This window comes from Eupeodes corollae, chromosome 3 (assembly GCF_945859685.1).
Source record: "Eupeodes corollae chromosome 3, idEupCoro1.1, whole genome shotgun sequence".
Classification (NCBI taxonomy): Eukaryota; Metazoa; Arthropoda; class Insecta; order Diptera; family Syrphidae; genus Eupeodes; species Eupeodes corollae.
In genome coordinates, this window is record NC_079149.1 from 1,075,069 (window position 1) to 1,209,076 (window position 134,008).

Below are 134,008 nucleotides of genomic sequence, written 5' to 3' on the forward strand. Positions count from 1 at the left end.
TGAATAGGGGAATTATGGTAACCGGGATTTACTGTATGTATTTAGGTGTAGGTAGCTATAATATTAATCGATGCGAAACCTTTAGCCGCAAAAGTCATTGCCACGCAACAGACTAGCCAGGGAAGGGGAGCAACACGATATTTTAACACGAGACAAGGGAAATACCTCTGACCGTTTCTATAGACAAGATGACCATGTCGACAAATATTAACCACAAGTTAAGTGAGAAAAGTAAACACTTTTAATGCAAAATACTGCGTTAAGATTAATTTGTGTATCCTTAAGTTTGCTCTTAATTTATTATTGTAAGCTTAAGTTTTTTTTTTCGTGGTGGTATATCCAATTCCTAACCTTTCTTAACATTTGTATTCCATGTTTGGTGAGAAGTTGAAATGAAGACCAAGCAACAATAAAGATGACTAAGCCAAGGGCTAACACATCAGAAACACACACACAAATTGCTGCTGCTTTAGCAGTCCAACAATATTCACCGCACGCCCGCCCGGGTAAAAAGTGACTGAACTGAACTTTGTTGGCAAAAAAGTTGGTCAGCTGGAACTTGATAACATATACGAATTCGAGTACTACTAGTGGCTAAGGGTGGAATTTTTGCTTATAACTAAAAGTTGTCTCCCTTTGAAATGTTTCTTCCATTAGAGGCTTGTTATGGGGTGGTAATTTGACATACCTTTACCTGTTCTATTGCCGTTATGCTATATCGATCGGTTCACGAAAATAATGTAGGAAAATGCGGTATACTCTCTATTGTGGTTTAATTTATATTTGGTGAAACATAAGCTAACAATAGTAAGAATCACCACGCCTTAGACAAAGGTTTTTATTTTTAAAACATGTCTATTTGGAAGGGTGACCCAAAATTAACAGATTAGAAGCTTCTTTGTGAATTCTTAGAAAATGGAAACAAATTATTAAATCTTCTTTTTTTGACAATCGTTAGAGCCTTTTTTTAATAAATAAATTTTGCATTTATAAAATTGTTCTATTTTTATCTAGAAATGTTGTTGGTATGCAGTTATAAATATACATCAAATATTCAAATTTCGTTTTAGAATGTTGACACAGTTTTCAGGAAACCTTTTATGAAGAAAAAAATAAATACTTTTCAAAAATACAAAAAAAAGCAAAATTAATCATTTTTGATAATTAAATATTATTAAGACAATATTATAGCTTGTGTTGGAAAATAAATAGTTAAATCGGTTTGTTCCCGGACGAATTGAGCACAAACGGTTCTATGGGGGTACCCTTCTGGGGCGATACAAAAATATATATATTATTTAGATAAAACGAATGCAAGCTTTTATTTTTGAGACAATGTCATACAAAACTATACATATTTTTTAATACAATTTTAACTGTCAATTGTTATTCTTGTCATAAAAATAAAAAAAAAATGTCAATATTAATTTCGTCAAATCCTTAATTTCCAAGTTTGAACTTAATAGAACCAATGTTTTATGCCTTAGGGTCTAAGACAGACAAAAAGAAAATTTGAACCCCGAATATTATCCATAAAATTGTTGTTTGCAAGAAAGAATAATTTTTCTGACATTTTGTGTAATTTTTAGAAAAATTATAAACAATCTTTTTCTCACAAAGTCTGGAAAAAACAGTGCAAAAAAATTATAAAAACTGATTTCGACTCAAATATCTTGAGACTTCAAACATATTTAATCTTATACAAAAAACTGTCTGTAACTTTAAATCCTAATAAAAATGCCAATAGTTTAAAATCCTCATTTTGCATTGTTTTCTTAATCTTGAGTATACTAATTTTACGTTTAAATAATTAAAAATTAAGCTGTTATAGCATTTATTTATTATTTTCTACGAGTATATTAACTCACTTATTTTTTTAGCTTTAAGTAAATAATTCACCAACAAAATGAACATGATTTCCTTATGAGTGCATTCATAATATTTTTACTTTAATGAGATCAATACTTTTGAAAAGTTCTCTCATTTGGTTTTTAACTTAAATTTTGTTTTGATTTTGGTATCTAGATTTTATTGTTTTGTTTTTATTTGAATTTAATTTTTAATGTGTTTTCAGAAAAAAATGATCTCAATGTTAACCAAAACAAAACCATATGTGCGTGATTCAAACACCAATCTTTGCGTTACTAAGTTGTTCATCTTGTATCTATATTAATGCATTAATCTTTCTAAATTATTAAAAGGAACTCAATTTGTTTTTATCTGACCATTTCTCCAAAAACGTGAATCACGTGGCACAAAAAAGATTCGTCTAGTCTAGTCTGATCTGATGGACTCATGGCTGTTTCGATCGCACAAGCAATCGGAAAATCCGTTTTATGAATATAAAAATACTTTTCCGACATAAACTTAATATCAAAACTTAAACTACTTGGTTGTATATTATTATAGTTTGGCGTGTGGACGTTGACTTGACATTTACCATGAAATAGACATGACACTTGGCTTTGCCGTTTATAATTGTTGGGAATAAAAACAAAACTTAATTCGTTATTTAGACTTTTGAGTTTTGTTTTGGCAAGAACTCTCATAAGGTTTTGAATTAATTGATATTCCAAGAGCTTACAGCTTAGAGCATTATTTAGTGTAATTGAATTGTTAGCTTCCCCCTAATTTGGGTGCAATTTTCTCGCACTTAGTTTGTAACACTAATTGACAGGGACAGATAATTTAAATTATTAGGTTTTGAGGAAGTACTACGCATAAGTTTGACGATCAAATTAATAATGCAACATTATTTGAATTAACTTATAATCTATGGATAAGTCTATTTTTCGAACAAAAACATATTGTGGTACATTTGGATATTTGTATAGTTCATAACTATTTTTAAAACAACAACGATGACGAAATAATTTCAAACATTTATTCATCAATTTATTTTTATCATGTTTTACTTGAAACGAAATATGAAGCACCGAATCCTTTTCTGAAGACTTCGTAATTTTGGTGTTTTTGTATGAGCTACAAAACTATAAAAATGTTTTAATGATAACTAAAAACTAAATAATTTTTTACTGAACACGAACAAAATTATTAGAAGAAATAAATTAGTATCGTTTAAAAATCTTTTAATTTTATTTAAAACTAGCTTTTTACCCCCGGCATCGCCCGAAGTGGAGAAATTAAATAAGTATGAGAGATAAAGGGTAAGGGTATAGTAATAGAAATGAGTCAATATAATAACTAAATTTTATTGCTTGGCTGAGATCAACAATTTTTAAAAATTACTACAGACAATGAAGTTTCAACACCTTAATATATGCTTATTGAAATGCAACAACAAATGTTAAAATATATTTCACCGTAACAAAAATAAATAATTCTGAATTCTAAAGAAAGAAGAGTCCACCACTGCCGGAGTCTATTTTACGTAAAACTTGATGGAAAACATGATTTTGCTCTGGAAGTAATTGAGGGACTAATTCTGCCACTTTATGTTGCAGTGCTTTGATATCATAATCTAGCTCTCGTGCAATTTCATTATCAAAATCATCCACATTGTCTCGTCGAGGGCTGGACATCCCAAAATCATCTAATTTTTTTCCAACCATCGTAAAAACCTTGTTTTCGATTATAATCAGCGTTTTATTGTGGACATGTTCATTGAAAGTAATGTCTATGTGTACTTGCTGCAGTTGATGTAAAATATCTTTAGCCATGTATTCTTTGTACTTATTCCAAAGAGTTTGAGGGTTAGAAAGACCGCAAGAAGATAAAAGCGTAGCGTAAAGTTCCTGATTTTATCTGGCGATCGGCATTGTACAGCTTGCTCCATAGTTTCATCCCAATGATTGTCATTTTCTAACAGTCGCCGAGCTTCACATGCTTCTCGGTAGGTTTGACATTCCTGACCATTGACAATTTTAAGTTCTGTAAAGCTAATTGGACCTCTAACATGATGCAACAACATGAGCAGACATTCGTAACATGTACGGTAAATATAGAAAAACTAGAAACAGTTGAAACTATATTCAATTGAATAAGATATTGAATTAGATATTGTCGTCACCGTCGGTAATACCCTGATTACAATAATCAGGCTTTAAACTTCATTACTATGATGCTAGATGATGTTAGATGGCGTTGAAGTAGCTACATTTGACGAACAAACAAATTTTCTTATTTTTCGTATTTTTTTTATTTTTTTTTAATAAAAAGTATTCTATTCTATGTGCAAAGTTTCATGATGATCGGTTAAGAGTAGTTTTTGCGTGAAAGCGTAACAAACAAACTTACACTCGCATTTATAATATTAGTATGAAGTATGATTGACGATTTGAGAACTATTTCATTTAAAAATGAAAAGGCTATTGACGCGACTAATATTTTTTTTTAATAAGCCATATTTTTAAATAAGGACATTCAAAAATTATGAAATTTGGTAGGATTGTAATTTTTTTTTACACAAAACATTCAAATGAAATAAATTTTAAGTCAAATTCTTTTTTGCTCTTGAGATATTCGACCCAAAAACTATTTTTTAGAAGAAGTTTTTTTTTATTTTAATTTTTTGGAAAAAAAGCTGTCAGTTTGATATTTTTAGAAAAATCAAACTGACAGCTTTTTTTCCCCGTGTATTTTTGGCATTCTATAAATAGTATAGTAGAAGTAGCCAAAAAACGCATCGGCAGTAGCCAGATTTTTGTATTTAAAAATTGGTAGAACTGAAAAATCTGTCAGAATAATAATTAAAAAAAACACACAAATAGAATACAGTTTTGTGAAAATCAAAAGTTAAAATTAACAATTATTTGCAAAAAGAAATGGTAAAAAAACATCTGGAAATTGAGAATCTATAAAAACGTTAATTTAAGAATTTCAGCTTTAACATAAAATATAAACTTCAAGAAGGAGGTTTGTTCGTAGACTACTACATTAACATGTGGTGTTGAAGCTAACTTGTAGCTTGAATCGAGTTGAAATGAGCTTGATTCGACTCGATTCCGGTCGGGGATCGGAGTCGATACAAAATTTGCAAAAAACCCTGTGTGGAGGAGTTGGTTTTACACATAATGCATAATGGTCTGTTTATTTGCATGTTTGTGTACAAAAAATATAGTTTTGTTTAAATCAAATTTAAAAAAAAAATGCACATGGAGTTGATAGCATTTTGTTATATGGTGCCGAACTATTCAGTTCTTCATTGTTTAGCAAGTAAACTATGTATATCACTTGCGCTTCATTAGAGACATCGCAACACCTATTACATTTTAGAAACTGCTGTCAAACTTGATCATTTTTAAATCCACTTGTGCGGTGGAAACACCAAACAGATTTATTTAATCTAAACTGAGACAAAACTTTGGTGGAAACATAACAATACTTAATTATCTTCTATTGTTTTCTTTTGCAAAATAAGCCCAGTTAGCCCATTTTTATTAACAAAACTAAATAATATCAACAGTAAGAGATTGATTTTTTCCCCAATTGAAAACACATATGTACATAATTCCAAATGTACAACTACTCAACGAACACAGCCATCAAGATACAAATGCAATATTAATCGTACCAACATTTGAAAACGAAATTACATAAGATCGTATAAATGTCAGACACCCATCCGTAGTAAGATTATACTTTAACTTTTATCGGTAGTATTCATACCGCGGATATTGTTTTTGTTATTCGTGTAAAATCCTACTATACTATTGATATATTTCCCAACAAAACACGGGTAATTTTTCTAAATACTAAAAATGTGGTTCTTCTTTGCAAAAATTAATTCTGGAGGAAATATATATATTTTTTTTTAAAGTATTCGAGGTAAAAATATTATTTTTCAGTGTCTTTCATACATCACAATATCCTAAAGTAAAAAACCTAAATAAATGCAATTCATAACTTAAAATACTAGATTTTTTTTTTAAATTAAATAAATAAAAAAGCAAACACATCTTAGCCTGGGGAACAGGCCATCTAATTTGAAATGTCATATGGATTTAGAAAATTGCTTAAAGTTAACAATGTCATTTTTAAATATAAACTTTAATAAAGTTTTAAAAGAAAATATGATACTAAAATGGTAGAAAAATCATGTCTTATCAACTTACTAAAATGACTTTAAAATTTTACTTAATTATTTAAAATTTTTAAGCGGGCTTGTATTTAAAATCTTGAAAGGTTTTTATCTTATGACATTTTTAACCCTTCATAACCTTGAAGTTATCTTGAAAAAGTTGAGTCTACAAGTATATGTCGATGAATTGCAAACAAATTTAAACTTAACATATTTGGTGTCTAATTGAATGATTCATTGTTAGAAAGTGTGGCAAAATATTTGACTGGCATGCGTCAAATATTAAGACATTATATCATAAATGTATTGTATAAAATAATTACAAGAATTAAATAATTCCATTTTTATTTTTTGTGGGCCAAAATTTAAATGGAATTAATTGATTTATCGAGAGTAAAGTGATGACAAATGATAAATGTGATTCCTGGTGCCATTTAAACAAAATCCCCAAAACCCAATAGGTTATAACAAGGCTTGCATATTGATTAGGTATCCCTATTTTGATCAGTCATTATTGAACCATAATTTTCGATACTTAATTTAATTCTTAAGAGTTTTAGCTGTAATTATATATATGCACTTTTGGAGAAACGCATCATTCATAATAATGGTTTCACTTGAAAAAATTAAATGATTCACACATTAGATCCGCTACTTGGTCAAGTTTTAGCTATAGACATTAGACAAACAATATTTTTGATTTTTACTACAATTTACATGAGTGCCATCTGCGTTTCCCTAAAATGTAAAGAAAGCGTCAGAGCTCAGGAACGATAATTTTTGGGAAAGTACAAACCAAGTGACTAACACACAAAATAGGTCAAAGTCTGGATGATTTTTGTTTTTGGAAAAGGAACCCAGAAAGATACGATTTGGCCTGGATAAGTTTATATTTATGAATGAGTGATCTTGCAAAACAAAGAAGTAATGTAAAATATTCATGCGATTGTTAAATGTTTATGTGAGTCATGGTTTTAATTCAAACATCCAAGAAGCAAGAACAATTCATTGAAATATTATTTGGTAAATAAAATGAACAGGCTGTATTATAAACAAAAGGGTGAAAAGAAATCAGATTAATATAGTCAAAGATAACACTTATTTTGTTTGGAGACATGACAATGTTGTTTGACCTTTTTTATTTAAGGTTAGATGTTATTTTTATAAGAATAGTACAAGAAGTTATGGGATTTCTATTGGTAAATTAAATAAAGTTTTATTTGTACTTAAATCTGACAATATGCAGTTTTCTTTTGTCACTCTGATAAGAAAAAGGAATTACTTAATTCAAAATCCTAAAATTAACAGCTCATGATATAAGAAAAGTGTAATTCACAAGATCTTAAAGGTTTACAGTTTTCGTAGTGGATCTTAATTCCTTCAATGCGTTCAATTTGAAGTTAAAACATAGCTTCTATTTGTGTTATTTTAAAAGGGGATAGCTTTAAAGTGACACCTGTCAAATAGCCCACTTTTCACAATTGGAAAGCCTTAACAAATTTTGTACTTGGCAACCCCAAAGAAATAATTAAATAGAGGTCTAGAATGGGATAAAACAGAGATGATTTGTTAAATTGACATGAAACTAGCATTATACAAAAGGCAATATTCTGAAATTATAATAATTTTTTAGATTAATCTGGAAATCCAATTTTCGATGACTTTTTTCAACATTTGTGGATATATATAACGCGGCTAATATTTTTATCTAAGTGATCAATCGTTTTGGGATACCGGCGGCGTAGATTAGCGATTTTACATATTTTTACAGAAAATAGTCAAGCGACGTTAAATCGCATTTATTATTTATATAATTTTTATTTCAGTTATAGCTATCATAGAAATCGATCTGGAAAAATGTTTGAGCCGATATTTGATGGTGTTTCCCTTTTATTAAAAATGAAAATTATGTACTGAACGATCGGAAATCACCCAAAAAATTTTGTTTGGGGGAAATAAGTGTAATCTCGCGTTTAATTTTCTCTAAAAATCTCGCGTTTAATTTTCTCTAAAAAATTTATTTTTCTATTTCCAGTACGGAAATTCATTTTCCTGAATAGCTGACACTTTTATGTTTAGAAATGAAACGAATCTTTCCACTGATTTGTCTTCCAATTCTACACAATTCCAATGACAGATTTCTGTCAATGTGACATGTTGCGTTAGGGGCATGTTATAGCTATTATTGAAATTAATTCGGAAAAATGTTTATTTCTGATTCTTATTAATGAAAAATATATACTTTTTATTAAAACTTTATTTTTATTAAAACTCTATTTGCATTTTTTTGGACCGACATTTATTTTCCTGATCAGTTAATACTTTTATGTTCAAAAGTAACAACGCAACATTCCATTTATTTGTGGTCGAATTTTACACAATTACAATTACAGATTTTTGTCACTAAAAAATGTTCGGTACATTTCAATGACGGACATTTTTAATGATCGCTATAAACGACCTGCCAAAAAATTCCAATGATTGGCTTCAATGATGAGAACCAATGATAGATATAACTGGTCTCTTTTAGTCTTGTTCAAGCCACTGCTCCTGAATGATTGTTCTGGCTAGCATCGTTTTTTAAAGAATTACGAACCAATTATTCCAAAAACCCATCAATGCCTTTCTTGTTGTAGGTCAATTTTGCACAAGTTCAGGGTCAGTCTATTCATGTCGAAATACTGAATTTTAACTGGCGGCCATTCATTCTGGTATTTCAACACTAAAAATGAATGACTTCACATCTGTCAAAATTGGCTTCAGTTAAAATAGTGTTGCCAACTTAAAGTTCTATCCTTATAAAAAAAACAACTGTTACTTGGCAACCCTAAACAAAATAAAAGAAGTACTTAGTTTTATTTCACCTTTCTTTATGTGTAAGTCACTTAACCTTGACTTCAATTTGTTGTATAAAATCTTTGACTACTTTATCATGTCAATTGCTAGATACAGTCAGTCATCTTTAATCTAGCCTAACCCAATGTGATCAAACTGGCGCTATCCCTAACGGAAACTTTTTTTCGATTCAGACTGCATTTAGAATGAGTTTCCCACAATACATGGCAGATATAAAAGATACAAAATTATAACTAAAGTTAGAAACCAGTAAGCTCTTTGTAATGTTTCGATACACACAAATTTAAAATATGACACATCTAAGCGTTTTTAAAATGACTAGCCTTACACAAACAAGTCAAGAGTGGAGCTATGAATACCTACCTTCATAGCTCCACTCTTGACTGTCGACAAAAAGCCGCTCTCGTTGACACTTCGTGTTAACTCTTCTTCTATCTTCAAGTAAGCCATCCGTGATGCCACGACAATGTAAACATGAACACAATAAGTTTCCATACTCATAGCTCTGGTACTTCATCATAATTCTAGGATCTGCCTTCAACTTGCACTTGTGCGAATTTGTAAAGATTATTGACCTCGAATAATAATGCACCACATTCCCTGTCATCGCACCGCGCCGCCGCCGCCGCCGCTCCGTTTCTTCATCAACCGTTGGCGTATTGTCTGTTGGTAAGGTATAGTGGTTGGTAGGCCGATTCGCCGATTTCAGGCAGCAGCCGCACCACACTCTATGAAAGTGAAGGCAATTGCAATTCAATTCACGCACTCGAATGTTGTTGCACGAAATTGATTGTTCCGAATTTTGTGACGCAGGAGGTGTGGGTGGGGTGTGAATATGGACGCCATCGCCGCCGCGCCGCGCCGCCGCCGTTTGAGTTTGCATTTTGATTCAAGTGCGACCGAGAGTATTGTTGTCGTCGACAACGAGTGTAGCCCAACTAAGGATCTTTTTTACATCACAAGATGGCTCTTTTTAATTTCTTTACCAATTTGTGCATGATGTTCACGTTAAGTACATAAAACTGTTATTTTGTTAAGCAGCTTTTGACATATTCCTTTTTTTCCAAAACAGAAAAAGAGGATCAAGTCAATTCGCTGGTTATAGCTTTGAATGCATCTTGACTTGGTATTCCCGTTGTTGTTAATGTCAAACGAAATGTCATCAAATATAACACCACATACGCTATACGCAAGTGATTGAAAATTTTACGGCTCGTTCGTGGAAATAAGCTGAAAACGAACAAAAAAATAACGTTGAACGGTTTCTGTTGTGTGTGACTGATCAGACGCCCTTCTAGGAATGTTTAACGAGCAAATAAAAAAATCACTCCGGCTCCGGCTCTGAGTAATTTGAACTTGAATATATGTACAATCGATAGGTATAATTAATATTATTTGTTATTGTTAATATCTATAGTTAATTATTTATTTGTTCGGGGGAAGCAAGCTACATAATCTTCTATTTGTTTAATAAACGTTTAAGAAAATGGAAAACCCCATGATACAAAAATGTGAATGAACAAGGAGTGGTGTTTTAGTTATTGTTAAAAATAGGAACACAAAAATGTATTGGTATTTATTCACATTATCAACAAAAAACACAGAAACTTTGAACTAAATACATAGGGTGTTTTTTTTTTGCTGCATGGGAAGTTTTGATAGTTTTTGTCTGTGGTTTGACAGTTGAAAATGTCAAACTGTATTGACATGGGCGCGTTCTGTGTCTACGTAATCATATTTCAACTAGCTTTGTGAATACAAAATTGCACTACAAAGCTTGTCAATCCCAAACTGTGAAGTTATTGACAAATATAAATATGTGTATAAAATAGGAAACATCTTCACTTTAAATAATTGTTTCACATTCACTAAGCTAGTGATTGCGTAGTCAAGTCATTCTGATTGGCTAAAAGCAACTACAAAATGAGTTAAAATTTCCCCAATGAACGTAGTGTACAAATTTTGGCTACAAAGTTGCTGGACTGGACACTGGTTTTGACGTTTTACGATCAGCTGCTCGTCACAAACACAAGAACTCAAAATGAAAAAAATCGATCAGAATTTTTAAATTTAAAACTTATATTATATTTTATTTAGGAATTTATTTAATTTAAAACCAAAACAAATATTTAAAGTTCTCAAAACAAAGATATTTCCTATTTTCTATACATATTAAAATGTGTCATTAATATGACAGCTTTCTAGTGCAATATTTTATTGGGCAGGTGCAGACAACCATCCCTGACAACAGTGCTCGTACACAGGAATGGTTGAGAGGTGTAAGTCACTATGCCCTAACTTTGGGTCTCCATTGAACATTTTTGATGAGAGGATTATCGGCCTGTCATCAGATAATCCAATAGAGACCAACAATCCAACATCCAGTCCATGATCCGGTCATCTCAGCTTGGATTTTTTGAGCGGATCAAAATCCTGTCATCAAATTTGACGTATGTGTTGTATGTACTGGTGAGCGACCATTTACCACAGTCTTTTTGAAATTAAAATTTAATTTCGTTTAAATTTTCATCGAGTGCCTTAACTCATTAATTCAAAGTTATCTTTACTAGGCACAGAAACAGAACAGCTGTCGACTGACATCCTACAAAAATTCTTATAGTCCGCACCGTCCTCACATAATAGGTGCGCCTCCAAATCATGAAGTTCCCTTACTTCGAAAAATGGATTCACCCAAAACCTGTGTTTTCTTTTATCCTCTTTAATAGTAAGCTGTTGTAGTTTCTCCAGCTTCTTAACCAGCATTCATTTTTTTTAAGGCTAATTTTTGTTTACCCAAAGGCATTTTTAAATATTTTGCTTGAAATTTATTTTTGTAAAAAAACAATACACTAAAGGCAGATCAACAAAAAAGTAAACAACAGATTAACCATTTCTAATGTCAAATGTGACATTTGAGGTTGCTAATGGCAAGACATAATATGCCCAGTCAAAAAAAAACAATGGATTGCCGGTGAGATTGCGGGAGAGAGGTTGGATTGCATTTTACTCTTGTGGAGCCTCAGGGTTTTTCTCAATGGACTGTTGCGCCACCCAATTATTGAACGTAAATTTTGAATAAGGCAACTAGTTAAGTTAGTTTTAGTTAAGTAAAGTTTTATACGAATTTCAAATTTAGAACCTTACTTCATAAACCTCTACCTTAAGTTCATAGTACAAAAACTATCAAAAACATTTTTGTTTACAAAACACTCTTCAGACAACCTACAAGTCCTTCACGATTTGTATATTGCATTGTAAAGAAATATTACTTATTTCTTTTCCAAATTCATAATGAACCTTTTTACACAAAACATCAAATGGAATTTATGCAGAAAATAAATTAATCATAGAATAACAAAGTTTAGAACGAAAAAGACATGATCAACTATCATTTTGACATAAGCAGACTTGGCTTAAAAGCTAGGGAGATTTTTCTTGACTAACTTTCCAGTCAATTTTCCAATAAAGTTGCCTTAATTGGAAATCAATTTTTTGGCAGCTGACCAATCGCATTTGTCGTCTGAACCTGCCCAATTTTTTGACAGCTCTCCGAGCTGGAAACAACATACCTAAAGGTTCAAAATTAAAAAAAAAGTAATAATGATGATATTTAGGGCTCTTTTTGGAATCCTAAGCTCGCGGAACTCCAGATTATTTTCTCAAGCCTTTACCTCCTAACTTAAGTAGTAATACAGACATTTTTTGAGACTTTCTTAATCAAACAGAATTTTCTAAAAAATTACAAAATTAATTCCAGCAGTATTTCTGTCTCATATTATTATTCAAAGTTATAAGGCTCCTCAAAAACACCCTTTATTTATTATAAAATAAAAATTACATATTTGGGAAAATTCAGTTCGTACATTTTACCAAATATTTTCACTAGCACGATTATTAAGTTGATAAAATACATGGTCCCGAGGTTTAGCAAGCTCTGTTGATTATGTATTGTGAACAATCTGACGCATATTATTTTCTTTCGGCTTTGCCATTATAAGAATCACAAAACAGACTTTAAGCTTTAGGAGGGACAGAATATCTTGTATTTTTAATGTCAATACTAGAACTACGTCTTTGATTTTTTCAAGCATATCTGAAATGTATTTGATTTTTTCAAGCATATCTGAAATTTAAATCAATATTCATAGAATGTTTTTGTAAATAATAAAAAATTCTTACGCACAAAATCTCATAAAATTCAAAAAACAAGAAATCAAAAAGCCATAACACACATATCCACCTATGTAGAAACAAAAATAAGTCTTCTCGTAAGGACTCTCAAAGTTATAAAGTCGGACTTTAGAGCAACAACCTTTTGCCAAAGGAATGAGGAAGTTTTGTCGAAGAATTTTAATGCAAATCAAATAATGTTTACAAACAAAATTTCATATTCCAATCACATCTTATTGTTGCCAAAAATACTCAACTCAAGTCTGCATCTGAATGGAATGGAATGGATAGTAATTTTTCGAGTCCTGAGGTATAAAAAGAAATGCATCTGAATTAAGATTGAATTTGAATTACCTACCTACCTACTTACAAAAAGAAAAAGTTTTATTCTTTCTAATAATTATTATTGAATCACTGAATATATGGTACCAGAAAGTTTTATTTCTTTGAACTGTCTGAAATGTTTTTGAAAAGTAAAAGAACGTGAATCATCATTAAGGAAAAATAAATTGAATTGGAGCGGCGGCGGGCGTCGCAGTCCAAAAGCGTTTGCGGTGGCGGTATGCGTAAACCACAGTGATGATAATGATTTGTATCTTTAAAAATGTCCATCACGTTTGTATGTGGTTTGAAAAACGATACTTATTAGCCGTAAAATGTTTCTTATTCCTTTAGTGAATCACATAAATATGGTTTAATATCAATCTTTTTAGACACCAGTGTTTCCCTATATCAAATTGATTGCTTTATGATAAAAGTTAATTTAGTGTTTTTAAGGAGTGACTTTGAAGTTCGAACGGCATTATTTCAAATTTTTGTTACAGACATACAAATTTAAATATTTCAAATATTTAACGTGCAAAATTATGTGTATGTTAAAACTATAAGTCAGGTCCTTTTATAAAGTAAGGGAAAACAAAAATACTAAAACTGTAACCAACGACATTTTTTTTTAAAACTATGAATAACGAATAAACATAAACAATTATTATTTGTCACAATTCAAATTTGCTGTTGATCTTTAAAAATAAAATTTGTTTGTTTTTCGAAGTACAAAAAGGTAAAACTTGATTAATGGGAAGTCGAACCCAACTCCCTTTTTTGAATAATTTTACACAAACGTATTTCAGAAAAAGTAGCTTACATTAAACTTTATTATTATTAAAATGAAAAATATATCTAAATCGGTTGCTAGAACATTTAGGAACACAAAAAGTACATTACCATACCCGGTCATAAAATCAGTCTTTAAGCTCAAAAATATATGATCACAAAACGTTCAACTATAAAACTAAAATAATGACTGTTTTTTCCAAACAAAAGACATAAAGATGACAACAAAAAAAGTATCCCTTATTATTGGTTTTCAATAAGTGGCTACTTGTAAGTTATAGGCTGCACCTTAGGTGCGGATAACTGCCAATAAAATTAAATGTAGCTATTGTCAGCAACTTTCTTACTCACGACCATAAAATCTGAGTTAATTACCTTTGTTATCATAACATCAATTGCATCGAAAGTACCTGATCGTATATTTCTGCTCAAACAAAAGCCAGACAATCTGTCACTTCGTGGATGGCGGCTCATTAATGATACCACCTTAACAGTAGGATCAAATCGTCTTCCCCTCTCAGATCGAAGCGAAGTTTCAGATCATGAAAGTGAGCCTGATGATTCAAAGCCCAATAACAATTTTAAGATTGTTTTAATATTTCAGACACGCTGCTTAAAATAACGCGGAAAAGAAATTTCAATTGAACTTACGATCTGACCGGGCGGGCGCCGAAATATCTTCTTTTTTTCTGAAGTTTTTGTAAGAAAAGAGATCGTGTAGAACGCTAATGAAATGTTTCGTCAACATGATGTGTTGTGATGCTACCTGACAGATTTAAAACAAAAGGATATTTTTTATCAGTTACCGTGATGATTGATTCCTTTATTCGACGTTTGTAATTGTGGATAAGGCCGCCACTCCAAGGCATCATTGTCGCTGGAGATGGTGATTAATTTTGGAATGTGTGATTAGCCTCTGGTAGGTATGAAGATAATTATTATTTTGATGAAAGTGATCTGCCATCATGTCAATCATCCCCATTGACGTTGCATTACAAGTTCAGCTACCTTTGTGGATTAAAAATTGATAAATGATCAAGGAGGATATTAAAATATTGATGGATTAAACTGTTTTTGAAATATGATATTATGCAAATAGATTGATATTTATTAAAATGCAATATTGAGGTCAGTCAACTATTGACATTTTATATTACGCAGAATTAGGGGTCAGGTACCCTGAATCAAATGAAAGGCTGATGTTTAAGTTAATACAAACCTTGTTTGACAACTTAAGTAAGATCATTTACAATTTTAAACCTAAAGAAACGGAGACAATTAGCGAGTTTTAACGGTTCATAACTTACGACAAAGAGATAGACTTTTTACAAAATATTAAGAACACCAAAAGGATGTTTTAAACAAATGTTGACTTATTTTACTCGACTATAAATAAAGAAAAAGTAGACCCTCTTAACTGCACCAATTAAAGAGGAATCAGTCTACTTAACATCGCTTACAAAATCTTCTGTGCCGTAATATGTGAACGTCTAAGCCCATCGCCAACAACATGATAGGTCCTTATCAGTGTGGTTTTAGACCAGGAGAGTCTACAGTTGGTTAAATATTCACATTACGGCAGAAAAAAATCCAAGAACATCAAATCGACACCCACCATCTTTTCATCGATTTCAAGGCCGCATGAGACAGCATCTACAGGGACGAGATGTGCCTAGTTTTGGCATCCTTGCAAAACTCGTCCGTTTGTGCAGGATGACCTAACCATGGAGAATTTACTCTGCTCCATAAAGGTTGGAAACAACTTAACACAACCTTTCGATGTCAAAAAAGGTTTTAGACAAGGTGATGCGCTGTCATGCGATTTTTTTAAGATCGTACTTGGAAGAATAGTGCAGAGCTCACACGTCAACTCTAGAGGCACTATCTTTCAAAAGTCTGTCCAATTACTAGCTTATGCTAAAGACATTGACATAATCGGAAGAACTCAGCGTGATGTTAATGGAGCTTTTGTGAGTCTTGAGGCAGAGCCGGCAAAAATGTGTTTAACGGTTAATGAGGACAAAACAAAGTATATGCTGTCATCAAGAAAGGATATATAACTCCAACGTCGCGTTCAAAACGTCACCATCGACAGACGTAACTTTGAGGTAGTCAAGGACTTCGTCTACCTTGGCTGCGCTGTAAACGCAGAAAACAACACCAGCGCTAGATCAAACGCAGAATAACTCTTGACAACCGCTGTTTCTTTCGGCTAAGAAAGCAATTGAGTGGTAAAGTCCTCTCTCGAGGGACCAAAGTGTGGCTATATAAGACCCTTATCATCCCTGTCCTGCTATACGGTGCAGAAGCATGGACTTTGACAAAAGCGGATGAAAACACCTTGGGTCGGTTTGAAAGAAAAGTTCTTTGTGTGATCTACGGTCCCGAATGCATCGAAGGGGAGCGGAAGAGAAGATGGAACGACGAGCTGTACGGGCTGTACAGCGACGTAGACTTAGGGTAAAAGTCCAACGACTAAGATGGATGGGTCACGTAGAGCTCATGGAAACCAATTCTCCGGCCCGGAAAGTTTTCAAATCCACAGGACAGCGCAGTAGAGGAACGCCACGAATCAGGTGGCGCGCACAAGTGGAAAGTGGCCTCTCTATTGAATATGAAATTAAAGGAGACTCGACACAAATATATGCGACTTGGTCTACCTCTAGCTTAAAAATGATTGGTCAATTTTTTGTATTTATTTTTCTTTATTTATAAAGTACAGGCACTCAAGGGGATATTAATACCCATAACACGTTTACGATTAAACACAGTGCGAGCATTAGGAAAATAGGTAAGGATTAAAGAGGATATACCAGTGCACATTGGTCTTAAAATTTTGAATATTGAAATGGGAGGGGAAAACAGAGTTGGGTACAGCATTTCACATTCTCGATATAATTTTCAAAGCCATTTTTGAATCCTATCTAAAAGGCTCAAACTTATTTTAGAGGCTCCTGCCCAAATGACAAAATAATTTGAATAACTAAAGACTAAATCTTTTATATTTTTACTAGCTGACCCGGTGAACTCTGTTCGGCCTTATTTTTTTGCTTTGTTTTATTATAACGCTCGAAAACAAACAACGCATATGGTCTTCTGACCCGCGAGCAATGAACATGCCACATATAATTGACCATGGGAAAACATGGATATTCTAGATTCAAATCTCAAACTTTTAAGGATTTGCCTTGTGATTTGTAGATGGTCATGACAAATGCAAGACGGATCAAAAATTGAAGTCTTTTAATTTCAAAAGGCATATCGGTTGGGATTTTTGGAATGAGAACTTTATCACCTTTGAATTTTCCTTTCAGTATGGTTTATCAAACCACCACACGTTTACCGTCGCACAGTTTTGGTTGGTTTATGTTTCAAAGCATGTTTACTACGGATACAACCTTTAGGCGTAAATTGTGCGGTGTTTAGCTAGGCAAATCCAAGGAGTTTAAAAATTGAATTGGGTAGTTGGTGGATTCATCTTCATTTGTGACGCAATCAATAGATTTAAATGAATGCATTGTTCCAATGATCTTATTTTCAATTATGTAGTTCAGGTGATCTAAATCTTTATTTTTAGCCGCTAAAATTGCTCGCTCACTCAACCTTTCATATATTTCATATTTTTAGTTAGAAATAATGTTTTGAAAAAAACGTTTTTGATAAGTTTGTCTTTTGATTAGACAAAATTACAGAAATTTTTTGGAAGTGATATCAATCCGCTTGATTTATCGACAGGTACTTGACCATTGCCAATAGTCAGCAGGTGTATCATTAAGCAATGCAACTCTCATGTTTGTTGCCAGCTGCAGTTTCATACGACCATACCATACGTCCATTACATATTCCATGTCTGATTCCACGTTATATAGTGACTGACGTTTTATGCCTAGTCAAACGGGATAAACAGTATCCTATGCCCGTCTCCTGGCTCTAAGCTACCTACCCACCAATTTTCAGTCATATCGGTACAGCCGTTCTTGAGTTATAAATAGTGTAACTAACATGACTTTCTTTTATATACATCCCTTAATCCCATCTTTCTCCAAATCAAACAAACTGGATGGTTTGCCCCCTAGAGAGCACGCCACGTATAATTGTCCGTTTGAAAAACATGAAGTGTTCAAATCTAAGCCGCAGACAGACATCGTTTGGCCTTAAGACTTATTGCTAGTCATTGCAAATACCAATCTTATTGGAAATTGAAGGCGTTTGAATTACATCCGTGGGTATAATTGGGATTCGCGGTAATATATATTTTTACCTCGGAATTTTCCATTTAGAATAATGGCTTCGATAACATTTTTCATTAACCAAACCGTGGTCGGCTCAAATTACGAAACAAAATTACCAGAATCCAATGAGTTCAAAAACCAGTTGGATAATTTACAGCTTCGGTAGCATCACAAACTGTATCCAATTTTCCTGGTAACAAATGTTGTATCTTGAGATTTTATTCGTTGACATCCACATTTTTTGTTGCAACAATTTCTCTTTCTGACGGCCACTCATGATTTGTAGATTGTCTTTGCCTGTGTACATCGGGAAATATCTTCTCAATGAAAATCAATAATCGTGCAGAAATCTACCGGTAATTTTATGCATCCATTTTCATCTGTAGTAACTTTTCCGTCACCTATATGTAACAATATTGTTTTGAGAATGCTTCAGCGGATGGATATTGAAGCATTTAAACACGCATAGTTGTACTTTTTCAACATAATGCAACAGTAGCGATGATTTTGAGCACGCGTTAATCTCATCAGCGTACTTTGAAAGCAGAATAACGGGAAGTGTTTGTCTAAAATCACCCGAAAAGAGTGCCGCCAAATAATCTGTCGTTGTTTTTTATTTCTTTCAATGTCCTGTTCAACGCATCAAGCGAATGTTTGTGTGCCAAAGTGCATTCATCTGAGATGATAATTGTACACTGTTTCAGCACCGTGGCCATGGATGATTGTTTTTTTTTTTTATATTGCACACCGCGTCTGGGATATTTTGAATATTTAGTGGCGTCTTAAATACTGAATGAGCTGAGAGCTTCCATCCAATAAAGTTGCCGCAATGCCAGAAGATGGGTTACCATTATTTGATCGTATTTTAGCAAGAATTATCGAAATAAGGAATGTTTTCCCAGTTCCACCTGGTGCACCCAAAAAAAAAAAATGTACCTATCTTGTCCTGCCGAAACTGCGAGCATGTCGTGGTCATAAATGCTTCTTTGTTCTTCATTCATTAGTAGGACGTTGTGATCAGCAATCGCTCCCATTTATACAATATTGAAATGTAGTTCACGATTCAAAATCAGATGCATTTCGATTTGGTGAATAAATACCAAAATGACTGAGTTGTAAGTTGGCAATGATAATGCAAAGATCCTCATCAGCAATCAATGCTTCATTGATCTTAGCGTCACTGAATACTACCGTAAGATCATTGCAGTGTGTACGATGTTGATGCAATTAAACAATACCACTTCGGAATTTAAAAAATAAATAAAAACCTATTCTCAGACCTACCGAATGGATATATATGCAAAATTTCATTGAAATTGGTGTAGCCGTTTCGGAGGAGTATTTCATTTAGTAATCCGGGAAAAATCTTTTTTACATTTCCGCTTCATATTTATTATTAATAATAATATACTATTAAAAAATGGTACAACAAATTGGAAAAACAAACAATTATATTAAACTGTTAAAAAAAATATCTTTTCTAATATACTGCCCCTAAACTCAGGATTCATAAAATTTTCTCATTGCGATAGAATTTGTGATAGAGCTGACTATTTTATGTCTATAATCAAAAATGATGCTCTTTAACTAATCTTTTCAAGAATTCTTATATTGTGAAGTGAATTATTCACCAACTATGATGCTATTCGCTATAAATGGCAATTGGTATAAACATAGACCCCAAGTCCATTAGTTCTGTAAGCCCCATGATTTACCAGGTTTTACCAGGTATGTATATTTCATTCTCCTTTAGAGAATAGGATTTTCTCAAGAATTTCAGAAGTACAATATTGATAAAGAATAGGGCAGGTTGACCGATTTTCATAAATTGTATACCTATTATTGGAAAGCCATAGTAGAGAAGAGAAGATGTGTAGAATGCAAGATATGTACTTACAGCTACTATGGGTCTATTTTTTATTGGACTATGAATGATTGTGCGTAAGTTTATAAAGATTTTAATAGGTATTAAAGAGTTTTTTTCTAGATTCTGAAATAAAACTATTAATTGCTTACTTTTGCCTGGACATGCGTACTGGCTTCCGCCGTCGTTCAAATATTTAAACTTTAAAAGACTTGAATTATCACTGGCCAATCAAACTATACGGCCTATGGATTTTTAGATTCCTTAGGAGCGATTTTGCTCATTTTATTGCTATGGATAATGAAGTGAAACGTTGTTAAATCATTGTTTATTCCCAAACCTAGGACATATTTAACCTCTTTGAAGGCAAATTACTACAAATCCATACAGATATTTAATAACTTTAGTTTATATAAAAATATGACCAACGAACATCTTATGTTATGTTAGGGTGGGAAAACGTCAAAAATGCAATGAAAAGCCGGCAATTGGGATTTAATTTGGAATTTAATAACATAATAAAATACATTTACTTCAAAAGCAAAACAACAATTTCTTTCAAAGTTATTGTCAGCTGTTTCTGACATTTGATTAGAAATTCAGCAAATTATGGCAATTATGGCAAAAGTCAGCTCGATGCATTTCATTCGAAGGACTGCTGAGGTCAGTGTTCAAGAATGTGAATTGAGATATTTGCATTAAAAGTTTGAAATCAATCAATTCTTTATAATTAAGCTTTGGGAGTTTTGAAAAAATATTAATTTTTTCATTTGTATGAACTTAGTGGATTTATTTCATTTTTGCAAAAAATGGACTAAAGGGAGTTTTCAAAGAACGGCGACGAAATATTCATATCAATTACATAATCCGATGAATAGGCAAAAGAGGGAATCAAGTGTCGATTTTGACATTTTCGATGTAGACAAGTTCACCATAAAATCATTCCGAAAATCAAAAATTAATTTATCCTTTATTGAAATTATAAAGCAGAGCTTACTATAAAACATACATCAAAGGTATTCATTTTACACTCTTTTAAAGCGGTTTATTTTGACATTTCATCATTTTACATCGCTCTTCAATTTTTAAGAAAAGTAACAATTTTTAACATACATTTATAAGACGCACAGATGAGCCAACTCAAAAGTAGGGAGAGAGCACTGACCTTATTGTATTTTTGTTATTAAAAATAACTAAGCCACTTTTCGATACAAAACTGCATATAACATGATAACTGATTCAACTCTTATTGCCTTATTCAACAATTTTCTAAAAAAAGTAAACTGTTTTCACTAAAAAATAAGTCTTTGTACCTATGTTTATTTTGATGTTACTTGGTTTATTTTGGTAAAAATGTAATAGATTTTTTAGGTATTCTAATATTTTGTTTCTAACATACACTTCAAACACCTTTCTCGTATCGGAAAAACTTCCAAAACCAGAAAAAGTTGTCAAAATATATGTTTTTTTGTCTGCAGGGTAATTTAACTGGGGTGACTTTCCATTACCGCAGCACGAATTTCCTTCTGATTTTTTTTCTACGGTTAGGTAGCGGACTTAAGAGAACATGTTTTGAATATTAACGCGAGGAAACACCTTTAAGTCATAGAAAAAATATTTTCTTTTTTGGACTTATCCCCACTTTGTTTGTATTTCATTTTTGAGCATAAAACAAGTTTTTTTTTTATTATATAGCACGACGTACTAACAGCTGCAACCTCCCTGCTTTTGATCACTATATGATTAAAGGTAGGTGCGAGCTTGGATATATTCAATGTACTTTTTGGATTTGAGCACTAAAATCAAAGAAATCCCTAACAAAATAAAGGAAGTATGAACAAAAAACAGGGAAGAAATGTCAAAATGAACCATTTTTGTGTGTTTTGTATGTAAAAAAGTGAACTTCAGAAATTAATTAAAAATAGAAATAAATGTTTCCTCGCTTAAAATTGCTGTAGTTATTACTTAGTTGCACATACCTATCTAATAAAAAAAAAAACGCTGGCGTAATGGAAAGTTAAGCCTCAATTTTTGTACGATTAACTTACATTTAAATGAATATTGTTATACCGGCTTTTTAAATCTTTGTCATTAATACAAATTATAAAATAAATCTATTAAATCACAGAATACTTTCCGGTGCAAGCATAGAATAATCCCCTAAGTGCAAGTGCTCGTATATAAATAATCGCACTTTTTAGAACCAGCCTGTTCGGTTTACCTTTCAAATATTATTAAACACACCCAAATGCATCAACATTTAAAAACAAAACCCCAAACAATTGCCTGTCTCTTTTTCTCTTATTCAGCAAAGAAATAAAACAACAAACACTCATTTTGACAGCCAGCCAATGCCAAAAATTGACTTAACCAGAAATCAGAGCCAGCAGCAGCAGAACAGACAGAAAACCTGAATTTTTTTATTTTCTTCCGAATAGATTTTCAAGGAAAAACCGCGATTTAAAAGTGAAATGCTTTAGTTTGAAAAAGTCTTCAATTTGATAAAATAAGAATAGGTTAAGTCATGCTGTGTGATCAAATTTAGAAGTTGTCCAAACCAAAACACTAACGAAGCCTCTAAAATGAAACGCTCAGTCTCGCCGGACTTTTTATCTGCATCGCCAACTGCATCGGAAGCGAAACGTTTCAATCCTTTTATGGCACCACCGAATTTACAACAATATAACCAAAAGCACCAGTCGCAGCAGCATCAACAGCAACATCAACAACAACATATTCAAATCCACCAGCAGCAACAAATCCTAGCTCAACAGCAAATGCAAGCTGCTGCGGCAGCTCAACAGCAACAGCAGCATCAGCAGAAGCAATTTCAATTGCAACACCAAATCCAGCAGCAATCCCAATATGGAACCAACCCGTCGTTCTTCAACCAACAAGCCTACTTCCCCATGAGCCCAGTTAGCATGTCTCCCTTCTCCGCCACAGCTCCACCGATGATGTTCAACGGTAGCCCTTCGTGGAACTTCATGTCAACACCTCCACCTTTCTTCACTCCTGCTTCTAATCCAGCAAACGGGTCATCACAACCGCCGCTGCCTCCGCCGGAGCTAAAGCCAGAGAAGCCGCCCCTTCCAAAGGATCCAGAACCTCCACTAGGACACCCGAAAAGGAAGGACTTCTTGATCAGACCAGGTATCGGGTCGCCAAGCTATAATTCGCCAGGTCTCCGAGCACCGGGTTCAGCTGCAGGTCTACGCATTCGAGGGGTGAACGCGTTAAACGGAGCGATGTATAATGGTTTCAGCGCTGGCCCCGGAGCGATCAGAGGACCGCCTCCGATTAGACAGCAATCACCGAACACCGGCAGTGGCATGAGTTCTCCGTACGGCCGGAACCGTCGACGGAACCCGCACCACTTTCCTCCCATGAACCAACAAGGCCCCTTTCCTCGAATGGATTCCAGTCACTTGGGGGATTATAATGAGTTCAACGAAGAAGAATACCCAGCTGGTCCGGAGAAGCTTACAATTATTATGAACGAGGCTGATAAAGGCCAGATTCAAGTCAACAAAAAGGCCAAACGGAAGCCAATGTCGTCTCGGTACTCGTCTCGCTCTAAAGAGTGGGTGCGGGAAGATGCGGAAGCCGCTCTGGCCTTGGAAAAGGAGTATAGTAAGGCAGCAAGACGGCAAATGTTGATACTCAAATTCCCTGATCCCGATCTGAACAAGTACATTGTCAAGAAGTACTCGCCCTTCATAGAAACTGTCCACTTCCAACAGCCCTCAACACCTCGGTATTGCTTTGTCCAGCTGAAAGAGGGTGCAGACACGGCCAAGGTTCTGGAAGCCATTCGCGAGATTCCTTTTGGAACCGGTAAAATAGCCGCGGAGCCCAAGATTCAACCGGCCGAGGACCATAAGGTGTCGCCGGAAGAAATCGATCCTTACACACTGTACATAGGAAACCTCCCCACTTCAATATCGGTGAAAGCAGTCAAGACGCACTTCCCCAATGCACAGCGCATCGACATTGGATACGCCCAGCGCATGAGGTACACGCGTTATGCATTCATTCGATACAATTCGGTCGAGGAGTCAATGAAAGCCTACAAGAACACCGTGAACGCTCTGCTAGAGTCACGCAGTCTGATTGTGCGCTTCCGTCGGCAGAAAGGCAATATTGGACTGCCCGGAGAGACGAAGGCGATGGCTCCACAGCGTGATGGCCGGGAAGCGGCACCAGCTTCGAAGCCAAAATCTTGGGATGATGCAGAGGGAGATGATGACGATTACCACGAAGACGAAAATGCCTTTATGTTGGACGAGATTGAGGAGGATGATGATGATATCATTTTACAAGAGGATGAGGGTTTGAATTCACTAAGAACAAACGGCTTGGCTTTTGCTATGGTACATCCCAAAGACGAAATTGATGGGAACAAAGAAGAGGAGGCTTCAACTTCCTATCAAAAACCGAAGTCAACTAACGAAGAGACCACAAAGAAACAAAAAGAAGCCACAAAAACTCCCGAAGCAACCACACAACCATCAACTGCCCAATCTACACAAAACACAACCCTAAAAGAAGCTGCCACTCCTCAACCAAGTGTCCAAGCAACAACCTCAAATGCCTCAGGTCCAGAAGAACCCATTGACACGAAAGCCAATGTCCTGGACAAGGCTAAGGAACTCTTACAAACAACAGCAGCTGACACCCGCCCCAAGTTCGAATCTCCAGATTGTATTTGCGTGAATCCTCCAGAAACGGCTAGGAAAGTTCGACTCGAGGGTGTTAAGGTGGAAAACAATTTAGATGAAAGTAGTTCCGATAGCGATGGCATCAATTTGCTGGGGACGAGGGTGAAGGATGAAGTCATTGATGTTCCCGAACCCCCGCTCCATCCCACAATGGATGATATTTATTTGGATGATTACGAATACGATGACATGGATGGAGGTAATTTTCGACTTGCTTGTGGTTCAACTTTAAGAACCTTAGAATTGAATGTTTTAATCTTTTTTTTTTAGATCCTGAAGAGGAAGATGATGATTGGGCAGATACTTCCTTGTCAACGAGGGCAACTGACTGGGAAGAAATTCGCAGGCGCGAATTAAGTGCCAAAGAGGATAAACCAGATTTGAAGCAGTTGGGTCAAATTAGTGATACATTATCAACACCTGCCGCCAAGGTGCTACCAATTGTCGCAGATCTCGAACCGAAGTCCGAATTCGAGAAACTATACAATGCACATCGAGTTCACAACATTGGAGGTACTGACGACCTTAATGATATATTTTCCGAGATGAATTCAGATCTGGAGGACGACGACGATGACCAATTTTAAGTTAGACAAATGAAAACGGTTTTTCCGAGCCAAAAAACTTGGGTTAAATCTCGGAACGATGTGTAATTAAGAATAAATTGATTATCTTATGTAGCCAGGCGCAGGAGTTTGGCGCGACTGAGCATACTCTTAAATATTATTTTTGAACCTCGCCTGTTAGAATCCCAAATCTTAAACTATCAACTAAAGTGTCTGAAATTTGAGAGGGGAAAGGTGAAAAATCCGGGATTATTAGGCGCGAGAAATGGTGCGATATTTTTTCAGGTAAAACTTTTATCATCGGAAGGGAACAGAACCGAAATTAAAACAAGAATAGGAATTGCGAAAATCATGGAGAATTGCCAACTTTTCAAATGTGTTGCTAATTTTTCGGCTTTATATTCAAAAATTTAAAGTTTTTTACTTAAACTGACCGCCGGGAATCAGAGAATCCGGAATCAAGATTTATGAGGATTTGTTTTTGATACACGTTTTGTTGATGTTCTAAATAATTTTTCAACTTGAAAGTTACCAGCGTAAATTTCCCCGAGTTCTAAAGAAAATAGCTTCGTACACGCTTTTGTCAGAAGTAGCGAACATTAATCTATAACCCAAAACATAAATTATTGTATATAAAAATTCATAATTTTAACCACATCATTCAACAAAAATTGTGAAACAACAATTTATCATCCAAGTCATACAAAAATTGTTAGATGTTAAGAAAAATCATAACTCATATAGGCGTAAACTCTCAAGTCGGGTTTCCCGAAACCAGTGTAACATTATATTTTAATTTTGAAAAAATATTTAAAATAATATTATCGTGGATTTAATCGTACTATAAATATTTTTTTACGAAATAAATTTGTAAAACTATTTCTATGACAAAATTTAATTATCTTAACTTGTATGTTTGTTATTTAAATTTGTGTCAATAGTTTGTCTTTAAGTTACATTTTTTTAAAATATTATTAAGCTACATTTAAAGTTTATGTTTTTACACTTAATTTATGATTATAAAACTTTTATATGATATTTTAGATTTAAGAATAAAACGAAAATGGATAGTTTAGAGTTTAAGGATTATATCAATAAAATACAATTTTTTTTTCTGCAGTTCGGTGTTGAAATTATTGTTAACCCTTCACTGCATGGTGGCTCATATATGAGCCAAACCGTATTTTTGTCGATACTTTATAGTTTTCAACAGATTCTGTTGTTTTGTGCAAACAGTGTGAAATTAGTAACATAAACGTTCTAAATTGTATTGATTAACGCCATCTATGAACGAGCCTCGACAACAATTTTGTCCGTCAAACTCGTCACAAAGGGTGCAGTACGAGAAACGCGTATTTTAGAAACTCATAGTTGTATACAAAATATAAAAATAAAATGTAGTGCTTGAAAAAAAAAATTACCAGTAAAGCAAATAATATAAATGTTATTAATAATGCAATTTTTTTCTCGATTTTATGAAGTAACAAGTACTTATTAGTTGAGAAAACGTTTTGGATCAAATATGCCACACCATGCAGAAATATATGTTCATTTTATAATGAGATAACAAAATTCAGATATGGACCCACATCGGTTCTACAGAGGTATCCATACTACTATAAAAAATTTTCCAGACAACAGCAGTGACGAAGATTTTTCAGATGATGAGCACGAGGTAAACAGATGCAAAAATCTTCCGCTTCTATATATTCCAGAGTCTGATGGATTGAGGATGAGGCGGGATGGATTTTGGAAAAAGGTGATAACGAAACCGCATTCACAGTTGATACGATACGTCAATGCAAGTCTACAAGTACTTGTTTACAGACAAAATACTCCTATGACAAACGTCACCAAAAACTGTCCCATACAACAGCAAAGGAACTTGACCAGTTTGTTGGACTATGCCTTTACATACGTGTCCATCGTATACAGTTACCATCAACTAGGCTTTATTAGAATGAAAGCCTAGGTTACCCACAAATTAGCTCCGTAATGGCATGTAACCGGTTCAAAGAAATAAAAAGGTTCATACATTTCAACACCAACTCGATGCAATTACCCAAAGGACAACCAGGACATGATCCCCTGCACATAAAATAAGACCATTGTTGGAACAAACCAGGCAGAGACTCCTTACTGTTCCTAGAGAAGAATATATGTATGGCAGTAGATGAACAAATTTTACCAACCAAAAGCAGATCATCTATATCAATCAAAATTTTGTTCTCAGTGGTAGCTCTGGGTTCAGCCCAAGACATGTACTTTACAGTTGTACACCGGTTCTCCAAAAATTAGTACATCCAGTGACGTTGTTTTTCGACTGCCAAGAACTATTTTCGACGGATTCAACTACAAATTATTCTTTGACAACTGGTACACGTCCTTCCCGCTCTTGACTTATCTGGCAAAGAAAGCGATTTTACCGCTAGGAACTATAAAAGCCAATCGGATTCCGGGTTATAAAGTTCCTACCGAAAAGGAAGTGGTGCAACTGTGGAAAAACTGGCGACAATTGATAACCTGGATATTTCTGTGGTAACATGGTTTGACAACAGAATTGTGAACCTTGCTTCGACATATGTGGGCAGCAAACCGTCTTCTAAAGTCCAACGCTTCAACAAAAAAGAAAAGAGAGATCTTTTGCTCTTCTTGGATACTAAAGAATACAAACAAATTTACCAAAGAATATTCTTCCGCATGATCGACATGACAGCCGTCGTCGTGGCTATTGTACAGACGATAGCTTGATGATTCTGAGAAAACTTAGCATAACTAACAAACGTGGACGACGCTCTTATGTCATGGAGAATACACAGGACGTTCGATTAGATCAATTAGATCACCTTCCTGTTTTGATCAGAAGACAGCGGTGTAAAGTTCAAGACTGCCATGGAAGACTGTATATTTTCCTTGTTAATTTATTTTATGGAATTTATTAGTACTTTATTTGCGATAAATAAAAACAAATTATTTGTTCACACTTGCAGTTGAAATTAACAAATCAGAATCAGTTCCAGGCCCTCGTCCAGCTGATGGAAAGCAACGAGCAGTTGGCTAGGGGATTTTTGAAGGGTATCAATAAAACTGACATAAAAAGGGAATGGAATTCCATAGCTGAGCAGCTGAACAGCAAGATTCCTCACTCCTCCAGTAAGAGATGGAGACGGTTGGCAAACGGTTTGAATCGCTTATTTTATTAATTTAAAAAAATATTTTAATGTTTATTTTAATCAGGTTTGGGCCGACTTTAAGTTTAAAGTGAAGATGAAAATAATAAACTATTCAAAAGAAATAAAAGCAACTATAGGAGGTAGATATTTCTTTCACCGCTATTGAAATTAGCACGCAGCATGTCCCTTATTTCACTTGAATTCCATACAAGTGCATCATTAATTGCATCAATGTATCGAGTTTGCATTTTATGATCGCAAACCTTGATATTGAAATGAAAAAATTCTTACCAACAAAAATAAGCAAAATACTTACTAACATCGCATTGAGGCTATAAAAAAACCTTTTCAGTTATAGTAAAAGTGTTGGTCTTCTTTCTTGGACGTACGAAATTCGTATGTGTGTTCCATCTACACATCCAATAACTCCAGGATATCCTGTCTTAATAAAGAAGCAAAGCTTAGCTTCAGATTTTTCTGCATCTGTCATTTGAAATCGAATCCATGATTTCGTTTATGATTTCTTTAAAAAATTTGCTAACTGTTTGTTGATCTATTACCAAATTAAAATCGTCGCCGCGCCGTGTTGGTAGCTTAACTCCGCTAGAATTCTTAAGGCGACTGCGAGCCACAATATTATTGGAACAGATGATGAACGTTGCCGAATCTGTACCCTGTTATTTATTTGCTTTTTTAAAACTTCGCTCTCCACCTTCTTTATCACCATCACTATAGCTACTCGTGTTGTTAAACATTTCTACACTAATCATTTTAGTTACTTATTTATTTACTAATAATTAAATAAAACCGTATTTGTTAAACATTGAACAATGATTTTTTATTTAGACTTAAATTTCAATTTGAAAAATGTTTGTTACTTTTGCATCGTTTAAAAATCTGCCACAAATTCATCGCGTCGAAGAACTCATAGAATGCCACTTAAAAAACGACACGACAGAGAAAACGAAAACTTATTCGAAAACTGCGTTTGGATGGAAAAACCTACTAAAATATTTAAGACATCCTAGGCTGCTCAGCAGAAATAGTCAGTAACATAACGCCTTAAAATGGCAAAATAAACCGAAAACGCGAGGCAAAACAGAACCCTTCCATAGGCTCTAGGTAAATAAGAAATGGACTACAACTGTATGTTAGCGCTGTCACAAATTATGATATGGGTTTGTTTCTCATACTACGGGTTTGGGCCTATTTATCCCATCGGGGGTATATTTGATGCTACCGAGTATGTGAAAATTATCGAGGAGGTTATGTTACCCTATGCTGAAGAGGAAATGCCGTTGGTTTGAGTATACCAACAAGACTATGACCCAAAGCATACGTAAAAAAATGCAAAATCATGGTTTGCACAGAAGAAGTAATCCGTTATGGAGTTGCCCGCTCAATTCTCCAAGCTTAACCCCTTCGAAAATTTGTGGAGGGATGTTAGAACGCAGTTTATAAATTAAAACCCAAGAACTCGAAAGAATTGTGGGAATCGAGATGTGTCAGGTTTTAGTTGACTCTATACCACGTAGATGCGATGCAGTCATAAAAAACAATGGTTATTCAACAAAGTACTAATTGTAAGCTAACATTATTTTTATACTTTTATATAACTTATTACAGTTTTTCTTACTTCTTAAGTAATAGATCCAGTACTTTGCCATGCACTGCTATTTTTATGAACAGCCATATATTTAAAAAACGGTTTTTATTATGGCGAAACTAACGGTAAAAATCGATAATACTTATGTTCTGTTATTATGAAGTTAAATGAAATATTTTATAACGTTGATATTAAAGGCCTTTTTGTTTTATTTGGAAAACACTACTATTTTTATGAACACAACTGTACATAAAAACGTGTGAGAACAAAATTAAAAAACAAAATAAGTTAAAATTAATTGAGGCGTTGAGAGCAGAAGTTACCCAAATTGTTAGAATTGAGAAAATCACGGTTAAAGAAATTAAAGAAAAACATTTGTTTATTATTGGTTTCCTATCTAAAATAATGGCTAATAAACCTCAGCTATGACATATCTGGAGGAATATCTCTTATTTTAGATTTTGATCTTGTCTGTAAATGTTTGATTTACTGGATTTTATGTGGCTTCTGCTTTCTGGATACAGAAATAATTTTTAAAAAGTAAGTTGGTTACACCAATAATTAAAAATACAAGTTATTACATTTTTTTTATTATGAATTTCTAAGCACAAAATAGTAACAAGTTATGAGTTCAAAATGCTATGAAACTATCACTCTTCATTATCAATTACGTATGCAACTAAGCTAACGTCTCTGTCTGTAGAAACAGTTGTCAAGCTCTTATAAAAGTCCTGGTAACTCGGGGGAATACAATTTAGTTAGTCGAGTAAATCTTTGTTTTTCGCTCACTTACGGAATTTCCTTTTGGAAACAGTAATTTGAGATCTGTAATTATTTTAGATCTTCTATTTTTAATATCAAAGTTTTAAAAAGCACGTCTACGTTATTGCTGTACTTGTTAGATATATTCATGGAGTTTCTTTCAAAAATTGAAGCCATTGAATCTTAAGCCATTCCACTTTTACTTTATTTACATTAATCTTTGGAATTGTTATATTTTTTTAAATTTTTTTTTTGTCGAAAACATCACAGATCCATCCATAACAATAATTTTAAATGGATCCTTCTTCCTTGCTGCTGCTATAATTTGATACAAGTCCATGCCCTATGATATGTCTTTTAAATACTTCTTTTGTTTTTTGATAAGACCAAAGTCTTGATCACAAGTTAAGTAAGAGTGACTACTCAATAAAACTTTGTAATCTTGATCACAAGTTAAGTAAGAGTGACTACTCAATAAAACTTTGTAATCAATTTTATTGACAAGATAGTCACTATATGCGAAACAATATATTGGCACAATACGGACATCTTAATAATCCTATTTTGCACAGTACACTGGTCTGTGTACACAATTAAATTTGAGGTACTCACTAAATGTTTAATATAAAGCACTTGCCAATTTCTTGGGGACCTCTTGATCCAACCGACTCATCCCAAATATACATGTAAGCTTTGTTCATGTCATGGATACCTAGACAATTTGTCCAAAGCTGTCTCTTATAATAGCACACACCCCTTGAAATGACTGGATTGGCAAGGTTTTCATAAGATCAAAAGCTATTACGGAAGTGTCATTAGATTCCTTTGCTTTTGCTGCATCATCTTTAATGCCATTTCTAGCCGACTCCGCTTTTCTTAGATGCAGTTCATGTTTGATTTCGCTTATTGTACAATTTTGGTGCAGAAATAGAGTATGTGTCTGATTAATTAAAAAAAAATGAATAATGCAGAAGTGGCGTAAGCGGGTTACGCCATTTCTGTTATACGAAAAATAGCGTGCAGAAACAATATTTCAAGGATATTGAGAAGGTTTATGAGCAAATATGAGCTACGCCACTTCTGCATACAAAGAAAATTTAATTTTTGGCATTTAAGAAGTACAGTAAACTCAAAATTGAAAAAAATGAGAGTTACGCAACTACTGCTCTCAATGCCTCAATTATACATTAAAAATGGACTAAAATTAAGAATTACAAATTTCAGAATGCAAAAAAAAAAAAAAACATTAAAAGTTATCTAAAAACAAGACGCAAGGAAAATAAAAATGAAATGAAAATTTTAAAGTATGTTCAATTCAAGTTCTCAAAGGTATGCTAGAAATCTTGACTGCGCGATGTCAAACACGTAAAGGTGTACAAGATGACAAGAGGTGGTAGATAACTTAGAGTCTTTTTAACAATTAATTTAAAGAGTAAAATACAAGAACGATATTTGAAGAAAGCTATCAGATCGCAATTTAAAATCTGGTGAGCTTGAAAAGAGACACAATAGAACTTATGTAGGTTAGAAACAAATAGAGCTATTGCATTAAATGCCACCTTTAGTTTGTGAGGTGATTGAGAATCAAGATCACCAAACAGCTCACAACCGTATGTTACTATAGGTAGGACCAGTGCTTTTACCAGCTTTTATTTAATATGGATAGGTAGTACGGATTTAGTAACAGATAGTCCTCTAAGTGAAGTATAAATCGTTGACACATCTGTATCGACAAGGTTAAGTTATTTCCAAGTTAACCAGTTGTTAAAGACCAAACCTAAATTTCTTACTTGGGCAATATATTCAATAATACAATTATTCAACTTAACGGAATGGAAATTATCTGGGTTTGGTCTTTTTTATTGAAATTGGAAGAGCTTTCGTTTTTTCAGGATTGAGTGTAAGTCCGTTCCATGTCGACCAATCATAATTAGTATGTAAAGCAATGTTCATTTTAGATATTGCATCCTTAAGCATCATCATAGGAAAACTAATATATAATTAGACATCATCTTCATAGATATGGAATTGACAGCAAGACAAAACAGAGGGCAGATAAATCATAAACAATGAAAACAGTAAAGGTCCAAGGATTGATCCTTGAGGAACACAAATATTAACTGGACACGACTTGCAAACGATTGGTCAAATATGACTAAAATGTCAAATGCCTTTGAAAAGTTATGCATGGTTATCACAGTTGTAAATTTATCGTCTAAAGTATGTCTTATGCCATCAAATACGTAGAGTAAAGCTGAAACACAACTATGTCCAGAACGAAATCCAAATTGCAAAGGATTCAATAATTGATTGTCTTTAATATAATATTTTATCTGGTTACTTATCAGATTTTCAAAAACTTTAGATAGAAAAGATAGGATAGCTATCGGTCTATATTCCTTCTTCTTTCCTTGTTTTAGGATGATGAAATTTTCGACGTCTTCCATAGGATGGAATATGTAGATGTCATTATAAAGGTGTTGAATATGTGCGTTATGTGGAGAAGTGGAAAGGGTATTTTTCCATTTTATGGAGAAAATTGCTTTACCTACCTGTTAATCATCTGCGGCACTTACCGAAAAGGCGTTTGTAGGTCTAGAAGACATTTTACTGAATTGGGTTGTAGTAGAAGTAGTAGGTTGTTGAAGTAGAAAATTTAAAATTCAAATCTTCCAAATCAATATTATCGTCACTAGATTGAACATCTTTTCTTAAACCAATAGTCTTAACTTCCTATCAAAAAAACTTTGCCGACCGATCTGAGTTAAACTTATTATTATAAAATTTTTATTTCGCAATTTTGATCAAATTTGTTACAGAATTACGTAACCGTTTAAAGTCGACCAGCATTTCTGGACAACCAAAAAGTCTCCAACGTCGGTATGAGACACCTATAGCCTAAATAGCATTAAGTTCATATATCCGCAGAGAGCCAAGGACAACTTAGAGATTTCATATAACACGTTTTTAATGTAACATCTTTGTTAAAAAGATCTTTAATCACTGATGTGGTGTAAATTGAATGAATATCCATCGCCATATACATTTATTTTCGTTAAATAAGTTTTTAACATTAATATTACGAAAATCACGATACTAGAAAAAAAGGCTGCGATTTTTTATCGAAATTTAAGTCAAGTCAAGTCAAGTCAAGAAAACACAGGGATGGGTAATTGACTATAACATTTAACAACATTTTCATCACTAGTAAGGAAAACATCAATCAACTATGTTTTTCAATGGGTATACCTAACACCCAGCTCTGTTGTTTTTAATTTCACATTACTGCCCTTTTTAACTGTCCAAGGTCGATTGATTTATGCAACAATTTTGAATCACTGATGAGGAATTTAAAACAACTGCCAGAAGAAAGTGAGCTTAGCTATGAACAGTATTCATTAAAAGTAAAACAAGGCATGTATATTTGTTTGTAGTAATTTTATCCGTTTAATATTATTCGAAATATGTACGTATGTACTTTTATTGTTTCTTATATTATTTTATGTAGTCAAAATTTTGTAAGTGATTGTATTCATATAGTAGACTGTTATTGTTTCCGAAATTAATAAAATATTACATTTTTTTTTTTTTTAAGTTAAAAACTTATTAGAACCCGAGGAAATTGAAGCCACAAAGGAGTTTATCCGGACGACGAATACGAAGTATGCCGAATTGAAATACAGATAAATCATCGGCAATATTCATGTCCAGTGCCATAAGTTTTTCAGCAGCCAAAGGATGCCAGGCTCCGAATGTGCAAGCTGAGTTCATCTTAAGAAAAAAAAAGAAAAACACAGTTATTGGAATATTTTATGGTTGGTTTTTAAAACTTACTTCTTTACTATAGTAATGGCATCGACCATTAAGCCTTGTTGATGGAATGTACTCTATAAAGTCAACATAGGGGCAGTGTGGTAAAAGTAAAGCAAGACCTGAAACAAACATTATTAAAAATCAAGCGTAGTTTATATGACTATAGGTGCTAGCTTTCCAATAATAGGTTTCATTTTGATATAACAGGGTATGCAATTAACGATAGATGAGAACTAAATGTCTCTTCCTTATACTTTTCACGCAATTAATTATTCAAAGTCGGTAATACTTAGTTGAAATTTAATATTTGAGGCCTTGAATCACTTCGTTCAATCTCAGACAGATTGGGTATCTGGATACCTTTTTATTAGTGTCTAACGTATAATGAACATCTGATCCAAAACAGATACGATGTTAAAAAAGAAATCCAAAAATATCGGAGAATTTCTGGTATATGTGGGCATCTGACAGAAAAGCTGATTCATCATATGGTTGAATTAGAATGGGCTGAAAATTGATTTCAAATTTGTACTTTCTGGTAAAAATTCAGTGAACCATTAAAGTTATCCATTCCCCTTAATTTATCAAAATCTAAATGTTTGTCTGTTTTTTGTGAACATCTCAATTTAAGTATCTAACTCGTTCAATATGGTATCTAAAAATTAATCTATCCAGGGGTGGAATCGGCTAAGGTGATTGTTGACAGTCGAATTTGATCTGTGTAAGGTGATAGTCAAATTGATACCTAAAAAGCTGTCAGTACAAAAATTTGATAGTCATTTTCCTACTAATATGTACATATGTCGTTTCTAAACAGAGCGAACTTTGAATTAAAAACATTCACAAACATTTTAACAATTATTTCAGTTTTCGATTTTGTAACATGGTCCGTTCGATTTTTAGTAATTGACAACTTCAAAATGACCGCTGCCCAGATAGTGTTCAATTCAAATTAAAACCTTTTATTGAAAAACCCATTACCTCGCAATACATTTTAAATAAATCCATATTTATTTTAAGTTAAACTTAATGAACCTAAATACGATTATCTTAACTCACCAATAAATCCAGAACTTGGCGGATTTTTACGAATCGGTTTTCCTGAAAATGTTTGCAGTCCCTGCCATAAGCGCCATATTGAGTGCGGATCGATTAGATATGCTCTTGATTTCGGATAACGATTCCGATATATTTCGTAATTAGTAAATATATCATAATCGGCATTTGTTAGCCAATCTCCTAATGTTCCATTGTACTTTCCGGGATCCCAAGCAGCAATGGTGACATTTTGAAATATTCTTGATTTTGTAAAATTAAATTCAGCTTTTGTAACTACCTAAAGGAATTTATATAATTGCATATTTTAAAACAACATTTTGTGAGACTTTTATTTTGTATTACTTGTGAATTCACAACGCGGATTGTTGTTTTGCTGCCAACATCAACCTCATGTCCTCGAGTTGGAGCATGATTAAATCTCATGACAATATCGTGACTGTCTTGATAATAAAAATAAAGGTTAGTCAAACTTAATTTATGTCACATTTTACTCAACATAAACGGTGAGTTCAAAAATGCCTTGCTTAAAATAACATATAAATAAAACTTTACCTACATAACCAAAAGTAAGAAAAATATGAATATGTGTGATTATAAAATAAAATTACCTATGAACCGTCCTAATTTTGATCCAGCCATCGACCCGGAACTCGACACAATTGCACAAGTCTTGATATTCTTCACATCACGAAATATTTTCTTCTTCGGGAACAATTTTCCAAACTCCAATCTGTTAAATGGTGGATCTCTACGTCTCAGAACTCTCACACCAGCTTCCAAAACTAAACAACTCGACGGATAATACTGCTCTTCAAAGCTGCTTCCAAACATTGGCTTATAGTCGACATTATAATAGTTGGTCTCATTTAAGGATTCACCCATAGATTTTTCCAAGGTCCGAACAATCTTCGTTCGAAAGGCTAAAGTCTTATTATAACAACGCTCGAGATATTTGTCATGACACATGAACAACTTTGGATCGAGTGTAAGTTTAGTGTTCTTTGATAGAGCAAAGCGAGGATGCGGTGATAGCTTGGTACGATTAACTGCTGGCTTTTCCTTACTTTCGACGATGAATTTTTCATTAGGATTCCAACGTACATGGAAGACACTGCGACGTTTTCGAGATGTTGTCACTGTTATACAAAAAAACACAGATTACGATGTTATCTAAATAGTTTGATATTAACATAAGAACAGTCTTTTGGGTTTAATATTCGAATATTGGATAGATTGTGTCCATACAAATTTTCCGAGAGAATACAACTAGATAATACTTTTATTTTTTTTAGTGAGGAGGAAACTGACAGAATTTTTCCTTTTAGTATAAGCTTAGACTCCCTTCTCCCTACTCATAGTCAATTTTTTAGCAATTTAAAAAAATTTAAATTCACACAAAATTCTACTTATTTTGAACTTTTTGAGGTTATAAATTTTCATGACGTATATTCAAACAAATTCAGAACGATTTTCCAAATCAATCTTAGGATTATTTTGAGTAATTTAATTATTTTTCAAAATATCCACATTAGTTGTTTGTCTTCATCTGTCTAATAGCCTAATCCTTAGACACCACCTAAATAGTTAATGCAAAACGGTTTTTAATACAAAATCATAAAAAGAACAAAAGTAATTTTTTGTTCTTAAAATTAATTCGTAGCTTAAACAAAGTCTGGTCGGATTTACTCAAAAATGTAAAGTTCAACATTCAAAGTTTGTTAAAACTGTTTATAGAGAATGAAGATTAATTTTAAAATGAATAATGAATATTTCCGATTTTTTGTTTAGTTTGATTTCACATAAAGTTAGGTTTATTTTAAAAAACTGATTCAAGAGCGATGTAATAAGGTGAAATTCTACTGAGGCAACAAAATATTTTGGAAAAGTAATAATTGTGACCTAAAAAAAATTATTTCGTTGGCCAGAGAATTCTAATGACTACAGAATTTTGTATCCAATTTTTTACAAGAGTTCTCAAATCTTTATGGGTAGTAGCTAGAGTTAAAATTAACGTTTTTTTATCCAAACCACAGCTTAAACCTATAGAGGGGTCTGCTTTGAAACTATTTTTCTTAAAAAAATACTATTTAAATAATAAAAATGATTTAAAATCACGAAAATAAATATAAACCAGCATAAAAGTGTTCATATATGTATGCGTTTCGCCCCGATGTAATGGTTTGGTTCATCAGAAGATGACGATTATACCTTGTTTTGACTCATATTTCTCCGCATAAATAGAGACTCCAAATAATCCGAGCTACACAGAGCAACTGCGAATTAGATAGTTGCTACAACTCTTCAAAGAAGATAAATTGTAGCTATTTTTACTGCCTTACTATGGGACTTTTGAAGAAGAAATGTTTGAATTGTTCTTTCCTGAACAGTTTTATTTTAATAAATATGATTTAAAATTACGAATATAAATATAAACCGGCATATTTAATTTCTTTAAGCAGATGGTATATATGTATTTGCATTTATATTCGAAACATCATTTGTATCTATTATAACAAAGTTTCTAAGCAGATGTATGAAATGTCAGATTGACATTTTATAACCTCCATAGCCTACACTAGCTATGTCCAACTAGCAGCACTGATGGACTTCTCTAGGCAGAAAAGTGTAACGTTTTGTTGTTCTTTGAGAAAATATCTGCACTAACATACTAGCTTAGAGCTTGTGCAAGTTGGTAAAAACTGTGAAGATCAGATGATGGTATATTTTACTGTATTTTGTTGACCAATAGTTGATTTTTTTTCTTACTCTGTTTTTTTTTTTAGAATTTTGCGCCATTTAACCGAACATCAAATAAAGTTATCCTTAAAAACAAAAAAAAATGAATCTTCTTTTAAAATAGTGACCAAAAGATCCTTAATATTGTAACCATACAAACAAAACGGAACTCACTTCTAAAGTTTAAATCTTGAGTTCAAGAATAATTTGAACAACTCAAAGTTCTTTAAAACCAAATTGCCAACTGTATTTAATTTTTGTAAAATAAGATGTATTAAACTTTCTTAAATTCCCATAGCAAGTTATCGTAATCGGTCTAATTTGTCAAACTGAAAATTTTGACTTTACTCGACTTTTCAAGGTCCCTAGAGTCTAAATAAAAGATTTTAAGAGAGATATCTGTACATGCATGTGTGCAAATAATCATACGTGCCAAAGTTTGCAGAAAGGATAATGTAATTAACGGTATAAAAAAAAAACTGAAAAAATAGTTGTAGCCTCGAACATTTTTCGAACAACCAATGATTTTATCTCCAACATAATATTATATTTTATTTTAATTTAATTTTGAAAAAAAAACAATACAATTATTGAAATCTTTTAAAAAATCTGAGATTATAGATTAAACTATGAATGAAAAATCGAATTGACAGTTTTTTTTACAAAAAATAAAAACCTAAAAAATGAATACTGTAACTTGGTACAAATTTACTTTCGACTCAAATTTCTTTTCAAAATTTAAAAACATTGGCTTTAAACTATTTTTATCTCACAGAAAATATTGTTTTGGACATTCAGTAATTTGTTTTATATCCAACAGTCAGTTTTTTTCATAAAATTTACAAAAAATAGAATACAAAATTCGATCTTCGCTTCTCGATATCTCGTGAATAATAGGAGATATTAACTTCAAAATAATTTCATTCATCCATTTGTATTTGTTTCTATAAGAAATAAAAACTTTTAAGAAATACTAATTAAATTGGTAAAAATTGGTTTTCGACTAAGAATCTCGTTAGCAAAAATAGATTTTGAAATCAAACTATTTCACTATATGCAAAATATTGTTGGTAATTCAAAAAATTTTTAGAATAATTCAACTGACAACTTTGTTAATAAAACACGAAAACCTTAAAACTTGTTAAGCAATATAAAGCGATAGACAGGATTGGAAGTTATTAGTGTGGGAGGTCTTTTCAAATATTTGGTGGAAACGTAAAGTAGAACAAAAATGACACATGAACTAGATTCATGCCTTACTGAACTGACTACTTAACGCTTAAACTAAATTAATTGAAATTAAATTTTTAATAAACTCACAAGTTCAGAATAATATCTGAACTCTAGTGCATAATTTTAACAGTGGAAACTACATAAACGTCTTTCTATGTCTCGGCTCAACCCTATTAATAATGATAGAAAACTGAGGTGAAAAACAATATCTTCTTATCTCCTTAACTTTTTTCTACCACACTAAGATCATTACTTATGGCCGAAACAAGTAAGCATTTGATAACTTTGATTACATAAACATTTGAAGGAGGATCTAAGTATTCATTCAAAGAACTAAATTGTTTTGATGTTTCTTCATTTCATAAAATCATTTATTCTTATTATTTAAGATTTAGCTTAGAATGTTTACAATCAATTGTGAGACAAGAGCATAATTTTTCAAATAGTTTAGTTACGAACCTTTCCGAATTTCATCTTTTGATTCCAAATTCACCACAGCAGCGGGTGGAAATGGTTCGGACACCCAATGCTTCGAATGAGTTGAATTTGATGTTGCTGCATATCGTTTAGGTTTAGGCGAAAACGACGGTAATAACGACGACTTTTGAGCTAGCTCATTCTCATACGAATTGAAAGGAGCAGCACCAGCACCAGCAGCAGCATCTAAGGATGGAGGTAGACTTGATTTGGTCACAACAACGAACACTTGCAACGTTACAAACACGAAACTCCACCGGACACTTCCATTAAAAGGCATCATTAAGAGCACTCTCGACTTAAAACTAATTTGTGAGCACACACGTGGCGCATATTATGCTTCCCCCTGCGCCGTTTCGATTCGAAGGGAGGGGGGTTGGATGTGGGTTTCAATTCTCGACTAAATTTGTTTCGCGGCGGTAGCGCACTTTCCCTTTCGACGATTGACTCGCTTCTGAATTGAATTCCGTTTGCATCACACACCGACACCTGGCAAAGGATAAAAAGCTTCTCTCAACTTGACGAGTTTTAAGCTTTCAAATGAAAGGAAAAGTTTTGTATGCTCCGTTGGGGGTTTTTTGGGTTGAAAATGTGGGGTTGATGTTGGGGTTGTGGTGAGGCATAAGAATGAGATTGGGGTTGGTCGGGTAGGGTTGGTTGTTGGTTGGCTTGGTTGTCTTGTTTCGTTCGCGTTGATAGTAATTATAATGGCACTGATGCTGATGAAACTACTTGCGGTTGGAGTTGAAAGTGGGTGGTCGGTAGTCGGTACTCGGTGGGTATGGTTCTGCTTATTAAGCGAGGTGCAGGATACTACAAGTTGTTATGTTTCAATCAACCAGCAGCATCAGAGAGGCCTTATTCTAGCTGCCAAATGTGTACTGAGAGCCGCTGACGCTGATAGAGTTCTTTTGACTTTATGCGCTTACGTTACTCTTGGTCTTGATGATGTAGATACATGCGGCATCTGAAGTACTTTGGTAGGGCGTAATTGAAAAATACCCCACTTTTCTTGCTTCGAAACGAAAACAATATCCTCATTATGTTGCTATAAGAACTCTTCTTGGTAGCGGCAGTGGCAGAGGCAGCATAAAAATGTTCAGTGCTCTGTTGTTATTCTTTTAGTTGTTTTTTTAATTCTGTTGTAGCTCTTGTAGTAACCAATTATGCCCGCACTGAGAGTAACGACAAGTGAATAAATAATAACTTTAAGCACACTTTACGTGCTCGTAAGGTATTTTTAACTGCCACAGACATTCAGGCATTGCCCCATGCTCCTTTAGGGAATAGCCAATTGGAATGGGCATGGGAATGGCAAATGAATTGCGAACTTCTGCTGGATTAATTATTTGTGAATAATTACTGCGGACTGTAGTGAGGTAGAAGCAAATTATTATTATTGTTATTATTATTGTGTTTTCTTATTCAAATTTTGATGATGGCAGGATTATAATAATTTTCTTTTTATTTTTATTTTTGTTTTTGTTTAGGCAAACATTAAATGGAATTTTATTTTGCGTCACTCCTGGGTTTTATTCATTGCCCATATCAAAAGTGTGCTTATCGGATTTAATTATTATTATTTACGCAACTTTTTGTAAAGTATGTACATAACACACAATTTTAGGATGACGCTTTTTCATTTGGAGTTGTTGTCGTTTTATTAAGGTGAGAATTTAATATCAAGTGCAAGGGGGAGGTTGGTGTGTTTATTTTTAACTCCCAATTAAAATTTATATCGTATATTATTGAAAATTATCATCGAGTGTTTCAGCGCCTGCAGCAAAAATTGAACATGATATGTTGGACCATGTTGGAGCAGCAATAATACCGCATGTAAGGAAAGGGTTATAAGCTTTCAATGCTGCAGTTAAGTGTGTTTACATTGGTTGTTTTATTCTATGGCGGTAGGTAATTAATATTGCTGATAAGAGAAGAGTCATTTCTAGGTACTTATGGGGTATTTATCTGATGACCTGGTTATGTTATAGATATAGGATAAATAGAAGTTTAAAAAGTACGAACATAAATAAAAGAATTGGATTTTTGCTGTTTATATTGTGTGTCTAAATGTGAACTTACTCGTATGACTAATATGTTCGAGTGCGATTGTACAAAAAATTGCTCACAAGCAACCCGCACTTGCAAAGGGATTGTATTGAAGGTTGTTGTAAACTGGCACATGTTTAATTGCTCATATAGAATGTAAATATTAAAAAAAGACCGTCAAGAGCTTTACTTAAATTGAAAGAAAATTGAAACAAAATCGTCTGCCTAAAGTTTGAAACTTTATTCTTCAAAAATAAGAATTTTTTGAAACTCTTTTCCAATGTTCTATAAGACGAAAATGAAGCATTGCTGCTGCTTTTCTTTGATTCTAGTACATAAACGTTATATTGATGATATGGCAAATGATGAATAACCGAAAATCTTATATATATATAGGTTGTTTTAGTTGCTATACTTTCTAAATCAAAAGTCTACAACCAAAATGTTTGAAATATTTCAAGTTCTAACAGTCTTACTTTTCAAACTCTAGGTTCTTTCCTTTTCCTTTATGAAAAGTGGTAATAATAAGCGCGATAAACACGGAAATATGTGAAATGTAAAAATTTTGTTTTATCGTCCAAAAAGAAAATTGCAAATTTTTAGTTTCTAGCTTTTTCATTATAGAACGAATAAGAAATATTTGCCGCATGTTTAAACCTTTTGTAACTCTTAGAACGAAAATAAATTATTTTTAGTACACTAGGGCGTATACTTACTTTTTTCTTAATTAAATAAATTGCAAACGTCTCATTTCCCCATACACCCATCTTCCAGTTATTATAAATAATAGTTTGTAAATGTACAGCTTCTAATGAAGGGACGGAAACAATAAAATAACTAAGTTAAAAAAAAAAACACTTTTATTCATCGTTTTCGACAACTTGTGTGAACTTCATGAGTCTGAAAATTATTTAAAAATTTTTTCAGGCCAAAAAGTTTAAAAAAAATGTTAAGTTTCTGAGGTAACGTGGTAAAACAACAATTACCATTTTGAAAATCTTGATTTGAATCGTTTAAAAAAAGCAGAAAATAAATTAAATACAATTAAAAAATTTAAGTTTTGTATACATAATTTAAGAAAACCTTTTAAATAATACTGAAAACTAATAACATCCAAATAAACTAAAAGTTTCGCTTACAATTCACGTTTTCTTAACTCCCACTCACCTATTTACCTATTAGTAAAGTATTCTACCTAAAACACCAAATAGAGAAATAACTCTGAAAAGACTAACTCATGGTTTGATCCGAGCTGTAAAGATGTTAGTAGATCAAAAATGTAAGTTTCCGGAATTACAAAGCCAACCCAACTAAAGACAACCGAAATAAGTTCAAACAAGCTAGAAAGACCTGTAACGAACATATACGACGCATTAAATTTTTGCATGACCATAAAATTACGTCAAAAAATACTACAATGTCCCAATGGTAGTAAAAATGTCTGGTCATTTGTAAGCTCGATTGATAAAGCGAATTTGCTTGCGACACAGTTTGCTGTTAATTCGATGCTGCTAGTGAGTGGCATGCGTAAACGATTCTATGGGACGAATCTTATTTCGCCCTCGTTCAGTTACTAGAGTACTTAAAAATCTTGGCCCGCTGTATCCCCCCTATTGTTCTGAAGAGGTGTTCTTCAACGGTGGTAAAACCTCTGCGTAAGCTTTTCCATCTGTCCTATTCCACAGGGCTCTTTCCGAGGGGATGCATTTGTCCAGCCTGTCTCTAAAAAAGGTGAATCCCCCTCTTCCTCTAACTATCGTCCAATAGCACTCACGTCCCTTATTTCTAAGGTCATGGAAACGCTGATTAATTATCATAAAATAAATAAAAATTGGGTGACGCAACAGTCCGTTGAGAACTAGTGCCTAGAGACTTACAACTCTTAACCATTCCTGTGTGCGAGTAATGTTGTTAGGAATTGAGGGGACCTACAGTTTATATGCCGAATTCAAACGGCTGGCATGACAGTCCAACGCAATAATCATCATGCCACGTGTACTACCTGGTACTTATCACCTCAAGAAATATCTTGAAGAACGGAAGCTTCTTAATGACCGACAGTATGGCTTTCGTAGCAATAGGTCCACAGATGATCTCATGGTTTATCTCACCGAACAGTTGAAAAAATCTTTACATCGTTTTGGAGAAAGTAAGATTATTGCACTTGAGATTTCAAAAGCATTTGATAGAGTTTATTATCAAGCTCTCTTATCGAGAATGTGTGCATTTCCTTTCGGACTGTTCAATTAAAGTAGTATTGGATGGGTTCAAATCTGATATTCACAAAATAAATGCTGGTGTACCCCAGGGCTCCGTTTTGTTTCCGACACTTTTCCTTATTATTATAAATGATCTTTTGTCTGCAACTTCTAACCCACTAAATTGTTTCGCTGATGACAGTACCCTCTGCTTTTCATATTCGTTTTTAGATTATCATCCTTATTATTCGGATGTGGAGTACCAACGGCAGCGTATAATAAGCTCATTTCAATCTGATCTTGACAGGATTGTCCAATGGGCAATCAAAAAAGTGTAGAATTTAATGCTTCGAAAACTCAATGCCGTCTACTGTCACAAAAGCGTAACCCTCCCCGAATGCCACTATCCAATCCATGGGTGGTACTTGTATCGAGGAGATTGAACAACTATCAGTCCCAGGTATGTGCATTACACACAACTTGTTGTGGAGTGATCACATATTTGACATCGCCAAAAATGCTGCTTAATATTAAGTTTTCTCCGAAGGTGCAGAAGTTTTTCACCCCTTCTGATCTGGCTATAATTTATAAAGCCTATATTCGTAAAAAACTTGAGTACAATTCCCAAATTTGGACAGGTGCTCCTAAATAAGTCCTGTCATGTTTACTTTTAAACTCCAGGCCATCGTTTTAAAATTGGTTTAAATTGTCTATGAATAACAAAAACTAGAGTTTAGTTTAGCAAAGGCAAAACCAGAACTTATCAAAGAACTATGAATAAGGCCCAATAGATTTAAGTCTAGCTTAAGTTGTTAATAGCTTGCATTAAGTGTAAATAAATAAATAAAACTACATTGGTTTCACAAAATCTAAAATTCGCGCGAATTTTAAACATTGTTTCAAAAATTCAAACATACATTCTAGATAACTTACTTCTCCTTAACAAACTTAAAGTTGACAAGTAAAGTTATAAATCATACAATGGCACATTGCTACCCATGCAACTATTTTTCTTGCTCAGAAAATAAAATATTGGGTAAACTGATGTATTTATGTTTTATTGAGTTTTAACCGTTAAAAATACAAAAAAAAACTCGAATTTTTATTTTTTTTCGAGATTTTTTTTCTAGATAGAGTCTTTCGAGATTTTTGTGTTCTAGATAATTTTTTTTTATTTTCGAGATTTTCTGCATTAGAGATTTTTGGCATTCTAGATTTCGTCATGATCCCACATAAAACCCTAGGTTTTAGGTTTGTTTGCTTTGATTTTTATAAATCTCGAGATTTTTGTCGTTCGATTTTATGTCAAGATGCCACTTAATTGATTTAAGATGTTTCTAGATGATAAAGATTAGTGCTTCGTAAAACGATTATACAATTGTTAAGGACCATGTTTTGTCTTACCTAAGCCTTCAAGTCATTTTCAACGAAGTATTTTTAAAAATCTGAATTGATTTAAAAACTGTGAAGCAAGATTCAAAATCAGGGCAACTAAATCCTTTTGTGAGGTATTCTTTGGTTTGTGTGGCAGAAAAATAATTTAATGTTGACGATTAGTATAATTGATTATTGTATCGAAGAAATTTTAATTTTCTAGACAATAATTGTATCTCATTCTTTTAAGAAAATATAAAATATCAGCCATTGAAGAAACTTTAAAAAAATACCCAAACGAAAACAAATAAAAACACCATTTTATTTTTTAATTTTTTTCTAACATTTTAATGCTCTTGAAATCGAACCAACACGTACATTTTTTTTGTTTTTTGTTTTTGTTTTATTTTCTTATAAGGTATAATTTCATTATAGTATCTTTCTATACTATAATTTCCATCATTAAATAATTTTTTGTTTTTGTTTTATTTGTTCTTATCAATTCATTTATTATATGTATTTCAGTGAAGTTATTTCATTTTATATTTATCTTAAAATTATATCAATATATTTTCTGTTTCATCTATTTTTGTTTTTTTTTTTTTATTTTGTTTAAACTTAATAATCGTTTGCTTTATTAATAATTTTTGTATTTATTAATAATCCAATTGTTTAGTAATCTGAATGAAATTAATTTCTTTTCAAATGTATATACTAAGTGTTTCATGCTTGTTTTTTTTGTTTTATTTTTGTTAATAATTTCTCAATTTTAATATGCGTGTTTATTATTTTGTTAATTTTATTTTTGTCAAAAGTACCCATCACACAATCACACTTTACTCAAAAAATAAAGACGATTTATCGGCTGTTTTTTTTTTAAATTTATTTTGTTTTTTAAGAAATAGCATCCACACAATAACACAGGCACACTTTTGCTATTATTTTGTTGATAATTTTGTTTTTTATTTAAATTTATATCTGACGGTATTGAATTGTTGTCTCTATTAAATTAATTCAGTTTGTTAATGTGTATTTTGATGCTTTAAAATTTATTTTTGTTATAAGAAAAACATTTTTGTAACATATATTTTCAATTTTACAAAATTTCCTTGTCATTTTTTTGTTGATTTTTTTGTTTTTAATAATTTTTTTTCATTGTTTTGTATAAAAATTTATATTTTTATTTTTAAAATTAAAAAATTACTCTTTATTACAATATTTTTTTTTTAAACATATTGGGCAGTTTATCATTTACTCATAATATATCAATCTTCTAGACCACTTTTGTTGTTGTTGTTTTGTAATAAAAAAGAATTAAAAGTGTGTCATTTGTTCAGAATTCGAGTGTAAAATATGTAACGTGTGCACTAAGAGAAGGAGGGTGGGTCTTTTGTTGTTTTTCTTTTTTTTTTTTTTAAATAAGAACTTCTATGGAGTATTTAAGAGAAACATAATAAGTAAATAAAAAACTTTATAAAACTTAAATGTGTGTTATTTTCTTTTAATAAATATTTTGTTTTAGTGCGAAGTTTTTTTATAAGTATATTATATTTTACAAGTTAGCTTGCCAAATGTTTATATATTAATTTTTGTTTTGCTATTGACAGTTTTTTTTTATTGATTTTATTTTTTTTTGAAGTTGTTTATAATATTTATCTAAAGGTACAATATGTTTTTTTTTTTTAAATAAACTATTATTTGAAGTTTTTAGTCAATAGTACACGATATTTGAAGTTTTACCTACACAGATGGTCTAAGACTATTTTATTTTTTAAATTTATTTTCAATGTCTAGGGAAGTTTTTTTGTTTGTATATACACTTCGAATAATTTGTATGTTTTTGATTTATATTGTTTATTATTTTTTTTGTATTTTTGTATTTAATTTGTTATTCATGGCGTCCAAGGTTGATGGTGTTGCCTTTAAAATCTAGCATTCATGATCTATATTAAAATTACTAACAAGTCTTTGTTTGTTACAAAGATTTTCATTTATTATAAATATACGTTTAACACTTTATATTAAAACTTTTTTAATGTTATGTTTTTTTTTTTTGTAAAATAATAGAATACCTATGTGCGTTATACGCTGACTTCTTTTAATCATTATAATTAACTCTTCCGCGGCTGAATGTTAAACAAATAAATGATTTTTTATTAAAACAACAGACGTTTTTATGAAAAGGACACCTCTTTTTATTGTTGTTTTGAATTTTCTATAAATGATTTTGTTTTATTTAGTTTTTTAATTTTGTTTTTTTGTTAGTTTATATATATTTTTACTTAGGGTATAAAAATTTGTGCATGGAAATTTCGTTAGATTCATTCGCTTGTTTATTTATACTTAAATTTAAACTTTAAGAGAGACAATTTTCTTGTATGCATTGGTGTTTTCCAGTTTTAATAATATATGAGGAGAAATTTAAGTTTTGAAACATAAATGACAGTAAAAGCCGAGTTTTTACATACCCATTTCCCATACTCACTGTTTCCATTATGTCAGTTATGGTAAATAAAACATATTTGCAATAAAAAATGAGTTAGAAATGTGTACCAGAAAAACACAACTCTGTTATAGTATTTCGTTACTTAAACTTTGATTTCTAAATATACCTCTATATATTTATGTACAGTACATATTCTTCACGTCACATGTGATATACTATATTAATTTTTGTTTGTTTGTTGAGATACACGTAAATTTTCTTGAACATAAAACATAATCAATAAAATTTAATTTTATATTTAACATTTAAAAATTATAATCCCCAGTCTACACATTTAATAGCCTACATGTATGTAAATACGTATAAAATAACATTGATTTTCCACTTTTTTGTTACTTTAAAATTTATTTATTTTATTTTTTTGTATAAAAGAAATAATAAATTTGTATATTCTTCTTCTTTTTTTTTCAAAAAAAAAGAAATATGTCAGTAAAAAATTATGAAAACACTTTTTTTTTTAATAATTTTGTTTTTATTTATTATCCGTTACAATTACATAATACAATCAACAACAATTCTATATAATAAATAAACCCTTACATATTTTGTAGTATATTTTTTGTTATATTATTTGGTGGTTTTATAGTTTTTTTTGTTTAAATATATTTGTTGTTATTACAATTATGTAATATGATATTATATACATTTGATGAATCAGACAAACGTATGATCTGATTTAATCAAACACTAAGAAATCATTATTTTTGTTTTTAATTTATCAACTTAATATTATTTGCATAAGATCAATTACTTTAGGTTGCACGATTATTTTTTACTTAAAAATAATTTTAAAAACAAAATAAATTAAACTGAAAATAGAAATGCTGTTGTTTAAAATGTATAGTTATGATAATAAAGTATAAAATAATTAATTAAATCTTTTTGTCGAATTAAATCATAGGTAAAATATGTACCTTAAATATGTACTTTATATAGGCAACTATTCATGTTAACTATTTTAATAATTTTTATCGACTAATCGTTATATTTTACACTTTTATTTTTAACGCTAATTTACAAAATAACTGTTTTTTTCGCTACGATTTTTTTATTCTACTTTAAAAATGTTGATCAATATTATTGCGTTTAAGGCCAAGTAATAAAAGTTTTATGCAAGATGGCATGTACAAAATAAATAATAAGTGAAAATTAAACAAAAGGAAATAAATTAAATAAATACTCAGTGGTTTTCAAGGATAGTTAATTAGTTTTTAATTAAATTTTTGAAAATATTGGCATAATTTAAGTGCCAGTCTGATCAAGATCAAGTGCAATCTGTGTTTCAAAAACTTAGCAGACGAATTTAATAACATTTCCAAAGAAGAACTTAAGTTGTGAATTTAAACAAGAACACTTTTGACGTTCGTTTTCAACTCTTTTAATTTTTTTAAGCAAGGAGATTTCTTGAATACAATCAAACTGAAGCCTAATTTTTGTACTTATAGTTATAAAAGTTTATGTTAATGAAACAGCAGAACGAAATACAAATTATGACAATCATAATGATCTTATGCTTCCAAGATTAATGAATATGGAAAAGGATTAAACTGATTGCATAAACGTGTTTGCTAGATTTTTATTTTGTTGATATCCCACTTAAGGGACTATAAGGACGAAACCATTGAGATATAGTAAAGCAAAATTAATACAAAATCAAAGTGAGTATAAATAAGTCGTGAGGAAATGCGTGCTTTACTCATCGTAAAATATTGGAGAAAATTTGATACCATTATAGTGTTTACGCAATATTATTTTTCTAAAATCAAAACTCAAAAATAATTTAAAATATATGAAAATGTTTATAACAAAGTGTAAAAGCTAAAAGAAGAAAAAAAAAACAAAAAAACATGACACCATTATTTTCTTTTTCTTTTCTTATATTGTTGCGATGAAATTCATAAATCTGTTGTTTTAATAGATAATCATTAGTTTACTTAATTTTCTTCACATGTTTGTTTTGTTTTAAATTGAATCTGTCATCGAATTTATTTGTCAGCTATTTGTTATGTTTTTGCATTACTTTCTTTTTTTTTAATATATCTACAATGTCTTACATTTATAAATATTAAAAATACTTCCATCTTTGCAATTTATAACGATTTTTTTTCTTTTTTTTCTTATTAGTTATTTTTTAGTATTTATCTAAATGAAACAAAAAAAGATAGTAAAGTGTTGTTTAAAACAACAATATAGAAACTTAAATAATTATGTCCGGCTATTTCCTTTTATTTTTGTTTATACTTCTTTTTGTTCAAGAATAATATCTTAAAATTGTTTTTGTTTTCTTTTCATTTTAAATTTCCATCTTCGCCCGTCTTAATTTTTTGACTTAATTATTAATAATTCTAAAAAATATTAATATGTATTCTGTTATGTTTTTATTATGTTAACGTAACTTTTATTAGATTAATTATTTTCATTTATTTATATTTTTAAAATTAAGTTTGATGAATATTAATATATATTTGATTTTTTTCCTAAAAAAATTACCTTAATATATAATTCATTTTAATGTGCTACTTAAAAATTAATTAAAATTTCAATTCTCCCGTTGAACGAACGAAATTTTTGTATCTCAATTTTTTGTTTTTAGTGTTTCTTTTTTGGAGATAGTTGCTTATTATTATTATGCTATTATTATATTATTTATATTTCGTTCTTAAATATATTTAATTAGTTTCTGTACAAATTAAAAATTAAAATTGTTTTGGTTTTTGTGAAAAGATCTGTCCTGTTAATTTTGTATAAGGAATACAATTAAATAAATTAAAATCATCTATAAAATTAAATAACCAATTGAAAAATATTACTGACAAAAACTTAGAAAAAATAATATTTTTCACTCAAGAAAACAAAAAGGCTGCCAGCAGCGTAACAGTTTGTTTTCAAGGGCTTAAAAATAGTCTTGGGTTTTTGGGTTGTTTTATAACATAAATTTATAAATATTTGTGCTGATATGACTATTTTAAATTTTCAATGTGTTTTTCTTTTTATTTATATTCAATTAAAAATAAATGTACAAAAACTTGCTTTTAAAATAAAAGGATAAAAGGTATTTTCGTTTGTTTTGTTTTATATTTTGAGAGAATTGCATTTTTGTATTAACATTAATTTGTAATATTTAAACTTTTAAAGAAGTTATTTTTGTTTATTACGGTTTTAATATTTTTTTTTTAAGGTTACATACTGTTTGTTGTGATTTTTTAATTTTTACTTTTACTTTAAAACTAAGTTGTTGGCAGTATAAAGTTTATTTAGCTATGCTATGACAGATATTCTACAAACCAGTCACCTCAAGTTGTGGCAGAAGGAAGAATTTTGAAATTATGTTATTTGAAAATATTGAAGAAGGACAATTATAATTAATAACTTAAAATTCAAAATGTCAAATGCAAAGAAATTAAAAGGTTTGACAGCAGAACTTCTTTCATTAAGATTTCAGATTCTTACATTTGTCAAAAGTACTTCTAATTGAGTCTTATCAATTTCAATCACAGAGAAAATAATGTAGTTCAAAACAAAGCATTTTAAGTCTACATAAACGATAAACTAAAATTTAAGACGACTGTATTGATTGAACTGTTTATCTTGTGAACTGTAAAATGCTATTACTTATCAGTAAATATAAATAAAACGTTTACAATTTAGTGAATTAAAATCAGTAAACATTTATCAGGATAATTTGAACTTAGGATTTTAGTAGGACTTATTTCTTGTTAAATATTTGGATTCTCCAATTTTCTTGACGATATTGGAAATACTGTTTTAAATGGCAGTATATTTGGCAATTAGGAAATACAACAGCTAACAAAACAAATCAATAAATTTTGCCAATTGACAATTAATGTGAAACTTCTCACCGAACAAATTTAGCATATTGTTTCATCGTTTATGTTTTTTTTGAAGTGTCAATAGGTACGCCTTTCTTTTGAGTTAAACAATATCTTCTGTGAGTGAAGTGTTTAGAAGTTATCCGTTTCTTAAAATTTAAATGTAGAGCAATTTAATTTTTACAGGTTCTTAAGAGACGTTACAAAAATTAAGGATCATATAATAATAAAAAAACAGTAAATTAATGATTAAAATACTTAAAAACAACATATTTTGTTAATAAAAATGAAAAATCACTAATAGAAAATCTATATATTTTAAAAGAAACTTAATTAGAAAACTAAAAAATTAATCAATTTTAAGTAAGTTTAAGGTTTATCTTTTCAGAATCATCTTCCTGTACATTTCCTTTACCATTTGTCTTCTTTTAATTTTCTGTTTTTGTTTCTGTTTCATTTATAATTTATTTCCTAATTTATTATTTTACAACTATAAACTTATAATTATCATTATAAGCCCAATTAACCGTCTCCACCAGTCATTTAAATTATAGCAACAGTAATAATAAAAACGATAGTTACTATCATTTGGAATATGTACAGTTACTAGGATATTGTTCTGAACTAAAAAACAAATAATTGATGACCATAGTAAAACGAATCGCTGTGATCTTAAGCTGCCTTTTTCGTAACTAGTCGCCGCCGATGACGCATAATATGGTATCGTACAGCGACTAGTTGTTGATGCAACCGGTTGACATTCCACAACCGGAACACTCGGCAGGTCAATGATGTCATCATAATAGTATACAAGGCCCGAGTAAGCATAATACGGCAGCTTTTCCAGATCAGCGATACTAGCTACTGAAGTTGCATTACTTCTAGTTTTTGTTACTGTTGTTGTTGTGTTTGTTGCGTTTGAAGAACTCGAACTTGAACTCGAACTCGAAGAACCACCAGAAGAATTTTGATCGCCTGGCGATGTTGCTGACGAAAATGGCGCAAGTCGTTCTTTTAAGGTCGCATTGGTATCTCGCAGGTTGTTATTGGCAGCAGCTGTTGTATTTGAATTTCTTCTCCCCGAGCCATCATCGAAGTCATCACAGTATATACAGATGCCATGCGTAGGCGGATCACAGTAACGGTAACAGCATTCTGGTGGGCCATGATTAGATTTAAATAATTGTTCACCCGTTTCAGGAATATTTTGATCTAAATAAATTAATTAATGTATGATAAAATAGAAAATCACAGTATTTTAAGACAATTTAAAAAAAAAGTGATACCAAAATTATTTACCCAAACAAAGAAATGTCGGTTCTCCTGCATACTGTGTCGGATAGGCTGGTGCACGATCACCCGGAAGCAAATATGGACATTTTTGTTCTACCGTCTCACACACACTACGACATGGTCGTATTCTTCTTCGTTTTCGAAATTCTATTTTTCTTTTCGTTCTAAAAATTTTAAATTTTAATATTAGTAAAAATTTTGTTTATAATCTAAATTCAAACAAAAACAAAAATCATAATTGTTAGAAAAATTAATAATATATAAGTTTTTTATATTGTTTTGAAAAAAGAAGAGTTTTCTTTTGTATAAACGTATTCTTATTTTCAATTTCATAGTTTAACAGTTCTGTTATATAAAATCATCTAAAGTTTCTGATAATTAACCTTTATGATATTAATATAGAGATAGTGTAGGATGTATTTTTATCTGAATGATAAGTTTTGATGATTTTTGACAGAATTTGACTGTTTAATGATATTTTGAAAAAATTAAAACTGAGTTAAGATTTTTGATCCGTAAGATTTGTTGGTGAATCATGAATTGTCCAACTTCAGAACATCGCTTTGAAATTGTGAAAATTGTCTTTGACAAAAATGTATCTTTTGCAAACTTCATTCGTCCGAAGAATTGTGATATTCGTGTTGGTACAATTGTTCAGTTAATAATCAAAGTGCTATATGTGAAACTCATGTATCGTCAAAAAAATGCAATTTTCTTTTCTAAAATGGCTGTCATTTTATGAAATTTTCTAATATTAAATAAAGCTTGTGTCTAGACCTAATCAACGTTCTAAAAATTAAGTACAATTTGTTTTTCAAGGTTCTGAAACTGAGATATCGTGTCAGCCGTTCTACTCCTCCGTCGCATCAGTAGTAGCGCATTCAACGACGCGTCAAGGGCAATTTAAAAAAAAATCATCCTTATTTTTTCATTTAAATTCAAGAATTGACTAATCAAATAAATAAAATTGTATTCAAATATCATGTGTATTTTTTTAGTAATCCGTCCTTGAATAATAGGCCCGAAGTTTGTGGGCGTAGGTCTACGTTTCCGCATTAAGCTTAATGGAATATTCAAGCATTTGAAGATAATATTCCAGTCACAATTAAAGTCATATGGCTAGATTTATCGGAAAAAGTAGTAAAAATTGGATTGCTCATATAGAATAGTATCCCGTACTATTATTCCAACAATATTTCTGTCTTATCTTAAAGTTTCCAAGTCCTTAAAAATCAACTGATATAAAAATACAAACTAAGAAAGCCACTGTTTTCAATTCAACATTATAAACCGCTAAGAGCATCGTACGATAACTAGTTAGTTTAAAATTATTAAAGCCCTTTTAGTTTAGTCTATAGCATCATTTTTTAATAGGTTCAGTTTGTCAAATATTGTATGAAAGTTAAAAATGTATTGGTAGATTTTCTTCCAAAATAAAGATTTTTTGCATGAACCCATTTCTGCCATAAAAATTACTGTCGTATGTGTTAAAAATCCTGCACATCCTACAATTTCTTTCAAGTCACGGTAAATCATTGTTGTATGTGCTATGAGGATATGTTGAGGAAGTGTACATAACAGAGAAACTTCAGTCGAATTTAGGATGTCGTTCCGTTCGAGTGAGTCATCTCCGCTGGAATTACCAACAGAACTAATTGCATACGTATTGTGACTTAAAACTCAACTAAAATTATCAACCGCCGGCGAATGACGAAGATATTGATCCAACCTTTTCTTCGAATAAAAATGAATACTCTGCAGGCAAAATCATTGAAACTCCAACATCTCATTCCAACGTAATTGTAAAAATTATGGAAAACCATTTGACTGAAAAAAGATTTACAAGGGTCGAACGTGAAAAAGACCTGCAGAATAACCAACCTAACTCTGCTGTTTTATTCTACGATTTAGAAATGTATTTACACTCCCAAAAATGTAAAGTAAAAATGTATATATGAGTGGACGTTCCAGCGACGATATAGCCAGTGAGTTATTTAAAGCCTCAAGATTTGAACGTTATGGAGCGATTCTTGCGTACCGCAGAAATTGAAGAAATAGCGCAAAAATATTGTAAGACGTCTATTCTGTTCATAGCGTGATCGAAAAGCATTTAAGAAACGTCGTCAAATTTCATTAGTAAGAATACTAAAAAATATGAATTATCCCAACGTCACATTGAAGTTATTGCAAATGAACGAATCAGATTTTAAAAACCTTGCGTTAAAAGAAATTAACTTGTAATTCCAAACCATTAAATATTTTAATGTAAAAAGTTTGTATTACAGTTAAAATATTGGCTGTATTTTTTCTTTTAATGAAAGTTGAAAAATCTGCTCAAAATATTGGAAAATTTTAAATTATTTGGCAAAAAGAACTGCGAAGTGCTTCAGCGAAAGCAATTGATATTAAAAACAATCAGACATTCAAAGTATGATTCCATATTTTTCTGATGAAGACAAAGCTTATTATAGAGTAATTAAGTAATTTAGTTATGAGCACCGTCTTAATTTTGTCTATGTATTTTATCAATATGTTTACTTAATATCATTTTAAGAATAAGAATTTATTGATTTCTTCATATTTTATGAAGATTATTATTTTATTCTCTTTTTTAATGAATTTGTGATTTATATTTAAGTTCATGTTTTGTTTTTGTTTTATTAATGTTTTGTTAAGTTTATTATTATAAAATAAAAGTGGAGTTTATATTTCAAATAAAATGTTTGTTTTCTTGTCCGTTTTATTACGTGATGAAACTTTACCTATTATTTGGGTAAATGTTTGTCGAATGTGCATGTTTTTGTCGTATGTGTATGAAAGACAAACGTTTTTCGTAAAAATATAACATACGACAAAATGATATTTTTACTAAATTGGCTTCTATTTTCGTTATACTTTATACATACTTTATATTTTCCTTTAAAAATAAAATCTAATTCGTTCTGAACAAATGGTTCAAATTTCAAACAATTCTACTTAGATGTTTCAAAGATATGATTTTTTAAACTTTTAATGTGATTTCCCAAACATTACGAATGATACATACGACAATAATTTTCTAGGGCGACGATTTGTTTAGCACTTAAGACTCGATATGTTTAAAAATCAGTTTAATTTTCAACCCAAAATTTATTTATTATAGTTTCAATTAAAGCGAGTTTTCAAAAGAGCTAAGTGTAGTTATTCAAACTAATGTTTATGAAAAAAACTCTGAAAACATAGCGCAAAAATGCCAAGTCCAATAAAAATGAAAATTTCATTTCAATGGAGTGGAATCAACTTTAGGCCATTATTTTAATAGATCACCTTTCAATTAGACTTAATTCCCACCTCATATTTGATTACCTTGTTAAAAGCCTTGATATCACTGGACCCTCTACGCATGGATCCTTGTTATTGGCAGTCGATATGGAATCTTCTCTTTGACGAGAGCTGCTCCTTTTTTGCTCGTCAATTGTGCTCGTCATTTTTGTATTCGATTTCGTTTGTTTGCAATTTGTATTAATTTTGTCAGCTCTTTTTGTAATCAGATGTTGTGAATGTTGTTGTTGTTTTAGTTGTTGATATTGTTGATGCTGTTGTCCTGATGGTGTCAATGATTTCCTTGACAACGTCGATGATGACAATTTTGATATATGTGGAGACTCAATTGATTCAAATTCATCATCGTCATATATACTAAGACTATCCTGCTGAAATCTGTCTCTATTGAAATTCTCATCGTTATCATTATCGTTTAAACCATATCGAGCCTGATCTTCGGGATGTTGTTGCTCTTCTTGTTGTTCCTGTTCCTGCTCCTGTTCCTGTTGCTGCTCCTGTTCTTTTTCCTTATTTTCTTGATGCTGCTTTTTATTGTTTGTATTGTTGTTTGTTGATTTCGATGTTGTTTTTGTTGTTGTTTTTGTGGTTGCTGAGTCTTTGCTGGAGACTGAATTATGTTCCGCAAAGTATGGTATTAGTGTACTGCATACCCAGCGACGATAAGCCTCCTGTAACATAGAAAAACAAATAAAATGTATGTTAAAAACTGACTCAAATTGAAAATAAAATGTAAAAATTCAACATTATTAGTTTTTACCCAAAAGTGACACAGTTCAAATTTTAAATGTGAACTTAATTTAAAATGAAGGTAAATATTCACTATCAAATCAATTCATAAGCCAGGTCTATATTTTAAGAGGATATCAAAAAAGTTTGTCTATAATAGCATTCATTGAAAATTGATTCTCCATCCACCACACTATGCAAACTAACAATTAATCTATAGCTCTCTCCACACCCCTGCCCATTTAATACCCATTTACCGAAAAATACTCAGTAGCCATTGAACTACCCTCGATCTCGCTTAAGAGGGCTTTTGAGTTCGTTTTGGATTTGAAAAAAAAAAGAAGAAGGAAACCCAAAGAATATGGCGCTCCACTAGGATTGCCAATTATCTAATCGTGATGTCAATACCTTTAATGCCCCCGAGAAGTCCCACCTTCTCCATTTTTACCTTCATCCCCAATACCACCCCTAGCACCAGCACCACACCTCAATTTTGACCTCATTCAGACCCGCTGGGATTGATGAATACTGCAAGCGATAAAAGCATCATTATTTTCATGAGCTTTGTAACAACTTAAATTTTCATCTCTTCCTATTCATGCCCTCCATCTTCGAGTTGGATCGGGAGATATTTTAAGGGTACTCAATTCCCCTATTGTATTGTATTGGCACTGCAAAGTGGTAAATGGTGATGATGATGGGGCATAGGGGTGGTGGGTGGTGGGTCAATTTCCATTCTTCTACCTGTATTCAGCTGTTCACTCACGCTGAAGCTGAGAGGTACAAGTGGAGCAGCGAGAAGACGACGATGATGATGATGACAGAGCGTGCATAGGGTTGTCATTTTGTTTTGCTTTCGACTCATGGAATTTCGAGATTGCTGAGTGAGAGCCAAGCCAAGCAAAATATGGGACATTATACACTGGGCTGTGCGGGTTGTTGGATATGGGTTGCGGTATGCGGGATACGGGCGGGCCTGCGACCGAAGGTGGAAGAAAGGAGATCATCGTTTTAATGATTTGCATAGGTACTTTGGGAGATTAAGTGTTTTATGGTGTCCTTGTTGTCATTTATTGGGCATTGTTTAGTTTTTTTTCCTTTTTTTAATCTCTTCTTCGTATTCTCTTTTCTCTTGTTCTTTTTTTTTTGTTGTTTCTTTGAAATTCTCAAAGTACCCACAGCCACAATACATATAACGTGGATTTTATAATTTGCTCCTTGTTTATCCTGGATATAGTGATTACGTCTTTCTTGTGTAAGTTGACGTATTGTTTGCATATTAAAGAAGTGGGAAGGACTTTTTCCTTTATTCGATGATGGTGATGATGTTTTTATTTAGTAATTAGATAAAGCAATAGTTACTTTTCTACTTCGAGGGTGTAGATTGAAGTTTAAAAAAAAATCAAAAACATTTCTAATTAAATTTTGATGCTTTGATCATCATAGTTTCTATTTTTATAAAGAGTTCAAAAAGCAAAAAATTTTAAATGAATAAGGTATATTTGATATATTAAACAAATAGTAAAGTTAGAAATTTTATTATTTTTCATTTAAGAAATTCATTCAGGGGAAATACATGAAATTACAAAAAATACTCATACGCCTCGTGGACTATTTTTGTTTTGACGCTTTAGCGAAATTTCAAAAAGTTAAGCATTTGATTAGTTAATATGTTTCTCTCGTCCATAGCTCAAGAACCAGAAGCGATATCGACTATAAATAAATAAAATGCAAGAAAATTACGGGGGTGGTTTTTTTTAACATAGCAGTTTAAGAAAAAAGTGAACATTTTGGTTAACTCTAAATATCTTACGAACCAAAAACGCTTGAGACTTGAATCAAATTTTATACAATATATTGTAACGTGATACCAAACCAGTATTTAAAAAAAATCCAATTAACGATTTTTTTATAAATACAAAAAAAAACTGAACAAAAAATTGTCAACTCGAAAATTTTACGAATACAAAATGATCCAAAACAATTTTGTGCAATGAAAAATAAAGTTTTTAACATCTGGTAAAATTTTGAGAAAAATCGAATTGACAGTTTTTTTATAAGAAATAAAAACCTAAAAAAAACTAAAACTTTCGACTCTAATAGCTTTTCAATAATTAAAAATATTGTCTTCAAACTTTTTTATTTATTTCGATACTCAGTAGCATTTTTATAAAAATCGCACAGTCCGTTTTTTCACAAAAAAAAAAATTAAATCTACAAAAATTCGGTTCTTGATATATCTTAAATTAATTTTATTCATCCAATTTTTAAAAATTTAAGAAAAAGTTGGTAAAAATTTGTTAAAATCTATTTAACAAAACTAGATTTTCAAATTAAACTATTTCTTTATATCAAAAATATTGTTAGTATTTTTTAAATTTTTTAAGAATAATTCGACTGAAAACTTTTTTAACCACAGATAGTCGGGTCGCATCCCAGCCATTTTTTTTAATATTGTATCGTAACACGGTTAAACAAAGTCATAACACACACATTTTAGAAAGAGCTTAGAAATACCATATTATTATTTCGTACTTTTAAATGCAACCAAATGTTAAGAGAAATTAAGTAGCGTTTAAAATTAGCAGAATCATCTTTTTAACTTATTAACTTACTTAAATACCTCAAATATTTAACTTTATTGTTGAAATGTTTGTGTCAATTTAAGATTCTGAGATATTTTTAACTGTTTTTTTTTCGAAAAATGTGTGCTTTAAAATGTTCGTATCGAGTCTACAATTGTGTTAATATTACGATTTTAATATTAATTTGTAAATCTGCATGATGAGTGAACATAAACTTTTGAGTCCGAAGTGTCTTCCAAAAGAGGTTTTTCCTTTATTAAAAATAAGCTTAACATGAAATATGTACATAAAGCTCACCTAGATAATTTAAGTTGACCCGTTCAGTAAACTTGTATTGCAAGAAAAAATCAAATTGTTTATTTATTTTTCTATTTCTAAAAAGCCTCGTGTTCAAACAGTTTTAATCTTTTCCTTAGATTCTTTTTCCAGATAAATTGTGTTTTTTTTAACTCGTATCCTCGTATCTCTTAGTTTCTATGGTGAATGTGGCCACGTGATATTTCCATCATTCAACACAACCTGATTCCGAGGACGATGAAATCCTAGACTAGGGAACAAGAAACTTGCAATACCCAATGACACGTGCTCATACAACTACATTATCCACCACGAGTCCTCCTCGAAAGTAGTCGAAATACATCAGCTTTAATTTCATCAGTGAACCATTAGTTTGTCAAGTGCCATCTGTATTCAAGCCAAAACTCACTACAACAGTGGTAAAGAGTGTTCCCGAGTTTTTTGAAAAGTTTTCTCGCTCGATTCATTTTTATTGAGAAATAATTACTTTTGCTGCTATTAGTTATTTACTTAAGAAAATCGAATCATTCTCTGTCTAGTCAACGCAGCAAGAAGAACTCTAGTCTTGAGGACAAAGGCACCTCACACATACTCTCTTCTACTATAACCTTACAAAAATAAATAAAAATAACTGTTATTGTGGTGCTATGTGGAAGGTTCAATGAATGGACTGGGTTGAACTGAAAAATGTGCAGAACTTATTTACTTATTTACTTTTCTTCTCTATACATGTGCCTTGGTCGTAAATAAAGGAATCAAAGGAATGTGTACCACCTCCTTGATATTTTCAATATTTGAAGAATAAAGGGAGTAAAAACGTAAAGTAAAGTAAAAAAGAAAAATACAAAATCTTTTGCTTGTGTAATGTACCTCATAAAAGTCGAAGGACCTTTGGTCAATTTTATAAACCTTTTCTCGAATTTCATTTTACGTTTACGTTTTTTGTAGTTGTTTGTATTAAAGCAAAAGTATATATGTATGTATATGTAGGTGCGTATAAACCTAAGCAACGCCACTATACAGAATTTTTTCCTTTTTTTTCATCATTTATACGTCTTGACCCTTTTGGAAAATTTGAAGTAATAATAATACGCCACTGATGATAAAAGTCATCCCTTTGCCCGCCCAGCGCCCAAAATCTAACAAAGGACAAGATATACCCATCGTCAATTTCTTGTGTAAATCAAAATAAATGCAGGTACAAGTCATACATAGCTGCTCACAACACTCAGAAAAGTACACCTAAAGTGTTTTTGAACTAAGAGAAAAATTGAGAAGAAGATCAAGAATTCACGAAAATTTTTTAAGGAAAATCGAAGATATTTGAAGTTTAAACTTTAAACCTCCTTTGTCTTAAGTTCCATGGTTTATAAACTGTAGCTAATTTTTGTTTATACAAAACCAATACTTATCATATATTAAGTAAGAAAATATCTTTTACGCCCCATAAGTGTATCCATATCTTGTACACTATCGAAATTATTAACTTAATAAACTCGTAATAAAGAAACATAAATAATATGAAATGAATACTTTTTTTTCAGGTTGTTTTTGATGAGAAGAGATAAAAGTAATGCCGTCACTTTGTATGGCAGAAGTCTGTGGAAAATGGGAAAAACTAACTTGGATATAACAGCTCAAGGCTCTTAAGGGTATGAGGGTGGTATATATTATGGGGCGTGGTATACTATAAGATACTCTAAGGGGGAATAGAACAAAAAAAAATGTTAAATATGAACTCAAACTCAATGGATGATGGAAAGAGATATATGATGGGTCGATACTTTATTCGAAGTGCTTTTATTTAGTTTGCTCGGCAATTTGGTTGTCTGTTGTTCTTTTGCTGTAATATAAATAAGGGCCGAGTCGAGACGCAAGAGACGACAAGACAAAAACCATCTATTGGTGAGATTAATATTGTAATTGAGGTAAGAAAAAGATTTTAGCTGTCATGTGGGTTTGAAGAATGAGGCATTGAAAGTGTAATTTTGATTTAGTATATATATATCCACATATGAGGTGAGGTAAGAGAATTATAGCTTAAATTACAAATGATATCCTCTTTTACAGTATATTTGTTTTATTGCCATTCAATTCAACGAGACTATTTAAAATAAGACATTATTTATCTTTTAAATAGTTTAAAGATGTGAGTTTTTTTGAGAAAGTAATGAATTTAGTGCAATGAAAATTATTCTATTGGGATTCAAACATAAGAAAATTGTTTTTATTTAACAAGATTAAATTAGTTTTTAGTAACCTTCAGTCGAAGACTGAGTTTGAGCCGTAGGAAATAAAAATAGGATTTAAAAGGACATGTCGCTGCACATTAGTTAATATTACAATGACGAAGAAGGACATAATGTGGCAAAGCATTTCACATTCGCGTAGTGTGGCAAAAGAATCCATCTCTGTACTATACTGTTCACCCGATTGTATTCTCAGTAGAACAGTTGAATTTTTAAAGGGGAGGAATGCTATTTCACAGCACGGTACCAATGAAGAGAGATGTTAATTAGTTATTGAATATTTTATTTAACACAAAATAATTTTAAATTAACAATTCCATCTTAAGTTCAATATGTTTTGGCCAAAGGCCGTCTACCAGATTGACTGTTCAATTATTTAATACTATAATATACATAATACATATTTGTTTGATTAAAAATCTCTTTCTATTATACATTTTCTGTATCTCACCGCCGTTTTTATACATTTATACAGTATCTATCAACCAAATTTTCCATTCAAGATATCGATGACTGCATCTTAATCCATCAAAGTAACACCAAAATGACTAACCCGGAATTCTTTTTATCATGTTGAGTGAAAAGCTGATTTGAAAGTATGTTCAGTTTACTGTAGATCATTCTGTATTGTGATGACTGTGCTTCCGTTTTAAATTGTTTATAATAATAATGGCTTATTCTCTCAAGGATCCCATAAACATGTTCCTTAGGTACATAGAACTTATTTCGGATGAAATTCGGGAGTTTTCACCAAGAAAATTTCTAAATGGAGCACATAGTTTGGTGTACCAGTTGGTAATCGAAAAATCCTTTTTAAAAAATACCACAGAAACCTTTCGACTTCTTCGAATTCCCCAAAACCCCAAACTTGTGCCCCATAAAGCAGTATGGAGGTAGCAGTCGCACAAATTTTTTTTAATTTCGAACTGTGATCAATGTATTTATTATCAATGCATCGGTTCCACACTGAAGAAACTGCCCTTTTTGCATTGGCCAGCTTACTTAGAAAATGTATTCTAATGCTAAGGTTTGCAGTGACTATCACCCCTAAGTATTTATACTCCCGCACTATTGTAACCTATTCTCCTTGATATCTCCATTTTTCGTTGTTTGCGTGTCTAAGACCTCCTTCCCTGAAGACCAATATTTTAGATTTCTCCAGATTGACAGATGGATTCCAAAGTTTACATTCCATTGATAGATCCAGTCAAAAAAAAACTATATCATCAGCAAACTTTAAAGTAGATATTCGCATGTTTTAAAACTGGTTTCCTCCACACCGGTCGCTTCTCCGATATCATTTATAAACAAGATGAAGAGTTGAGTGCTTAAGACACATCCTTGTTTTACTCCCATTTGTATTGTGAACTCCTCGGAAACAACCTCGCCATTCCATACATACGCCACATTGTTCTCGTACATTGCTTTCAATAGAACTACAATTTTGGAAGATATTTCTAATTTATATAGCTTATAAAAGAGAGCTGAACAAAAATCAAAGAAAAAAGCATATAGCTGTTTCTTCCTTCGTTTGAAGCTTTCCGCAATATTAAAAAAAGGGTGAATAATTGATCTAAGGTCAAAGGTATTAAAAAAAAAGGGTGAATAATTGATCTAAGGTCGAGTAGTTGCTCCTAAACCCAGCTTGAAATTCGCACAGTATTTCCTTGCCATTTACCAATCATGTAAGCCTATTAAAAATCAGAGCACTAAATGCTTCACCGATGTATTCAAAAAAGAGATGTAACTTTAATTTTCGGCATTATCGTATGATTCTTTTTTGTGCAGTGGATATTTAATTGCTCTTTTAAAGCTTGCAGGAACAGTGGCTGTCTCAAATATTATACTATATTTTTTTTGTTAAAGCGGTTAGGAATTCAAAAGAATAATTTTTATAAAATTCTGCTGGTATTCGGTCGTCACATGGAGCTTTCATCAGTTGTAATCGGCTCATATAAGAAATCATCACTAAAAAAGGGGCTGCATAGTGCGTAAGCGGAGAGAATATCGGAGTGTTAAGTAAGCTCTGCTCTGCTCTGCTCTGCAGAAGATTTTGATGAATTCAAGATAGCAACATTTTTTTCCTCCAGTTGTTTCCTCTTGGATAGATAGAGTTTCTTAAAGCTACATACATACTTTTATAGAGATCTGTATTGTGCTTCCTAAGGAGCCGCAAGAATGAAAAGGATTTTTGTCTGGCTTTCCGGCGCTAAGCATCGAACCATAATTGTTTACCAGTATCATTTCGTTTTATTTTGGTACTTTCTGGCACAGCTCCAATTATAATTTGAGTGAGGTTCTCCAATTTCGTTGGGATGCTCTCTACTCTTCTTTTCTCCAGTTCCAGGAAAGAGATGTAAATTAAACAAAGAAATTAGAGTTTTCAATAATTTTGAAAGCTCTTTTTTGAATACTATTCAAGAGGCCTTAATAAGTTTTAGCACTAGCCCAGAGTTGAGAGTTATACTTAACATAAACCTAAACATATTATCAACCCATGTCATCATAGGTTCTGACGATATCTACGTTTGTCCTTTTTCTTTTGAGATGTAAACCTATAGTTAGTTTGCATGTAAATCCTTAAGCTATAAAAGTAAGATAGTACAAATAATTGAGGAAGAATTGACGAAAACATTTCTCTTGCAAGTAGTCATTTGTCAGTTTTGCTTGTAAGCGGGAAATCTTAGGATTCATATGCATATAAGCCCACCACAGAATTTGTTAAAATTTTACACCAAATAAACAACAATGTTCTGTTCCATGAAGCGTTTATAAAAGCTACATCATACAATCAAAAGCAGACAGAAATCTTCTTAACTTAAATAAAAGGTTATTCTAAGAAGTAAGTTATATACAACATCTTTCGTCGGAAGTGACAATTGCTATAATAGTTGTTTGATACTAATTTAGAGAGCAAAGTTTAAACTGTGTATTCATCTCAAAAATTTTAAATTACATTAGATAAAGTTACGACGAATTCAACATGTTCATGTTCAAGTGACTATACACAAGGCAAATTTAAAAAAGGCTTATTTACTTTTTGTTTGGTAAAAGGATGAAAGCGAAGAGTTATTCATATGTTTCATGGAAAAAAGTTGCAAAATTTCTCAACCGAAACTAAAGAATCATTGACTTTGTATTTTGTGAAGGTTTTTTGAAAACCGAAAAGAATCTTCAAGATACATAATTACATATATTCGAACCAATGCCTTTTCTTACTTAAAAAACATGAATTTCAAAATTGAAGATGACACACAACGAATAACCAACAACCCTCATCATCTGCCATCTGACTTAGTTACTTAATCCCCTGCCACCAATCCTGAAGATTGCCTGCTGTCATTTTCCAGCCTCGACTATACTCTTATTCAAATAAAGGTACAGACAAAAGTGTTTGTTTAGGTTCAAGTAAACGATGTAACCTTAGGGCGCAATGTTGCACATAAATATTTATGCTCGCTAAATTGTCAGTTAAACGCTCTATGGTGGTTCTTAGTCATACAATATGAAACTTTGAGATGCAAAGCTCTGGTGTAGCATAGCAAAGCTGGAATAAAGGAAAGTCGTCATGTCACACGGCTCGAGCACATCATAAAAAATACAGTATTTTTTGTTTTTGTTTTTTTTTTGCTTTTTTTTCAAAAACAAGGTCATGATGATTTGTATGAGAGAGGAATATTTTAGTCCCCTCTCATAGAATTCACACAGGACCTTGGCGCTATGAAACCAAAGATCCACGGAGATGCACTTTTGCATAGAATTTGAATTGTTATCCTTGCAAATTATTTGTTCAGCTTATATGCTATGGAAAAAGCTGTTTTTATCTTTGAATAACGCTTTGAAAGGATACAAAATAATGTTTGTTTTAGAAGAATATTCATTTAACAATCACAATGATAAAATTAGAGTAAAACTATGTGAAAGAACTTAAAGTGATGATTAAGGATATGAATAAAGTCTTTGTTTTTGTATATTGAGGACACTAAACTTTTTTATGTTGCCACAAAACTTTAAGAAAATTAAATTATGTGAAAGTTTTTAAGAGCTTACAATTGAGTTTGATTTCTTGAAGTTCTCCTAAAATTTAAAAGCATTTAAGAAAGCACCAAAAGACCTTCTATATAAGAATATGTCAAAAATTATGGTCTTTTTGCGGTAAACAAGACATCATGGCTGATGTAAAATTGAAATTGAAGAAAATTGATAAGTTGGAGACAATTTATTGTTGTTTTTCGTTTTGCAAGTCTATTTGCATAATTTAAATCTCAAATATCCAACAGAAGAAAAACGAGGAAAAAAACATTCGTTACACACAATCTCTTAATATTTTCTTCATGGTACTTTCTTTAAGCTAAAGGAAAAACTTTTACAGAAAAGACCTAAAAGATGAAACTTCTTGAGAGAAAATAATTACTTTTATTGATTTTCCACTCGAAGTTGGTTCGCCAAGCTCCAATTGATAGCATAGTGTGGTTGATGCTTAACAAAAAAAAAAAAAATGTAAAAAGAAAAATCATGAGATTCAAGAAATATACGAGGAAAAGTCAAACATAGAACTATGAGTCCAGAGAAGTTTGAAACACAAAGACTCATTGATTGTGGTTTTATTCTCCGAAGAGCCTCGCAGATATGAAATGATGCAGTTTTTTTTATTCAACTTACTTTTTTATATGCTTACAACTTTGACAAATGGAAATATAGCAATTCAGCAAAAAGTTGGAGGAAACTAAAATCAAAAACCTTCAATGATATTATCTTGGATTGATTTCTGTAAAAAAAAAATTAAACAGCTGAAGAAGCTTAAGGAAAAGTTGAAAATTTAAACACTTTTGGTTAGGATTGGGATTGGATATAAATAATAGAACATTTATGGAACAGTTTCTAGCAGAAATAACAAAAATAATGTAAAATTTAGATTTTTTTATCAAATCGGCTTGAAAAGTTTTTTTTTTAAATTCCGATTTTTTTAGTTAGAATTTAATTATACAGGATGTCTCATAGTGAACGACGCAATTTTAATTGTAGGAATACTGCAAATTCGTTAGTTCCATAGAAAAATATGTGTACGAAAATTGTACCTTGTCTTGTTTAAATAAAAAGAAACAAAAATCAAGAACAATCGGTTTTAGTTTTGCCAATTTATAGAGCCAGTTAAATATCGGTCTCAAAAATGGACAACATTTATAAATAGAGCCTAAACTTAGAAAAATTTGTAAAGTTTTTATCCCTAGTAATTTCCAACAGCACGTAAATTACGTTTGTGTTTTTTGGGTTCATTTATTTATCGTACCATTTACCATCTTGAGTTTATATAGGTACTTAATGTACTCTGTTAATTTTTCAATGCGAAAGATCTTTCCCCAATTTACAATCACAACTTTTAAATATTATAATAAATTCCTTGTTTTTTGCTAATTAAACTTTTACCTTAAATGACAAAAATGTGTTTATTAAAATCAAAAAGGAAGTGAAAACGAGAAAATTATTTCATAATTTTTTGACTTGAAAATAGAACTTAGGAACCTAAATTATGGTTTTGTCTGCGAGCGTCAGTTACTTTGATACACCCTGTATTTTAGACGACGCGACGCGATGGCCATATATTTCAAGAAATATTAGAAAATTGTAAATATGAAATAAAACAATGATCAATTTCAATAATATATATCTTCTTACGTGGTTTACTATTCCAACGAGATCCTATACAACGGGGATCGAATCAACAGAATTGACAATTTTGTGATAAAACTCGTTGGAAGTCACATTGCAAGAGCTATGTCTTCGGCCAACAATTTAATTTTCGGGGCGTTCCATCCGAACGTCGAGTATCTTAAGAGTGCACACTTAAGCGGCTTCATTCCACCAGAGGCATTCCTCTTTTTAGACAGATGCGGTCTAATACAGGGTAGATTGGCAGTTCCGCTAATCTACCAAGTCAGACGACGAAACATGGATATGGTTATTTTTTTTCTATCATTAATATAGGTTTAAGATTGAAGTAATACAAAGTAATTTTAAGAAAAAGTGCGATGGACTGTCATGACAGAGGTCTTGGGTTCGATTACTGCCTATGCCACCTAAAGTTTTTTTTTTCACGGGTACTGCCTGTTGCGAGGAATTGACAAATTCTCTAAGAGTAATTCTTGTCTTGAAAAAGTGCTTTCTCAAACTGTCCATTTGGATTCAGCTCCATCCCTGGCACAGCACTCGCACACAGGAATGGTTGAGGGTTGTAAGTCACTAGACCCTAGTTTTCAACGGACTGTTGTACCACACAATTTAATTTAACTCTCATTCACACTAATTCTTGATTTTCTTGTGACTGAATAAAATATAATAATACAAACGATTGGAAATTCTTCGGAAACATTTTCTATCAGAAAATTAACATCGGTGTAAATTTTATTCCAAAATATATTCTATGTTTCAATACATACAAAATATGCACCGAAATGTGATGTAAATTGTTTACCATTGAGGTGTATGATTGAAACCAATTATTAGTTTATTATTTAAATTTTCGGGGCATGTATGAATGTATGTATATGTTTTTGTTTTAGTTATAATTTATGTACAACCGGTGTAAATTATAAACGAAAACGAGACATAAATACACCGAATTGAAATTAATTGAACAGAAAACTGTACTTAAAAGTGTTATATTTTTTATATTTAAAATTTATATCACGAAAGTGCACAAAATACTCAAAATATTTTGGTGTATTTTGGCCGTTTGTGCTACTTGAGAAATAGGGGTAGCTGAAAACAGCTATTAACTTTATATACATATATATGTTCTAATGATGACCTTTAAAATGACTAAAATCATGTTGATGTGCATTTAATAGAACGGGTTATTTTATATGGTTCACAACTTTATTACGAAGTTCGAGTTAAACTAGGTCATTCTGGCGTATACGTACTTTTTTTTTTAATTTAAGGTGTTTTATTTCTGGTATGCCTTTTACGTATAGTCAAACCTACATAATTTCCATTATTCTATTTGCATATCAATTTCTTAAAATATTGTTACTTCATGCACATGTTGGGCATAAAAAGCTGTTAGGTAAGTGAGTTCTATGGTATTTTACACATCCTGGGTGTTAGTTTACTCGAACAGTACTTACTCAACAATCATTTTTGTTGTTTTCAATGATGATGTTGTTGCTGATGTTATTGTGGCATTGTTATTACTCTGTTTGCTATTTTCCATTTCCTATTATCATATATCCGTTCTTATATAGTATTATTATTATTATTATTTCAATTTTGTTCCTTTTCGAATTTGCACATCCTACTTCTGCTTCTTCTTCTTATTCTACTGTCACATGTTTTTGTCCTTTTGTAATCTTGTATAACCCTTCAAACATCTGGAGGGTAAAATTGCGAGAAGGCATACTCTACACACGTTTAACTCTACAATGAACCGTTATCAGTTAGAAAATACAGCGAATCGACAAAAACTTCATTGGTTATTGTTCATGTTTGTATTTCGATTGTGAATGTGTGTGTTTTGTTTTTCCTTTTGTGTATGTAACACTGAGACATAAAATATATTCCTTTTCCATATGAAAAATGTCAATGATAAAGAAGGGAGGGGGGGAACAAGAATGGAAAAACATAATTACTTGGTTTTACAGGAGTGTATCACATTTTGCTTATAAAAACTGCTTGTCTTCTGTTTTTAGTGTTCTTCTGTTTTTTAGTTTTTTTTTTAAATGATGAAATAGCTTGGTATTGAGTATGTTTTAAAAAATGATAAAACGAAAATAAATAGGACGACCTTCTTTCAAACCGAAACAAAAATAATTGTTTTTAGTTTTATATGGTCTCTTAAAAATTTTAAAGAACAGATATTTTTATATTAAAGTTCTTCTAAGCATTTTACTGTTACCTCTCAGCATGGTACTTAAAATGCACTATCCTGAAAATGAAGTACTTACAAAAATAAAATGCATAAGAAACGGAGTGGGTGAAGTTTTAAAATTTTTATTTTTTCAAGTTATTAATTTTATTTTTAAATTTAAGTTCACTAAAAAGAAAAAGTTCAGTAAAAGAACCAATAAAAGAACATAATGCAAAAAGAAAAGAATAAACAATAACAAAATTTTACTACGAAACGTCGGGTCTTTGTAGATTGACAGTTGGTGGTTTGATGAAATAATAATTATTTGTCTTGCCCCCACTAGCATCATCTTTTCCGAACTCATAATAATGTACATGTAGTGTACACACATTTGTACTGTACAGTGTACATATCTACCCTTACTATACTATATGGTGGCGTAGCCATCGTTGTCATCGTCATGCACTCTTCTTATGTCTAACCTTGTTAAATCTTCTGTCTAATTACTTTTCAATTATCCTTGATTTGGTGGGAGTAGTGTACTGTATATGTATGAACTGTACACACATACACTATATATATGTATGGATGTGCAGAATAATAGGGAAGGAAGCAAGAAATTGTTCCATTCTCTAGTTTTGTTGGGTTCTACTATTTTTGGTTTTCTCGCATGGTACAAGTTTCGAAAGCAGCGAGTACGATGTTACAAAGGTATAGCTTTAACTACGAAACACAAAAAAGAACGATAAGAACGACAACTTTCAGTTCGGGGTAAAAGTTATGGGTAGTGTACTTTTCTTGTCGAGCACAAGACTTAATTTAATTTGAAACCGAAGATGGAATGTTTTATGTCTCCAATGTCTTGTGGTGCTGTGATGAAAGTAATGAAAATGGTGATGATGATGGAGGTTGAGCTGGAGGTCGCAGTGGTTATATGGTGCTAATGCTAGTGGGTGATGTATTTTTAGTGGTCAGTCGGAGCAAAGCCAGTCCTCTTAATTGGTTGAAGAAATACTACTCCTTTCGTATGTAATCAAATGCAAGTGATTTTCAAATAAATCAAAGCCAATATTTTATTAATAAATAATCTGTCTCTCTGTTATTTTAGGTAATTATCGAAAATTGAATTTAGAGAAATTTGGTTGATAAAATATTGAACTTTCTCAATTTGATACAAAATTTGTTTAAATAATAATGAATTGAAGTGAATGAGTGTTAGTTTAGACATCATGCATCGTTTTAAAATTATTTCAGATTATTTCGAAATCTAAGCAATGCTTTTAGGTTAAAACTGTTGATTAAAAAATAATGGTTTGTATTTTATCAATTCTACATACATTTAAGCCTATCATTGTACCATTGTTATTGAGTTGGTTCACCTGGGCGTATATGTACTTTTTGTTTCAAACTAAATTAGATTATATTGGGTTAAAACTAATAAGTCAGTAAAGCATAAACGTTGGGTTAGACGAAAGTATGTTTTTTTCTTCCTCGAATAATAAATTATTTTAACAGCATTAGCAAGATTCATTCTTAACACAACGGTTAAGTGATATTGCAATGTTTAAATGTTTATCTTCTAGATATAATAAAAATCTTGTTAGTAACTCATTTGTTTACAAAAAGAATAATATTTAAGTTACGATTCTTCTTTTGGTTTATTATGATGTTTAAAAAACTTTGAATCTTATTATTTTATTGTTCTAATTTTCTTTTACTTACTTTTGTAAAAGTAATTTTTATGTATATATCTTATTTTTTTTTTAAATGTTATGATTTAATCCAGATGTTAAGCAATTCAAAAAAAAACAAACAAGTTGATTCCTAATTGAAATGTGAACAAATAAAAAAGAGGAAATTTAAAAAAAAAAAACATTTCCTAATAAATAATTGAAAATTAAAAAAAAGATATAAGAAATTTCGATAACCATAAACATAACAACAAAAATTTAAAAACAAATTTAATATAAATTAAACTTTGAATAAAACAAAAATAAAGAATCTTCAATCAATTTAAAGAAAAAGAAAATAATAATAAATTAATGTACCCATGTATCGAATTCTGTATTTCTTTTTGGCAAATGTTTATTATTATTATTATTATCATTATTATTATTATTATTATTATTATTATTATTATTATTTTTATTATTATTATTATTATTATTATTATTATTATTATTATTATTATTTTTATGTTAGGTTTCCTACAAATGGTGCCATTATTATTATTATTATTATTATTATTATTATTATTATTATTATTATTATTATTATTATTATTATTATTATTATTATTATTATTATTATTATTATTATTATTATTATTATTATTATTATTTTTATGTTAGGTTTCCTACAAGTTATTATTTTATTAACTTCCCATAAGAAGTTTTTATAATGGGTGCGATTTGTCAAATAGAAAATGTTGAAATTTAAATTTTTTTCAAGATCCCTAGAGTCGAAATAATTTTTTTAGAAAGATGTCTGTGCGTGCGTGTGTACGTACGTTCGTACGACCGTACGTTCGCTACGTTTTTTCGTCGTTCATGGCTCAAGAACCAGTAAAGATATTGACTTCAAATAAATTCTGTTATACAGATAATAATGCAGAAAAATGCATAAAAGGCTCTCAAGAAAATTGCGTGGTTGTTTGAAAATTTTGGCTAACCCTAAATATCTTACGAACTAGTAACGCTAGAGACTTGAATAAAATTTTATATAGCATATTGTAACATGATACAAAACAAGTATATTTTTAGAAAAAAAATCCAGTTAACATTTTTTTTTATAAATTAAAAAAACTGAAAAAAAATGTGTCACCTCGAAAATTTTACGTATAAAATACGATTTTATCTCCAAAACAGTTTTGTGTAACGAAGAATAATGTTTTTGATATGTGATAAAATTTTGAAAATCTAATTGACAGTTTTTTTTATAAAAAAACATTACTCGAAGTTGGTAAAAATTGAATTTCGACTCAAATATCTTTTCAAAACCTTGAGATTATGGCTTCAACCTTACTTTATCTTATAAGAAATATTTTTTTTTTCAACATTCGGTAAAATTTTGAGAAAATTGAAATTTTTTCATAAAAAAAATTAAATCTACAAAATTTATTTAAATTAATAATCTGTTCTTGATATCTCTCAAATTAATTTCATTCATCCAATTTGTAAAAATTTTAGAAATGCTACTTAAACTGGCAAACATTTGTTTTCGACATGTTTTCAAACAGTATTTTTTTAATTTAACTTTTGGTTCTAATTTTGAATCCAAAAATTTAATTTTAGGTTTTAGATCGAATTTGAAAAATACTTGTTTTAAAATTATTTTTATACTATTTGAATACATATCGAAAAATTTAACGTGATAGCTTTGTTTGAAAACTACGTTATATTACAACAAAAAATTGACTTTTAACCTCTTTTTCTCAAAAACCGTTTTAGCATAATTTTTTAAATTCTTTTTTAAATGTTTATTTTTTTATTAATTATTATTTTATTAAGAGTAAGAAATTTAATCAAATAAAAAAATTACCATGAAAGGCTGCTATTGGCAAAAGTTTGATAAATTTTTGGTGTATTTGATGATTTTTTGTTTTGCTTGAGGAATATTTTGTAGTTTTCATTCTTTGTTTAATGTGGGCCTATAGAAAGTTTTACAACAATAAACTAACAATAAAATTAAATTTGTCTAAAATGTTATTTTTCCAAACACTGTTTTTGACCTAAAGTACGCTCTTTATTATTGTGTTATGTAAGTATTAGTGATTTGTCAATTGTCATGTCAAGCCAATGCACACATTTTCACATTGCTGAACTCTCACCTAATTGACAAAAATTCAAAGTCTCTAAGAAGTAAAGTCACCCGCAAAAGCAAAAGTTCAACTTGCGCGCCTGTTAAATGTATCAGAGGGACACGAATGCGAACCCAAAAACCAAAAGCTCCTCCTTAACACAGAGTTTTTATTTATATTTATTTTTTCATTATTCCTATGTCGTCCTTTTTCGGTTTTTGTTGTTGGATTTTTCTTCTGACATTGCTTTCTCTAGTTTCTAGTCTCTTTCGTTGCTGTTTAAAGTTTCTGCGATAAAAATGTTCGATTTTCTGGCAAAATTTTTGTGAGTAGTGTGCGTTGCCTTTTGCAGTCAGTGTCCTTTATATAAGTGGTAGCAGAGAAGTATAACAGTTTTGACTTCTTCGTGTTCCTTATCTGCTTAATATTCACATCTAGAGGACCCTCATATAAAATATACTTAAAACTTGATAAGCTTGGTGTTTTCCTTTTTTTTTTCGTTGGGGAATTGACAGAAGATAAAAAGATTAATACAAGAAAGCAAACAAAAAGAAAAGTAAAAGATACTCAAAACCTTTAAGTCCAATTTCCGGGTGTGTTACTTATTCTTGTACATTTTTTGGGTGCCGCTTACCTACTTTTTTGTGCGTATTTGGTAGGTGCTCCTTTTTTTCGTGTTCAAGTATTATTTTGGTGACTTTTTGTGTGCGTACACTGTACAGTTATGGCGGCACGATGAAGGAGATACTGATAAATACATTTTATCAGCATTTCCGTCTCTGCAAAAAGTACTTATGAATTTAAGGACACGCGAACCCAAGATAAACGTGGGTGTCGTGTGATTTTCGACGAAATCGAAATCAAAGTAAGAGGTGAATACGAGAACCATTGTAGTTGATTGGCCGGCCTGAAGAAAGAAGAAAAGAAACAAAATGACTGATAGAGGCCATAAAACGACGCCGAAAAAAAACGCTTATTAAAACGTTAGAAAGGCAACGGCAGTCAAGGAACATTTTATTTTGCCAACGATTCACGGTTTATGTTTCTTGTGAGTGTTTTATTTTCTATTTTTCCTTTTTTTTAGTCCTTTCATAAACTAAAGTAGAAAAACGTTGTGTGGACGTCATTCGACAGCTTTTATACATTTGTTTGCTTTTTCTTCGTCGTGTGACACCTACGCATATTAGGTCCTGCCGTAAGTTGGAAGATGGACTCCAGGATATATGGATGGGTGTTTTGTGTATGTGTCTGTGTGTATTAGTGCACATGCCACGGGATATATTTCATTGATAATAATACAAGCAAAATGTATATTTGGTAAATCAAAATATGTATAATGTAGATACCTACTCTTTAAGTGCAGACGATGGAGATGACGGAGACGTCGGAGACTACGACCACGACGCACGATTCTTACAACGACGACGACGGTGGCGTATGACGTCAGCCAGGCTTACGTAGGTAAAGAGGATTAAAAATAAAATAAAAATGCTCTGCTCAAGAGTTGTTTATTTGATAGCTTTTAAGTAAATATATAAAAAGAAATCTTTAAGACAATCTGCTTAATGTGATAGAAAATTATTTTAAGCAATATTGAAACAATTTTTTGAGAGACATAAATTAGGGACCAAAATACTTAAATTACTGAGAATTAGTTAATAAAAGATGAAAATGTATCATTACGGGAACGCACATATAAGCATATTTATATAATGACTTTCACCGGCCCAGCCACCATTGGGATGAATCAACCGAGGTGAAAAAGTTAGCTATTTACATATTTTGTTATGTTTCGAAAATTTGGACACGGATTTGTAGGTGTTTATTGCCTATTTTACAAACAAAATATAAATTCCATTGTATATGTACCCACAACGTCTACAATATTAGATACAGATTACAATTCCTTAAAAAAATTATTTGACGCATTGTTTTCTCACATAAATTGTTGTCCTACCAGAAATATTACGAACGTCAATTTTGTATTTCATAGTTTGAAAGTTCCAAGTTACAATTCGGCCCTAAAAAAAATGTCAGTTTTTTTCTTTTTAATAATTAACAGGCACTCAAGGGGTTACTAATACCCTTAAAATGTTTAAAGTTTAAAAACAGTAAGAGCTTGAGGAAAATAGATAAGGCTTAAAGAGGAGATACCGATGCACATTGGTTGTAAAGTTTTGAATACCAAGGCATTTCACATTCTCGATGTGCGATGAACAACTAAAGGCATGAAACATCTCGGCAGTGTCGAGTGACGTAGTTGCTTCGGATATGGTTCTATCGCCTATCATTTTCAAAGCTCTTTTTTGGATCCTGTCCAAAATACTTAAACTTGTTTTTTTTTTTATTTATTAATATCATATTCTCCTAACAATTTTTAAATATCTTATTTCTAATTTAATAATATATGTATTTTGTACAATTAATTAGAGGGAATAGGTTGTAGCATTTGAATTTTAAGTTAAAATTGAATTAATGCCACATTTACAAATTTTTATATTGTGGGGTGGACATATTATAAATAACGTATATGATAAAAGAACAGAAACAGAGAAAAAAGTTTTTTATGAAATGATCACTACGATTGATTTGAACTACATAAACAAAATTTTAGGACGAATTAAGTTTTTGTAAATTACAGCCAGATCAGAAGGAGTGAACATTTCTTGCACCGTGCGTCGGAGAAATCCTAAGCACCTAGCAGCATTTTTAGCAATATCGAATATGTGATCATTTTATAAAAGGTGATCTGTGGTACAAGTACCGAGAACTGAAAGTTGATTAGTTTCCTGGATGCAAGTGCTCATGGATAGTAGCATCGGGGTTGGTTACGCTTTAACGACAGCATTGAGTTTTCGAATGCAAATGTTTAAGGTCTCCTGATGTTTTTCTTTTTATTTTTAGAGATTGTAATTACTTCTACATATATAGGATATGAATATTAAAGAATTAAATTAATTTCATTAAAAAAAATAAAACTTCCTCACAAAATATAATTTAGCGTTTAAATTTTTGAAAAAGCATTTCATTTAAAGTGAAGTATAAACCCATGCTAGTAAAAATTAGATACATTTTACTTCGAATCCAACTTATATAAAATAAGATCTGATATTGAATTAAAGTAATAAAATATATCGTGCATACAAAATATTGTCATATGTAAGATGTTATGGAACTCACTCTCAAAAAGATCCTTAAATATACATAAGGGTAATTATACAAAAGTTATGTAACTTTTGAGGAAATTTTGTTTACGATAGTTATTAAATCAAACTTTTACAAAATCAGGTGTTTGTGATTGCTAATCTAATTAATATATTGTTTAAAACCGGGAACCCAGTTTCGAAAGTATTATAATGAAATTTAATACAAATTAGTAAAAATCTCTTAATATTTAATAATGATCACTTAAAATCAATTAGTAACATTAAAAATAATTATTAATACGTAATACTGGGAACAAATACTATATCAGGTTTCAAAACAGACTTGTGAAATTTAACGTTACGTAATTCACTTATCTTTTACTATTTTCACATGACAATAAACAATATTAAAAAATCTAACAATATTCATCTTAAAAGGACTAATGGTCATGACATGAAGATCAATAAAAATATACCTGAACGGGACTGACGAAAAAGACGAAATTCGAGATTATAATCAGGAATAATGTTTTTTTCAACAAACAACATTTTAACAAATCAAAGTCTAGTATGTATAAATGTAAATAAACTTTAAATTAACAAAAAAAATAACGAATCACCATAGAACTGACGTGTTGACTGGGATTTGATGTTGAGTTGACGATATTTCGCACGAATTTTAATTTTAAATAACACACAGCGAATAAAACTTAACACAACATTTCTAATTTTAATAAATAAAATGGAGACCACTGCATTAAGTTATAGTATTATTTAACTATATACATCACAGATTGTTGTAAATTGATAACTTTTCTCAAATCAATGATAATGTTTATTAAACAGTCACTTAATTGTTGGTTTTTGGGATTGTGACATGCCAAAGGACTGAAGTTTTAAGAACTAATTGTTTTTTTTTTAACAACTTGTATTCAAATGAAGAACCAAAATTGTGTGCCTAAATAAAGGTCTTTCCATTGTTTTTAAATAAATTGTAATCTCAATAAAATATAAAAACACTCTGTATATATTGGTTGATGACATCGAGCTATCCAACTTTTGTATAATCACCCATAATAAAAAAACACCACACAATAAATTCAGGGATAAATACAAATCTATTGAATTGAGACTAAATTTTAAAAACTGCCTTTAAAAGCCTACAAAGTTCAAACAACTAAAAGAGATGTGCAGTGCAGTTTTATATTTAGTCAAACAAAATAAACGTAACCAGAGGGCTAGTATTTTTTAAATTTAGACTTGTCAATTTTTTTTAAAAGGTTTTATAGAATCGAAAATCATTGAAATTTGGAATGAGACACTTTTTTAGAATGATTAAAAATTTACGACAATTGTCAATACCATGATATGATTGATGCAGTCATAAGAAGTAATGGTAACAGTGCACTGGGGCGCATATTTACTTTTTAAGTGATACTTTATTTTTTATAGATAAGGCTTAATAAAAATCTGCTTCATTAAGAATTAAGAAAAATTACATTTGAAGGAAAATTATGATAAGAAACCATTACTTTTTATGTGTAAAACTAATAGAACGTCTTTGCTTGTAGTTTGTAAATATTTTGGCTTCAAATTTAGATGCTTAGCTGCATGCTATTGTATGTTACACACAGTTTTCAAGAGTTTGAGACTTACATTCGTCCTGGTTATAGCTATAAGCATACAAATTTAAATCAGAATTAAGGTTCTTTACCCTAAAAGTTTGTCTAAAACACAGAAAAGCAAACCTTAATGGTCCGATCTGAGATTGATTTGCATTAATAAAGTGGTTAACAAGCGAAGTAAACAAAATAACGAGTTGTTTGCTTAGTGAAGAAATAATTGCAATGCCTATAATATGCAAGGTAAAGTTACCAAAATCAATAGATATGTAGGGGATGAAGTTTTGAATGTTATGTATACCACTTCCCGTCTGCTGTTGGCGAATGCAGTTTTGGGGAACTCATGGGCATTGATGTGCATAATGAGTTTTCCAATACAACAACTATTTATGAATTGGTTTGCTTTTTATTCGGAATAACACTATGCACCCTCATTTGGCACATATATTAGATTATGTTTATAATGAATACGCTCTTAAAAAACGAAGGCTTATAGCAACATACATTTCAGGTTTTTGTTTGGTATTTTTCTATAAGCAAACTATGATGTGGTCTGCAATGAGATTTCCAGTATAACAACCTGACTTACGCATTAACTTTGTTTTATTTGCGTGTGTTATTTTAATTGCTTTTGAATTGAACATCTTTATTAACAAAAACTTTAAATAAGAAATTAAATTTGAAATTTATCATAGACAGCAAATTTCTTTCCTTTTAATAATTTTTTGTTTTGAGTTAAAGGAATTTATTCGGTTGATTAGCGAAAAGACTTAAAAAAATTCTGAACCAAAACTATTGCACCATATACTAAATATGTAGTCATACAAATATTTTAAAAGTTCTACACCACTTAATCAATTTATTTCATATAACGCTTTTGAGCTAACAAAATCTAACCTTAAAAATAATTAACTCGAAAATTTGAACGATTTAATAAACGATAAATCCGAGTTTTTGACATTTAAAATTGGAAGGTCTGTTTAACAGATTTTTTTTATATTGTGCGCGCACTAAAGGGGCTATGAATACCCTTATAATGATTAAACACAGTGCCCGTAATTAGAAAAGGAGGATAGGATTAAAAAGGAGAAACTGATGCACATTGGTTTGAATGTCTGCACATCGTAATGAGTGGTTAAAGAAAGAATCTCTGTACTTAACACAACGTCCGAAATTGGGCTCTAGGGTCAACTGATGGGCACTCCTAGCAGTACGGGTATTGCGTTTGAATTGTTTAAGGTGAGGAATGCAACTGGCTATTTCAATATAGCGTTGTTTAAAAAGTAACGATAAAACAATGATATGCATCAGGCCTTGCGGCGGTGTAACGGTTTTTTTTTATAAATCAATAAAACTGAAAAAAAAAAAATTTGATACCTCCAAAATTTTACGACTGAAATATGATTTCATCTCTAAAACAATTTTGTGCAACGAAGAATAATGTTTTTGACATCTGATAAAATTTTGAGAAAATTCTAATTGACAGTTTTTTTTATAAAAAATAAAAATCTAAAAAAAACATTACTCAAAGTTCGTAAAAATTGAATATCGATTCAAATATCTTTTCAAAAACTTGAAATTTAGGCTTCAAGCTTATTTATCTTATAAGAAATATTGTTTTCAATATTCATAAAAATGTTGAGAAAAATCAAATTAACAGTTTTCTTCCAAAAAATAAAAACCTAAAAAAAAAAACAATTACAAAAGTTGGTAAAAATTGATTTTCGACTCAAATATCTTTTCAAAACTTTGAAATATTGGCTTTAATTTACTTTTATCTTTCAAAAAATTTTGTTGTCAACATTCAGTTAAAGTTTGAAAAAAATCGAATTGACAGTTTTTGTACAAAAAATTAAAAACCGAAAAAAAATTAACTAAAGTTGGTAAAAATTGATTTTCGACTCAAATATCTCTTCAAAAATTTTAAATATTGGCTTCAAACTTATTTTATTTTACAGAAAATATTGTTTTTGATATTCAGTAATTTTTATATAAAAATCCAACAGTCCATGGAATAGTTTACGCTTTCAAGTGCAGGAGTCATGTCACTCATTGACAGCATCGAATTAACAGCAAACTGTGTTGCAAGCGAATTTGCTAAATCAATCGAGCTTACAAAAGAAATTATTGGAAACGAGCCTAGGAACTGACGATGACGTAGCGTTACGCACATTTTTTACAAATTACCAGAAATTTGTACTACCACTGGGACATTGCAGTATTTTTTGCTATAATTTATGGTTATGCAAAAATTTAATGCGTCGAATAAGTCCGTTACAAGTCTTTCTAGCTTGTTTGAACTTATTCCGGTTTTAATCAGGGTTGGCTTTATAAATTCTTGTTTACTTTTTGTACAACTGTCGCTTTTTAGAAGTGTTGAGATGACAGCTAATTCATTTTTGTAGTTAGTAGAACGATTGAAATTCTGGAGTGTCTAGAAGTTTTGTAAATATTATGGAAATTGTATTGTTACTTTAAAAAAGTGCTGCTATAAATTTTGAAAATTATGTTTAATGTAGAAAATGTTTGTACTCGCAGCCGTTTTTACAATTTAGAGCCGTTCGTTCAAAAAATCTTCAGCAATCAGGGATAACAAACACAAGGCGGCATGTTTGTAGTTTTCCTGAACGAATTAATACGTCTTTAATAAATTGTATGTATTTTTAATTGAATAAACTGTCCATACGTATAATTATGCAAATCTATTCCACAATAGAATTAAATTAAAAAGGAGGTAAAAATTGCTTATAAAAGCCTTAATATTTTCTTGTAGCCCCTGAACTTCTCAATCCTAAGATATATACCTATACATATTTATGCATAAAAGATTATGATTACGAGGATAGGTAAGACAAATTTAAATTTTTAAATAAACTTTTGATATCAATAATTAGGGCTGACATAAACACTCTGGACAATAGCCACTCTTCTCAATTATAAATTGTAAACAAGTCTTCAAAGTATTCTTAACATCCTTATGCAATTAATGTCTATTAAAATAAAAATGTTACGCAATTCATATAAAAAACATACTATATATTTATATAATATCTATGTGTATGTATTGTATATATACATAGAATTGAATACACAAATTCCTTAAATCGTGGGTCTACATTTTACTTTTTTGCTATTCCCATCGCTTGGATGGCATTTCTACTTCTTGGGATCATGGCATAGAATAAATCCTTCAACATTTACTTTAATCACTGAGTAAATGTTGTGCATATATCATTTAAAATAGTTGGTACAGTGGTACAGATAATAAAGAAAGAAGGACACGAAAAATACGAATATGTATGTACATATTTTACGAGATAAATCTGTATGTATGTGTGTGTGTGTGTATGTATTACAACAAGAAGGTCCTTCTTGGCTTTGGCTTAGGAAAAGGGGATTCGGTGCGAGAAAGCGAGAGAGAGTGAGAGCAAGAGCTAGAGCAGGATTTTAAGACAACCCTTAACTATTATTCTCTTCGCAATCGCAACTTGAAACTTGTACTTGTAACCATGACTAAGTGTTGAGTAGGTATTCCTGTGAATAATAAAGGGGGTCACAATAGCGCTTCAGCTTAGTCAACTTTTTTTTAGTTTTTTCTTTCTTTTTTTTGGTTTGTTTTTTCTTGCTTTATATTTCTATTCTTGTGCTGGTTTTCTAAGTCTTGAGTAGAGAGTCATCTGGTAGCTGCTTAGTAAAACACAAGTTAGTACACATGCTTTTTTTCCAACCCTCTCATCACCCTCAAGTGTCCGGGATTATTGTGTGCAGGATAATGTTATCGTGTACCAATAGATATATGTATGTGTGTTGTAAATGTATGTATGAAAAAAAAAAAACAGATGAAAAATTATCAAACAAAAAGAAATAACAAAAAATTTTATTGTAACGAATGTCAGAAATGAGGAGAAGTATACTGAAGAAAAATATAACAAGTCATGTGGGGCCTGCCTCTGGAAGCTTACTCTCATCTCACTGAAGTTACTTCAATGGATTTTTGTTTTCCTAGTTTGGTATGAAAATACTCGTGAATTTTTTGAGAGAAAGCTTTTTCGTTTAGTATTGTAGGTACTATAGTAGTAAGTTACAGTGCTGTGGAAAGTACTATTGGTACTGAGTGTAAAGTATTATAATATGTATTTTGAATGGAATTGTATGTGAACACTGTAAAGGCCTTTTTAAAAGAATGTCTTTGACTCAGGAGGATATAGCTTTAATTGATTTTCATTATTAAATACTTTTTTAAGAGATTTTAAACAAATTGTGAAAGTCAAATTCGTTTTGTTTGTTATGAAAATGAAGCTTATAATTTAAGTTTTTTTTCAATTATGAATGATGAACTCGTTTTTAAAGAAAAATTAAATTTTTAATGATTTTTAATTATCGATCTAACTGACCTGTCAATAAAATTACAATCAATAAGACATAGCTTTCATGTAATGGATATTTCAATGGTTGGTCGCTGTAATTTTTGCAATAAAACAAGGCAGCAATCTCTGCCGAAACGTTGGGAAAGTTAATGTGACTAAATTCATTCATTGCAAAAATTATTTGTTGTGTCAAGTTTTTGAGAAAACAATAATCATTTAAAATTGGAATGAAATTTATAATTAAGTGTTTTAAAGCGTTTAGGACTCGTAAATTTTGTGTCACTTAAATGGTTTGCTTCTCAAAATCTGTTATCAATATCTTTAATATTCATATTTAGTATTTTCAGCGACTTATACCGTATTTGTGCTAATAAATTTCTAAAAGAATAACGGAAAACGTTTTTAAAATAATTTAGTTTGTTTATGTAAGTCTATAGAAGGTAATAAAATTGAGTATTCAAAATATACCGAAGAATATAACAATAATATACAAAACGGTCTTTTCTAAATTATTTAATTGAAACCAGCCACAAAAAAAGCAATACACAAGGTTTTTTAAAACTTTAAAGTCGAATAAACCAACAAACATTTTTCAAAAACCTAAAGACATAGACAAATTATAAGGCAAATATTTTTGAACAGTTTGGTTTATAAACTTTAAAAGCTTTATAAATCAAAGACAATTAATATGTTTATACTTTTATATAATAAAATCTAAAGGGTCCGCCAAATAACTTTTTTTTTTAAACAGGGTAGCATCGGCTGTGTGGCACGTAGCGCCATCCTGTTGAAACCAAATGTTGACAATTTCCTCCTTTTCAATTTCAGTAAACAAAAATTCGTTCAACATGGCCCGATAACCATTCACCATTGACTGTAACGCCATTCGTTCGCTGTACATTTATCTTTACCTAATTTAATTAATTTTTGAAAAACTAATAAATGTTAGTTTTTGGACTTTTAATCAATTCAAAGAAATCCTATAGAGTCATAGTTTTGGCGCAACTGTAATCTAAATATGATGAAAAGAGCATTATAAAATAAAATTCTGGAAAAGACTTACTGAATTAACATAAATATCTAATAAATAAAAACAAATTAGGAGAAACCGCAGTCTGTTTAGAACTATGGCCTAGTGACTTACAACTCTCAACCATTCCTGTGTGCAAGAAATGATGTCAGGGAAGGAGGGTACCTACAGTTTTAAGTCAAATCCAAAAGAAAGTACTTTTCTGAACAAGAATTTTTCTTGAAGGACTTGTTAATTCCTCGCAAGATAGCGATAAATAGCACATGCAGGAATTGAACCAAGGAATTAAACCACTAACCATCACGCCAGTACTACAAGAAATGTATGAAAATCAACAGCAGTAAATAAAATTATTAATTTAAATATTTCTTGTCTCAAGAAAAACAAAATACCACTTCGGCCTATTTTGTTCTTATGTCCATATTATATAATTCCTATACATAGTCATCAAATGTCCTTCCTTGTGTTACGCTTGCAAGGTACACTTTAAGTAAAACGACAGCACTGATTATAATGTAGTTGTGTTTTCAAGAGTGGTGAGTACTTTTGAATATCAAGAGATTTACCTCAATATTGAGGTAGGTAGCATGTTGTTTTTTTTTCTTTGCTTATGACATAATTTCTTATTTTTCTCTTATTGAATAAATTTTGACAACATCTAAACAGAAAAGTCTATCTTTTGATAAATACTTTACAAGCCCTAAATTCTATTCGTAACAAAAAACTAATAATCTCTAAACTTTAAAAAATGTTGGGCATTTTTTCAAAATAAAAAAAGAAAAAAAACTATGTATATTGTACACATGTATGTATGTATGTATGTAGGTACCCATTATGAGACTTATTATGCCTCGACATCCAGATAGTATTGATTTCCTATCGCAATTTCATATAACAGTTTTGTAATATTAAACTTCGAGTCAACATCGTGTCCTTAATTCCTTCATCATTGTGCATTCATTCAGTGCTAAGTCCTTGCACAAATCACGTGCATTATTGCATGCATGTGTTTTATCCGACAGTGAGTCTATACTTACAACATACATATGTGAATATGTGTGGGTGTGTGTTTGCGTTTGTATTTGTATTTGTGTGGTTACAACAAAGAAAAAGTAATGATGAAAGCAAAACTTAAAACAGATAATAAGCAATATATACGAGTATGTATACATAAATATGTAGATTGTAGATATTTCAGGGAGAAAATAAAATTTAAAAAAGGATACATGTAGGTAGGTATACATAACTTTTAAAAATATACATACATATGTATAATAAACACCGCTAACAATTTGAAAAGCTTCCAAAAGAAGATATTGATTCGCCCTAATTCTTGTTAATTTGAGCAGGCACATCAATACTACCGCACAACTGATTATATTTATATAAAAGAAGTTAACCTATACAAAGGTATGCATGCGCGAATATGTAGTATATGTATGTATATATCTACCTTTAGCCACTATTGGTATTTTTCTTTTTTATTTTTGAGTTCATTTCTATACATTTCGTAGGTAGTTTATGAATGTACTACATACATAAATACATATGTACTTCTTTCTACTCCAGATTCCTCTAGGGAAAGTGTCAAAGGTTTAAGATAAACCCTACTTTTCGCTCTTCTAGGGCACAGTTTATTTTGCTCATTAAGTGGCCCTTTTCTGAACTATAGTTTTTGCATTCAGAGTTTTTTCGCAAGCTCAAATCAAGATATTCAAGGTGCATAAATTTGGAATAGTTTTTGCTAAAATCCTTTTGACAATTTTGTACACAAAAGTTTTATTAAGAGTTGTAGAGTAATGGTCAAAACTATTTATTACATCAAAGTCAAAAGTGACTTGAGTCTGTGCATAATAGAGCCCTGCAGAGGCATGAGAGCCTTGAGAATCCTTATTTCTTAAAGGCATAGGGGACATGTACTTATCGGTTTCGTGAAGGAATAATAAGCTGTTTTTGTTTTTTAGCTGCATGAGAAGTTTCGATAGTTGTTTTCTATTGTTTGACAGTTGCTTATGTTAGGCTGAGTTGACATTTCTGCTAAGTAACGTTAGGGAAGCCGTCATGAAATGTTTAATGACAGAATAAAGCTTCCAAATTGGTGAAATTCACTTTGAAAAAATGTATATTTTCGTATATCTTAAATAGATTTGTCAAACATTGAATCTCAAGCTATTAAAAAACTACCTGACTCGTATATCTTTTTCGACCTTCCTTACGATGATATTCACAATTTTTAAGAAATGTTTCGAAGAGTTATTTTTCATTTCGTGAGACTTTCGTACTTTTTTCTTCGATCGAAAGGCTGTTATTTTTTAACGGGTTAACATATTTGAACTTTTCAAATATCAATAATATTTTTGTATTCAATGTAAGTCAACGTTAACGATTAAAATAGAAAACATTCAAGTTAATTTTAAGGTTTCCTTGTGGGAGGTGAGGCCTGTTTCACCAAACACATTTCACTTCGCAAATTTGCACTTTTACTTTGCGAATGCCGTTTAAAGAAGAAACTATTGAATTTAAAAAAGTTCCTCTTTGCAAAACACGATTTTTCAAACTCAAATTTGGAAAGTGCAAAATCATTTTTGATTAAGAAATGTTTTGTTATTTTTCAAAGTAATTGTTCTTTCTGTTTTACCAAAGAATAAACTTTGCAAATAAAATTTAGAATTTTGAAAATCTTATCAAATAAGATTTTGTTTTGAAAAGTTGTCAAAACCTAATACAAAAATATATGAACCATTTAGAAAATGAGGAAGTAGGTATTTAGAAGTGAAAATAAAGTATTCTTCAATTTTGACAGATTTACCATAGAACATCAACTATTCATTTTATGGTTAACGTGTTGATTCATTTCAATTTCAAAAACGTCTAATTTTTTAGAGGTTTTTCAAACCATCGGCATTGTAGCTATCTACGAGTTTCTTTTCAAAATCTGTTATACATTAGTTTATAAAAAAGTGAATCGTTTTAAAGTATATTTTGAAAACGAAGAAGTTAATAATAGTGACCAAAGGGTAGTGAAACTAAGAATTAACTTCGATATCAGAAATTATTTTTCAACAAAAAAGAGGTTTCGATTAACAAAAAGTTCTTTCGAATTTGTGTTCTATAAAATTGGAAATAAACTACAATTCAATAGCCAAAGGAATATGTGTTATAGCTTTTGTTTACACTAAATTAGGCTGGGAATAAAGCCCAGTATCTCGGTGTTGCATCTATGTACAGAACAAGCATAGCATTTTTCAGAGTATTTCAATGAATATTATAATTGATGAATTTCTCTCTAACACTATTTGTGGGCACACAATTGTTCTGAAATAGCCTAGCAATTGGTTCCTTAAGGAGGATTTTTGTATGTAGCATGCATATTTAATCTTAATAAACACAATATAAGATTTACTTTGCAACTTTTCAAAATTCGAATTAATTGCGAAATAGTATTTTGAAACACTTTTACTTTTCACATTTCAAATAAAACCTGAAAACTCTTTTGACTTTGCGAAATTTTGTGATACACTTTGCACTTTACTTTGCAGGATATTATTTTTTTGCCAAGTTGAACAGCGACAAATATTTGGTTAGATAGGGCTCTGGTTTTGATTTTGTTTTTGTAATTTTGTTTTTTAAAATTTTGCTTTATTCGCATTCAATTAAGCAAAATGTTGCTTTTCAAAATACTGACCGAATTCAAATAACAAATCTATTAAAAATTTCAACTAAAATCTTTTCTTAGTTCGTCTTGACTACTGCCTGAGTACCTGATGATTTCAAGGACGTACAATTAAGATCGATTTCTTTAAAAAGATACATGAAAGATGATATGTTATCTGGCTTTAAAAGTAGTTTTGGAACTAAACTCAGCGACTTTTTATTTTACTTTGTTTCTACGGATTCATATTGCAGTTATTAATTATTAAAAGAATTGAATTTTATTTAGGAAATTACATTAAACATGGTGTCCTAAATAAATTAGAATGAAGCGGTAGTGGACAAATTGTATGTAGCCAAACATTAATCCATTAGCTTCATATGTACAACATGTTGGGTATTTTTAATTTATTTACCAACTTTATGCATCAGAATGAATGTAAACAGGATGTTATGAATAAATTGAAACCAATATGAGACATCCAGCAATTAGCTAATAAATTGTCTCTATGTCTCTATAAATGACGACACTTTGGATACATTGAAATGGAAATAAAATTTAGTTAAATAAAAGACTCACCTTACAGTCCTTGCATTGATGTATCAGTGAATATATTTGCCGACAATCGTAGCGAAATAAAATTTCAGCTAGCTCGCATGTGATACGAGTGGCTAATGAGTCCAAATCCAAAATATCGGTTAAAATTCGAACACATTGAGGGCCACCGCCCAGTGTTACATTTAGGGCAATCGTATGCAGGGCACTTAAGACGGTACGCTCACAACAATGCTTCAAACGTAGATGGCGTAATTTTTTATCTAAATCACTTCGAGAATTTTTACATAATTGTGTAGGACTAGAGTCATCATTATCGCCCAAATAATCAAGGCACTGTTGTTGTTGTTGGTTTTGGTTGAATTGGTTGCTGTTATCGTTTATATTATTTATATTATTATAATTATTAACATTTTTTCTATTATTTAAATTATTTTTAACAATATTATTATAATTATCTAAATTATTATAGTTATAATGATGATCTTGCGTCGACGTTGACGAGGACTGTGCGTTTGCGTTTGCATTTGCGTTTGCATTTGGATTTGGATTTGCATTTGCGTGTGCATCATTTTGCATAATGTCTTGATTTGGATCGTTATTGTGATCCTTATGCTGATGTTGATGCTGCTGCTGCTGATGGTGTTTATATCTTGTTTCCACAGTTTTGTCAGCTACCATTTTATTTGCATTTATTGAGGCTGTTGATACGGTAGCAGTTGTTCGTTCTACTACTCCAGGCGGTTTTATCGTCGTTAATTGTGAAGAAGAGGATGTCCTTTTGGCAGAAGCCGCACCATTATTTTGTGTTATCGTTGCTATCTTCACAGGCCTCACTGCCGCTGTTGATGTTCCATCAATTTCTCTTCGCACTTTCGACATAATATTATGAACTGGATTAAAATTATTGTTATTATTCAAATTTATTAAATAATTATTATCATAATTATGTAATTTGTTATAATTAATATTAATGTTATAAGAGTTAGTATTAGTATTACTATTATAATTATTTTTATTTTCTAAGCTTAATTGTTCGCAAGACATTGGACACGTTGGCGGGCCAGGACCTTCATCTACCCATGCCACGGGCAGCGAGCCAGCCGTGCACTGACCCTGAAAATATATGAAAAAAAGTATTTGTATATAAGTAAAATATTTCAAAATATATTTTATTGAAAAGACATTATCATTGAAACAAAAACAAATATTCTCTTTTCTTTGTAAGGAAAAACTTAATTTGACGTCCAGTTTGATTGTTTATTTTAAGCAAGAGAGATATTAAAAGATATTTGCGATAATTTATTTATTTTTTTTTTTTAATATGAATTATTAATTTTTTAATGAGTACATATGGAAGTTACTTTGAGTAAAAAAAACAAACTTAATTGGCCTCACAAAAAACACAGAAACAAAATTGTTAGTCTTTATTGTATGCGTAACCTTGTTTTCTAGGAGTTCTTTTCAGCCTCAGATTAGAAACTCATCATAGCCCTTTTTTATTTCTGTTCTCTAATTTCTATCAATAGGTAAGTATAACAGATTACCAACCTTCAAAACCAAACAAAGTTATAGAACAAAGATGAAAATAAAAACATACTTAATGAGAAACGTTGCTGCTTATGTGGTTTTAAAATGACCTTTTTATTGCGATCCTTTAAAAAAATAAATAGGAATTAAAAAAAAAGAAAATACCTAAGGTCAAGAAAAAAATATAAAACATTAATTAAAAATACATTGTGTAACAAACCAACCAACAACGAAGAAGAAAGAAAAAGCAAAAAATCAAACCAAAAAGGTTTAAGCACAAAAACATTGTACATAGGTACACCTATTTTCAATTGTTCTATTTACATACACACTTATATATTATGTACTACATAAATCTTTAGGTAATAACTAGACTGCAGGGTATTCACCTAATGTTATGTTTGGAATGGAAAAGAAGGTCAGTGTTCATTTTAAAACAATCTACTTATGACCTCCAAGAAGAAAAAAAAAACACCTATGTTTAATTTTTAAAATACTTAATAATTGGCAAATACTGTAACGAAAGAATTTTACAAAACTTGTGTTTTATTTGATATTTAGATAAAATATACGAAATCTGAAGGGCTTTTTCCTTCTTTTTCAAATGATTATATTGAAAAATAAAAGATGTCCACTCAAATCAGAGAAGGACATTTATTATATCTACTAATTATAAAAATTGCGTATACGCCCAGTGTATCTAATATATTGGGCGGTGTGAATAAAAATGAGTAGGACAAGTAAATACTTGAACATATCAAAATAACAAGTAAACGCCAAAATTGAAGTGATTAAAACAAGTATTTACTCTTACTCGCGAGTAAGTACTTGAGAGGCTAGTAAAACACAGAAAATGCCAATTTCGGTGTAAATAACGCAAGTAAATACTTCTGTAGCAAGTGAATATTCGTCTATTCGTAAGTCAACCCAATCCGAGACTTGCAGTCGTACTTGTACACGAAAGATGGCTGTATTTATGAACCTGCCTGGTAATAAGCGTTATAGAGACCGGCGTGATATAAGTCTTGAACTATCTAAGGGACTATTAAGGTTTGAGAGCGAAAACGTATATTTTCGCACTCCTCACTTTCTTGATGAAAACACTGGTGCAATGGTTGAGGGATTAACTGCACGGAAAAAGATGGACATTTTTCTGAGATACGTTAGTGATCCAGGATTCCAAAATGGTTTTTAAAACGACATGGTTGTTGAAAGAAGTAGAAATAGTGTCGAAGTCTGAAGATTCGATTAAATATCCACGCACTTTTAAAGATATGGATCAGGCCAAGGCATATTGGGCTTCAACATTTCGCATTTCGACTGTAATTGGTGCTAAAAACAGAAAACAGATCAAGTCACAACAGGAAATGATGGATTGCCTGTGTGGCGCTACAAGTATTTACTGGCCTTTATTGTGAATTCAGTTGTCTCTCGAGTAAATACTTGCTAGTATACCCTAGGGTGGACGAAATATCTTTGATGTTTAGCTGATACATTTTTGGAAACAAAAAATTAGTCACCATAGCTCGAGAGCGCTAACCATTCACTTTAATGGCAGATCCTTCCCTATTTCAAAAGAAGTATGGACCAATTAAGCTGCCAGATTGTAGTGGTTATTCGTTGATGACTTGAGGATCGTCTTAGCTCAATATACGGGCATTTTTGCTAATTGTCGTAGCAGCCATTTGAGCTGAAATGAGCTTCATTATTAAACAAAAAAAAGACAAAGTGCTCTATGAACTTCACAAACATAAAATCTAGAAACATATTTTTGGTGTTTAAGGATCTATAACAAATTTCCAAACCCCTTGCTTTACAGAAATGTCAACAAAAGGTCATGTTTTCAACCGTTAAACTATAAAAAACAACCATCGAAACTTCTTACAGAGCTAAAAAATCACTGTGTTTATATATAAATGCACACGTAGTTTGACAGTCACGTTAGCTTTTGATAAATCATAGTTGATAGCCTCTTAAGGTTTTAAGGTTTATCAAAAAGATTGCCCAAACAAATTTTAGTCAATTGTATACCTATTTATTTATTCATATAAATACAAAACTAAAGGGTATATTATTTTTAATTATTTCAACACTTCTCATCTTCATACAAAACAAAATATTGACACACATATTTGTCCTCACTCAGGGGTAACACTTAAAATGTTCCATTGGCTTGAGATTCGTCTTTTCGACGCCTGAGTAGGCTCCATTAGTATGCGCTTTGAGTGGTAATTTTAATGTTTTTTTTTTCTTTTTTGTATTTTTGTTATGTGTGCACAGTTTTCTTAATTTGCCCCGGGGTGTTGTCAACAAGTATTCTTGTGATGAACACACATTGTGCAGGGGTTTTCAACATACATACGTATATATAAAGATGGCTAAGTATTTTAAAAATGCCTACTCTGTGTGTTTTTGTCTGTTTTGTTTTTCTGTGAGTCATGTTCATATTTCAAAGGAAAATGTTTCAAAGTGTTAGAAGGTTAAGTTTTGCCAGTTTTGTTTATATTTCTAGAGTAGGTTGCTGGTTAGTTAAATTTTTCAAAAAGAACGATTTATATTCTTCAAGGTTTACAGTATCAATTGAAACTTTTCAGGAAGACTAAAAGTGTCCATATAATGATTATATGTGTTTAAAGAAATGTATGTATGAGCAAAACCTTAAGAAAGACCTTTCACAGAAAATTTACCGATATCAGAAATGCTTTAAATCTTTTTCTTAATATTCTTAATAATAACCAATTTTTTAATATTTTCAAATGAGTTCTTTTATAATTTTTCTTTTAACTCAACCAGTTTTAATATTTTCTCATCCCTGTTCAATTATTGTCCATACAGGAATATGTCTACAAAGATAAACATAACTATGAACACTTGAAGGCACACAAGATGGAAAAAGTAAATCAATTGTGTATCCCTTGGGTCAGGATAGCTCGTCTTCTATAAATCTTTTTTCAGAATTGATTGCAATATTTCCTGACTACTGGATCTAGGTTGAAAATCATTGATAGCTTTTCCCAATAGATTTTCTTATAATCACACTTGTCAAATAATATTCAAGCAGCCAGATTCACCTAATTCTCTCCAAACCATTCCCTATGCATAAAAACATCTGAAAGAAAGTTTAAGACAACAGCTATATATATCTTCTCTAAGAAAAGTTAGATTAGGAAGATACAATGTTTTTGTGGAGAGCGCGCATAGTATTGGAATTTTTAAATGATTTTTCTTTTATTTTCAATAAAGGCACACAGTGCATTTCTCGAAACAGAGAAATCGACAAGTTTACCTAAATTTCGTGCCTATACATTGTTTTCAAAAACCCTGCAACATGACATGTTACCGAACTAACAAAGGAAGAATATCTAACTTTCTCCCTTAAAGCTCTTGTGCAAAAAGGAAACTCATTCCAATCATGTCATATCCTGGTATAAAATATGTAATCCTTTTTCGTAATATCGATTTGAACAGTACGTACTCGTATTCGTATACATATAAGGAGCGAAGAAGAACAAAAACCTGTTAAGTCCATCCGGTATGGTAATTCCTGATGGATTGTTGTTCCATTGTTTGAATTGATACCTATAGGAGTACATAAACAGCTAGAAGAGCAGCAACAAGCAGAACAGGCAATACTTAAGGACGTATCCTTTGACAACAACCAACTACAGTATAGTGTATATGAATATGCTTATATTTTTCCAGTGAAACGTTATGATTCCATAGTCAACCGAAAAGGATACTCATTACGTTTGCTTGCTGAATAGAATAGAAGAAAGAAGCAAAAAGGAAAAGGGACAATAGTCAATAGCAGCGGTGCGGTGGTGGTGTGGTGCATCAATGGCGTCAATGATGGCATAAGATAATAAATATTTGTCTATATAAGGATATAATATATATATTGATAAATTGTTTTCTATAGCGAATCACTAGCCACAAAAGTGTGAGTATTACCAGTTGCCCTACCATATACACTGACACTAGCAAACATTAAAATAAGGACATCCCAGTGTTGTAAAATGTGCGCTAACAAAGAGTACTGTTTTGTCTAAGTTTATAAACAATCCTGGTGAACATTGGCTTGGTATTATCATCCATAACATTATTAGGGTGACCATTGATAAATGTATGAATGATTTTTAAGAAAACTTAATAGGTACAGAAATGTTTTTCAACTTTAATGTTACCAATTTTTGAAGGTATCGGATTTTTCAAAGTTTGGAAATTTATCAGAGTTTTATTGTCAACCTTCATGCCACCTAACAGTCAAAGATAAGTCTTATGAGTTGTTAATGTAATGGTAATTGGAAACCAAGATTATAAGAAACTAAAAGAACATATCCGTTGGCTTAAGGATCATTTCGTTAATTTGTATGTTTGTGGTTAGCAATTATGTTCAGGGATACTTTGCTGATGAAGTCGGTTTTCGATGGGATAAAACTGCAGAAATTCGAATAGAATGAGATCAATCCCTTGGATTCGTCAAGAGAAATACATTTTTACCGGTATTATGGAATTTCTTGGGAAATTCTTCAGCAAATCGGTCGTTCAAAAATAGAACTTTCATGTTTGCTGAAAGTTGAAGTTTCTTCCCACAGCTCCATAGATTTGATGATTTGAGTCATTCAATTTTTTGATGATCAGTCGAGGTTCAGTGATTGTCGAAAATCACCAAAGGATAAAATAATTGCGCCATTAAAAATTATATAGTCTGCGTAAATCTTTAATGGTTCAATCAAAAGCTTTAAGTCACTTCTTTATTCTTCATTTGTTCTATACTTATTAGGCTCCAGTATTTTCCAATATTTTGAATAGCTACTCTGCAACAAATCAAAAACCATGATAGTAGTAAAAGCCGTTCTCGAGATATAAGTTTATGAACAAACCCGACTTTGTTTTAAGTATTTAAAAGAGAAAATTTGGTTCTCTAGATTTGACACTACTGGGACTTTAAATGTATCACATTAAGATTTAATGTATACCTTTGTTTTCGTTCCAATTTTGTGACAAGGTGGCAAGGATCCAATAAATCCTTTAAGTATTTTAAAGTAGTTACATTTTCGTAAATAAAATAAATTGATTTCATAATAGAAATGGTCACATTGACAAAAAGAATTAAACGCATTTAAATCGAATGGATTTGCTTTTACCACATCATGCACAATTCCACCCACTGCCTTCTGCCCCATCATACCACAACGGACACACAAACCACGCTCTGTTCCTGCTGTGGCCAAGTTGTGAAGGGATTGATTTTGTTAAAAATGGCGTCGTCAACCATAGGTGCCTAAGTGAATGGTGAGTTATTGTGCAGCCATGCCAAATCTCTCTGTGTACTGCTGCTGCTGGCTTTGGCTGGTCTTGCTCTTGCTATATAGAGTTAGGGTATTAGACGGGGATATTTGTTTTAGACAGGATAATTAGGTTAGATATTCTCTTTCTCTCTCCCCCTTTCTCTTTTCGTCCTTCCATCCATCACTCTCTTTATTTCTCTGGCTTGTAGTTATCTTAATGAATTTTTTATTGAGTGGATTCAAGCACGAATGAGCTCAAATTGTGTAATGCACACAGTCTTTGTAAGTTTATATGTATTTTTGAGTATGTACTATATATCCTTTTTCCCATTTATATAGTCATTCCTTTAGGAGGTGTCCTAGATCGTTTATATCAGAATGCAATGCATAACTCATTGTCAGAGCGTGGTTGTCCTGTAATTTGAACTGGAATAATAGAAAATGACGTGTTTTTCAGTCATCATTTACTTTTAAATATTTTCGCAATTATTTTTAATAATTTTGTTGACAATATGGCGACGATGGAAAAATGTGCAGCAAATGTAAGTTTTATTATTTTTTAATTGTTTTGCCTTCATTTCGAGAAAAGTAAAGAATTCTTTAGGACCAACTTTTGAAAGAAAGTGTGTGTTTTAAAATATGTTTGTTGTCATTTTCTAAAGGAAACGGTCTAAAATACCTAAGAGAATCTTTTAACCAAAATCTTAGTGAAGCTGGAGTAGACTAAACATAGAATTGATACCAATGTTTGGTTAAAATGTGAATAATTGAACTCTGGCTAAAGGCTAAACAATTCAAATACTAATCTTTTTAAAAATGCTGCATCAAAAAAAAAATTTTCTCAAAATGCTTTTTTCAAAAAATTATGCATATATTTCAAGATACTGTATTCTCAAAAAATTTGTTTTGCAAAAAGTCCCTGACTGATTTTTAACATTCATTAGAAAAAAAGGCAGAACAAATAATAAATCAGAAATTAACAATTTGTTTTTTGGATATTTTATTACATTTATATAAAATTAGGTTTAAAACACTACGTCAATTAAATGACCAACTCATTTGACACACAAATATCTGTATAAAATTGGAGAAAAATGTCGATATAGCAGCTCTAAGTTCGACAATCTCCTCAGGCTTGCCCCTACAAATCAATACCAGATATTTGAAGTGAATCACAAAAGACAATACCTGTAAAAAACTCTTAAGATAGCGCAGGCACGAATTGAACCCAAGACCTCTGGCATGATAGTTTAACGCACTAACCATCATGCCAAGGGTACTTCTTCGTCATTTGAATGTTGTCCCAAAAATCAGGCGCTGCATGAATCAATAGAAGGCGCTAAGATTTCAGCCTATTATTTCAGTGTGTTTCAACATATCGGCTGAAAAATGGTGGATCAATTTAAAGATAAAATAGGTAACATCCAGTTGGCGCACCCAGTCGATAAATTATAAGCCGCACTATTTCCACCTTACAGTATTTTGAACATACGCTCCAGTCTTAAATTTTTGTTATTTATAAAAATGTGACCCAACTTCGGAATTCAACCTAAGAAAGTTTTTTGAGGAAAATAGACACATTTATATGTTCAGGTCTCCGTCTCAGTATTTTCAACCTAACTAGGCTTCGATAGAAAATTTAAATTAAAGTTGTGTATGCTTTTCAGGTTGAGTGGGTATTCTATGTGCATTTGTTTCAAAGAGTGTAAATAAACCTATTTACACGTTGTCTATACTTAAGTTGTAAGTCATATAGTTTAGAAATACAACCCTTAAAGTCCACTGACAAAAACGACCGACTATTTCAAATATGTATACATTACATACAATACTGTAGTATACTTTGTAGCATGCCTATTTATTGTATATACCTATGCACTATGCACATTGAAGAAAACCATTCAAAAGTTTCGAGAGGTATTTGTTAAAGAGAGGTACTTCTGTAGAAAGAAAGAAAACAAAAGAAGTCATTAAGGGGGTAATATTTATTCCTTTACACCCACTTTCACCCCCATTTAGTCAGAGTTGTCAAAGTATAGAGAGTCTCTAATGAGCGTCCTTCTTTCATTCTTTTTTTATTTTTGTTTTTGTTTTTGTTGTTGTGTTGTTTTACTCTCACTTTCCCTATCATTAAGGTTAACAGATAGGTACCTACTTATAAATATACTTGAGTCTTGTGACAAAGATGAGTTTTTCAAGAATTCAATCACCAACAACGAACGTAAGCAAATACTTAATACAAAAATTGTCGGAGGTTGAAGTGAAGACGGCCTGGCCTGTAAAGGAGGAGCATTTATATTATTCCCCCACTCTCTTACCTTAGGCTTTACATTAATCTAGAGCAGTGTTACACAGGTAAGAGACAATCTGTAAAGCCCTATAACTACGAGTATACACTATACGTTATGCTACGCAACGTTTTAAATTACTACCTTATGATGTATAATGGTGATATATTATTATCATTCCGGTGTTTGGGTGACATTTTGAGTTGGAGACATCTCCGTTTTTCTGACATGGCAAGGCACTTCATTTTATTGTTATGTGACAGTGCTACAAAAACCTTGAAGCAACTTTTAAACAGAGAGAACTTGTTTCTCATATAGCGACATAATCAAGTGTTGCAGTTGTAAATGTAACAGTTACATGCAATGTTATGAAATGTTTTGAGTTGGATGGATGATAAACTATACAAAGCTTTGCATAGGTATTTCATATTTGGTTTTAATGGTATTTAATTACATTTTGTGCGTACTCAAATTAAACTAAAATCTTTAAACAGATTTTCTACACATAATTTTCTTTCACATTTTCATTACAGAGTTACAGAGGTTTCTTTTATTTTCAACTCTTTGTTTTGGAAGGTAAAAGTTTAAAATTTTAAATCGATTTTCATCAACTTTTCATTATATGTAAAGCGCCTGAAAGCAAAATTAAGATTTTTTTCATTTATTTTTGTTTTAGAAGAGTTATCTAAACTAATTGCAAGGACAACGAAAACGATATTGATATAACTAACTTAATTTGGCCAGCCCTACTTTAAACTCTTTTTAGTTTCTATTAATTAGCTTGTTTTTTTGCTTTCAACATATTAATACAAGACAAAAGTCTTTTAGATATTTTCGAACATGATTTCCGACCCAAGTCCGGTGTAGCTATGACTTACATCGTCTTTTGAATCAGTTCAATATTTCGCTACTTTTTCCAGTTTATCGTATGACGTGAATTTAGGCTTAAATAAATGTCTCCAATGCTAATTTTTCCATTAAAACCGATGACTTAAAATAGCCTCATAAATCGTAAAGCCCAGTTTCGGACACAAAAAAAGAAATAAGGACTAATGATGCCGCCAGCCTGCTCACCACAGCAAATAGACAAGTGTTGTCTTTGCTAATTGTCGAAGCCATCTAACCAAAAACTGAGCTTCATCAGTGCTCTATGAACTTAGCGAACAGGTTTATTTTTTCAAAATAAATGTTAACAATTTGAAAGCCTTTTTAACAACATTTTTTATTGTAAAAATACAAAAGAATTTAAAATATTGGTATTTTCTAATTTCTGTTTCAGTAAAAGATAATTTTTTTATTCTCACTTTTAATTATTTTTCATTATCTTTAAGTTTAAAACGCGCTTCATTTTCTTTGAGATGAAACATCTTTCAAAAATTTGACTTTCCTTTATAGTAAATTTCAATATTAATCCATTTTATCATTATTTCAAGCAACTGAGTTGTGTATGATTAACAAAACAGAAGTTTTATTGCTCTCTGTGTTTAAAGGCACAATATTCCAGAAAACTGTTAGGTATACTATCAATATACTACCAACACCCATTTACTTGGAATATAAGTAAAATTAAACGTCAAAGATTCCAACATCGTTTGCAGTACTCAAGTTATCATTCCCACACAGCTCTAGAATAGACAATTACAAAAATTGGTCCGACAAAGAATGGAATGAAAAAAAATAACTAAGATTTAACAAAGGAAAAGGAAGTTAAAAGCCACCCGCTATATAATGAAACATAATTAAATTGCCAAACGCCAGGATGCATACTCACCACACCACCACCACACTACACCACTCATTTTTAAGGACTATATAGCTCTCTCACACTCGCTCTTCTTAAGTCTTAATAACAACAACAACTACAACTAACAACTCGAGATTGCTTCATTCAATTTTGTGGCCAAAAGCGTCTCGCAAAAAGAACTTTACACTTACGGCACGACTAGGCTACCACTAAAACGGCAGCGGCAGTAGCAGTAGCAGTATCAGTCACTAACAAAAACAACAACAACAAGGAAATCTCAAACTATGCCTGCGGAAAGTACAAAGCAACAAAAATACTCGTACAAAAATAGTAATAAAAAGTAAAAAAAAAATGTTAGCCAGGCTCTGTCATATGCTTCTGATTCTGCTTCTGATGCTGATTCTGCTTCTGGACCGATGTCGGCCGTGGTGCCTGTGGTGCACAATGGAAAGTCCTGATATATGTGCAGCAAAAGATGCTGAAAGGAGGATTTAAAATGATTGTGTTGGTACTTTTGCAACCTTTATCGTCCTCTTACAGCGCTCTTTAACACTAAAACCTCGCTCTTTCAATCTATCTGCGTTCTACGTTTTGTATATACGAGGTACGAGTAAGATGCGATCTAAAGAACTGAAGTATTCTTTCTTAAAATGCTCAATGTAAACGTAGCTCTCTGAATCTTACACTGAGTGAATGGGGATGCTATAGGTTAGGGCGTTCGGTTGAGGTTGAAAACTGAGAGTGAGGATGAGGGTGGAATTCTTCGAAATTGCCTCGTGAGTCGTGACACATAGAGGACAATAGAGGTAGCAACAAAGCCACCCCCCTAAACTCAAACTCAAACCCCAACCCCAACCGTATACTATACCATCCTTCGCATCCAGACTTGTACAGCCTCAGACATTCAGACACACATGTGCAGTAGAAAGTTTAACCGAATGACAATTCACCATCACCATCCCCATCGTCAACGCCAGCGTAGCCAACATAGCCCCAGAACTCAGTGTACTGGATATTTATGTCAAGGATACAATAAAATCAATTATTTGTAACGAACAACAGCGTGATTACATCATTTGGAATGGAAAGTACCTTTTCCTGAGATTACTTGTCTGTTTTTCGCTGTTGCTTGTATTTTTCTCGTTGCGAATGTAGAGTTGCTCCTGTACCAGCTCCTGCTCCTGTTCTCGCTTTGGCTCCTTTCATTATGTATGGGGTATTGAGTTTTTTCTCGTTTTTCGTTTTTCGATCTTTTTGTTGTTGTTTTATTTGTAGTCTTGTCTTCTTTGAATCACGTAATACAAACAGCCTGAATGGAGTAGAATGAAGTGTGGCATGACTATGACTATGACTATGACGGCCAGTGGTTAATAACTGATAATATTGATGCCTAAGGAAACATCATATGTACGAGTATCTATACATGGTTCTAGAGTGATGATGTTTCGATTGATATTAAGTTTACACGAATCAAATAGGTACAATATTATGTATTTTTCTTCTTCTCAACCTGCAAAGGTCTTTTTCTGTTCCCCATGAGTTCTTTTTATTTGTATCGAAATTCATTGAATATGATATTTTTCTTAACTCTATAAGTATCTGCGTAAGAATATCGGTGTATGCATAAGCTCTTACGTAAGGGTTATGCTACAATTTCTTCCATATTTCCTTATTGTATTAGGTAGACATTTTTTTTTTAACGAAAACTTGTATGTGGTCATATAACTATAGTGACAGTTGTGAGTTCTACCTTAAGAGTGTATAAAAATTGTTACGCTTTGCCCAAGGTAGATATATGTACTTTTTAAAAATGTAAGCAAATATTTGAAAACTTTTCAAAAAAATCTAAAAAAGGGGCTGCGATGCGACGAGAACTGATAAAGAACCGCTAGTGGTTATTTAAATGATAATTTGTTGCAATGAGTCAATAAGTTGTCATTTAAAGAACTTTGAAAATTATATACCATCAATAATTGAAGTTGAAGCTGTTTAGTGCGTTATTTTTGGTAGGGTTGTAAGTTTTTACTTAACATCTAAAATTATTCACTTGATATTTGAGTTCAGTTTTTACCAATTTTAAGTTTTTGTTTAAAGGATTCTATTTTAAAAAAGAATCAACTTTATTTTTCTAAAAATGTTATATAGTGCTAATACAAATATTTGTCATATGATATAAAAGTTTGAAAGACTATATCTGTATTCGTTCTCAAGATACTTTTGTCAAAAATATGAGAATATTTTGATCTTAGGTTTCCTTTATTCCTTTCAATTTGTCTGATGTTATTCAAAGGTTACATCCTTAAAGAACTTCCTCATGTACAAAAATAGTCAGTTTAAAAATATTTCCACTATTTGAAGATATAAAAATGTACCCGCAAAAAAAGTTTTTTTTTTTTCAAAAATTTAAATGACATTTATCAAAGAAACTTTATATTTTTAAAAATTTTATTTGAAAATCGTTCGAACGTTTTTTTTTTAACTTCCCATAGGAAGTTATTGTAACGGGATCGATTTTTCGAATTGAAAATGTTGACATTTCTCGACGTTTCAAGGTCCCCAGCGTCGAAACAAAAGATTTTTAGAAAGATGTCTGTGAGTGCGTATGTTCGTTCGCGAGTCCGTTCGAGACGTGTTTTTCATCGTCCATAGCTCAAGAACTAGAAAAGATATCGCCTTCAAATAAATTTTGTTATACAGATAATAATGCACAAACTTGGAGAAATGGCTCTTTTTTTACAATAGCAGTTTAAAAAAAGGTGATTATTTTGGTTAACACTAAATATGTCACGAACCACTGACGCTAGAGACTTGAATTAAATTTAATATTTTATATTGTAACGTAATACCAAATAAATGCATTTTTTGAAAAAATCCAACTAACGGTTTTTTTATAAATCAAAAAAACTGAAAAAAAATGTTCACCCGGATCATTTAACGAATGAAAAATGATTTCATCTCCAAAACAATTTTGTGTAACGAAAAATAACGTTTTCAACATTTGGTAAAATTTTGAGAAAAATCAAATTGACAGTTGTCTAAAAAAAAAAAATCCTAAAAAGACATTACTCAAAGTTGGTATAAATTGAATTTCAACTCAAATATCTTCTATAAACTTGAGATTTTGGCTTCAAACTTAATATTTTATAAGAAATATTGGTTTCAACATTCGGAAAAATTTTGAGAAAAATCGAATTGACAATATTTTTACAAAAAATAAAAACTTAAAGAAAATTCAACAAGGGTTGGTAAAACTTGATTTTCACAAATACATTTTCAAAAATTTGAGATTATGGCTTCCAACTAATTTTAACTTATACAAAATATTGTTTTCAACATTCTGAAAAATTTTGAGAAAAATTGTATTGATAGTTTTTTTTACAAAAAATAAAAACCTAAACAAAAAAATTAATAAAAGTTGGTAAATTGATTTCCCACTGAAATATCTTTTCAAAACTTTGAGATATTGGATTCAAACTATTTTTATCTTTTGAAAAATATTGTTCAGTAAATTTTTTACAAAAATTGAATTGACAGTTTTTTTTACAAAAAATAAAACCTAAAAAAAAACATTACTTAACCTTGGTAAAAATTTACTTTCGACTCAAATAGCTTTTCAAAAATTTTTAATATTGTCTTCAATATTCAGCAGTTTTTTTTTAAATCCAGTAAAACAGATCGTTTTTTTCATAAAAAAATAAAATCTACAAAAAATAGTACGAAAATTTGGGAAAAATTGATGTTCGGTTCTTGATATCTCTCAAATTAATTTCATTCATACAATTTATAAAAATTTAAGAAATGCTAAATTGATAAAAATTTGTTTTCAACTAAAAATCTATTCAACAAAACTAGATTTTCAAACTAAACTATTTCTTTATATGAAAAATATTGTTGGTAATTACAAATTTTTTAAGAATAATTCAACAGACAACTTTCTTAAGCTAACACGAAAACCTACAAACTTTTAAGCAAGACAAATCGACAGGCGAGATGGGAAGTTATCAATGTGGTTTGCAACTTTGCCTCTTTTTTTGTAATTAAATATATATAAATACAATTTTCCAATTTAAGTTTATTTTTGTATAAAGATATTCAGAGAATATTAATATACGATTTATATTTCAATTGCGTAAAACATTATGACTCATTTTCCAGATACGGAATTTCGAAAAAAATATTTAATATATTTTTTTTAATCAGAAAACAAAATAATGAAATATAAAAAATATGTTTTTTATTGAAAGGGACAAATTAAGAAGACAAACATTTAAAGAAAATTAAAAAAATTCGTTCGAGAAAATTTAAATTTTCAATTTTTGACCAAAACATTTGTTATCGGATTACTGTTATTTTTAGTCTTAAAACATTAAAAAAAAACCCTAAGCGAATATGCTTAGATCTCTTTTTCCAAATTTAAGGTCAATCGACACAATGGTTTGGCATGTAGAGGCAAGGACAGAAGACAGACGGACGGAATCTAGGGAACCAATTTTTTCGACTTCTTTACCATCGGAACATTAAAATCTCGCCTTCGAAATTTTTTACAAATGAAATACATATTTGCCATATATGTAGTCCCTTTATATTTCAAGTAAAAATTGGCTGATATTAAATATATGTTGAATTCGAAGTAGCCTCTTTAAACACTTGCATCTGACTTTTTTTGTCAAGCCAAGTTTTTATCAAGCAGTTTAATAGTATTGTAAAACTAATACAATACCAATAAAAACAATATAAAACTGTCAACTAATTTTTTTTAATTTACTAAATGACAAAAACGTTTTCCTTTTTTTAAATTTATTTTGTAAAACTTTAAAATAAGTTGATTACAAATTAAAGTTGATCGTTTTTCTCGTAGGGCGTTGCAAAATCAAAATTGTCACTTTTTATACAAAGGTACAAAGAAATTTACTAGTTTTTTTCTGCATCGCTTTAAGTATTTACTTTTACATATCCTAAAATAAAAATTATCATTCCAAGAAATATTGAATGGAGCAACGAAAAATTCTAAAATTTGTTTTAATTTTGATAAGACCAAAAGTGTCAATCCCTGCTCTAACCTTTTATTTAAACATTACACATACAAACCCGAACAAATTTTTCAAAACTTATGCTATTGCCACATGTTTTTTAATAATTTCCTTGACACTCAAAAAGTACATATCCATCGCTATTCTGCAATTTGCAATTTCTCATTGAATCAAGATATAAGTCTAACGAATCTTATCTGAAGTGCACTTTTATATTTGAATAGAAATAAATATCATTTGTTATTTTGGCAATGTTCCCAAAATATCAACAGAAAAAGGGACGAATAAAAAAACACAACCATCTCCTCAAAATCCTTTCAGCCTAGTGATGCTGTAATAATTTTGTTCTTCATTCTTTTTCTAACAAACGAATGAAAGTCGAGTATACTTTTATTCAAGCGCTTCCACTCGAATATTCCTCCCCTCCACCCGAACCCTTCTTCATTTTGAGCCACAATAAAATGATAATTGTCCTCCTGGCATAACGGATAAAATAGGACACTTAAGAATCATTTTGTACTTTTTAACGATGAAAGTTAAGTTTTCCTTTTTTTGTTTTGTTATAAAAAATAAAATAAAATAAAATAAAAAGTATTATAAAGCCCAGAAGAATAACTGAAGAAAAATTGTGTGAGTTAATTTTTGTGAGTGGGTAAGGTACTCTTTTTCTTTCTTTTGTTTAAAAGTTTCTGACACTTTTCAAATCAACATCATTCACAATTTTGATGGAGACAATGTTGAGAATAGTAGGAGTAGTAAAAACAATCAAGTTTAAAAACAGAAAATATTTATGGTTATTATTATGTTGGTTGTAGTTTATTTTTTTTTATGATTTTTATGAGCTATAAATTATAAGGAAATTGATAATAATGTTTGCAGAATTCCTTCTAAAAGATTTAATTTTTAAAATTATTAAAAAAAAAACAAATCATTTATCAACTTCTGGGAAGCCTTGAAGTTCGAAAAAGCATATATTTCAGTTCAAAATAGGCAGGTCCTTCTTGTCAAGATATTGGTTGCTGTCATGAATGTGTCCTAAGGATTACGCCATAAAGGTCTGTGACAAAATATTAATTTTCAAGCTATGTTTTCCATAACATCTGAGTTTTGTAAACGTTTTGGTAGGGCAATTGATGGTTTTTTGCTTAAAAATTGTTCTAAAAAATACTTTTCCTATTTGGTATAATGGGAGGTTGAAAATACGCAAAAAAAGAAAAAAAAGGCATACAAATTGTATAGATCTGATAAGAATAGTTTTGAACTAATTTTTGGAATTTCATAAGCTCAAGACGTAAATAAAGTGGATTTCATAGTAGTATGAAGTATCAGTATAGAATTAGTAGCGATTTACCCACAAAATGTTATTTATTCACTGATTATGTTCAATCAGTTTACTCTTTAGAGTTTCGACACTCTCCTTATCCAGAAGCTACGCTACATAAATAGAATTACCAAAATTTCTCTTTAGTTCTTAGTTCATTTTAAATAGAATAATTTAATTCTAATTGGATGTTAATAACAGCATAATGGGATTCCTGCTGTTTCGTTAAGAAAATGCGGTATTGCATTAGCTGAACCACTTTCGTGGATTTTTAATCTTCCGTTAGCCAGAGGAAAATTCTTGGATTGCTTGAAGGTTTCTTATCTATCACCAGTTTTTAAATCGGGTTCAAAACAAGACATAACTAATTGTAGACCCATTTGTGAAATGTCTTGTATTCCAAAAGTATTTGAAAGGCTGGTCTATAATAGGTTAAAAGCCTGATTTCAAAATCATATTTGTAGCAGGAAAATCAACGGCAACAAACTTGGGTTTACAAAATAATTACATCATAACATAGAATAGTCTTTAAGCAGATGTAATTTTTACAGATTTTGAGAAGGCATTTGATAGAGTCATAAAATAAATAAATTGGGTGGCGCAACAGTCAGTTGAGAACTAGGGCCTAGTGACTTACAACTTTCAATTATTCCTGTGTGCGAGTAATGTTGTCAGGAATAGACAGTTTACAGTTTATATCGCGAATATGAAGGCCAATTTGAGAAAGCACATTTTCATGACAAGAGTTACTCTTGGAGAATTTGTCAATTCCTCGCAAGAGGCAGTACCCATGAAAAGACTTTAGATGGCAAGGCAGGGATCGAACCCAAGACCTCTGGCATGACAGTCCAACGTACTAACCATCATGCCACGGGTACTACTTTGATAGAGTCAACCACAAAAAAAAACTACTTAATAAACTAACTCCTCTAGGTATTCACTCTTCTTTATTAAGCTAGCAGAGTTCAAAAAGTTAAAGTTGATAGTTCACTCTCAAAATTTGTTTCGGATTCATTTGGTGTTTAGCAAGGAAGTTATTTGGGTCCATTATTGTTCTTGTTAATTTCTAAATAATATACCGGATGTTTTTCAAAATTCAAGCTGCCTTCTTTTCGTAGACGACCTCAAACTTTACCGTGTTTGTCAAACGGATTGTTTTCTTCTTTCGGAAGGTCTATCAAGGTTTGATATTTGCGTTAAGCAAAATCGCCTTCTGTTATATTCTTCGAAATGTCAAGTTTTGTCCTATTTCCGAAATTTGTATCTCAAAGTATTTGATTATAACATCAATAACATACGCTTAGAACATGTTACTAAGAAGAAAGATCTTGGAGTATTCTTAGGCACAAACCTTTTTTTTTTACCTCACTATGATTTCATTATTAACAAAGAAAATCAAATGCTTAGTTTCCTAAACACGAGATAATTCTCAGATTTATAAACTTTTATATATCTTTTAGATTCTTTGCCAAGGCAAGTTCTTGAATATTGTAGCTTTGTATATATTATAAGCTCAACTGGAAGATTTTGTTATAGTAGATGTTTGTTGTTTGGTATCACTTTATGATCGTCTGGCTTATTTTTCAGTTATGTTTTTGTGAGACATATTAACTTTTCATATCAATTGTCTTCGTATATTAACATTAGTTAACTATGTTAACGCACCCCCTAACTAAGCGCTATCGGTTTTAATTTCATGATCAGCTTCATAGTACAAATTATGGCCTTCCTTTTTTAAAATAGATTCATCTGAACACGCCTAAATAGTGACAGTTAATACAAAAAGAAACAAAGGACTTGGGAAAATATAGCGAAATCTGACATTTTGGTAAGAAATATATGCTACAGTCTTTTATATTTACTAAATATATGCCTTAGTAGTTTTTAAAATAAACTGTATTAATGCTTCAAAAAATGTATTGTTATCTTAAAACAAAGTCCATTTCAGAATTTGGTAAATACTCTACTAAGGAATAACTAACCGATATTATTTGTACTATTATAACTTCCAGAATCCATAAGAAACCTTAACAAAGTATCATCAATAAACCAAATTCCTTCGAAATAGTGTCAACATTTCAACTAATAAATGGCATAACTAATTCTTCAAAAAAAAGGTATGTTTACCTTCTAGTGGGAATCCATCCATCTATATCATACCATATACATAAAATATACACATACTTTAAAACAAAGACCCAGCATAATATGAAGCTCATAAATAAAACACTCGAACACACAGTTTGCATAAGCTTCCGATCCTTGGCAATATTCCCAGATCTAATCAGTGATGTTATCCAACCAGAGTATACATAAAAATATATATTTATTCACTTTTATGTTGTCTCTGAACACGTACTCATATACAAGAGTTTGTGTTTTTTATTCTTTTTTTGCACATCATCCCCCGCCCCCGTATATTTTGTTTCTTCGTGCAGAAGGATACATCTTCTTGTTTTCCCTTAAACCACTGACATTGATAAAACGTATTTTAAAGGAGCAAATTCACAAGTTTAAAAATAAATTGTTGTTATATAACAAGCCTACGGCGACGACGGCGGCAGCGGCTGTTTTTGAGCTCCTATGAGTAAAAATGATTATGTGTCTTCGATTTGTCCATTTTTCAGTTAACATCTGGGACATTTGGTCTGGCTATTGAATGGCCTTTTCTTAGCACAAAATAATAACTCAAAGTGAGAGAGTACATCAAAGTAAACATGTGTTTAGAATGTAAAATGAATTTACAAGCAAATAATTCATACAACAAAATAAAAAGTCCTTCAAGTTCGAAAACAAATCGGATTTGCGTATTTTGAGACTGAATAAATCATAAAGGTAAATACATTTGAATGTTTATGCTTGTTATGATAAAATTAATTGATCATGAAATATTAATCAAAATTTTGCACGCCAACACTAAGACCGGCGCGGCAACGCGACGACCCGCAGATGGCCATTCAAATAAAAACTGAATGTGTCCTTTTTTCTTTGAATTATACATTATACTATTTTTATACTTGTGTCTTAAAGTAAAAAATCGTAATTTCCGAAGCTACCGTAAGAAAACTTGAATTTTATTTGTAGAACGCGAAAAAAGTAGTCAGTGCAATTAAGGACTCAAGTCTAAAGCTTTAGCCACTGATCAATGTTTTTTGAAACTTGTAAATTCAGGGTCATGAAGAAGTGCTTTCTCAAATTAGCCGTTCGGATTTGGCATATAAACTGTAGGTCCCCTCCATTCCTGCCAACATTACTAGCACACAACAATGGTTGAGAATTGTAAGTCACTAGGCTCTAGTTCTCAACGGACTGTTGCGTCAGGGACTTAAAATTATTGGATACTGTCGTTCCCTCAAAAACAAAGTCACATAACATCAAAACTTTTATTCATCTATTAAATTACGTACAATTATTTTGGAAATAATAATAATAATACTAACATTTTTGAAGACATTGGAAGTAATGTAAGTGTTTTTGAGTTCAATTTTAAAACAAATATGACACTTTTAAAGTGACTTAAAATGTATCAGGTCAAAATAATTGTACCACATGAAAACAAATATCAGACAATACTGTGGTTTCATTTTTGGTATGATTTAGGACGTTCTTTGAAATTCTGCCTGTTTGGTTGTATATTTTTTAAATAAATTCTATGAAGTAAGTTCTGTGAATAATACTTTTTGAGTCTCTCTAAAAATGAATCTTTGAAGAATTCAATATTTATCGACGTATTTGAAGGGATATTCTACGACATTTATTTAAAATATCAGTTTCAGAACTCCATTATATTACCATAAATCCATTCGATGCACAGAAAGCAGGTCTTTTACCAGCGTTAAATCCGCTTTTAAGGTAGGCTTGCTGGCATATACTTTACTTTTTAAGTTACTCCACAGGCAAAAATCTGGTATTGTTATTTTCGGAGAACAAAATGTCCTGGGAACGTAAATTGAGTACCCTTGTTTTTTAACTGTGGATAGTCCAACGCAGTGTTATACCATTGTACTTCAAATGAAGTAGATCTACTCCTTTTTTTAATCCAGAAAATCTAAAAATCTACTTTCTACTTCGCACCATCATCAAAATATTGAAATCTACTTCATTTTTCTGCCTGTTTTCTGTAATTTTGAGGTTCCGTTTTATCTAATATATACTAGTTTAACCTTTTTGTAATTTTTACTTTCGATATATAGATCCTATATGTCACGTTTTGCATTCGTACACAAATTCGAATTCAAGATTTTAATCAAACATGATATAACGATGGTAGAGAAGTCGAAAAAAGTGGGTCCCCCGTTTTTGTCGGTGTGTCTGCATGTCTCTCCTGTACGGTCAAAAATCGATAATTCGAATTTTTTCAAAAACAAACCGATAGATTTTTTATTTAATTCTTGTTAAAATTTTTGTTCTTCGTTTGGCTTCTTTCAATATAAAAAAATATTTTTGTATTGCTCCAGAAGGGTACCTCAGAGAGAACCGTTATTTTGTGTTTGAGTTTTTCAAGAACTAAACTATTTATTTTTCGGCCAAAAGTGTCATTGTTTTTAAGACATTTTCAAGACGTCTAATTATAAGTTCAAAACTATATACCAAAAATATCTTGTAAACTAAAATTCAAAAACGATTTTCAAATACAAATTTAAAAAAATTAAGGTTTTCTTGAGAAATTAAATGGAATTAACATTTTTAAAAACAAACTTTTTTGCAGGTACGTTTTCATTCTTAAAATACAGGAAATAGTTTAAAACAGCCTTTTTTGGATACATGAGTGAGTTCATGCGAACAAGTTGTGCGTTTTATTTCTTTTCTGTTTGTTAGTTTTATTTGTGTTAAGTTGTGCTAGAGTGTTATTAAGTTGTTGTTATTTAAGTTGTCCAAAAACAAAGATAAAATGTTTGTTGATGTACTGAAATTGTATTACGATTACAATAACTATTTCTTGTTGAACTCGTCCTTTGCAATCAAAACATCATTAAGTCATTTCATTTGACCAACACGAGCAGAATCTTTGCATTTTCATTGCCAACAACCAAGAATTAATTTTAGAAATGTTACATTATCATATTGAATATATGATATGAAGGCTTCAATAATTCAAGTGTTTTTTTTAATTGAAATAATGTAATTAAAAAATATGTGGAATAATATGAAAAGGTTAATTTTTGAAATCTACTTTCATTTTTCCTTCACTTTTTTACTAAAATCTACTTCCACTATTTTTGAGGAGTGGTAACTCTAGTCTAACGTCAAAATCCAACGGAAGCGTGCTCCGTCCATAGTCTCTGTCATAATCGCAATACGTCCAGATGGCGTATCAACAATTAAAAATAATTGACATTTCTTGTTAAAAGGCATTGTTTCTGTTCAATTGATTATCAGGAAGTTTAAATTTTAAAAACAGTACCATTAAAAAAATTACTATTCAAAATATAATTTTTTTAATTTCTTGTGTGATAATTTTACAAACTGTTTCATATGTAAAAACCTTTCAACTTAATGCGTTAATTTCTGGCAGAGGGATTACAATTTAGTCAAAATTATCTAAAATAGCTATCGAGAAATTTCAACCAAAATAAAACTGATTCTATGGATGCTAAATATCGCTTTATGGGAAATGAGTTAAAAGGGCAATTGTGCCATTATTCTTTTTTATGTCTAATCAAACACAAACAGAAACTTAGAGAGCAGCACAATACCTAAAAAGGTCATGATCAAAAACCTCCACTTTTTTTTAAATTTTGAATCAAACTTCAGCCTTTAATGATTAAATGGTCAATTTTTATAAAAAAATGCCAGTCCCGTTTTTATTTGGCGAACTTTTAATATGTTCTAAATTATATTTCAAATTAGTAATAGACAAATATAAAAAATATAAAAAAAATAATATTTTTAATTATAAATAACGTACCTGAAGATCCGGAGCTGAACTTGGTTGCGCCAGATCGCAAGCTGATAACCAAGGATTTACACGTGACAAAGAACTGGTGCTTTCGAATATGTGACTATGACTAGGTACGCTTCCGGGGAAGAACTCACTATCCTGTTCCCGATCGTCGTACTCGGTTGCGTCGTCACTCCAACTACTACTACCACCACTTCCACCACCACTACGTCCGCCGATTACACCAATTTCTTCAGTATTCTCACCGTAATCCTCGACGTTAACGTAACTTACTTTGTCTAACTTGAAATTATCGAAGCGATATTTCTGTTCGATTTCGTCGTTATTGCGATCGTAATTGTAAATCGTAAACGTGTTTCGATAGTCGGACGATAACGAAGACGAAGGATGCAGCGATGCGTCGGATGATGTGCCAGATGATCCCAAGGAATGAAACAATGAATACGAAGAGGACAAGGCTGATGAAGATGACTCTGAAGAAAGAGAAGACGATGACGCAAATGATGAGGATGAAGATGATGAGGAGGACGAAGACGAAGATGCCAATGACGAGGAGGAGTAGGGTGGATGACGATTTGAACGAGTTCGCTGCTCAGGTGGCAGATGCTGCTCTTGCTGATAGTAATGATATTCGCTCGTCGGGGACAACAACAAGGATGACTTCGGCGACGACGATAGCGAAGACGACGAAGAAGACAATGACGATGAGGACGACAGTGACGATGACGACAACGAAGATGTTAGCGATGAGTGTTTTTGTTGACTGGTGCTGGTGCTGCCACGCCGAGCCCCCGAAATAAACGCAAGCGCCATCACGACCAGCCCGGGTCCTGGCCGCATATTGACCTCGGGTTCGGCGGTGCTAGCATGGTGCAGGCCCGCTTGAGACGCGCTTGCGACTCCAATTGATTAGTGGATATGATGGGCTCATGGCCCCATCATCATTTAAATTTGTTTGTGGTATTTTGCAGCACTGTTTTCACAGTTTTTCTCTATCGCAATATTTATTCCTTTTTCGTCCGATGTTTTTTATCAAAAATTAAAAATTACAACTCTTTTTCTCTTAAACAAAGTTTTATGTTTTAGTTTTATTTTCTTTTTGTTTTGTTTACTTTCCCACGCGATTTAATAGAATTTTCTATTTTCTAGAGCCTTAGAAGGTGGCACAATATTCAATACATTTTCGAGTTAGTTCATCTTTATGTTTCTTCATTTCTTCGGAGTTTGATTTTTTACATAAAAGTTATACGTTTTTGTTGAGATAAGATTTGTGTTTTGTTGTTGTACCAAGCCCTGAAAAGGAATAAAGTTAAATCAGTTTGTTTTTAAATGCTTTTATGATTGCAATTTTTAACTTAAGGAATACACTTATGTTAAATTATAATTGAGCAATAAATAGGGAAAATAATTTACCAAACAGTTAAAAAATTCAATAATTTATTCCAACCAGAATTTAACTAAGAGTGAAAAATTCCTTATTACGATTAAACTGAACAAAATATACCCCAGACATCATCATTTAAGCAAAAACTAATTAATAATTTAACCCACAAGTAGGTGTAAGAAACAAACCTATAATCCTTGAAGACAAGACGGATCAAAAAAGTAAATAAACGAGCATTGGATCCGGTATTTTTTGGTGGTTCTACTTTAAAACAGCCTCATGGAACCCTTTTTGTTGCAGGGCAGGTGTACAAACAGTAAAGTAAGTATTTTTGATTAAGCAGTAAATAATCCCAAGGGTGAAAAGCATAGTATGAAAACTTAGAATTATCAAAAATGTACCCAGATACTTTCTTTACTTCCTACACGATTTAATTTCTCTTTTGAATGAACGTTAATTAATAAATCGTTTTAATTAATAATTTGGTTTTACGTATATCTTTGGATTTTGGATGATTTTACGATAACCGTTCTTAAGCGATTGTGGTTTTTAACATAATTTTAAATTATTTACAGTTGTTTTAATGTTTCGTTTTCGAACTTCGATATTCCAAGTTGTTCAAAACAGAAAGTTAAGTGCATAAGAAATGTTGTACCTTTAAAAATTATTAGTTGGTATAAAAATTCAAATTATTCAAACTTAATGCTGCTGTAAGTTTGTCTTAAATGCAAAGATGGTGTGGACTATAATATGGTTAACGTTTTGGAGACTTCATGCTATCAGGTCGCGATTTGAAGGGTTGTAGAGAATTAACACTTATTGTACTAGTAATGAAAGTTATCTTCTTAATAGTTAAAAAGTGTTATTATCAAGTTATTAAAGTAAGCTCTTCGAATGTATGAAAATATCAACATTTGAAACTTTGTAGGAATACAAAATTGACTTTATATTTATGTTTTTTGATAAACTTAAGCAAATTTAATACTGATCAGCATTTTTGGCTTTGTTAACAGTGGTAAAAGTAATAAGGACTTTTGAAAAACATTATTTTTCGAATGTTCAGGTCAAAATCTATACATTTTGGATCTATTTTCTAAGATCAATGAACTTTCTATTTCTGTGAATTAGTGACGGGATGGTTTTTAAAATATTTCAATGCTGAAAAAAGGATTTTTTGATCGATTCGTATGATTTTTTTAAAGTGAATTATGAGTTAATCATTTTAAGCTCATAAGTTTGTATGCTAATTTATTAACTTTCATTTTCAGTTGTACGATATATTTCAATTATCAAATCTCTATGCAAGCTGCGTACTACGCAAATTTCTGTAAAGCCTTAATCTATTAAAAAATAAAGTATCTATCTATCTGAACTTAGCAAGTATTTAATATTTTTTTTATTAAAATTAATAATTGTTTAACTATTTTTTTCTCCTAAATGTAGAGTTTATGGTCAAAAAAAATCCTCAAAGCATCGCTATCATCGTTTTGTGGAAATTCTTTTTAAGATGATATATAGCTTTAGTGTTCTAGAATTCTAAAACGACTCTCGTATTATACACTAAGGGTATAGAAACTAAAATTACATTTGTTGTTGTCAGTTATAGTTTAACATTTAAGCTTCATGTTGTATATACGAAAACGAGATATACAAGTTTGTACATCACAACAAATTATTTACAAAAAAATAGTCAAGTTAGTATTCATGTTTTAATTCAATAATTAGAAATACAAGTTAAATACTTTACTCTTTTACACGATCTTATATTTTAAACTGGGTCTCTTTGCAACTTTGTTCAAAGTTTTAACTTTTAAGCCTCTTATTTAACAAACAAGAAGCTATACATTGAATCAAATATTTTAAACTATAAAATTTGATGTTTTTAGATAAAATATATGAGCAACTTTGTTTACAAACATTTATTTGAAAGTTAATTTAGTGACAACTTGGTGTACACTTATTTTTAAGTTAAAATTTGTAATCTTTACGTTTTAACAACCTTTTAAAACTAACTCTTCCTTCTCGATTTATATTTAAAAAATGAAAATTTAATAGTAAAAAAATATGTACAAGCTCAAGTTTGCAATACCTTCCACTTCACGCACCTGCCTTAGCTTTTGTTAATTCAAATTCATGAAAATCATGTCAAAAACAACGTGTTCCAGTTCCAAAAGACATCGAACAAAAATGCAAATAAATAATAGCTTAACTCTGCTTTTGACCAAAATGTGTCAAACAAAAACTTTTTTAAAATGTTTTGTGTTTGTTCCTAAATTGAAGACTCGTGTAACAGTCTGTAAGTTTTATGATGGGATGAAACAATTTGAGATTTATGGATTTTCTGGAATTTGCATAACCTGGATATAAATTTACACAAGTTGTTCCCGTGTCATGTTGTGATGTAGATGTAGAGACAATGATCAAATTAAAATGTTTGGAAGAAACACACAAATAAAAAGAAAGAAGAAAACTTCAATTTAATTACCTCAAGAAATAATGAATTGAATAAAAATAAGGACCTCTCGTATATATATGTATGTGTAGGTACTGGTACACTCGCAATCGCTGCTTGATATCGTATCCACAATCGACAGAGAAATCCAAAGAAAATCGAAGAATTTAGAAAATTAATCCAATAACATATCCCAAAAACGTGTGTTCGTTTATTTATAACTTTATTTTTTGTTTGTAATTGTAATTCGCTTTATCTGTATTTTTGCAAATAAGGTTCCAAAACTCACAATTCTTTTTTCATTTGAAAATTAATTAGTACACTTTTTCGCATTTCATTATTTTAATTCTATTTTATTCGAATCGAAAAAAAACTTCTCTATGATGATGAAAAACACTAGAAAAAAAATTGGAAAACTAAACTGTTATACAAGATAAGAAAAATTTAGTACAGGGAACTTTTTCCGTATCTTGTCCTACCCGAAACACAAACACATAGAAAACTTTTTTCCAATACAAACATAGGTTTCTTTTTTTTAGTTGTCGGTAACTTTTAGTTTCACACTCTCATTCGTTCCGATTTGGAAAATTGAGAAAAATTGTAATCCACTCTCGTTTCACCTTGAATTCAACATTTTTTTTTTCGAATTACTTTTCTTTTACAATTTTACTAATTTTTAAGGTTTTAATAGCTCGAAAATCATTTTCTCTTAATTTAAAATTTAATTTGTTAGTTATCCTTATCATATCACACTTAGTTAGATAAAATGTAATCTGATGGTCAATTTTGAAAAACTTTTCTTTTCATAGAAAAATCATTTATATAACACCAGTGAATTTAAGTAGCTATTTCTTTTTTGTTTGGTTTGAGGGTAGTTTTAGGTATAACAGATTTAAGAAATGAACATTTTGACATAACACCAATCAACTTGGAATTTAACTTCAATTTTAACTTCAACTTTCAAACTTCGTTTTTGTTATCGTATTTTTAAATTCTTGTTTGTTTTTAAATAAACTTTTTTTTGTATCATATAACAACACACAAATTGGATCGTTGTTTAAATTACATTTAACACATTATTTAACGCGAAAAGGATGTGAAGAAGGACTTAATTTTGTTTTAAATATATTTTGTGTGTGTCGTCGAATTCAAAAAATGTATGTACATGTTTGTATAACAGAAATAGGTTTATTGTTCCGTTTTCCAGTTATAAGGATTTTATTTGTGGTAGGTACCCTAAAGCAGATCCTCCCGAAAGCGAATTTTCAATACCTAAGTGGTTAAAATAGTGATGGTGATGGTATAGTACACGCAAACAGAATATAAAGAAAGGAAAATTGAAAACGTTTTTCCTTCTTTACCATCACCGATGTTCTTGCTCGCTCGCTCTCTTTGGCTCCTTGTAACCATGCATGTAGATATAATTTTCTTCCAAGGAAGAAGAAAATTTCTCTCCCTTTTTTCGTTTATTTTTTTTGTATTTGTTTTTTCTTTCTTTTTTCTTTTTTCTTTTTTTTCACTGCTTAACAAAAGGATTCCCGGGACGGTTTTAGTTACACGACTATTTTCTTTGTTTCTTCTTTGAACGAAACGAGGAAGATTCCAAAAAGAAATGTTTTACATTCAACTTGAACTTAAAAAATGAATGACGGCATTGTTTCATAACACATATTCCGTTTTTGTATTTTTGTAGGTATTTCAAAAATTAATCCGTTTTTGATACTGGAGGAAAAAGAAAAATGGGTAAAAAGGACATTTGAGGAATAAATTAAAATCTCTTAGAAAATATACAACATACACACACGCCGTAGGTATATCGAGGAATATATTTTTTATTCGAAAGAAATAAGAAATTCGAATACCATAAGTATGCAGCACTTTTTGAATTTGATAGAGGACGTTTTTTAGTTTTTGATTAAAAAGTTACAAAACTCATCATAGTGTATTGTATTGAAAAGCATCGATAGGGATTTTTTTAAAACAACAACAAAAACAAAAATCAAGAAAGGAAGAAAAGTATAGTCGAATATTTTCCAAATTTTTCTTCTTTTTTTTTTCTTTTCCTTTTTTTCACTCGCTTTAGGTTGTCTTTTGCCTTTTTTCGAAATGTATCAGCCCACTTTAATTGAACAGTCCACAAATTAGATTGGATTGATTTCTACATGATGTTTATTTGCACAAATTTAAAACATTTTTATCGTGTTATAATACAGCTAGTGTTTATTTTTTAGCTCTTTTTGGGGCACCAAGTAATTAGAAAATATGTACTTTTTAACTACCAAAACGTTTGCGCGTTGCAGGATATACCGTTGTATCCTGCTTCTTGTCTGATGGCCCCAAATGGCACTGAGTTTAGTTGGTGTAGATGGCGCTTGACTGGAAAAAGGGATAGTTGCTAGAGATAGAGACCAGTGAGTCGAGGAAGTGCTATCCAAAAAGATGAAAAGTTTGAGAGAATCTGGAAGGAATAGAGAACTACGGAGCCGGGTTGGAATTTAGAGATAGAGAACGGAAAATGATATGAGTGCAGCGCATGTATAGACCATAAAACTAACGGAATACTTGAGCTTCAGTGTCAAAAATTTTATGACTCCCCCGCTATATTACATGAAAAGAGAGATGGTGAGAGAGTGAGAGTTCGCTAGAGAGAGAGCAAGGAAAGAGAGTAAAATAATGAAAGTTTTCCCTTGAAATTCGACCCCTAAAAACATCAGAAATCTGGTATCCTGACTTTGATAGATAAGGAAGTTTTATGTAAGAGTTCAAAGCTTTTTCGCACAGATGTTAATAGCTCTGCTCAACAAAAGTTAAGTTTCCTTTTTTCCAAAAGGCAAAAGGCACAGACCACGAAGCGTGGAGCATGGAGCATGGAGCATGGAACATGGAGTGGTCGCTTCTTCCTCTTCCAACTCCAACCGAAAAAATAAGCCAAATTTCCCAGTTAAATCGAAAATGTTTTGAGAAGAGTAGGTTATTGTAGGTTACTGTGTATGTACCTTCTATACCTTAAATGTATGCTGCAGGTTATATAATGAACGAAAAGCTTTTGGTCGGATGAAACGTAGAGCTTTTTTCCTTTTTACTTGGAATTTTTGGGTACACGAGCACTTAGGACATTTCTTGTTTTACGAAGTACTCGTACCTACATTAGATATATCCCTTATAACGTTCTATCTATAATGAAATGATACGTACAGAGTTTTGTGAGTGTACTGATGCTGCTGATGCTGGTGCTGGTGCTTGTGCTGGTGCCGCTGTCATTCATTAATTTTGGAAGCCTTAATAATGCCACGTTGATTTATTTTTGGTGTTGCCCTAGGTTATAAACAGAATTAAATCTGTGGAAAATGTTAAATGAAGCAATGCGTAACAAATATATTTGGTTATTCTTTTTCTTATGTTATTTTTTTTTAAAACTTTTCCAAAGAAGAAAATGATTGTCTGATTATGTATATTTGTCCACGTGAATCTTGTAGGTGCCTTCTGGAATTTTATCAGAGGTTTTTTTAATTTATAATTAGACTTTTCTTTATTTTTATGTCAATATTTTCGAATAGAAAAACATAGTTAGAGGATTGTGACATCGTTCGTAGAAAATAACATTAAATTAATTTAGTACTTCATTAAGTTAACTGATGTATTATGATGATCTGGAACTTTTATCAATATCCTTAAGTAGTGCATCGATATTGGGGTCATTTAAGCAACTTATAAAATGTATAAGGCATTCAATAATTATTCCTTAAATTTTAATTTCGGAACTTTATGACCGCATTTTCGATATTTTTGGACTACATTTTGTTCATCGATGTAAACTTGGTATTTTGTGGTTTTATTTTAATTTCTACTTATCGTGAACTCTAAAACTATAAATGGCGTTGAATTATATTATTTTAGTATTTAAGCAACACCCTTAAACTAAAAATTAAAGAAGAAGGTTAAAGAAAAAATCAAAGCATGGATTATAAGTTAATAATGCTAAATAGTGTTCAAGTAATAAATTTGTCCAAAATAGAAATAATTTCAAAGTTAATTTTTTATAGCAAAAAATCATTTCATATGAATTTTTGTCAACAAATTAAGCACCTCATTGATGTGAACATTTTTTTAAATGTAAACATTTCAGGTGTACAAATGTTCCACATACGCCACTTTAGTTAAGCTTCTACGCAAAACTATTAGCTTAATTCTGAGTGTCTACAGTTACTAATTGTTGAATTTGTTTGTATATATATACGTTCAAAAATCATGCTACAGTAAGAATGAGTTGTTTTTTAAACTTTTATTTAAGAAATAAATAAATTGAAATTAAATGCTCTAAAAGTTTGGAACCGTTCATTTTTTTTTTGTTGTTCATTAGAGAAAATTTAAATTTTCTAGAGCAACTAAATTTTGTTATCAATCTTTTAAAAAATGACTAAATTAAATTGATTGCAGGTTTGTATTGTTGTGTTCTTAATATTCTTTTCATAAAATTATTTGAATTTACTAAATTAGTATGAATATGTAGAAGTGCAAACATTTATTTCTTTCATAGAAAATGTTTTGAATATTTTCAGGTTCAAAACGAAAAAGGTATACTTAATTCATGATTGTACGTCTCTTTTAAACTTGGAAAAAAAATGTATATTTAACAATTTTTTAATTTACCAATTACATATTCAAAACTTAGAAATGTCAATGCAAATACGTGTATAGATGTCATATCTTGATAATTAAATTTAATTGTAAGAAACAAAATAGTTGTTTATCAAGTTATTTTTTTAACAATAAATAAACGCAGAATATTAAATTAAATATAAATTTTCGTCTAATGGGACTCAAAATAAAAAAAATACAACGTTTTTCTACTTACCTACTCCACTATCAAAAATAATTCCTCGCTAGAGACTAAAGAGCCTAAGAGACCAATTAATTAGTGCATTTCTTACGTAGGTAGGTTAGGTACTTAGGTAAAGGAATTCTAGGAAAATATCAAAAACTGTTATATATAGAGAAAGGCAAAGTTTTACTATAAGTAAACAAAATTCCTTAAGAAAACAAAATTCATTGTGTAGGTACAAAAATATAGAACAAGAACCGAGAGAGCAAATTGATTTGAATGTATTGTGGTTCAATAAAAGAAAATCTATAATAATCACAACCTGGAAGCCATACCAAAAAAAGGCTATCCTTGATTTTTGTTCGATCATTATAATTCTGGTAACAAAATTTATCCTAAACAAGCAAATTGGATTTTTCTTCTAAAAAATACAGAAAGCTTATCCTCCCTCGCTCTTAGTAAATCCCCACTACAGAGCCACATTCAAAATGAAAATGAACAGGAAAAAAAAAAAACAGAATTAAATATAAAACAAAAATAACAAAAAATCTATGCGCATACAAAATAATCAATAATTCTGACACATGCTCCTTGGAATCGTACTTGTCATACTGACACACACCCGGTCTTCTCAAGGCGCAGGATGGAAGTGTGTGCAAATGCTTTTGTTGAACATTAGAGAGAAGAAAAAAAAATAACACAAATATTAAAAAAACATCCTTCCTAACCAGCCATTGTCATTTTCAGTTTACCACCCTGACAACATTTTTCAAAACTCAAACTCAAACAAAACAGTGGTGCCTTTATGTCACGCACAGACTAAAGCTCCGACAAGCGACAACTATCACAATCAGGAGCAGTTTCTCAAATGCACGGCCAGGAGCACACGTTTCCAGGGGGGTTGACCAAATAAAGGACGAAACAAGGCTCAAAGAAAGCTAGCCATATAGCCACCGCACATGAACATGACCAACAACAAATTTTAATGCATACAGCGCCACCCAAAGGTAAGTTTTGCAAACACAACCCGAACTTGCGCACTCGGCCTCAAAATATGTGGTTACAACGTATTTTTTTGTGAATGAAAATTTAGTTGTAACGAAAATCGGAAGGAAGGGCAACTTTTTCCTCTTTTTATTGGAAAATAAATATGGGCCGCTGACCCATACACCGGGCAAGTGCGTGAAGCTCTCCCACAACATCGCATCACCCCGCACCGCACCAGCCTGCCTATACTAAGAAAGCTTTAAAAAGAGAAAGTTCGTTTTTGATTTGAGGAATTTTGGAGAAAGCTTATGGTCTATGGGTTAGTTTTTATTTTTAATACAAATTTTTTTTGTTCATTTCACTGCAGAATTTGGAATTTTAAAACAAAAAATATACGTAGGTACTTACAAACATTAAAGTTTTGAAAAAGCATGGCATGTGCTTTTATCTCAAAAGGTATATAGGTTAAACCACGTATAGTTCTATATTAACGCCATGGAAATATGTACCTATGAATGTTTATTGAAACAAAAATAAGCTTCTGATTTGAAAATATTTAAGGTATATTGAATACATATTGCAGTTGTAATATCTTCAAAACCGTTGTAAGTCAGGTTGGGTTAACTTTTCGAAAATAGTCTTGAGGTTCATAATAATAAAAGTAGGAAATACAAGACTTGTCAAGTTGTACACTGTACATATAGGTTAAAAAAATCAAGACTGTTTTTTTTTGAATAATTATTAGAAAGATTAAAAAAAACTTAACCTAAATTGTTTTTCAAAACACAATTGAATTTGACTACACCATTGATTTATTGATTGCCCTGTCAAAAAACTTTCAAAACCTATCAATTCTTAACTGGCAGCTCAATAGATAAATAATTATTATATTTATATTGCATTTTTAATGAGTAGGCGACAACGTTCATGTTGGAGTATTAACAATTCTTCAGAATAGAATGTAAATATTTCTGGAAAGATGAGAACAAGGGTTCACTCCTAATGGTGTTTTAAAACAAAGGTATCACTTGAAGTTGTTCAGTATTTTTGGTGTACAACTTCAAAATGATGTCGTATCATACTTACTTACTTAAGGTGGCGCTACAGTCCGGGGCGGACCTGGGCCTCAACCAACAAGCGTCTCCAGCCAGCTCGGTCCCTAGCTAGCTGTCTCCAGTTTCGCACGCCAAGTTGGTTGAGGTCCTCTCCCACCTGGGTGCGCCACCTGAGTCGCGGTCTTCCTCTACTGCGCCGTCCCTCGGGATTGGATTCGAAGACCTTCCGGGCTGGAGCGTTGATGTCCATCCGCTCTACATGACCTAGCCATCTAAGCCGTTGGACTTTGATTCTGCTAACTAGGTCAGTGTCGCTGTACAGCCCGTACAGCTCGTCGTTATATCTTCTCCTCCATTCTCCATCTATGCGTACGGGACCAAAAATCGCCCGAAGAATTTTTCTCTCGAAGCATCCTAAGACGCTCTCATCTTTCTTTGACAGGGTCCAGGCCTCAGCGCCATAAATGAGAACCGGGATGATGAGTGTCTTATAGATGGTGATTTTACATGCTCGAGAGAGGACTTTACTTCTCAATTGCCTTCTAAGTCCAAAGAAGCAGCGATTTGCAAGAGTTATTCTTCGTTTGATTTCAGCGCTGGTGTCGTTGTCTGCATTAATAGCGGTGCCTAGGTAGACAAAGTCCTTAACTACCTCAAAGTTATAGCTGTCCATGGTGACGTTTTGTCCAAGACGTCGTCGTTCAGTGTCCTTTTTTGATGACAGCATATACTTGGTCTTGCCCTCATTGACCACTAAACCCATCTTCTTCGCTTCCGTCGCAATGCTCAAAAACGCTCCACTGACATCACGCTTTGATCTTCCAATTATGTCAATATCATCTGCGTATCCGAGTAATTGGATGGATCTTTGGAAGATTGTGCCTCTAGTGTTGACGGTTGAGTTTTGCACAATTCTTTCCAGAACGATGTTGAAGAAGTCGCATGACAGTGCATCGCCTTGTCTAAAACCTTTTTTGACATCAAATGCATCGGTAAGATCTTTTCCGACCTTGATAGAGCAGCGTGCATTCTCCATCGTCATTCTGCACAAACGGATAAGTTTGACAGGGATGCCAAAACTAGACATTGCTCGGTAGAGCTCTTCCCTATAGATGCTGTCATACGCGGCTTTAAAATCGATAAAGAGATGGTGGGTATCGATTTGGAGCTCCTGGGTTTTTTCCAAGATCTGCCGTAGTGTGAATATTTGGTCGATAGTGGACTTTCCTGGTCTGAAGCCACACTGATAAGGACCAATCAGGTTGTTGACGAATGGCTTCAGACGTTCACATAATACGGCAGAGAGGATCTTATACGCAATGTTAAGAAGACTTATGCCTCTGTAGTTGGCGCAGTTTAGAGGGTCTCCTTTCTTATGAATCGGGCACACTATGCTGAGATTCCACTCATCGGGCATGCTTTCTTCCGACCAAATTTTGCAGATGAGTTGGTGCATGCTCCCTACCAAGTCATCGCCTGCTGCTTTGAATAGTTCGGCGGTGATGCCGTCAGCTCCAGCAGCTTTGTTTGACTTAAGTTTAGATATAGCTATCTTCACTTCGTCAAGGTCGGGTGGGCGGAATTGTTGATCTGCGTCGCCGAGGTTGAGTGGTTCTATCTCCCTTACAGCGGAATTCGGTTCGTCATCGCCGTTATATAATTTGGAGAAGTGATCTTTCCATATTCTCAGCATCGACTGTGGTTCTACTACGATGTTCCCTTGATCGTCTTTACAGGCTTCGGTTCGTGGCTGGTACCCTTGGGAGGTTTTTTTTACCTTTTGGTAAAATTTACGAACCTCATTCCTGTTGTGACATCCTTCTATCTCCTCGATCGCGCGCTTCTCATGCTCTCTCTTTTTCCGTCTAAGAAGCCGGTGTTCCTCTCTCCTCTTCTGCTCGTAGAGCTCGCGAGCAGCTCTCGTCCTTTTGTGCAGCGCCGTTTTGTATGCCTCTTGTTTCGCTGCGTGCGCTTGCCGGCATTCGTCGTCAAACCAGGGGTTTCGCTGTGGTGGCCGTGTGAAACCTAGCACTTCAGAGGCGGCATCTCTGATGGCTGCAAGGCAATGTTGCCACTGGTTTTCAATGCTTAATGCAGGAAGCATAGGACTCCTTAGGAGGTTACTAGAGACTCGATCGGAAAAGGACATGGCAGTCTCTTGCGATTGTAGCCGTCTAACGTCGAATCTTCTCACAGTACTTCCTTGTTTTGGCTTGGATCGTGATATCCGTAGCCGTACCTTGGCTACAACTAGGTAGTGGTCCGAGTCAATGTTGGCCTCTCGGAATGTTCGGATATCCTGGATACTGGAGAAGTGTCGTGCGTCGATCGCAATGTGGTCAATCTGGTTGACGGTTGATTGATCAGGAGATTTCCATGTCCCCTTGTGGATATTAAGATGCGTGAACTGCGTACTAGCTACCAGAACGTCTCGCCCCGCAGCGAAATCGACCAGCCTGAATCCGTTGTCGGAGGTAGTGTCGTGCAGGCTGTATCTCCCGATTATGCCGCCAAAGATGTCTTCTCTTCCTAGTTTGGCATTAAAATCTCCTAAGACAATTTTAATGTCATAGCCAGGGCACTGCTCATATGTCTTGTCCAAGAGCTCGAAGAACGTATCTTTGGTGTCTTCATCTTTCTCCTCTGTTGGGGCATGCGCGCATATTAGGCTTATGTTGGCGAATTTAGCCTTGATGCGGATTGTCGTGATGCGCTCGCTCACACTGTTGAAACTCAAGACTTTTTGCCTGAGCCTAGTTCCAACAACAAATCCACACCCAAATAGACGCTGTCTTTGTTCTTGGTAGCAGTCGCCGTAATAGATATCGCAGTCTTTTAGTTTGCGTTTACCCGGTCCATCCCATCGCACTTCTTGGATGGCTGTAATATCTGCCTTGCAGCAGTTTAGGGCTTCCGCTAATTGTTCGGCTGCACGTGGTCTGTTAAGGGACCTAACATTCCACGTACATATCCGAAGTTCGTTGTCCTTATTTCGTTTGCGTGGGTTGTCAACAGTGAATCCGTCCGTATCCGAGGCTTGTTGTTGCTTCGAGACTATGATGTTTTTACGTGGCCAGGAAGTCACCCCGACGGCACAACCCCCAACCTGGAGGGCCAGATCCTTAGTATAACTCCAAGGAAGGGGAGCCGGATGAACCGCTCCTTATAGGCCTGGGCTCCGAATATGTCGAAGAAGCCCTATAAGGTGTTCACTAAGTAGTTCGACCTTACTGGAACTGTAGACGCCACCGTTGATTCTATCTCGAGAATTCGTCCGCTGCCGCCTGGATAAGGAGAGGTGCCTTAGTGGAAACACCTCTCCCCCCCTCTCTCGTTTGCTGCCCCCAACAACTTTCCACTGGGGTTGGAACCCAATCTCCAGTTGAGGTACTAGGCACCCGGATGTCGTATCATAGAAGATAGTTTTAAAAGATTTAAAAATATTTTTAAGAGGTCTTGTTTTCTTACAAGACAAATTTGAAAGGGCGGATCCAGACTTTTCATCAGGGGGGGGGGGGGGGGTCACGCACTTAGATGAGTATTTACTCTTTGCTTAAAAATGTTCTTTAATGTTTTGTAAAGGAGGCTAAGAACACGTTTCAATTGCTAAAATGATAACTATAGTTATCAAATTATTTTATAACACTGTTGTCCAGCAAAGTATGTTCTAACTATTTAATTTGTATGACTCCCTACATATAAAAGCATTCCCAGATTGCAAAAGTTTTATAAATAAAATATGCCATATTTAAAAGCTTAAACACAACAGTTTAGAGGGTTTTGCTGCATTTCACGCAGAAATGTTAGAAATTGTTTTGAAACATAGATTTTTTTCCAAAAATAAAATATAAGTTTCTTGTATCCATTTCTATTTATGCTACGAACGCTAAAAAATTAAAAAATCCAGAAAATGAGAGAGTATTTGATATGATGAAATGTCGGGCTTTTTTGAAGAAGGTTTTTCGAACTCTAGTCTATTATTACTACCGCTATCAGTCTGGTTACTTGTATTTTGATCTTAAAGGAGTAAACTTAAAGATTTTAGAGAAAAAATGTTTGGTTCTTGAATTTGAGTAAATAGGTGCTTTTAAGTACATAATTTATCTAAAAAATTACACGTTTCAGAATCTTTTTTCACTTCAAATCTCAAGAGATTCAATATATCAATAGATATGACCCGTTTATTATACCTTTTAATTAGCCCTTAGTTTAACAAAAGTGTCACTTTTGCTGTTTTTGGGACATTTATATTATTAAAATTCGTGTTTAAATATTCGTTCTAGAGCATACAAAACAAATTCACTTCAAAAGTACATTTATTTAATTTTTTAAAATCTTTTAAGATCTTTTATGTTCAACAGAAAACCAATTCTGAAATAAATAAAATGCACGACTGGGTCGCTAGAACTTGCTAATTTCTTACAAAAAGTATGTTTAAAAATATTTACTATATCATTTTAAATTTTGTCTTAAAAATATTTTTGGTAAGCACTAAATAAAGAGCTTATAAATACATATACATTTTACATTTAAATTTCGTCAAACAAAATTAATATTTTTAAAAATTAAAAAAATACATTTTTGACCATAAAAAATCATGAACAATTTATATATTTGATCATTAAAAAGAGCTTGCACAGAAAGAGAAGATTATAGAAATCGCTCCATTAGTTCTTGGAAAAATTTAAAAACATAACAAAGGTTCTTGGGGGGTATCCTTCTGGAGCAATACCAAAATATGTTTTTCTTGTAGAAACAAGCCGAATTAAGAACACAAAATTTAGAGAAAGTTTTAGAAAAATCACAAGTTTTAACCAACCAAATTGTATGGGGACTGCTCTTATTTTTCGTATTAATAAAATACGAAAAAACGCCTCACACCAATCGGCTAAAAAAACCTTTATTTCAATCAACACAATAGTTTAGACTGTATGAGCCAGGAAAGACAGACAGACGGAATCGGGGTACCCACTTTTTTTAACTTTTCTACCGTCGTAATGTCATATTTGATTAAAAGCTCTAGATCAAATTGTTTACTAATGCAAAACATACCATATAGTTTCTATGTGTTGCAATTAAAAATCACTTCAATGTTCACTATTTATGTGTGTCAAACAAATTTAATAATAAAATTGAAGGCTAGTTTAAGGAATTTTAAGGCAACTTAATATAAAATTGATGATCTCTTATTCAAGGTTTCTTCTTAAGAACCTAAATGTTTGCTTTTTTTCTTAGAAACAATTTTCATGAAAATAATTTAAAGCATTACTAAAGTTTTTTTCAAATTCTAAATTGAGTGAAAACAAACATTTTAGTTGTTTTTGACAGCAAACCACTTTTTGGTGAATGTCGTTAAATTATTAATAAATCTATAGATGAAATATTTGCTTATGCAACTTAACTGTATAAGCTTTATGGCTCATATGACCCCCCCTTGATCGCCAGTTGTTCAAAAGTTGATGAATTTGTGCTGCGTTTTTGGAATTTCCGATTCATATTACGTTCTTGGTCCAGGCCTAAGTTAAAAGTAGTACTTTTAGTAACAAAGTTTAAGGAAGTAAAATACAAATGTTGTGTTGATACACAAAAAAAATAATTTAAAATATAATGGGAGTCATATCCATTAACGCAATACGATTAGTTTTGAATTGAAGGGAATTCCTACGAAAAAGCAAACAAATTTTCTCGCAGGGGGGGGGGTCATGACCCCTACGACCCCCCCCCCTTGGATCCGCTATTGCAAATTTGGCACATCGTTGGAAATTCCCTCAATCAGTATTCTAATTCACGTCATCACATATTCAAGACATGGTCTAAAACTATCTATTGTATGGTCGTACAGAAAATATTTGATGAATCTTTTAAATCCTTATAGAAAACAGTTTTTTGTAAACTTTTCTCTAGAATAATTTTTTTTTAAAGCTTTGCCATCAATATATTAAGACACTTCATTTGATTTCACGAAAAAGTAAAATGCAGGACACACCAACTTTCACATGTATTCAAAGAGTCTGTTTAAAAATATTTTCTGTGTTTAAATATTTTAAAATAAACCGGCAAAAAAGCTTGTTTTCAAAAATGTAAATGCCATTTGATTTTTTATTTTTAAAAATTTGTTTTTGAAAATCATTTGATTGTATTTTATTAATTCATTTTGATGTATGCAATTTTTCAATTTGAGTTTAAAAACGTTTTTTATATACAGTCATTTAAAACTTTTTCATATACGTTTTGCGAATGATTTTCGTAAGAAAAATTATATGATTTTAAATTAAAAAGAAGCTGGGATGCGACCCACACTGATAACTTCGCATCCTGTCTGTCGATTTGTAGGTTTTCGTGTTTTGTTAAAAAAGTTGTTAATTGAATTATTCTAAAACAATATTTGGCATATGATGAAATAGTTTGGTTTAAAAATCTATTTTTGTTAACGAGATTTTTTAGTCGTTAACCAATTTTTAGAAGCATTTATTAAAAGTTTTTATTTCTTCTATAAACAAATACAAAATAGATGAATGAAATAAATTTGAAGTCAATACCTTCTATTGTTCAGGTGATATCGAGAACCGAACATCATTTTTACCAATTTATTTATTATTTATATTATTTATTATTTATCAAAAAATTCACTGAATGTCGAAAACAATATTTAATGTGAGATGAAATAAGTTTGAAACCAATATTTTTAATTTTTTGAAAAGCTATTTGAGTCGAAAATCAATTTTTACGAACTTGTAAAAATGATTTTTTAGGTTTTTATTTTTTGTTAATAAACTTTTTATTCGATTTTTCAAAAAATTGTATCGAATGTTCAAAACAATATTTCTCTTAAGATAAATTAGATTTAAGCCAATATCTCAAAGTTTTGAAAAGAATTTGAGTCAAAAATCAATTCTTACATTCTTTTGTTAATTATTTTTTAGGTTTTTATTTTTTTTTTTTGTACAAAAACAGTCAATTCGATTTTTGTCAAAATGTTATTTAAGTTTGACAACAATATCTTAAAAAAATAGAATTAGTTTAAAGCCAATGTCTTAAAAGTTGGGAAAGTTATTTGAGTCGAAAATCAATTTTTTTTAAGAAACTGTCTATTCCATTTTACTCAACATTTAACCAAATGTTGAAAAAATATTTCTTATTAGATAAAATAAGTTGGAAGCCATAATCCCAAATTTTTGAATAGATACTTAAGTCGAAATTCAATTTTTACCAACTTTGAGTAATGTTTTTGTACGTTTTTATTTTTTAGACAAAAAAACTGTCAAATCGATTTTTCTCAAAATTTTACCAAGTATTAAAAACGTTATTTTTCGTTGCACAAAACTGTTTTTGGAATTAAATAACTTTTTATTTGCAAAATTTTCGAGGTGACAATTTTTTTCTTTTTTTTTTGATTTATAAAAAACCGTTAATTGGATTTTTTACTTGTTTGGTATCACGTTTGAATATATTATATAAAATTCAATTCAAGTCTCTAGCGTTTTTGGGTCGTAAGATATTAAGGGTTAACCAAAATATTCACCTTTTTTTAAACTGCTATGGTAAAATATCCCAAAAACGCAATTTTCTTGAGAGCCCTTTCTGCATTTTTCTGCATTATTATCTGTTTGAAAAAATGTATTTGAAGTCGATATCTCTACTGGTTCTTGAGATACGGACGACAAAAAAAAACGTGGCGAACGTACGTACACACGCACGCAAATACATCTTTCTAAAAATCTTTTATTTCGACTATAGGGACCTTGAAACGTCGAGAAATGTCAATATTTTCAATTTGACAAATCGGATCCATTACAATAACTGCCTATGGAAAGTTAAAAAAAGACTATGGTATTTCTTATTATCAAATATTATTAAACTTAAAAACAAAATAGCGGAGCAATACTGAAAGAAGCCAAGTTCAAAATAAAAATTTAAGAGAAAATAATGGGTTATCCATTTTGCAGTTTCAAAAGTATAGGTTTGAAATTTAACATCTGTCAAACTCAGTTGTTAAACCAACCAAAAACAGAAACAAAAGTGTCGTATTTGGGATTCTGAGAATTCTTAAGTAATTGAAGCGACGCCATTACATCCACAAAAAGTCACAATTTGTACGTTCTTTAGTCCTGAGGTGTGATTGGTCGTTACTTCTACGAAAACGACGATAGAACGACTGTCACCGTCAATTTGGAGCGTTGTGGTCATATGAAAACCGACTTTTTTTTACCTGTGATTGAAGAACACGACTTAAAGAATATGTGGTTTTAATAAGACGGTGATACGTGTCATACTTATTTCAACGTTCAAACTTTATAATCTATAATATAAAAATGAATCGGGGTTTCCTTTCTGACGGGTTTGCGTTTGTTTTAAAGGTCCGTGAGGTTTATAGCAGACAAAATTCAGGAAAAATTCAACAGAAAAGCGGTGAAGTCCGTTAAGCTTCCCATAGAAAGCTATTGTAAAAGTTTCGATTTGTGAAATCGAAATTTTTTTAATTTTTCAACGTTTCAATGGCCCTATATTCTAAACAAAAGCTTACTTTTGGGAACCTTTTTAGTCAACCATAGCTCTAAAAAAGTCAGAAATAGACTTCAAACAAAGTATTGTTTTAAAGATAATAAGAAAAAAATGCAAAAACGACTTTAAAAAAATGTATCAAAGAGTAATTTAAGAAAAAAGTAAAAAATTCGGTTGACCCCAAATCCACTTATATAAAATTCTGTATTACACATTCTGAGCAAATTTGGTATAATTTCGAAAAAATCAGTTATCTTTTTTTTTAAATCAAAAAACTGAAACAAAATATTTGTCACGTAATTTGAGAACAAAAAATAATCTATGATATAAAATGCCTAGAGTACGACTTGCGAATATCGGTAGCCGCAAAAGAGATGCAAGCCAGCAACAAGTGTATTCCCATAAATTAAGCAAAGGAAGACAAAATATATTAAGATAAAATGCCCTATTAAGACAAGGCGTTCATTGGCATCATACAACCGCTTGGCATTCCAATATGATATTGTTCGATGGAAGTGATCCTGATTCCAACCATTTTCTCCAACACATCCTTGAATAAAATAACTGCTTTCGCATGACGTCCTTTGGAGCATGCAAATAACCGATGAAATCTACAATGAAGCAATGATTCTGATTAAGGATCAATGCTTGACTATTGCAAACAAGCTATTGATTGAAGTAGGAATGATTGCACCAAAACGATCGATGCACGATGCATTGAAAATATATCGAGAGCTGCAATACAATGTTAATACATTGCAGGAATTCGTTCGAAATAATGTGCTGTTGCTGAATGAACAGCAAAAGCAATTATACGAAACATTATTGCAAGCGGTTTACAATAACATTGGTGGTCTATTCTTCCTGGAAGCTCCTGGAGGAACATGGAAAACATTTGACATTTCATTGATTATTGCAACTATTCGATCAAGGTGAAATAAAATGTTTCCTTTTCCAAATTAAAAAAAAAATTGTTTTCATCTTTCAATCCCCAAACGAAATGTTACAAAAAACGAAGTCATCTGGTGGCGAAACGCAGTTCGCCAGGTTTACTAGTAACAAATAAATATCATGAACAAAAATATTTTACGAGTATATGTGTTTCATTTACGTTAATTTTTAAAACGGTAAACTGGATAACCCATTTCAATAAATATCTGGCATTTTTGAGAACATTAGATTTTTCGACCCAAAAAGTTGTAACGGGAAAAAACGCTTAACGCGAATCTGCTTAACACGTTAATTTTCAAGTTTAAACTCAATACGGACGGAATCGTGGGATACACTTTTTACCATCGTAATGTCATGTTTGATTAAAATCTCGAGAGCGAAATTTTTACGAATGCAATACTTTCCATAAAGTTTATATTCTTATATCACAGGTAATAATATGCAAGTATTTAAATTCATAAATAATGAAATATGAATAAATATTCAAATAGTTGAAATATATTTTAAAAAATAAGCATTTCATTACCAATGACATTTTTAAAAATTAAACAATAAATTAAGTCTAATTTCCCCTTTTTAAACTATTATAAGTATACATCATTATATATTCCAGTCATTGTTTCCTTATTATAACCACATTTAATCGTTGAGGTTAATAAAAGAAACCTTATAGGCTTTTTTGATTTATCCGCACTCAACCGATGATACACGCGACCTAATTAATAAACATCGAATTTTTCTTGGAAATAATTCGTAATCCTTGTGACGAGGCCAGGCCGGGCCGGTCACCAGGCTGATCCCCCAGGCCTCCAACCCTGCAAAGGATTAGTTTAACAGACATCGGATTTGCGTGCAATTTACATGTTCATTAAGGACTTCACGCTAAAAAACCATCCAAATAACGCTGAATGTAAAAATACATTTCAATGTTTTTTTTTGAAAGAAAATTGCCATTATTTTGATTATTTTGGTGCGTGCATAGAGTGAGAATTTTGTTTATATTTTATGGAAGGGAAAAATAAAGAAGAAAGAGCTGCGTATTGGAATTTTTGAGGTCTGTTGAGTCTGCTGCTTGAGTTTTGATGTTTGAGTTTTATAATGCCATTATGCCACTGACTCGGTTTCAGCATGTTGGTATTTTCAATGTCAAATGTCGAAACCTCGAAACACCTTGACTCTTGACTATATAGTGGATTTATTTTTGCAATTTTTATATGTACGTTCATTCATAGACATGTTTGTATGTATGTATGTTTGAATGTGTGTATGTAGCTATTTGCTTTTATTATTACTTTTGAAGGATGCATGCATGCGGGGCCTTTCGTAAAACATCATCAATAATAAATATGAGCAAGAAACACACGACAAAGTCACAATAAAAAATAAATAAACTTATGAAAAGAATTTCGTATACAAGAGAGGCTCTTGATTCTGGAACTAGACCAAAGAAGTTAAAGAAGAATACTCATAAGGGAAAATATTGTATCGTCCACAAACGGCAGCCCCCTTTATTCTTACACCTTATTCAATATTCTTCAACAACAATATTGGAACAAAACAAACAAAAATGTGTGTATCTATGTATGTACTTGATAGTTGATATTATATTGTGTATATTTTGAAGGCTATTCGTAGTCTGTGATTGATTGGAAGCCTTGATTTATGATTAAAGTTTCAGAGCAGAGTATCTGAAATCCATATTTATTTGTAGACATCTACATTATAAGTATTGACTTTTTCACCATAATATTATTAATTTTTATTAGACACATAACAAGGAAAAGCGAATACCTTTATCGATCAGAACATTGATTCAACTATGCAAAGGCTATTTTCGCACCATCTAATTCAATATTAAAACAATCTAAAATTCATGCCGA

General features: G+C 31.5%; 3 protein-coding genes across 3 annotated transcripts; 1 reads left to right on the forward strand and 2 right to left on the reverse strand.

The window, feature by feature from the left end:
* Window positions 1–22,636: 22,636 nt before the first annotated feature.
* Window positions 22,637–26,638, forward strand: LOC129951468 (uncharacterized). Its single transcript, XM_056063618.1, has 2 exons — window positions 22,637–25,195; window positions 25,267–26,638. Exons 1-2 carry the CDS (start codon window positions 22,858–22,860, stop codon window positions 25,581–25,583), a joined length of 2,655 nt encoding a protein of 884 aa, XP_055919593.1. The 5' UTR covers window positions 22,637–22,857; the 3' UTR covers window positions 25,584–26,638.
* A 7,884-nt stretch (window positions 26,639–34,522) lies between these two features.
* LOC129950013 (beta-galactoside alpha-2,6-sialyltransferase 1) lies at window positions 34,523–41,064 on the reverse strand. Its single transcript, XM_056061773.1, has 6 exons — window positions 40,404–41,064; window positions 36,584–37,111; window positions 36,318–36,415; window positions 35,976–36,252; window positions 34,938–35,035; window positions 34,523–34,874 (listed from the first exon to the last, which is right to left on the reverse strand). Exons 1-6 carry the CDS (start codon window positions 40,702–40,704, stop codon window positions 34,710–34,712), a joined length of 1,467 nt encoding a protein of 488 aa, XP_055917748.1. The 5' UTR covers window positions 40,705–41,064; the 3' UTR covers window positions 34,523–34,709.
* A 5,763-nt stretch (window positions 41,065–46,827) lies between these two features.
* LOC129949114 (myb-like protein AA) lies at window positions 46,828–118,243 on the reverse strand. Its single transcript, XM_056060371.1, has 6 exons — window positions 115,845–118,243; window positions 111,982–113,268; window positions 88,894–89,985; window positions 57,017–57,663; window positions 53,678–53,835; window positions 46,828–53,590 (listed from the first exon to the last, which is right to left on the reverse strand). The coding sequence occupies exons 2-6, from the start codon at window positions 112,813–112,815 to the stop codon at window positions 52,869–52,871; spliced, it is 3,453 nt and encodes a 1,150-aa protein (XP_055916346.1). The 5' UTR covers window positions 112,816–113,268; window positions 115,845–118,243; the 3' UTR covers window positions 46,828–52,868.
* Between the last annotated feature and the right edge of the window lie 15,765 nt (window positions 118,244–134,008).

Coding starts and splice junctions, on each gene's coding strand:
- LOC129951468 (XM_056063618.1), top strand. CDS start 22,858: ATGAAACGCTCAGTCTCGCCGGACTTTTTATCTGCATCGCCAACTGCA. Junction 25,196..25,266: donor ATACGATGACATGGATGGAG/GTAATTTTCGAC, acceptor TTTTTTTTTTAG/ATCCTGAAGAGGAAGATGAT.
- LOC129950013 (XM_056061773.1), bottom strand. CDS start 40,704: ATGATGCCTTTTAATGGAAGTGTCCGGTGGAGTTTCGTGTTTGTAACG. Junction 35,036..35,975: donor GCCAAGTTCTGGATTTATTG/GTGAGTTAAGAT, acceptor TGTTTGTTTCAG/GTCTTGCTTTACTTTTACCA. Junction 34,875..34,937: donor GCCATTACTATAGTAAAGAA/GTAAGTTTTAAA, acceptor TTTTTTCTTAAG/ATGAACTCAGCTTGCACATT.
- LOC129949114 (XM_056060371.1), bottom strand. CDS start 112,815: ATGCGGCCAGGACCCGGGCTGGTCGTGATGGCGCTTGCGTTTATTTCG. Junction 53,836..57,016: donor ATATCAAGGCTTTTAACAAG/GTAATCAAATAT, acceptor TAAAATTTTTAG/AACGAAAAGAAAAATAGAAT. Junction 53,591..53,677: donor ACCGACATTTCTTTGTTTGG/GTAAATAATTTT, acceptor TAATTTATTTAG/ATCAAAATATTCCTGAAACG.